Consider the following 144,179-nt stretch of genomic DNA (forward strand, 5'->3'; position numbering starts at 1 on the left):
CTCCTCCTTCTACTCCTCCTCCTTCTACTGCTCCTCCTCCTTCTACTCCTCCTCCTTCTACTCCTCCTCCTTCTACTGCTCCTCCTCCTACTACTCCTCCTCCTTCTACTGCTTCTCCTCCTCCACCTCCTCCTCCACCACCGTCGGCTACTCATCCTCCACCACCTTCGTCTACTCCTCCTCCTGGCATGAGTACTACCCCTGTGGCACCACCTCCAGCCAGGCAGAAGAGGAAGGCTGCTGAGAAGGCTGCAGAGAAGGTGAAAGAGCAGGCTGCAGGGAAGCCACCAAGGAAGGCCTTGAAGAAATCAAGAAAGTGACTCCCTTACTTCCATGTGGTGTACCAGAGTTCAGGCTGCTATAGTACCACAACCTGGTGACATCTGCCTGCCCTGCTCCAGTTTGTGACCTCGGGGAGTCCAAGACCTTGATGCGTGACTTCCTGAATGAACCTCTCAAGTCCCCATTTTGGCCTCCAACTGCTCACCAGTCACATCAGGCCACACCTGGCTGTGCACAAATGGCAGCAAGCTCTCCAGTGCTGAGTTTTGCATAGTTAATTTATTTTTATTACCAAAATAAATGGTAAATTTTTATTTTACAGTTCATACTTGTCCTTGTATTTTTTTACATTTCAATTTTGCAAGTGAGAAGGCAGGTTATTTTTTTTTAAAAATAGGATATAAGGTGTAATTTGAAAGGGACAGATGAGATAAGACAAAGCAATAAGGTTTCTATGGGGGGAACTTGACATTACAAAAAAAAAAAAGGATTTGCATTTTTTTGAACTTTAAAATTAAGGTGAATATTAAAAGCAGGATTTAAAACACAGGACCAAAATAAGGTGACAATAATAAAAATAACAAATATTGAGATCAGTAAGAAAAAGGTTCCACCTAATTTTAAGGAACTCTGTGTGAATATCATAAAAAAAAAAAATTATATTGCTGTTTTGTGCCCTTACAAAAAATTGTGTAAAGCGCTGCAAATAAACGATTAAATAATGTTGGAAGCGACACGAATGTGCTATCTCCATTCCAAACGCTAGTTTTACCTATGTTGTTCTCCAGTGTCTAAGTTTTTGACAGGTTTCTTAGCATACACACGACCGAGTTTCTCGTTTAAAAAACAGCCCGATGAATAACTCGTCGAGCCAAAATCCACTGCCATCGAGAAAATAGAGAACCTGCTCTCTATTTGCTCGACGAGTTCCTCGGCGGCTCCATCGGGCCGAAAATGTACACACGACAGAGTTTCTCGACAGAATCCGGCTCTTCACCGAGATTCTCGACGAATTCTGCCGAGAAACTCTGTCGTGTGTACGAGGCCTGACTCATGTGTGGCTTATTGGGCGATTCCAGGAATATTCCTCCTCGTGGAATATTGGGTGACTTTCTTTATGGGAAGAAGGGAATGTTTGACGGGGATATCATTCTAATACCGTCACATACCGTATCTGCCGGCATATAAGGCGACTGAGCGTATAAGATGACCTGCTAGTTTTCCAGATAAAACATTGGTTTTGGGATATACTTGCCGTATAAGATGACCCCCTTCTGACTAGTCTGTCTAGTAGCTTTGGTAACATACTGAAACAGCAATAATAAATCTGTGCAACTTGGTCACCAGCCTTGTGAAGCAATGCTGCGGTGGTTAATACACTGTAGGTGAAGAACTAATTTGTGCAGAGCCAGATGGAGGGTCAGGTGCTTCAAACCAAAGCTCTGGTGGTGTATGGCGAGATGGCCATGGAAGGAAGAGGAGCCGAGGGGTAGCCGGAACAGGCATGATTTTGTCCAAACGAGATGGTTCCGATCAGCGCATTCGGTAACATAATGTATACAGTATACTACGCTGAGCCAATCACAGCGAGCAATGTATTCTATTAATGAATACAAAGCCTGCTCAGATTGGCTTTGAGAGTCAGAGAGGCGTGGGCTGAGGATGTTACAACCTCTGCAAATCCGAGCAGGCTTTGTGTTCATTAATAGAATACATTGCTCGCCGTGATTGGCAGAGGTTGTAATATCATCAGCCTGTGCCTCTCTGACTCTCAAAACCAATCCGAACAGGCTTTGTATCAATTAATATAATACATCGCTCGCCGTGATTGGCACATCGCAGTATACTGTATGAAGCCATAGCTCCATACAGTTTACCGCACATCCAGAGGGCTGACATCCAGCAAGTGGCATTTTATACTGGCGTATAAAACAACCTATGATTTTTGGGGGATTTTTTTAAGTATAAAAGGTCGCCTTATACCCATGAAAATAAGGTACCCCAAATCTTTCATAAGAAATATTTTAAAAGCCTCTACATGTCATCAGTTCGGAGTTAACCATTATTAATGGACCTAGAATTACTGTTCTCACAGCATGCAAGGCAATATGTAAACTGTAGAGTAATAACCTTTAGTTGGCACCTCTGATGCATATTTTTATGTTAGTATGTGCAAGTATATCGGGGTGGGGGGGCTCCAAAATGTGTGGGGGGGGGTATAAGTGCTTGGATGTAACCTAATTTTTTGGTTTACACTTTTTTTTAGGAAACCCTGATTTTTTTGTAAACAAACCGGCGTCATGTGATGACCCTCTCTGTACCTAACGGTAATAATTTTTCAAATGCCATTTTTTGGGAAAAAAATGGTTTCATGAATTAAAAAATAACAAAACAGTAAAGTTTGCCCAATTTTTGGTATAATGTGAAAGATTATGTTACGCCGAGTAAATAGATACCTAACATGTCACGCTTTAAAATTGCGCACACTCATGGAATGGCGCCAAACGTAAGTACTTAAAAATCTCCATAGGCGACGCTTAGCATCTGTAGAAAAAAAATGTGGATACTGAGGAAAGACATAACATACAATATGGGTATGCACCACAGATAGAAAGATTGTTTAAACAGGCCACACTTTTTGAATAATTCAGCAGGAATTTAGCATCCTAATAAAAAATGGGTGTCTTTTTTGGACACTGACAATGCAAATAGCATACAGGCTTGCACCACAGCTAGAGGAGCCACAATGTCTAAGAAATTGAGCATGCATATAGCATCCTTATAAAAAACTGTGTCTATTTTGGATACTGATTATGGAAATGGCATACAAGTTTGCACCACAGCTAGAAAGCCTCTTAGGACAAGCTGCAATCTCTAAGCAATGCCACATGCCATTTCCAGTATTTTCTCTTTCTCTTGCTCATGCTCACTCCATGTAGCACCAAGTTCCCCTTTCCATTTTTCCACAGGCTCAGCCATTGTGGTAAGGATCTATTAGACATGGGAAAACAGTGTTTTGGTACCACCTGTAAACTGAGCACGTTTTCAAATGGTAATACATTTTCCCCTGATCTTATTTGCTGTGGTAATGTCCTTATGAAATGTCTCAACTGATAATATCCCCATTCATCAAACAGTAAATCCCTTTTGTGCCTTAATTCCTGAATTGTGCATATTTCTCCTCCTTTCATAACATCCTTTATTTGTGCTTTTTTATTTTTTATCCATTCTCCAAATAGTGTTTCTTTCCCTGGTAAAAAATAATTTGTTCCTGTGAGAGGTGTTAATGGTGAATTATATTCCCATTTTACTTGTCTATGAATCGAAACCCATATTTTACAGTAATTACATTCAACGTTAATAAACTTGTGTCCTTAAAAAAATGATGATATTGCTGTGGTACCCAAATAACCTTATCTAAAAGTGACCTATTTAATGTGATTTGAATTTTTTTTCCATGACTTGAATGTAGAATCTACTTTTCGTGTTACAAAAACCGCATAATACGATCTTTTAAAATCTGGTGCTGTCGATCCCCCATGTGTTTTCATCTTTACTTAATACTGCATACTGTATTCAAGGTTTTTTATTCTGCCATATATACCTAAGTATAACCATCTTTAGTGTCCTAAAGCACTCTTGTGGTACATATATCGAGAGCATTTGGAACTTATAAAGAACTTTTGGCAAGATTCCCATCTTGACAATATTTATACGCCCGACCCAGGAGAGTGGTCTTATTAAAATTTTATTAATTCCCTCTTTAATTTCATTTAATAATGGGATATAGTTTGTTTTATACATATCTTTCAAACACACTGTTAATTTTATCCCTAAATATTTTAATTCTATCTGCCATGTAAACGAGAACTCCTGAAGATGCTTCAACCTCTGCTTCATCTGCATGGGCAGAATGATTTCTGTGACTTTACCCTTGTAACATGAATCAAGGATTGTTGCCAATTGGTAATGGTACCTCTACCTGATGCCACATATATTAGGGTCCTTTTAGAGGCTCTGGAGCATGAAGAAGCTCATGCACAGCAATTTACTGGAGTCGGTGGAACTCGAAACCTTGAGGTCATTCAGGATTTGTGAGGCATGAAACGCACTCCTGAATGACTGCTCCATGTCATCTTCATTCTCAATGCCCCCGGCACAACCATAGATCTCAGGCTCTCCGATACAAGGAAGCACCCTCTTCCTCTTACTGCTCTGCCTCAAGTCCTCTGTCCATGATGCTTGCAGTGTTTCAGCAGGAACATACATGGTACAGTGTTGCTGTTGGATGAATCAGCGCAGCTCTCCATTTTTGTCCTAAATTAAAATGGTTCATTCTAGAAGGGGTGTCTTTTTTGTTACATCACAACTGCATTGTTTTTGACAATAAATGGTACATTCGAAAACAGGGGGCATCTATGGGTGCTAATTTCTCTCCCACCTACGCTAACTTTGTATATGGGATAGTGAGAGGAACTACTATGGGCCAGATTCATGTAGATTTGCGGCGGCGTATCGTATCCCGTTTACGTTACGCCGCCACAAGTTTCCAGCGTAAGTGCTTGATTCACAAAGCACTTGGGTGTAAACTTTCGGCGGCGTAGCGTAAAGCCATCCGGCGCAAGCCCGCCTAATTCAAATGGGGCGTGTACCATTTAAATTAGGCGCGTTCCCGCGCCGAACGTTCTGCGCATGCTCCGTTTGGAAATTTCCCGCCGTGATTTGCGCGAAATTACGGCGCCCCGACGTGTTTTTTGAACGGCGACGTGCGTAAGGTACTTTCGTATTCCCGGACGTCTTACGCAAAAAAAAATTGAAATTCGATGCGGGAACGACGGCCATACTTTAACATGGCTGGTCTAAATCTAAGCCATGAAATAGCAGGCTTAAGTATGCGACAGGAAAAACCAACTAGCGACGTAAGAGAATGCGACGAACGCGCATACCTTCGTGGATCGCCGTAAACAGCTAATTTGCATACCCGACGCTGGAAAACGACGAAAACTACGCAAACTCCACCCAGCGGCTGCCGGAGAATAACACCTACGATCCGAAGGCGTACGCCTGTCGGATCTATGCCAAAAGCCGTTGTATCTTGGTTTGAGGATTCCAAATCAAGATACGACGCGGCAAATTTGAAAATATTTATATTATTTCTGCTGTGAATCTGGCCCTATATGTTTATTTAGGGATTCCATCAGCACCTATTTTCACTACATAGATGACATGATTTTCATTGGCAAACGTGACCGCCCCACAACTGAATTTTTGAGTTACCTTAGCAACAATCCCCTAAATCTGAGTTTCACATTGGAAGAACATCTTTTCACAATCAATTATCTTGCTCTCACATCATGAGGCTCCACCCATACTGGGACAGTCACAATGCGAGCATACAGAAAACCCACTTCCATGAACGCACTCTTACATGCATCTAGTTGTCACCCCACACACACCATTAAAGCTATTTTACGTGGTCAGCTTATCAGGATCAGACACAATTGCTCCAGGCTTACTGATTTTGGAAACAAGGCTTTGCAAACGTGGCTAAAACAAGTCAAATATCTGTATGTAACATTTAGTCTGAACTTTACGAATGCTGAGCTAATCCCCAATAGTTATGGAGAAGATCAATCTTTCAGTGCATAGCTGAGCCACCAGGACCTGTCACTGTCACTGAATTCTCTTTTTGGATGCTTGCTAGATACCATGCACAAGCAATCAAATAGTCACCTCATTTTCATCAAAGAAAAAATAAATGCAGAGATATGCACAGGTGGTGTGTGTGTGATAACTAGCAGTACTGATAGTTGGAGCCATTTCATATCATCCCTTGTAAAACTGTACACTGTCTCGTCTTTATCTGATTTTTGTAATATAACTGCATACACAGACATGGGGAGACTGTTTATTCTAAGGCAGATCGTGCCTTTGGCATGTATTACAGAGAAGAACCCATTGCTGCAAGGCAACAGAACAAACTCCTAGGCTACCATCCAGGGAGGCCCGGAGTGGAAAGCAACAAAGGCAGAATAACTTAGGGCCGGGCATGACTGGGTGGAGGTAGGGCAACAAGGAGTTAAAATGAAGCTGGTTGGTTGGAAGGAAATTCTAGTGGAGAGCAAGGAGGGGAGGAGTATTATATATGGAGGGGGAGTGGACAAAGGAGGCAGAGTGCGGGAAGGAAATGACAAGGAGACTGTTTTTTTACCTCCCACCCTCCCTATGTGTTGTGCGTTTGGTGTCGTTCATTTGTTTTCTTTTATTACAGGTCGGTGGTAAAGGTCGTCATGACAGCTGTGGTAGTAGGGTTGGCGGTGTTTGTTGGTCTTTGATGGTGGCAGTTACAGATGTGATGGAAATGGTGGTGGGCTCATTGGTGGGATGGGACCCTTATGGGGGATTATTCCAGTGGAACAGTGTCCGCTGGAATACGGTTATGGTTGCACTGCGGGGTGAAAAAGGTTTGTCTCCGAGCTGGGTCGGCTGGGGGCCGGTTATGGTTAATGGTTCCGCAGTGTAGTGTTAAAAAGGAAGGTTAAGCCGGGTTGCCGTCAAAGACCAAGAAGCTGGGTTATTAAAGTTGTTTATAAAAATTGTTAAGGAATAAAGTTTGGTGTGATTTAATTATTCAATTAAAAAATATTTATGTGGTTAAAAAATAAAAATTGACTGTCGTGGCCATTTTTACTCCAACAGTTTGTGTCTCTCGTTAATCTTAGAAAGGGGATAAGGTAATGCTAACTAAAGGGGGGTTTGATGGTTTTGGGGGGAAGTTGGGTTATCCGAATTACACTGGTCATGCTCTATCCAATTAGTTGCATTGCTGTACACCAGTATTTCTCAACCACCGTGCTGCAGTGGCCTGTCTGGATTCCCCAATCAAGCAAGTACGGTAACCAGTTTGCCCTGGATCAGCATGGTGATGGGGGAACTTTGGTGTGATAGGGTGGCTCTCATGTGTTAGGGAAGTTCTGATGTGATAAGGGGGTGTCTGTGGTGATGGGATACTCTGATGTGATGAGGGACTCTTATGTGATGGGCGGACTTGTGTATAGGGGCCTCCTATGTATAGGGGTGATTCTGATGTCATGGAGGGGGTTATAATGTATAGGTGGGACTGTAATGTCATGAGGGAACCTCGGATGTAAATGGGGGGCTTCTGATGTGAATTTAATTTAATTAAGGATTAAATTAACATTTTTCTAGGCTCTGGTCTCTTAACATTTTTTATCTTTCAGAATGGGGTGCCTCAAGATTTTGCATACTTTAAAAGGGTGTTGTTCTACACCAGCGCATAGCTATGCTATTTAACAGACATAGTGCTCTTAGCTTAGCATCTCTTTTCTTCAGTAGCTTGTACTCCCAGGGAATTTATTTTCTGGATTTCCAGTAAGTGCATTTTTGTCTCATAAACATTAAGCTGACACTCTAAGGTGTGTGTTAATCTCTAATGAATGGAATTATCCTCAACTTAGTTATACTGATCTCTAATGCACTAAAATGTTTCTCCTGTCACCTATACACATCAGTATAAAGATAATGTTTTAGATGTAATAGAGAAATGGATATAGACAGACTGTAGTTCTCAAATATCACTTATTGCAAAAGACATACTGCACCTCTTGAAATCCAGTCTCTATGGACAGCATTGGGACTTGCTGACTCAACACAACCTGCAGACAATGTCAATTCACCAAGAAGATTTAGATTGGCACATTACAAAGAATGTTTTTTTTTTTTTTTTTTTAAGTAGGTGAAAAGACATTGGTATCTAAAAGCCTCCTTACTCTATGACAATGTTTCTCAAACTTTTTTCATTCAAGGCACCCTTTAAAATTAGGGGAAATCTCAAGGCACCCCCCAAAATTATGGACAGTCTCGAGCCATCCTTTAAAACTATGGACAGTTGTGAGGCACCTTATTCTAATATGTAAAAACGATTCTAATAGTTGTGCATAATGCAGCAACATCCACACAAGTAGGACACCCAATGTTAAAGGCACAAACTAGTACTGACTAGTATTCCAATGTTTCTCTTCTTTCCCAGTTTTTCTCCATCACTCAGACAAAGCTGATGGAGAGAGGCAGGAGAGGGTCAAACAAGGATGCTATACAGGGGAATGATATCCTCCTTATCAACTGATGATGCCATTGGTCGTTAGGAGGTTTGCAGCTAGAAGGTCGTAATGACGCCCAATAAAAACACGTGGTTTTGTGTAACTAAAAGGCATGCTTCATCCACCTTCCACCTGTATACAATTTTGGGGCAATTTTTTAGCATTTTGCCAAAGCACCCGTGAAAAAAACCTTAAGGCACCCTGGTTGAAAAAGGCTGCTTTATGAGGTTGAAACAAAAGGTGACACTGACCATGGAGAGGCTGATAGTGCCTAAATAAGGGTACAAAACAGGAGGGGGTACAGTGGCAGTACCCTTATATTGGGGGGGGGATTTTCATACCACAACTTTTTTTTTATATTCCCCTCCCATTTGCTTACGTGCTCGGGTATTCCTGGTAAGTGGATGGGGCTGATGCAGAATAGCAGAAGTTATACTGCTATTATATACAATCTTTTACTCCCACCAAACAGGTAAGTGTTCAGGCATTTGTATGAATGCTGAAAAGGCAAAACTTGTTCCAAACTTGTGTTTAAAGCGGAGTTGCACCCAAAAGTGTAACTTACGCTTATTTGCTTTCTCCCTCCCCCTCGGTTGCCACATTTGGCACCTTTCAGGGGGGAATGGGTACCTGTTTTTGACAGGTACCCTTCCCCACTTCTGGAAGACTGCACAACGATACCATTCCTTTAAAAGCCTGGCCCCCCTCCTTCTTCCTCCACCACCGTGCCAATTATAAATCGCATTGCGCTTCGCGCATACACAGTAGGGACCTGGCTGTGAAGCCGAAAGGCTTTACTACCGGTTTTCTTTACGACGAATGGTGGTGGTAGCACCCGATAGCCGATCCAAAAATCGTCTGGGGTGCCGACATTATGGGCTCCCTGGACAGGTAAGTGTCCATATATTAAAAGTCAGCAGCTACAGTATTTTTTCACCCAGGCAGAACACTGCTTTAAACTTGAGCTCATCTACAGATCCACAATGACCTAGCATCCTTGTGCTACCATCACCCTTTAAAACCCAACTCCAGGCAATACATTCTAAAAATAAAATAGTCCCTACAGTAGATCCCTAATCAGATGTGTTGCATTCAAATATTCTGGCAAAGAATGTGCTGATAGGAGGAGGGAGAAGACAGTTGAGCTTATCGGTCAAATGCTGTACTTCACTGTCCAATAGCTGGCTGAGGGAAGGTAAGTGACCTAGCTATACTTCTTAACTGCGGTAGAGAACTGTCAAGTCACCAGGCTGGCAGTAACATTTTCCAGGGCTGTGCAAATCCCAAGAATAGATGTACACAAATTGAAAACCATTTTTTAGGTACAACAGCTCCCATGTATGTATTTCATCTGTGCATTTAGCTGTGTGCCTGGAGTGGGCTTTAAGAATAGAACCATGTTGTTCTAAAGCATTAGGTTTATCTTTTCCTTCTCTACCAACATAAAGCATTATGATTACAAGGGCAAACATTATGCATTACATGCCAGTCATGCTATCATATGTCTTTACTGAAACCGTTCAAAATTAAATATTTGTCAGTGCAATATTTAAGGATTAAATGGCTTCTTTTTAATGCCATCATACAGTTAGAAGTTATTTTATTTTTTAATAAGGCATAGGCTTCAAAAAATGCTTTTATCCTCGCCTTGGTTTTCGTTTTTCTCGCCGTCAAGCCATCCTTACACTGCCATCTGCTGAACAAAGGCGGTAATTCCGGTAATTTTGTTGCGTCTTCTGCCAGCAATACCTGCCAAGCCCCTTCGTACAAGATGTTCTAGCAATTAAAAGGTTAACTCATTTGCATCCAGAATACAGTCATTGGAAAGACTTGGACCTAGATGATAAGGGATGGGAAAATTTGTTTTTGAATGCTTTCAGTTTTGTAATCGGGCCCGGGGTAGGTTCCCATAGAGACTGCGGAGTCTTAGTTTGGCAAACAGCATCAAATTTAATTGCTTAAAATAATTAGAGTGGAGTGGTGCCCAATAAAGCAGTTGTGTAACCTATGGGTTAATTATGCCATTCTTTAGTGGCCTGACTTGTGGAAGGATAATGATGTATATAGTGTTTTGCTACATCCTTTGCTAGGGAGAAAACGACTGCATGCCCAATAAACTGGCCGCTACAAATTAAGGCTGGAGATGGTGGCCTAAATAATCAGTGCATCTGTGAAAAGAACTGTTTGTATTTCTTGGAAAAATGAAACAGGCCTATTTTTGCCATTGGTCTCCTAGAACAAATTGTGCAGAGATGGTGCTACAAATTCAGGTCAAATTGCATTTAGAATCAATCAGAAAAGAAAAAAAAGCATGTGATATCAAGTGAAATACTATTCCAGGGGCAGAACCCGCAGCAGGTAAAGCAAAGAAGACATTGGAAATTTGGGGAGACATATGCCGCTGGCGCAGGATGGTAAAGAGCCACACATTTTTCACTGAGCTAAGAAAAAAAAGGGGGGGGGGGGAGAGTGTAAGAGAGAAAGAAGGAATGGTCATAATGTACCTTTTTGCAAAGTAGTACTTCCAGTGATGGTCAGTGATTCTTAGGCTCTTTCACACGTTAGTTCAGTTTTTTAGATCAGTTTTTTTTTCATCAGTTGATCCGTTTTTCCATGTTTTTTCGTCCGTTTTTTGGCAGTTTTTCATCAGTTTTTCCATCCGTCTTTTCATCCGTTTATTTTTTTTTTTTTGGGCCGGCTTTTTACATACAGTGCCTGCCGCTGAGAATGTGTTTTTAGCACGACGGCATCGTGCTGATTCTCGGCGACAGGGTGCCGACATCTCGCACTCGCTGGAATAGTAAAAGCACATTCCAGCAAGCACGTCATAGAAGCGACGGGAGATCCGACTTGGATTCCCGCCAATTCTACACGTGTGCAGCGTTTGGTATGAATCCTGAGGGGGAAGTCCCCACCGGATTTTAAATAAAAATCCGGCATGGGTTCCCCCCTCGGGAGCATACCGGGCCCTTAGGTCTGGTATGGGTTGTAAGGAGACCCCCCTACGCCGAAAAAACGGCTTAGGGGGTCCCCCTACAATCCATACCAGACCCGTATCCAAAGCACGCTACCCGGCCGGCCAGGAAAGGAGTGGGGACGAGCGGGCGGCCCCCCCCCCTCCTGAGCCGTACCGGGCTGCATGCCCTCAACATGGGGGGGTTGGGTGCTCTGGGGCAGGGGGCGCACTGCGGCTCCCCCACCCCACAGCACCCTGTCCCCATGTTGATGAGGACAGGGCCCCTTCCCGACAACCCTGGCCGTTGGTTGTCGGGGTATGCGGGCGGGAGGCTTATCGGAATCTGGGAGCCCCCTTTAATAAGGGGGCCCCCAGATACCGGCCCCCCACCCTAAGTGCATGGATATGGGGTACATCATAGCCCTACCCATTCACCTGGAGGCAAAAAGTTAAAGTTAATAAACACGACACAAGGGTTTTTAAAATAATTTATTAGTCTGCTCCGGAGGCCTCCCCTGTCTTCTTTATTAGCTCTTTCACCAGGGGGGGCTTCTTCTTTGACGTCTTCGGGTGGGGGCCGCTCTTCTTCGCCGCCGTCTGGTTCTCTTCCACCGCCGGGGGGTCGCTTTTATAAAAGCGCCCCCCCGGCGGGTTTCCTCCGACGTCTTCGGCGGGGGGTGGTGTGCTTCTTCTTCCGCTATCCGGGGGGTCTTCTCCGCTCTCCGGGGGGTCTTCTCCACTCTCCGGGGGCCTTCTTCTATGTTCGCCGCTCTCCGCTGTTGACTCGGCGCACCCCGGTTCTTCCTCCCGCTGTCCGGTGCCTTCTCCTTCAGCGCTGAACGTCTTCTTCTGTGCTGTGACGTCGTCTTCTTCTTCTTCTCTTCTCCCGATGTTGACACGTCGCCTCTTCTCGCTGCAATGACGGGTGCGCGGCTTGCATCTTACTTATATAGACCTCACAGTCCCATCATGCTCCGTACCTACCCATGTGATACCTACCCATGTGGGTAGGTACCGGAGCATGATGGGACTGTGAGGCCTATATAAGTCAGATGCAAGCCGCGCACCCGTCATTGCAGCGAGAAGAGGCGACGTGTCAACATCGGGAGAAGAGAAGAAGAAGAAGAAGAAGACGACGTCACAGCACAGAAGAAGACGTTCAGCGCTGAAGGAGAAGGCACCGGACAGCGGGAGGAAGAACCGGGGTGCGCCGAGTCAACAGCGGAGAGCGGCGAACATAGAAGAAGGCCCCTGGAGAGTGGAGAAGACCCCCCGGATAGCGGAGAAGACCCCCCCGGATAGCGGAAGAAGAAGCACACCACCCCCCGCCGAAGACGTCGGAGGAAACCCGCCGGGGGGTGCTTTTATAAAAGCGACCCCCCCCGGCGGAGGAAGAGAACCAGACGGCGGCGAAGAAGAGCGGCCCCCACCCGAAGACGTCAAAGAAGAAGCCCCCCCTGGTGAAAGAGCTAATAAAGAAGACAGGGGAGGCCTCCGGAGCAGACTAATACATTTTTTTAAAAACCCTTGTGTCGTGTTTATTAACTTTAACTTTTTGCCTCCAGGTGAATGGGTAGGGGTAAGATGTACCCCATATCCATTCACTTAGGGTGGGGGGCCGGTATCTGGGGGCCCCCTTATTAAAGGGGGCTCCCAGATTCCGATAAGCCTCCCACCCGCATACCCCGACAACCAACGGCCAGGGTTGTCGGGAAGGGGCCCTGTCCTCATCAACATGGGGACAGGGTGCTCTGGGGTGGGGGGGGGCCGCAGTGCGCCCCCCCCCCGCCCCAGAGCACCCAACCCCCCCATGTTAAGGGCATGCAGCCCGGTACGGCTCAGGAGGGGGGGGCGCTCGCTCGTCCCCACTCCTTTCCTGGCCGGCCGGGTAGCGTGCTTTGGATACGGGTCTGGTATGGATTGTAGGGGGACCCCATACGCTGTTTTTTCGGCGTAGGGGGGGTCTCCTTACAACCCATACCAGACCTAGGGGCCCGGTATGCTCCTGAGGGGGGAACCCATGCCGGATTTTTATTTAAAATCCGGCGGGCACTTCCCCCGCAGGATTCATACCAAACGCCGCACACGTGTAGAATTGGCAGGAATCCAAGTCGGATCTCCCGTCGCTTCTATGACGTGCTTGCTGGAATGTGCTTTTACTATTCCAGCGAGTGCAAGATGTCGGCACCCTGTCGCCGAGAATCAGCGTGATGCCGTCGTGCTAAAAGCACATTCTCGGCGGCAGGCACTGTATGTAAAAAGCCCCCCTAAAAAAAAAACGGATGAAAAAACGGATGGAAAAACTGATGGAAAAACTGATGGAAAAACTGTCAAAAAACGGACGAAAAACTGACAAAAAACGGACGAAAAACTGATGGAAAAACGGATCAACTGATGAAAAAAAAACTGATCTAAAAAACTGAACTGACGTGTGAAAGAGCCCTTAGAGAGGAGCTGTGATCTGTATGGAGCATGTTCTAACTACTGTGCACGAGCAGGTTGGCTAGCAGGGCTCATCTTCGCCAACTATCACAATTAGCTAGATTCAGGTAGGGGCACGCATCTTTAAGGCGGCGTAGCGTACCGTATTTACGCTACGTCGCCTTAAGTCAGAGAGGCAAGTACTGTATTCACAAAATACTTGCCTCCTAACTTACGGCGGCGTAGCATAAATGGGGCCAGCGTAAGCGTGCCTAATTCAAATGAGGATGAGGGGGCGTGTTTTATGTTAATTACTCGTGACCCGACGTGATTGACATTTTTTACAAACGGCGCATGCGCCGTCCGTGTACATATCCCAGTGTGCATTGCGCCAAAGTATGCCGCAAGGACGTATTGGTTTCGACGTGAACATAAATTACGTCCAGCCCTATTCACGGACGACTTACGCAAACAATGTAAAATTTTCAAATTTCGACGCGGGAACGACGGCCATACTTAACATTACTAGTCCAGCTATTTGATGGAATAACTTTATGCCTGAAAACGCCTTACGTAAACGGCGTATCTTTACTGCGATGGGCAAGCGTACATTTGTGAATAGGCGTATCTAGTCATTTACATATTCTACGCCGAACTCAACAGAAGCGCCACCCAGCGGCCAGCCTAAATATTGCACCCTAAAATACGACGGCGCCGGCTGTTCTTATCTTAGCTAGGTTTAAGTGTATCTCAGTTTGAGAATACACTTAAACTTAGGACGGTGCAGATTCCGAGTTAGGTCGGCGTAGCTACTGATACGCTGGCCTAACTCTCTCTGAATCTAGCTAAAGGTATGTTTTATGTAATCACAGCATATGTGAACCAAAAGGACACGGCACACATCATTATGGAGTGACAGCACAGAGAGCGTGCCGTTAATCGCGTTAAAGATACGCATTCGCCGGTGACGTCAGCAGAAACAACAATACAGATTACAAGCAAACAGAGCCAGTACAGTGAAATTTACATATCGTGACTTTAACAGTTTGTAGTGAGGATTGCTATGGGCTAAACTTATGGGGGAGGGTTTACAACCACTTTAAGTTTCCTTTAAGGGCAGGGCATGCATTGGCTGGTGCCAATTGCCAGCTAGGCAAAGAGTGTGTTGGGGCCTGCTTTGAAGTTAAAGTGTCTGTACAGGTATGTAATAAATCTTCTGTGTGGTGCTCCCGCCCACAACCCCCCTAATACTCACCTGAGCCCCCTTACGATCCAGCGATGTGCACAAGAGCTTCAACTGTCCCAGGACTCCCTATCCTCATTGGCTGAGCCTATGGCTCCCACTTCTGTCAATCAGAGCCAGTGAGCCAATGAGGAGAGAGCAGGAGGCAGGGACAAGCCACGACTCAGGAGTAAGCACAGACCAATGGGGGAACTGGTGAAGGGTGAGGAGCCAGGAGAGCCAGCAGGTGACCTGAGAAGAGGAGGATCAGGTCTTGACTGTGTGTTGCATACAGCAGGTAAGCATAACATGCTTACCACTTTAAAGGTATGCGTGCAGAAAATGGCCCAGAACTTTACAACTTTGATGGCCAGCTCCTTAGTGGAAGTGCCAGCCTGGTCACCAACCCATGATTAGACAGAGAGGAAAGGCTAGATTTAGGCCTAGTATCAACAGGTCTCTGTGTGCTTCAGAACTACTTTTCTTCCAATGCAAGTCAAAGGAATTCCAAAAATGTCAGGCAGATTCCGCTAAAAAGGAGTTTAACTGCAGACCAAAAACATCTTATTTAAGATGCAATTAGAAGAAAAAATACACTTTTTGACACACGCACAATGTGACTTTTATTCAAATTAAGAAGTCATTTAAAAGAATACTAAATTCCAACATATATCATGCATACAATACATCAAAAAGCAAGGAAGCCTCAAAGTTAGCTAAAGGAATACAAAATCAGGAAAGGGGAGGTACCATCAGGCTAATTAAATCAAGAGTTGGGGGAGGAGACAGTTCCCCAAGCTGGTCTCCAATAAAGAAATGGCCTATCTCGGTACCAATGGGACATATTTGAATAAAAATTTAAATTATATTTATACACACAGATAAAAAACAGGGTATCAAAACATAAACAAGACAATGTTCAAGCCAAAACAGTATGAAATATAGCAGAATAAGGAAAGGGATGGTCGGCACTCAGGGTGACATCCAAAATAGTATTCCTTTATTAAATACATGTACAGAGCTGTAAAACATCCTACGTGTCTCGGACATTAGTCCTTAGTCATGGCTAAGGACTAAGTCCGAAACTCGTAGGTTGTTTTTCAGTTCTGTACATGTATTTAATAAAGTAATACTATTTTTGATGTCACCCTGAGTGCCAACCATCCCTTTCCTTAGGGCTTTTTTTCAGATGGAACTTGGTGGAATTCAGTTCCACCAACTTTGGCTCAGGTCTTCTGCTCACCACCATCACTTGTAAACACGTTTGGTTTCTGTGTTTACAAGTGACAGCGCATCTCCCAATGATCTGTTCCCCCCGAGCGGCTCCCACTGAGTGCAGGATGGGAACAAGGGACATGCAGGTGCCCGGGGTGCAGTGCAGATGCCTACACCCCTACTGGATGATATCCCTGCAAGTGAGAGAGTGAGAGCTACACCTACAGTGTGCGAGAGGTACTAAAGCCGGCTGGGTGCTTCAGCTTAATACAGCAACAAAGGTACGACACGTGGAAGTTGGTGGCCCTTTAATGAGTGGAAAAGATGGGGCATTGGAGGGGGGTTGCATGTTGAGGTCAGAGCTGAGGGAGGAAAGTGATATGTGGAAGAAGGCTGAACTCCGTAATCTGCATGCAGAGAACCCCTGAACTCTACACTATGTACATAGCGCACCACCAAACTCTGCACTCTGTGTGTAAACCCCCCCCCCCAACTGTGCACTTGGTACCTAAAGGGACAGTAAATACCAGGAGGTATTAGAAAAATTTGACCACACCCACTATTTGGTGCGGTTTGGAGGGTGTGTGGGGGTTTGGGAAGTTGTGGTCGAGTTCTTGCACATATTTTCTGAGAAAAAAAGCCCTGCCTTTCCTTATTCTGGTACGTTGGAGGTGTCGGCAACCTCAAGGTCTGAGAACCGGGCGGATCTTTTATGTGGGAAGGTTGCAGCACCTATATACTATTGTTTTCCTAGTATGAAATATACGGGTTTCTATACAGGTATGCTAATACTTAGTATGCTTCAAAGTGGAGACAAAAAGGTATAGTAGGTCCTCACGGGACATATGGTCCTCTACATGTTTCGCAGCAGGTTAATGCTTCACTAGGACGATGATGTCTAAAATGAGAATAACAAATTATACAGAAAAATCAAGGATACAGAAAAAAACACACAAAAGTAATACACGGTACAAATAAATAATATAAAGGGGAAAAAACACGCTAATGTATCAGTTAGAAAAGTTATAATAATAATAATCCAGTGAGCAACAGCTTAATGTGAGATATACACAAAATACAAATAGGAGAAGCCGCTGTAACACGGTAAATTTGTTAACGGGAGAGATGGGTGCAATGCCATGAGCTTATGGGTAACATAAGCTCATATACAGAGACACAGCCAAGACACCACCAACGTTCCCCTATGGCGGACAATGGTCCCAAAAATGTGTCAAAAGTGTCCGCCATTTGGTTTTACACTAGTCATTCATTCATTCATTTTTTCACTGTTGGCTAGCGCTGTAGTTTATCCATTTTATTTTATAACTGCGTGATGCTATCATGTCAATATGGACCAAATTCTCTGAGGAATGTTTCCAACACCTTGTTGAATCTATGCCACATAAAATGTAGGCATTTCTGAAGGCAAAAGGGGGCCTAATAAAGTGGTCAGTGAGTATATAAGCAAAACGGTTGACCAAATCATTGTCTAGAGCAGTCTTTTTCAACTCCACTCCTCAAGGCACCCCAAACAGGTCCTGTTTTCAGAATTTCTCTCAGATGAAACAGCTGTGGTAATTACTAAGGCAGTGAAACTGATCAAATTACCTGTGCAAAATAATGGGAAATTGGCAAAAATGGGTATCCCGTGACCACGTCCCCTTCGAGACGAAACATAGGGAGGCGACGTTCTGACGTCACCGCGCTTTGTGGTCTGACCCCGAAGATACGGGCTGTTTGTTTTGAGAGCCGGTCGGCTTATTTTACTGGATGCTTTATATCTGCTGAGTTGATGTAAGTGCAATTCCTTTTACTACGTATTAAACTTGAGGATTTTACACTATGTGAGCCCCTCTTCCTTTCCATATACATCTCGTGTTGGCATACCGATTGAGACCATCCACCACCTTTATCATCCTGAGCTGGATAAAACTTTCAAGGATATTATCGTGTATGCTGTACTTGATCTCCTATAATTTAGAGATCATTTAAATTCGGTAAGAGGCAGTGTGTGATCTTGGTGGAAGTGCCTTTCTCATCACCTTTTCCCTGGGATGTTTTAATGACCTTTTCACTTGGGAGACCTATATTATGAACTTTCTTTCCTTTATGGTGGACTTGATATTGGATCACGGTTCATTTCGCGGTTCACAGATTATTTATTTATATTTACACTTATGCATTTAATGTATCACATTTGACCCGAAATATTGATTCACCTATAGTCACTACTATTTGTTCAATTACATTTTTTGAAAGCTGGTTTCAGCACACAGCGCCAGATAGGCCATATTAGCGCAACCTTTTTTCTGTTTACAAATTGTTTGATGTAGTATAACATCTTTTGGTTGCAGCTTTTTTCACTTTAGAATTTCAAATGAGCGTAGTATACTTTTCTTATCAAAATAATGAGAAGCCTGAAAACAGGACCTGTTGGGGCACTTTGAGGACTGTAGTTGAGAAACACTGGGCTAGAGTAGCATGCAAGTTATCCAAAGGCGATAATCCAGCACTTATACAATGGTGCCCGTACGTGCTGACCCATCCACCGGCCACTAATTTTTTATTTAATTTTGACACCTTAAAGGTCCCATTCTACAATCCCCTACAGTTTTCCAAAATTTAGGGATGTGGTGACTAGGGTATCTTCCATCAATTGCTGGGGCACTTTTCGAAATTCCGACCATGAGTAGGCTCCATCGGACGTTTTCTGTCAGAATTTCCGACAGCAAAAATTTGAGAGCTGGTTCTCAAATTTTCCGACGAAAAAGGGTCTTGTCGGAATTTCTGATCGCTTGTATGCAAATCCGACGCACAAAAATCCTATGCATGCTCGGAATCATTGAACTTAATTTTTCTCAACTCGTCGTAGTGTTGTTCGTCACCGCGTTCTTGACGTTCGGAATTTCCGACAACACAAGTTTGAGCCAACACTCCCTCAAATGCCGTGTGTGTACGCGGCATTATTAGGCCAATTATGTCATAAAGAGTGGGGATTCTTGACATGTAGGTAGATTCAGGTAGAGTTAGGCCGACTTATCAGTAGATAAGTCGACCTAACTCAGAATCTACGCCGACTTATGTTTAAGCGTATGCTCAAACAGAGATACGCTTAAACATATCTAAGATAGGACTGCTTGCGCCGTCCTATCTTAGATTGCAATATTTTGGATGGCCGCTAGGTGGCGCTTCCATTGCGGTCGGCATAGAATATGTAAAGAGTTGATACGCCGATTCACGAACGTACGCCCGGCCGCCGCAGTCGATTTACGCCGTTTCCGTAAGGCATTAGCAGGCCTAAAGTTATTCCATCTATTAGGTGGAATAACAATGTTAAAGTATGGCCGCCGTTCCCGCCGCGAGATTCAAATGTTTTACGTCGTTTGCGTAAGTCGTCCGCGAATCGGGATTTACGTAGTTTACGTCCACGTTGAAATCAATAGGCCCGTGCGGCGTACTTAGCCGCAATGCACACTGTGAAATGTAGTCGCCCGGCGCATGCGCAGTAAAAAAAAACTTCAAAAACGTGAGGTCAAACCTCATTACCATAAAACACGCCCCCTCCAAGACATTTGAATTCAGCGCCCTTACACCCGCCCGCTTTAGGCTATGCCGCCGTATATTAGCAGGCAAGTACATTGAGAATCATGTACTTGCCTAGCTAACTTACGGCGGCGTAGCCTAAACAGGCTAAGCTACGCCGCCGCAAGTTTGCACCCAGGTACCTGAATCTACCTAATGGTGTCCTACTGTACACTCTCCACCTAGTGAAAAGGCAAGAGGTCCACCTTTTACTAGTTCCCTAAGGGCGCTCCACACTGGGGCCACACCGCGTTAGCGGTAAAGTGCCGGTAAAGTGCCGGTAAAGTGCCACTAGTTTTAGAACTCAGGCTTTCACACTAGGATGGCATGGGAGGCCTTTTACAGGCGACTTACAGTCGTTACTTTTAGCGCTAAAACACCTGAAAAATGTCTTCAGTGTGAAAGGGGTCTAAAACACCAGGTAAATGAATATCACAATTGGGCTTCACTGCAAAGTGGATTTTTCCATTAGTTGTTCCTCTCTTTTTACCAGGAGCTTCATTTCCACATTTATCCTGCAATGCCACCTGCTGATGAAATTTTATACTGCACCCCAACCCCCCCTCCCACACAGGTATCAATTTTTCATAAATGTTAATGATTGGGGGAAGGGCATTAGCCTGAGAATTGTAAAAACAACAACAGCAGTGTGAGAATCTTCCCCACCCTCTCCAAGCACTACCAAGCAGAGAAGGTCAAAAACAAATTGAACGTTTTTATTTCAGCGTGGAAACCTCATGAAAGATCTGCATCCCTGCATTTCATTCTTCACGTGCAGAGCACGGGACGGCGTCTAATGATTTTCTCCTGGACGCAGCATAAATGTGGATTAATTAGCCCCTGATGGCTGGACTAGGGTTTTATTAGCTTTTTTCACATAAGTATTTCCAGCTGCTGTACATCTTGCTCTAATTAACTATTGATCTGATTACAATAAATGTTTCAACCAATGAGGATCTATGTGGGCCCTGTAAAAGCTCTCATATCTGCCTGAGATGTCAGTCAAGAAAAACGACATTTAGCTTAAGGACAATGAGCAATGATGATTTGCAAAGTGCAGTAACCAATCACATTTCACCTGTCATCAAAGGTCAGAACAAAAAATGGCTTCTGATTGGTTGCTAGGATTAACTGCAATTTTCCCAGTTCTATTCATCTTATCAAATAAATCTTACAATGGACAAATTGAGATTAAAGTGTTACTAAACCCGCAACAGTAAAATCATTCTTTATATGCAGTAAAACATGCTTGTTATACTCACTGTGGAACCTAAGTGGTTAGTCCTCTGCATTGTATATAAAGAGATCATGTCTCTCTGATCCTCCTCCTTCCACTGACTCCTATGCATTTCCTAATAGAACAGAGCATTAGGGGACAGGCTGCACATGCTCAGTTTAGTGTGTATTGCTAGAGAGTTGTTATTTTCGTGGGACAGTGCACAGGGCCAATCAGCACTGTCCAAACAGAGGGTCAGGAGTCCTGCACCCTAAGGCCTTGTACACACGGTCGGATCAAACCGATGTGACTGGTCCGTCGGACCGTTTTTATCGGTTCACCTCTGAAGTGGCCGTATGGCCTGATATGCGTACACACCATCAGTCCAAAATCTGATCAGGTCAGAACGCGGTGACGTCAAACACACAACGTGCTGAATCAAATGAATTTTAATGCTTCCAAGCATGCGTCGACTTGATTCTGAGCATGCGCGGGTTTTGAACCGATGCTTTTCTGTACTAACCATCGGTTTGGTCCGATGGGGCAGCGGCCCATCGGTTCGGTTTTGAAGCATGTTTTAAAATTTTGGACCGAAGGAAAACAGACCGATGGCCTATTCACACGGTCGGTTTGGTCCGATGAAACTGAACTTCGGTTCATTCTCATCGGTTCAGTCCGACCGTGTGTACGGGCCTAATAGGCCAATCAGTGGAGAATGAAAACTCCTCCTACAAGCTTTAACTAGACACAGATAGAAGTCACAAGACTGCTATATACTGCTGATGAAAATAGGTATTTAGCTGTTTATATTTACCAAAACCAGGGCTTTTTTTCAGCCAGAACGCACCGGAACTGCGTTCTGGAACCTTTGGCAGCTCTCTCCTCTCCAGCCTGTCATTTAATACTGAAGACAGTAGAGGAAGTTTTCTGCACAGCGCACTTCCTCTACTGGCTTCTCTGTGCTAGCGCTGCACAATCGGGGCTGCTGCCCTCGATCACTGGTGAGGTCCCAACCTGCTGCTGCTGCTGCAGTGATTCGGGAGGAAGCTTCCATCTCTGCCTGCCACCACTACTCAGCCTTTGTAGCACAGAGCCCGAGGAGCCCTGAAACATATCCTCAGCTCTGTGCTACAGTAGGGGGAGTTCTCCAGTCTACTGCACTGTGCAGGAAAAAAAGCCTGCACATTCCATGGAGAATGGTGATGGCAGCAGAGGTAAGGGACCTGTGACTGAAAATGAGGGAGAACTTTGCAGAGACCAGAGAGCTCCTTCAGAGAGGAGTGAACTGTGAAAGTGTGTGGGGGAGGGGGAATATGTGCAGAGAGATAACGTTTGTGTGTTTTTAGCAGAGAGGAGAACCTTGTACACAGAGGAGAGCTTGGAGGCATTTGTGAATTTGTGATGAGAGGGGAGCTGGGGGGATTTGTACAGAGAGGGGAGCTGGGGGGATTTGTACAGAGAGGGGAGCTGGGGGGATTTGTACAGAGAGGGGAGCTGGGGGGGATTTGTACAGAGAGGGGAGCTGGGGGGGATTTGTACAGAGAGGAGAGCTGGGGGGATTTGTACAGAGAGGGGTGCTGGGGGGATTTGTGATGAGAGGGAAAATTGTGATGATAGGAGAGCTGGGGGGATTTGTGATGAGAGGAGAGCCGGGGGGATTTGTAATGCGAGGAGAGCCGGAGGGATTTGTGATGAGAGGAGAGCTTGGGGGGATTTGTCACGAGAGGAGTGCCGGGGGGAATTTGTGATGAGAGGAGAGCTGGGGGAATTTGTACAAGCTGGGGAGCTGGGGGGATTTACACAGAGAGGGGAGCTGGGGGGATTTGTACAGAGAGGGGTGCTGGGGGGATTTGTACAGGGAGGGGTGCTGGGGGGATTTGTGATGCGAGGAAAGCCGGGGGATTTGTGATGCGAGGAGAGCCGGGGGGATTTGTGATGCGAGGAGAGCCTGAGGGATTTGTGATAAGAGGAGAGCTTGGGGGGGATTTGTGATGAGAGGAGAGCTTGGGGGGGATTTGTGATGAGAGAAGAGCTGGGGGGATTTGTGATGCTGGGAGAGCTGGGGGGATTTGTGATGCGAGGAGAGCAGGGGGGATTTTTGATGAGAGGAGAGCTGGGGGGGTGGGTTTGTGATGAGAGGAGAGCTGGGGGATTTGTGATGAGAGGAGAGCTGGGGGGATTTGTACAAGCTGGGGGGATTTGTACAAAGAGGGGAGCTGAGGGGATTTGTACAAAGAGGGGAGCTGAGGGGATTTGTACAAAGAGGGGAGCAGGGGGGTTTGTACAGAGAGGGGAGCTGGGGGGATCTGTACAGAAAGGGGAGCTGTGGGGGGGATTTGTGATAAGAGGAGAGCTGGGGGGGATTTTGGTGAATTTTCCTTATGTAATACACAGTTCTAAGACATAACTCATTAAAAAATAAAAAATAAATTGGCGTTGCTGTGGCTGGGGGCAGGGCTTGTGTGTGGTTGGGTCGGAGAGTTTGACAGAGAGGGTGAGTTCCTGCACCTTTTCTCTGAGAAAAAAATCCCTGACTAAAACTATTGCATTTCCATGTTCTGTATACTATGGGAGACCAGATATAGTGAGTGCAGGGTCCGGGGTTTAGTAGCACTTTAATATTATATTAAAAAGTCACTGTAAATGCATAGTTTATTAACTATACAAAAAGCGCAACCAAGGACAATGAAGGAAAAAGTATAAAACTTGTTTGGGGTCTTAAACATATAAAAAAATTATATAAATGAGTAATAATATTCGCTCTATAAGAAAATATACATATTAATTTCATGCAAAAAATGTATGAAAATTATGATGATTAAACTTTGCTCAAGTCCATTTGTGATGACTGAAATAGCATAAATGAAGTGATAAGCCAAACGGGTGAAAGTTGATCTTCAGTTAACACAAACAGGATGATAGAAGAAAAGCCGCCACCACTGATAGTAATGAGGCTTACCGGATTGAATGGACTCATCAATGCAAACGCCAAATAAGTCTAAAAGAGCTGTATGGCGACACTACACCAAAAACACAAAGACCTCAACACTAGAACTGGCGAACATCAGAGTAAGATAGTCACATTTTCATCTCGGCAATAAGTAGCATAACCACAATATTAATAATGGGTTCCGTGGCAGAGATATTCAGGTTCACCAAAAATAAGGAAAAGGTACAGGGGGTCCCCGACTTACGAACAACGGTTATTGACCTTTTTTACACACACACACACGAATTACAAGCAAACAGATCACAGATGAGGATGGTTACCTTTAATAGCCATTCAAACCCCTTTGTGTCAACTTGTGTGCATGTTACCAGGGTGTGTAAACTTTTGATCAGGGTCATTTTTGGTAGTTTCTGTTGTAATTATGATTTAAAAGAGTAAACACAGTCGATTGATAATAAATGGCTTCAGCCAAACACTAACCATGAGAGCCGGTTCACACTTCCGCGGCACGACTTCGGGGGCGACTCTGCAAGTTGTTCTGAAGACGACTTCAGAGGCGACCTGCAAAACGACTTCTGTATAGAAGTCAATGCAGGTCGCCCCAAGCCGCCCCCAAAGTGGTGCAAGAACTTTTTTCTAAGCCGGAGCGACTTGCGTCGCTCCTATTAGAACGGTTCAATTGCATTGAATGGGACGCGACTCGTCAGGCGGCTGAGCCACCAGTGTGAACCGGGTCTTAGTAAAATAAACGTTTTGTGTTATCATTCATATTCTCTGTAACATGGCCAAGAAATCATAAATTCTGCCAGGGTATGTAAACTTATGAGCACAATATATATATATATATATATATATATATATATATATATATATATATATATATATATATATATATATATATTTTTTTTTTTATATTTATATTTAGAAAAAATAATAATTTTAGTATATATGTAATAAAAAATTATTTTAGGTTGGATGAATGGTTTACCACCTCTGGGAGTTACTTAGTACTTTGCTTTAATAGACGTCTTTACATCAGAACCAAGGAAGGAACAAAGGAGGAGGAATAAGGAACAAAGACTGTTGCCTTTTCTTCATAAATATCACCTGAGTTACTCTGAAATGCCACGGTTGGTTTGGCACGGAGACAGCTAAATTAAGGACAGGCAGATCTGTCATGATATTCTCAAAGAAATATCTAGAGGCAGCTTTTGAAGGAATGCTCCAATCAGGATACAAATCACCATTAAATGTCCATAATCTCAAATTGTGTGCACTTGCTCTTAAATTTTCAAAATAAATACATTTAAATAAATGTACCAATTTAAACCATTCTTAAATTCACGCTCGCGGATCCCGTGAGGATCCGCACATTTCTCATCCGCTTGCTCAGCGGGGATCGATTCGTTGATCCCCGCTGAGCCGGCAGATGACAAGGCAGTCCTTGCACACTGTGTAGGGACCGCCCTTTCAGATCTCCGCTCTCCTCTATGGGGGGGATCGGATAAACACGGACCGTCTGTCCATGTTCACCCAATCTGATCCGCAAACAGGTGGAAAAATAGGATTTTCCTCCGTTTGCAGAAACGGACCATAGCGGGGTCCGATGAGATCGAGTGTCAGCGGATGTGCTGACACCTGCTATCCCATAGGGATACATGTATGTCCTTATTTCATCTGAAAACGGATGGATGAAATACGAACATACGGTCTGAACGTGTGAAAGGGCCCTAAGTCTCTACAATTCTGAAATTAAGGAACCAGGTGCTTAGTCCATTCAGGGCAATGTTGGAAAGTTAATCTAAAGCTCTCCACCCCTGCTGATGACCCTTGCTTTTCTGTTTGTGTGGTGGACTATGGCTTTATGTGCAGGTTGGTCCAAACTGAAGCTTTCACAGGGCTCAGGAAATACCGGTAAACTTTTCTTCTGTTAGCACTTGGTTTACCAATTCACTAGTCAAGTAACCAGCATTTAATCATAGGAGAAAGCAGAGAATCACATGTACTAAGTGCGGGCTGCTAACCCAAAAGTATTTCCGGGGGCTCCAGAGGGGGAATTGGACCACCATGTAGCACAGGGAAGGTAAGTATCAGAAATGGAGGTTGGGGTGGGGGTAAGGGGTAAGCTGTCAAGCAAGGTAAATTCTTACTGAGAGACACATGGGATATGCTGTTGCCACTCCCTTTCTGAAGGCCCTAGTTTCCTGTCTACTACATGACCATCTGGGTTTAACAAGGTTTGAGTCACTGGCCTGGGGCAAGTTTCCATATCTGTGAAGTCGGAGTAAAGTCAGATATCCTTTTTTGAATGATTGTTTCAGTTAGGGTTCAAACTATTGAAGAAATAGGATAAAAATGACAGTCGGGAAACTAGCATTTGCAGAATGAGGAGTAGAAATGTCAGTCTCCATGTCTATTTTAGAAAATATTTACTTTATAGTAATAAAAGGTGTGAGGCCCCAGACATTCATCATACTGTAGATAAGGGTCTGGTGTGGCTTTTAAGAGGGACTACATATTTAAAAATAAAAAAATAAAATGTGGTGTCCTCCTCAGAATTTAGACTTTTATCCAGCCATGCAGCTTGGCTGACCAAAAAAAAAAGAAAAGAAATGTCATATGACACCCAGTCAGGATAACTAAACCACTTCCCGGCTGTCATTCTGCTATAGGCTGGGGCGGGAAGTGGTTAAAGGCTAAGTTCACCTTTTCTAACAGAATTTCACTTTCCATAATAAATAAAATCCTTTTGTAATATCAAGTCTGACCCAGAAATCCCAATGTTATGTAGCGCCCCTTTACTTTCAGTAAGGGCACTATGCTAAAGTTAGTGGGAGAATGAGAGAAGTAAGTTGCTCTCATTATTGATTGTGTTATTTGGCTGTCGCCAAATCTGGATTGTTCTGTGGGTCAGTCTGTGTGTCCAGAGATACGGTCTCATCTCTGGACGGCAGGTGGCGCCAGAGGGGATCCAGGCAGAGCCGCCTCTTCCCAGCAGCCAATGAGAGGAGTTGAGCCTCGCTGTGCATGCTGGGAGGGGGTATTTTTGTGGCGTAGGCCGTTGTTCTTAGTTCTTCGCGGGTTCCTGGTTCCAGGTGCGGCACGCACATCCCGGGCCCCACCACCATGGCCTACCTGGCCTGGGGTCGCGCGCAACGCGGAGTTCCAGACTCTGGGCCCTCCTGGCCTGGAGCCACTGATGCCACAAAGGGGCCCCAGTGACTGACTGGGTCCCCCGTCTACTCAGGAGATCCCAGGCTGTATGTCGTTCGGTGGGGGATCGGCTTGAGGAGAACCCGGAGGCAGGTTATCCAAAAGGGCTTGAACGAACCATCAGGGATCTGGTGACCGGACATTGACAGGTACACTTGCACTGTCAACCGGTGACCCTGACGTGATCTATTGGGAGGATTCGCTCTGCTGTTCACATTGTCAGCATTGGGCCTGTGGCAGAGGTTTCACCTGGCATCCTAATCTAATCAGAGCCAAGTCTGTGGCAGAGACTTGTTCCTCCCAGCAACTTAAAGTGAAACTTCGGCTGCCAGGCCTGTGGCAGAGGCCTGTCCGGGGGCACTTCACCCATTTGGCGAGAGTGGTGACAAATTGTACTACTACAGAAAGCAGGATTGCTTTCCTTCTATCCAAGCCTGATACCGCATATCTCTTACTTCATCAAACTTTTCTGTCTACCTCAAGTTGATGTCGGTCGTGTTGGGCCAGGAAATAAAGTGTTCAGAAAATCGTATATCTACGAATTGGACATTCGCTTTATTGCTCTATTCACTACCTTCACCCCTAGACAACACATAGAGGTACAGAAAAAATGTTGCGCTATTAATAAAAACTAAGCTAAACAAACAGTTGATAACAAAAAATAATGAAAATAATATAAATATGCAAAAACCCCTAATTTAAAGAGGAATAAAACAAATAACTGGCAAAAGAGTCTTTGTGTCAATCAAAAATCATTGCAAGCAAGTTCTTCAGTATTGAATAAATTGTTGAAAACATATGCGATGACCGACACCACTAGATAGAAAGGTGGAGGCTTACCGGATGGCAAGCAATGACAAGCTTGCGGCTGCAAACCCCAGCCAGGGCCTTTTGATGATCCTCGCAGGGGGATGACAAGGGGGTGGATGTTGAAGCTTCCCGCACCAAGAGCCACAAGATCACGGCGTGTCACACACAAAAAGAAGGAACTCAATGGTGAAGTACAGCAGGACCAGCATATACAAGGTATTCGTGACTCAAGGATTAGGAGATACAAAGTCCCCTTCATCTGGAAATGCCTGTTGCTATGCAGTCCCACAAAATCTGCCTTACATAGAGGTAACTTAATACGCCGATCCCAAAACAATCAGCGGCTCCTGAGGGGGTAGCGCTACAGTTATATCTCACTTATCTTATCCAAAAAAGTTTTCACATTTCATGTTTCTGTCTTCTGTTTTAAAACTTTTTTTTCTGGTTGCATCACTTCCTGTAGGTCAGCTCCCATGATTCTGTGTTTTTAAATCTGGCTTTTTAAAATAAAAATTTGGGTGGACCTCCACTTTAATGGTATATTGGTACATAGGGGTGCTGGAACTTAGGGGGGAAAAAAAGCAAACTTATCCTTTAAATCGTGAGGACTTTACAGTCCTTTGTCAAAGTCAAGATAAAAAAAAAAACTTGGCACGTCTGGAACTTCCGCAGTCACGCCAGAGGCAAGCAAATCTTCTGTCAATGGGTAGTTTTCAACTTTGAAACGAGAGGATGACATAAGAGGACTCTCTCCCATCTACCACTCTCCTTCCTTCAGGACTAAATAAATGTAACTGCAATTTCCTACTCAATTGCCAGAAATGCACTTTAGATCTACTGGCTTCACAATCGCAGTGTGCTATGCAGTAATCCCTTCTTCAATTGTCCTTCAGCTTTCATTAATGTGAGCCGGATAACAAAGGCGCAGTGGCTGTATTAATGCTGCCCTAGTACAAATATTGTTCATTTCAGCACAAAGGCGAGAAAACGTCTTGTCAATTGTACTTTTACAAAGCCATGAGCTGTGTTGTAGAAGGACTTTTTTATCTTAAAGTAGGCCAACATAGCTATAAACTTAACCGATGTCAACAGACAGCAAACAAATTAACATTAGGCCTCAATTACCAACGTATTTTAAATGGACATTGTCATGAAATAAGAAAGTACATGTGAAGGTTCTCAATAATCTTGGTATTGCTAGTAGTACTTAACCACTTCATTACTGGGCACTTAAACCCCCTTCCTGCCCAGACCAATTTTCAGCTTTCAGCGCTGACGCATTTTGAATGACAATTGCTCGGTCATACAACACTGTACCCAATTATATTTTTATCATTTTTTTCCCCACAAATAGAGCTTTCTTTTGGTGGTATTTGATCATCTCTGCGATTTTTATTTTTTGCGCTATAAACAAAAAAAGACAAAAAAAAATAGAAAAAAAACACTATTTTTTACTTTTTGTTATAATAATATCCCAATTTTTTTTTTAATGTTTTTTTCCTCAGTTTAGGCCGATACGTATTCTTTTACATATTTTTGTTAAAAAAAATCGCAATAAGCGTCTATTGATTGGTTTGTGCAAAAGTTATAGCGCCTACAAAATAGGGGATAGATTTATTTTTTATTTTTTACTAGTAATGGCGGCGATCTGCGATTTTTTTTTTTTGTCAGGCCTGCGATATTGCGGCAGACATATCGGACACTTTTGACACTATTTTGGGACCATTCACATTTACACAGTGATCAGTGCTATAAAAATGCATTGATTACTGTATAAATGTGACAGGGAAGGGGTTAAAACTAGGGGGTGAGGAAGGGGTTAAATGTATTCCCTGGGTGTGATTCCTACTGTATGTGGAGGGGACTGACTGGGGGAGGTGAACGATGCTGTGTCCCTGTGTACAAGGGACACAGCATCGGTCTCCTCTCTCCCGAAGACTCGGTTCACACAGGGTCAACACGACTTCTAGCACGACTTTGGGAGGCAACTTGGACACGACTTGAGTATGAAATGTATGTTATCTTCCTGTATTGTTGCTTAAGTTGAGAGCCGGTTCACACTGGGGCGACTCGTCAGGCGACTCAGCCGCCTGACAAGTCGCGTCACATTCTATTCAATAGAACCGTTCTAATAGGAGCGACGCAAGTCGCTCCGACTCACAAAAAGGTTCTTGTACGACTTTGGGGGCGACTCGGGGCGACTTGCATTGACTTCTTTACAGAAGTCATTTTGCAAGTCGCCTGTGAAGTCATCTTCAGGACGCCTTGCCGAGTCGCCCCGAAGTCGTGCCGCCCCAGTGTGAACCGACAGTGATGAGACATCTGAGGCAACTTCCATTGAAATCAATGGGTACAAGTTGCCTAGAAGTCGGATTGAAGTAGTACAGGAACCTTTTCTGAAGTTGGAGCGACTTCAGTAGTGTGTATTAAGACGGCTAAATTCACTTCCATTGATTTTCTCAACCGCACGACTTGTGACGACTTGGGGCAACTTCAAGTCGGATCCCAGGTCTCCCCAGTGTGAACGGGCTCTGACAGGAAGTGGAGCTCTGTGTTTACCAATAGACCCCAACCAGTATTAAAGTTTTAAAAATTTTAATAAACTAAGCTACAAAAAATGTTCAAACCATTTTGGGGAAAAATCCTCTGTAAAAAACTGTACGAATGGTTGGATATTGAAACAAAACGCTGAAAACAGGCATGCATTGATACCCAGGCATATAGAGGAATAAAAGAGTCCATATATGACGCCAAAAATGGAACAAAAAGTAAATAGGACAAAAATGTAATTATGAAAATGTGTAATGCCCCATTCATAATTCATTCCAAAGGGTATTCGTGTTTTAAAATGGAAAATATCCAAAAAAACTCTCTCTTGCAGAGGAGTTTGAACACGTCCCCTCTTCTTTTTGGTATCTGAACCCGCTCCAAAACCTGCATTTCTGCCACTGTGGTACTGATTGAAATGTCGAGCGACATTGATTGACCGATTATTCTCAGTACTATATAAGTGTTCTTGGAACCTGTCTCTGAGTTTCCTATTGGTACATTCAATATATTGTACATTGCAAGATTTGCCTGTAACAATATATATGACGTACCGTGTTTTTACAATTAAAAAAAGATTTAATCTGATGTGTCTTTTCATTTGAAAAAGAGCGTACCATATCACCATTAATAATATGTTTGCAACACGAACATCCTGTAACCCCACATCCATAGTTGCCTTTGAAATGCAACCAGGTAGTGGACCTGATAGTGACAGGATCAAAAAGGCCAGGAGACAAGGGCCCGATTCACAAACAGCGGCGCATATTTATGCCGCCGTATCGTATCTTCTTTACGCTACGCTGACGCAGCGCAGAGAGGCAAGCACTGGATTCACAAAGCCAGTGCTGCCAAATCTGCTCTGGGTTTCCTAGGCGTAAGCCGGCGTATGTGGAAGTAGGCGTGAGCCATGCAAATGAGGCGTGACCCCATGCAAATGATGGGCTGAGTCTTAGACAGATATGTATAATGAACGGCGCATGCGCCGTCCCGTGGACGCATCCCAGTGCGCATGCTCAGAATCACGTCGGACCTACTCCCTAAGATACGACGGATCACTGCCTACGGCGTGAACGTAACTTATGCCCAGCCATATTCACGTCCAACGTAAACGACGTAAAATACGACGGCTTGAGTTCCCTGGTGCAGACCTTTGCATGGATGCTGCTGAGTTACACCTCCTTTATGGGGCATAACTTTACGCCGGACTTATGACTTTACGAGCACTGCGTCGGACGGACGGACGGACGTTTGTGAATCGGCGTATCTCCCTCATTTGTATATGTGAATAGAAAATCAATGGGTGCGCCAAATACGTCCAGCGTAAATATGCGCCCACTCTACCCCGGCGTAGGCAAGTTACGTCGGTCAGATGAAGTCGGTGCAAGTGCTTTGTGAATCCGGGCCAACGAATTTCCAAAAGTAGGTGCACGTCTGGAGATGAAATGTATTCCATCCTTGAGAAGATCTGCACAGATCCTATCCTCAAAGAGAATAGGTAGATACCGGTGTAGAATATTTTTAATGTCATGGAATTTCTTGATGAACTATGTACTGAAAGTGGGTCTCAGCTTATTAAATGATTGTTTCTTTTTACCGCCCTCTCTACATTCTGACTTTTTTAAAGTTGTGTTCTATTCTTGGAATTAACATTAGCACAGGCTCTGTCTAGCATGTATTTGGGGTATCCCCTTTGCAGAAAGCGAGAGTATATAACTCTTATGCCGCATACACACGAAAAATTCAATTTTTTTAATTGGTCATTAAAAACGATCGTGTGTAGGCTTCAGAGCATTTTTCTTGACGTGAAAAATGGGCATTACAAATTTAGAACATGCTCTATTTTTTCTCATGCTCAGAATCAATTTGAAACATGCTCAGAATCATTGAACTTTACTTTCCTCGGCTCGTCGTGATGTTGTACGTGTCCGCGTTCTTGACGTTCGTAAATTCCGCCAACATTTGTGTGACCGTGTGTATGCAACACAAGTTTGAGCGAACGGCATTAGGCAACTTGTCATGCAACTTTGGACATGTTTTCCAATGAAAACCATTCATATGTGTGCGACTTAAAGTAGCAGCGAGTAGTTTAATGCACTATTTTGGTCATGTAACTTGAGGTCCACAGACATGCGTAGGATTTTTGTGCGTCGGAATTGCACACAGACGATCGGAATTTCCGTCAAGAACTTTTGTTGTCGGAAATTCGACAGAAAAAGTCAGATGGAGCCTACACACGGTTGGAATATCCGACCAAACGCGTATCGTCAATAGCCACTTGACTTATTCATGGGTAAGTCAAGTGGCTATTGACGATACGCGTGGGGGAGAAGCCGAGTGACGCGATCGACGGTCGAATCCGTCCTTCTGAGGAGATCGTAGCACTGAGCGGCGTTCAATGACTGATTGCAGTTGAGCCTTTTTACCATCGAGGTTCCGTGAGTGCAATCATTGTATTGCAGGGTTCATTTCCCATTTTATTACGTTATTTGCACCATATATCTTTCTTTTCTCCTTATGAGCGGCTGATATCCTGTGTTAATCGGGGAGTCCAGAAGGAAAAGGTTTTATATTTTTTTTATTTTATTTTTTGCTATAATGACAGCTGCACACCAAAGGACTGTGGATCTCACACCTGTCTCCTATTAGCCTATGTACTGAACTGTGTTTTTTCCATGAACTATTTTTGCTGGTTCTATTTGAATTTTTTCACATTATAGTTTTTGAGTGGTTTTTGTTTATCTTTTGCACATATACCTCCCTGATTTGAGGTGTAGGGGGTTCTTATTTATGTATATGGTGTGTATATATATATGTATGCAATTTTTTACTTGATTATCAGCGCAACACAATATTTTCTTATTTATTCACTTTGGTTTTGTGCACCTCACGTGTCTGCAGCTTATCTTTAGTATTTTATATGGTTTTAGTAATAGCGCTGTAGTACCTTTTTACATATAACAAAGAGCACTAATGCCGCGTACACACGATTGGAAATTCCGTCGGATTTTTCTGTCGGAATTCTGTTCAAGCTGTCTTGCATACACACTGTCACACCAAATTCCAACCGTCAAGAACGCGGCGATGTACAACACTACAACGAGCCGAGAAAAATTAAGTTCAATGGTTCCGAGCATGTGTCGACTTGATTCTGAGCATACATGTTTTTTCAGATTTTCTGATACGACGGCGTATCTCCTGATACGCCGTCGTATCTCTGTGTTGCGGCCGTCCTAACTATGCGACTGATTCATAGAATCAGTTACGCATAGATAGCCAGAAGATCCGACAGGTGTAATTGAATTACACTGTCGGATCTTAAGGATGCAATTCTAGGCCGGTCGCTAGGTGGCGAGGCCATTGCGGTCGGCGTAGAATATGCAAATGACTAGTTGCGGTGATTCCCGAACGTCCGCGCTGCCCGTCGATCTAACTTTCCGTCGTTTCCGTCGAGTTACGTCGCGTAAAATTAGGGCTGAGCCCTAGTTGTTCTAAGCCATGTTAAGTATGGCCTTCGTTCCCGTGTCCAAATTTAAAAAACAACGTCGTTTGCGTAAGTCGCCTGTGAATGGCGCTGGACGCCATTTACGGTAACGTCTCAACAAATGACATACGTGCGACGTCATTTAGCGCAATGCACGTCGGGTAATTTACCCGACGGAGCATGCGCAGTACGTTTGGCGCGAGAACGCGCCTAATTTAAATGGTGCCCGCCCCATTTGAATTAGGAAGACTTGCGCCGATCGGATTTACGTTACACCGCCGCAAGTTTACAGGTAAGATTTTTGAGAATCAGGCACTTACGCTGTAAACCTGCGGCGGTGTAACGTAAATGTGATACGTTACGCTGCCGTGGAGCAACGTAAATGTATCAGAATCTGGCCCTAAGTCTGTCGGAATTTCCGAAGGAAAAACTCAGATGGGGCACACATCTGTCTTTATGGCTCACATGTAAGTAGTTTTAGGCTTTGGTTTCATTCCGTCTGACTTTTTTCATCGGAAATTCTGATCGTATGTACAAGGCATTAGTCTAATGTTTCCTTGCTCAAAGTTCTAGATCAGAGTACCTGAAAAAGGTAAGCTAATTTTATTCTTTTTAAGTTTTGCTACATGAATAGAGGCATGTAACAAATATATAGTACATATTATCCCAATTTGACAGCAAAAGCGAAAATATTGTTTAAACCACCTATAAGGTTTTCATTGTATTTCAGTGTGTTACTGAATATGCAGTCATTTATTTTACCTATTATTATGCATTGCATTAGGGCAGCCCATTCAATATGCACTACAATGGATGAAAATCATACCTGGCCCTTTTTTATGCCTTGTGCGTCATGGTGCTCTACAGGTAATGTACAGTGCCAGCTGCTGTACTTGTGTGTTGGGGTGTTGTTCTAAATGCCATTCTATATGAATAGCACCACAATGTACTGTACAAATTGCCATGAATTAACCTGCCATGTAGTAATGAGCAGTAAACAGCATGTTTTACAGTATGTTATTATGGTGCATAGCTGTGATGCCAACATTGACATGTAAATGTTATTAATTGTAATGTAATGTAATTCATGCTGGGGTATGTTCCTGACACTCAAAAATGAGGATGCCACTTGGACAGGTGGTGAAATGCGTTCAATATTTCAGAACTAGTCCAGTTGAAGATGACTAACTGTTACTAGCTTGTATACTATATACTGTATGTGTTTTATTTTTCTAACTGTGTGTTTAGTACCCGCCTGTAATTTTCAATGCTATTGTTGCCGTAAAGAACAATCTGCAGGATTGCAGGTTTGCTGCCAAATTGAGGTCAGCATTCTTTTACTGAAAAACAAAATGGACACTGGACACGGTATCTTAAATTAGCAGGGGCTAATCCATGTGTGCAAATAAATCTGCATAAACATAGCATGACAATAAGGTGTGTTGTTAGGCATGAAAAAGACCAGGGGTTTCAGCGCAAAGGTGAAGCGCTAGGACCAGAGGAATTTTTGATTCCTGGCTGGAGTGCCAGCTATCGTACTTCACTGTCCTCATCTCTCTTTCTCCCCCACCTTGCTTTTTTATTTTCCCCCGTGTTTTGTCACGTTTTTGTCTTTTTTTTGTTGTTTGTGCACGTTATTTGTTCACTGTGTGATTAGTAGGGTGCCGGTCCTCGGGCCACCCCTGAACGTCTTGGGAGGGGGTGTGTGACGGTATTGGTATGATATCCCCGTCAAATATTCCCTTCTTCCATAAAGAACATCACCCAATATTCCACGAGGACGGAACATTCCTGGAATCGCCCCAATAAGCCACACATGAGTCAGCGCTTACTGCTGGAACAAGACAGCCTTTAATGGTATAACACACAGCTTATATGTAATTTCCAAAACTGTTACAATGACAAATCTCCGCCCCCTCACACTGGGTTTTCCATACAGATCATCGGCAGACATTTCGGAGCCGACCCTGAAAACACATTTTCTTTAGATAATGACATCAGTGACGTTAATTACTAGTTGTACAGAATACATTATCTAGACAGCTTGGCCCCGCATATAGAAGAGATAATTACCACAATGAAGCAATCAGAATAATTAACACGAGCTCCTTCTAATCACAGTAAACAGTAACCACAGGGCTCCTTCACACACACAATTATCCTTTGACATAGGGCTGGCTGAGGAAGGGTCATTAACATTTCAAAAGCCTGTTAGCAGAGGGGTGAGTCACACCTGAAATCACCTGTTACACTTAACACACACACACAATATTACTTAGCAGGGAGAATTTAAACTGAAGCATCCTTCACAGGGTGGACATGGCCTTCTGGCTTAGTTCGCCTGCTCTCATGGGGTCTCCCTTCGGGGGAGCCCCACCTAGTACTGGGAGGTTTCTGTTTTGGCAGACCCTCCAAGGAAGTTGGGTCCGTGTTGGCTTCGGCTGCTCGGACCACAGTACCTTAGTCCCCGTCTGGAGCCTAACTCCCCGGGGGATCAGGGTTTGTGTCCTTTCTCACAGGAGGACCAATTGACGTTTGCACCCGTCTGCACTTTTTTGTGAGCACTCTTTATGTGTGTGCACATTTTTTATGCACCGGGTGGAGTTTTTTGGGTGTGTTTTGCACGCCATAGGCTTTTCAATAAAAGAATGGCACGGCTGCGCAAATGGGCATATATATATGTCCACTTTAATTTGCCGCTGTGTGGTCATGTGCACGCCGCCACCGGCGCGCTAGCAACCCTGTCGCAAGCTCCATGACCGTGCCCGCGGGACCCATGGACTCGGTGTCCGCCGGTGTCCTGTGAACGGGTCACAGAGCTGAAGAACGGGGAGATGTCTGTGTAAACACAACATCTCCCCGTTCTTCCTAGTGACATGTCACTGATCGTCTGTTCCTTGTCATCGGGAACAGCGATCAGTGACGTGTCACGGCAAGCCACGCCCCACGCCCGATTTCCCCACAGACGATCGTTTTTTTCCAACCTTTTTTTATAACATCCAGTTTATTGGAAAAGTAGACAGGAAAATCAGAGTTGGGAGTCGCAGCTCCCATAATTGCATATAACAAAATATAGGTAAGCAATCAAAAGGTGTAACAACACATGTCGCGATTATGCAAAGTTCAGTAAGTCATCTGCGGTACTGACATGACATGGACGTGTGAAAAAAAAAGGTGGCAAAGGAAAACATCTACATGTTAAACGTCGCTTTGTAGTGCAAAAGGAGTGGTTTACATTCTATATATACCTGTATCAAGGCATTTTCTCAGCATCCGTGAGAGAGGAAAGTGGATAGAGGAACTAGAAGAGAAAGAGAAGTAGGGAGGTGTGAGAGGGGTAGGGGGGAAAGGACTTGGGTACATAGGGGAAGGGATGGGTGGGGGGTCCAGCAGAGTGTCCAATGGACACTATGTACAAGGCAAAGCCACATCGGTACATTCTGGGTGGTCTAGGCCAGAGACAACGCCTGTTCGTAGGCAGGTGAGAGTTTAAATTGTACCCAGGGAGACCAGGTTTGAAAGAATTTCTCAGCATTGTCCGAGGCCTGGGCCACAGTCTCCTCCATGTTGTATGTTTCCGTTATTCTGGATAGCCAGTCGCGGATCGATGGGACCCGAGTGGATCTCCAAAACAAGGGCACCAAGGCCTTGGCTGCATTTAGGAGGTGCCTAGTCAGAGAGTTTTTATAAGAACGATAGGATACATTTGAGATGTGTAGAAGGCAACAAGCGGCATCAAGCTTCATCTTAGTCTCCGTGATCGTTCGGGTTACCTTACATATTGCCTGCCAGAAGGAGGCAATCAGAGGGCACTGCCACCATATATGGAGGAGAGTGCCCCTGTCCTCGTTGCACCTCCAGCATACATCAGACGTCTGCGGAAACCAAGAGTGTAGTTTTACCGGTGTAGCGTACCAGTGAGTGAGCAGCTTGTATGCAGTTTCCTGCGCTCTGGTGCTTAGCGAGCATTTATGAGCGAAAATACAGGATCTCTTCCATTGGGATTCAGAGATCGGGACATCTAAAGCTTGTGACCATCTCTCTCTGAACCTGTCATCTCCATTGACCGGTTGATCTCGCAGCCATGTATAGGAAAGTGAGGTTGCCCCCTTCACGGGTTCGCCTGCCAGGCACACTGACTCCAGCTCCGTGGGCTCCCTGTTGAAATTATGTCTTCTAACGTCACGGTTTAAGTAGCTCCGCAATTGAAAGTAAGTCCAAAGGGGCATGTCCGGTGTGTCAAGATCGGTCTTCAGGACACAAAAGTCCTTGAACGTGGCCTCGTGGAAGCAGTCTGTGGCTAGTAAAGGTCTGGGGGCATTAGGGGGGCGAAGAGAACGGTTCTCTTGTCCGGGGGGAAAGTCAGGATTATTGAAGAGGGGCGATAATGGGCTCAAGGTTGTGGATAGGACAGATGTTTTAAGCAGCGAGTGGAACACTCCTAGTGAGGCACCTAGAAGTGGGTGTATTTTTAAGGAGGTGGGGTATTTGGTCCAAGGGATCCACGGGGCAAATCGTAGAGGGATGGGGCATAAGGCCTCCTCCACCTGTATCCAGTCTTTGAGTTTGTAGTGGCAATGCCAGTCGATGATTCGGGTGACATGTGCCGCATAGTAGTAATTCTTAAAATCTGGAACGCCCATACCACCTTTGTGTTTGGCCAGTGCCAGTAGTTTAGCTTTAATTCTTGGGGGTTTGTGGGCCCAGATAAATCTCTGTTGGAGTGAGGTAATGGTTTTAAAAAAAGATTGGGGGATTCTGATCGGTAAATTACGGAGTAAATATAAAAGCTTTGGCAGTATGGTCATTTTGCAAATGGCCGCCCTGCCAAACCAGGAGAAATTGCGTGTGTGCCAATTCTCCAGGTCCCTAGCTATAGTTTTAAGAATGGGTGGAAAGTTACGGTCATATATATGTGCTATGTCTGGAGTTAACCACACTCCCAGATACTTAAGGGCATTTGGTTCCCATCTGAAGGGGCAAATGGATTTAAGTGTAATTAATGCGTGAGTTGGTATAGTAATGTTCATTGCCTCTGATTTCGTGAGGTTTATCTTCAGATTCGATATATAACCAAACATGGAGAATTCATTCATGAGGGATGGCAGGGAGACCTGGGGTTGTGAAAGAAAAAAAAGTAGGTCATCCGCATACGCTGCGATTTTATACTCCCTGTCTGCCAGGGAAAATCCCTGTATCAGTCTATTGGCTATGATCCTCCTGATGAATGGCTCAAGGGACAAGATGAAAAGGAGGGGGGAGAGGGGACAGCCTTGTCTGGTGCCATTATTTATTTGGAACGCCTCGGAGAGGGAGCCATTAACCTTAATTCGGGCTGATGGATTATTGTAAAGGGCTGATACCCAGGACATCATGTGTGACCCCAGTCCTATATGTCGGCACGTGCTCATCATGTAATCCCACGACACTCGATCGAAGGCCTTCTCCGCGTCCGTCGACAGGAGAAGGCCCTCGATCTTCCGGGTGCGTGCTGCGTATATCAAGTTGAGTGTTTTAATGACATTGTCCCTCGACTCCCGGCCAGGCTCCAACCTTTTTTTTAACCATCAGAACATTTTAAAACAGGTTCTATTTTTTTTCACTGATGGAAAAAAAACGATGGGGCCCACACACGTTCGGTTCGTCCAATGAAAACGGTCCATCAGACGAACCGATCGTGTGTACAGGGCATTAGAATCACTCCCTAGGTCACACTTAACCCCTTCAGCGCCCCCTTCAGGTTAACCCCTTCACTGCCAGTGTAATTTTTACAGTAATCCGTGCATTTTTATAGCACTGATCGCTGTAAAAATGACAATGGTCCCAAAATGGTGTCAAAAGTGTTCGATGTGTCCGCCATAATGTTGCAGTCATGATAAAAATCGCTGATCGCCGCCATTACTAGTAAAAAAAAAAATATTTTAATAAAAATGCCATAAAACTATCCCCTATTTTGAAGACACTATAGCTTTTGCAAAAACCATTTAATAAACGCTTACTGCGATTTTTTTTTTTTAACCAAAAAAAATATAGAAGAATACATATCGGCCTAAACTGAGGAATTTTTATATATATTTTTTTTTGGGGGGGGGGGATATTTATAATTTTTTTCAAAATTGTTGCTCTATTTTTGTTTATAGCGCAAAAATAAAAACCGCAGAGGTGATCAAATACCACCAAGCGAAAGCTCTATTTGTGGAAAAAAAAGGACGTCAATTTTGTTTGGGAGCCATGTCGCACGACCGCGCTATTGTCAGTTAAAGCGACGCAGTGCAGAATTGCAAAAAGTGGCCTGGTCTTTGGCCAGCCAAATGGTCCGGGCTTAGGTGGTTAATATCAACCTTAAATCACATTGTTAATTGCATATTGTACTTGTTTATAGCCTAAATACTGAAATTTGCACTTAATACTATAATTTTGTAACTTTTGTTTTCAATTTATTTTTATTGCTTCTTTTCTCTTTTTTTTTTTTATTACAAAAAATTTACACTTACTGTAAACAAGATTCGATCACATTATATATCTATTCCTATTCATTATTCAATGTACAGAATCTGATTAATATCTAAAAATCACATTATCAACATTTCTCACGTTATGTACCTCCATGTATTCTACTATCTTCCATTCTCATTCATCCTTTCATGAATTCATCCAACATCAACCATTTTGTAACTTTTGGAAATGCAAGTAAAAACTTGGCTGTGCCAGTAAATTTTGGGTGTTGTGTCAGTAAATTTCAATTAGTAGGTTGGCAACCAACTCTGTATCCTGGCCTGGGCCAACAAGGGCAGCACTTTGCAGGGGGGCAGCACGGAACGTGTCCCCGCTGGCTTGTGCTACACTGTTGGTGTAACGCAAGCTGTTTCTAATTTTGACTGTCCTATCATCCTGGACCACAAACCTTCCTCATTGTGCTATATGCTTTCTGCTGTACCATTGGCATGGTTATATCTTCTTAGTCCTCTCAATAAAATTATCAGAAGTGTGTGCTTGAAGTAGAACTATAGGCAACATTTTTTTTTTTTTTGGATAGAGTAAGGGAGGGTTATAGCCCCTGTCAGTTTATTTTTTTTACCATCCCTGTCCCATTGCAGAGATTTCCCTTCACTTTCTGCCCCATAACTAAACAGTAAGTGAGAGGAAATCTATGCAAATTAAGGGCATTCATTCCCTCCACCCAGACATTGAGAACTAGTGTCCCCACTCGAAAAATGTCAGGGTGGGTCTTAAACAGAAAGGGGTGTGGCCTTGACAGGAAGGGGGTGGGTCATATTTAACCACTTGTCTACTGTGCACATACACCCCCTTCCTGCCCAGACAAAATTTTAGCTTCCGGCACTGCGTCGCTTTAACTGACAATTGCGCGGTCGTGCGACGTGGCTCCCAAACAAAATTGACGTCCTTTTTTTCCCACAAATAGAGCTTTCTTTTGGTGGTATTTGATTGCCTGTGCGGTTTTTATTTTTTGGGCTATAAACAAAAAAATAGCGTAAATTTTGAAAAAAAACACAATATTTTTTTCTTTTTGCTATAATAAATATCCAATTTTTAAAAAAATTAAATAAAATTTATCTCAGTTTAGGCCGATACATATTCTTCTACATATTTTTGGTAAATAATATAAAAAAAAAAAAAAATCGCAATAACCGTATAGTGACTGGTTTGCGCAAAAGTTATAGGGCCAAATCCTCAAAAGAGACACGACGGAGTAACTGCTGTTACTCCGTCGTATCCCTGGTCCTAACTATGGAACTGATCCACAGAATCAGTTTTCCATAGTTAGGACGAAGATCCGACATGTGTAATTGAATTACACTGTCGGATCTTAGGATGCAGTACCGCATCCGCCGCTGGGGGCATTTTGCGTCGAAATGCCGCCTCGGGTATGCAAATTAGGACTTACGGAGATCCACGAAGCTTTTCAGCTTTTTTCTCCGTAAGTTTTATTTTGCAAACGCAAAATTAGGGCTGCTTTTACAAGGTGTAAACTGTTTACACCTTGTAAAAACAGACCTTTCTTGCTAGCGACGCGATTTTTTTTTTATTTTAAATTTTTTTTTTGGCGCCGTAACGTAATTTCGCGCTATGCACGTCGGGAAAATTACGTCACGAGAATGCGCAGTACGGCCGGCGCGGGAGCGCGCCTCATTTAAATGGGAATCGCTCCCTGGAGAAGGGGGAACGCCTTGCGCTGGCCGGATTTAAGTTAGTTACACTGCTCAAAATTTCTAGGTAAGTGCTTTGTGGATCGGGCACTTAGGTAGAAATTTTGCGGCGGTGTAACTTAAATAGGAAAAATTACGTTGCGCCGCTTCTTTGTGGATCACCCCCATATTGCCTACAAAATAGGGGACATAATTTATGATTTATTTTTTATTTATTGTTTACTAGGAATGGCGGCGATCTGACATTTTTTTTCGGGACTGCGACATTATAGCGGACACATCGGACACATTTTTGGGACCATTCACATTTATACAGTGAACAGTGCTATAAATATGCATTGATTACTGTATAAATGTGACTGGCAGGGAAGGGGTTAACCACTAGGGGGCGGGGAAGGGGTTAAATGTGTAGCCTAGTGATTGTTCTAACTGTGGGGGAAGGGGGGTGACTGGGGGAGGTGACCGATCTGTGTCCCTATGTACAAGGGACACAGCATCGGTCTCCTCTCCCTGACACAACGTGGATCTCTGTGTTTACACACAGAGATCCACTGTCCTGCTCAGTTACTGGGCAATCGCGGGTGCCCGGCGGCCATCGCGGCCGCCGGGCATGTGCATTGTGTTCCCAGTAACGCGACGGGTGCGCGCGCCACCCCCTATCGGCTTTAAATGACAGGACGTCGTATGACGTCCTGTCAGAACAACAGGGTATTCCGCCCGCCGTCATTTGACGGCGTGCAGTTGCCAAGTGGTTAAATTAGGGGGTGCACGAGTTTAGTCAGGCTTAGGGCAGCACAAAACCTAAATACACCACTGTTGGCAACACTGTTGTTGTCCATCATTACAGAACGATCTGCTCTCTCCATGGGCCATAATCAGTGGGTAGGCGGCTTGCCCCTAGCCTCCTCCAAAAGCCACCTGTCCCGGTTGGGTCTGTCACAGGGCCCCTCATAAATATAAAAAAACAAGCTACCATGAGTGTGGAATCTTCGCTTTTTCAGAGCTGTTCACACAAATAAAAATAAAAAAGTCAGTTAGTAGTTTCCACCACAAGATGGCAGCATTTGTCATGCTGCTAGGAAGGGCTCTGCAATAAACCAGCATAGTATTACCTTGCTCAAACCTATATAGATTATTAAAACCTCTGTATTGAGCCTGCACCTATTTTTAGACAGTCTAGGCAACAAAGAACTAGGAGTTCAGCAGGATCACTAGAATAAATAGTCATATACCAACCTGACTTGGCTGGAAGCTGTATTTGGCAGATGGAACTGTTTGCAGTTTAACAGACCTGAGTAAAATTAGCTGAATTTTTCAAGAAAAAAAAACAGACCCCCCCCCCTCTTTTTTTTCCTCCAGCTCCACTGGAAGCTCTTATCATATCACTAATGACATATGCAGGAAAGGAATGGATGCTGTCTATACCTTCATTTATTGCTGCACAACTGTGCCTGTGCCAGCCCAACACCCGGGCTCGTATAAATGGAATTAATTGCAATACATTCTATCACCACCCATTACAGCGAAGCGGAGATGAAACGACGATCCTGTTAGGCAGGATCAGTAATTAAAAACTCTGTACCGATTCTGCTCTAAGGCCAACTTACTTGCTGTGGAATTTCAAAGACGGGCGGACGTAAAGGTTAAAAGCATGCCTGGCCCATCTGGGGTTACTGGTTGTGTAGATTCTGCAGGGGGCTGTCATAGGCAGGCTAAAAATAGATGATAGATCCCCAAACACGGAGCCAGTGGCTTTAATATGACGCAGGAGAGGAACATCTGTCTCCCCCCCCCACCCCCCTTCCCCAACAGTCTACACACGGTGGTGTACCCCTGTGTGAGCTTCATACAGATGGTCTAGAGAAGAAATTGTATCCTAATGTAAACCGTGATAGAGGAGGAGGAGAGAAGCGGAGTAAGCGAGGAGAGGGGAGCAAAACACGCCAGAGGGGGAGACATAGCAGAACACAGTAATACTCATATAGGTGGAGGAAGAAGGACCGGAATTGTCTGCAAACATTCATTTGATTTGATTTTCATACAATGCGTTGGCGTGTTTTGTGGCGATTTACCCAAAACACAGCACTGCTCAAAACCCTCCTAAATGAGCTCGCAATTAGAAATGAACAAATTGTCTGCAGTCTGCAGGTGCTCTGCCAAAACCGTCCACATTCTGGGCCGTTGGACATTTGCATTCCAATTTTTCGTTTAAAGTGACCTTTTGCCATCTCCGAGCGTTCAAACACAGTAATCTGCGCCAATGACCATTGAATTCACATTTATTCTACCGCAATGAGCAGTCCAAGCTAACCTGTACTGTTATACGGATTGCAATTTAAAAAAGTCAGTGGCCTTCATTTCCATGTCCTTGCTAGGGTGACAACGTGTCCTGGATTGTCCGGGACAGTCCCGCATTTTGCAGGTCTGTCCCAGGCACCTTCATTCCAGGACAATACCATACCTCACAACTGTCCCGGATTTCGCGGGACTGTCCCGCGATTCGTGGCAGGTCCAGCGATCAGTGCTAGAGTCCTGCGTCTCGCAGTGAATCCCGCGGTCCCACGATACCCCCCCCCCCCCGCTCAACAACTTTGATCCGCGGAACCCCCCCCCCCCGCTCATCAACTCTGATCCGTGGCCCCCCCCCACTCAACAACTCGGATCATCCACGGAATTCCCCCCCCCCCGCTCAACAACTTCGTTGGGAGGTATGCTCATTTGTCCCTCATTCTGAAGTTGAAAAGTTGGGAGGTATGCAATACAGTGTCCCGGAATGAAACTGGCACAGCCACCCCCCCGGGCCAATCTGATGCCCCTAAAAAAGGCCACCCCATCACCGCTTTACTCACTGACAGTACTTGTCCTGGTTGGGATTGCCTGGCGCACAATCCCCACCCCCTGCTTGTGATTGGAGAAATCATAAATCCGGCCTCTTGTGTCAAATCGCTGTGCTGTGATTCGTTACAGCACAACCTGATTTTTGGGAAGGGAGGGTGTCCCTGAATGGTAGTTTGAAAATGTGGTCTCCCTAGTCCTTGCCCCGACATCAGTGAGGCAACACTGTCACAGGAAGGACTGAGGTGGCTTTGATGTTGGGGACTGCTCCTCATACTATCAAACCATGTGGAAACTCTGGGGTCTTTCTGTATAAAGAGCTCTATCCTGGGATGATCTTTCCCCCATGGGTCGGCGAGACTGTACCTCACTGCATATTCCACCAGTACATCTCTGTATACTGTGTGGTCTAGTTACAAGATGCATAAAAAGTATATAAATGTAGATTTCCAAAAAATAACCCACTTGTGTGATCATGAACATTCAAGAGGTCCTGAAGAAGCGGTCATTTCTGCAAAACGCGTTGACCCTAGTTTCTCATCTTAACAAGCTACTGTATACATGTTTGTAGTGGATAATGTTTTGCTGGTATCTCTGTATTCACGGAGGACACAAAGCTAAGCAGGGCAATAACTTCTCCGCAGGATGTGGAAACCTTGCAAGAAGATCTGAACTAATTAATGTGGTGGGCAACTACAAAGAAAATGAGGTTAAATTAGGATGGAGAAGGCCCTGGGGGTCCTAGTAGATGATAGGATTAGCAATGGCATGCAATGCCAAGCTGCTGCTAACAAAGCAAACAGACTATTGGCATGCATTAAAAAGGGGATCAACTCCAGAGATAAAACGATAATTCTTCCGCTCTACAAGACTCTGGTGCGACCGCAACCTGGAGTATGATGTCCAGTTCTGGGCACCAGTCCTCAGGAAAAATGCACTGGAAATGGAGAGAGTACAGAGAAGGGTAGCAAAGCTAATAAAGGGTCTGGAGGATATTAGTTATGAGGAAAGGTTGCGAGCACTGAACTTATTCCCTCTGGAGAGGAGATTCTTGAGAGGGGATATGATTTTAATTTACAAATACCGTTTACGCAAACAATGTAAACAACGGAAAATTCTACGCTGGCCCGACGTCCATACTTAACATTGCGTACGCCTCATAAAGCAGGGGTAACTATATGCCGAAAAAAGCCTTACATATCTAGCTCATTTGCATATTCTACGCGGAAATCAAACGGAAGCGCCACCTAGCGGCCAGCGTAAATATACACCTAAGATACGAATGTAAGAGACTTACGCCGGTCGGATCTTAGGGAAATCTATGCGTAACTGATTCTACGAATCAGGCGCATAGATACGACCCCGCCACTCAGAGTTACGACGGCGTATCCGGAGATACGCCGTCGTAACTCGTCTTTGAATCCGGGCCCATGTGCATGTAAAGACAGGTGTATCAATACTTTTGACACTATAGTGTAGGTATACCGCTAAAGGCAAGTGGCTCATCACAGCTCCCGGATACTGGTCGACCTTGTTGTACTCCGGTAAATCGAGCCCACGTTCAGTCGTATCTTGTTTTGTGGATACAAAACAAAGATACGACGGGGGATCGTAGAAATTACGCGGCGTATCAATAGATACGCCGGCGTAATTTCTTTGTGGATCTAGCCCTATCAGTTTTCCTGCAGGTTTTTGTCTTTGGGTTTACCAAAACCATGTAGTGCAAGGGCCTGTTTGATTGCATACGAATTGAAACTCTTAAGCTTTGACCCCATATTATATGGTTTTGGTAAATCCGAAGACAAAAACCTGCAGGAAAACTGATAGTGTGTATGGGGGCTTTAGTCTGTAGGGTTCAATATTGAGTTGGCCCACCCCCTGCAGCTATAACAGCTTAAACTCTATTGGGAAGGCTGTCCACAAGGTTTAGGAGTGTGTCTGTGGGAATGTTTGACCATTCTTCCAGAAGCGCATTTGGGAGGTCAGGCACTGATGTGGATGAGAAGGTCTGGCTCGCAGGCTCCGCTCTACTTCATCCAAAAGGTGTTCTATTGGGTTGAGGTTAGGATAGTCAAGTTCCACCACTTCAAACTTGCTCATCCATGTCTTTATGGACCTTGCTTTGTGCACTGGTCCAAATCATTTGGTGGAGAGGGGATTATGGCGTGGGGTTGTTTTTCAGGGGTTGGCAATGGTGGCTGGTGCTCAAAATGTTTGCAGGGGGGCACAAACAAACTGAAACATTCTGAAAAAAAACCCAGCAATTGCAGTCTCACTGTGCCTATAAAACGCAACCACTGTGCCATTAAAAGCAGCCACTGTGCCCATCAAATGTCACCACTGTGCCCATCAAATGTCACCACTGTGTCATCAAATGCAGCCACTGTGCCCATCAAACGCAGTCTATGGCCCCATACACACGATAGAATCCATCCGCTGAAAAATCCCAGCGAATGGGTTTCAGCGGATAGATCCTATGGTGTGTACAATCCAGCGGATCTGTTTCCGCAGATTTTTATCCCCTGGGATGGATTTCCAGTGGATAAATATTTGAAGACATGTCTTCAAATCTATCCGCTGGAATCCATCCCAACGGATTGATCCGCTGGTCTGTACAGACTCACCGGATCAATCCGTCCAAAGGGATCCCCCGCATGCGTTGTAATGTTTTGACGCATGCGTGGAATTCCTTATATGACTGCGTCACGCACGTCGCCGCGTCATCATCGCGGCGATGGCGCGACACGTCATCGCCAGAGGATTTCGGCGCGGATTTCGATTCGATGGTGAGTACACTCCATCGCATCAAAATCCGCGCAAATCCTCAAGAGGATTTTTCCGTGGATACGGTCCGCTGGACCGTATCCGCGGATAAATCCTCTCGTGTGTATGGGGCCATTGTGTCCATAAAATGCTGACAGTGCACCAATCGAATGCCACCACTGTGACCCCCCCTGCGCGCACTCGCAGGTCACCTTTTTTTTGCCTTTTAGAGCCTATGGCTCTAATCAGGTGTTTAAAAAAAAACACCCCCGCTGTAATTCAGACAAGCGGAAAGGGGCCAAGTACCTGAATAGGGGGTGGCAGCAGCGGGCGGCCATGGATAGATTCGTGCAATGCATGAATCTATCCATTGGTCATAGAGGTGGTGGCTGGAGAAAGGGGGCGGCGCCAGGACGCACTGGCACTGGGGGTTGGGCTTGGCCCCTTAGTTCCAGTGATGGGAACTCTTAAAGCATCAGCATACCAAGACATTTTGGACAATTTCATGCTCCCAACTTTGTGGGAATAGTTTAGGGATGGCCCCCTCCTGTTCCTACATGACTGAAAAAGCAAGGTCCATAAAGACATGGATGAACGAGTTTGGGGTGGAGGAACTTGACTGGCTTGCACAGAGTCCTGACCTAAACCCGATAGAACACATTTGGGATGAATTACAGTGGAGACTGTGAGCCAGGACTGGGATGTCATTAAAATTCTTCATGTGCATGTAAGGCAGATATCCCGATACTTTTGGTAATATTGTGTATTTCATGTCGTTTACAACCACTTTAACCACTTCCGGACCGCCGCATGTACATATACGTCGGCAGAATGGCACGGACAGACACATTGGCGTACGTGGGTTGGGGGTCCGATCGGGACCCCCCCCGGTACATGCGGCGGTTCCGTGGCTTTAGGAGCGATCCGGGACGACGGCTCGGCTATACGTTTATAGCCGCCCCGTCGCGATCGCTCCCCTGAGCTGAAGAACGGGGAGAGCCGTATGTAAACACGGCTTCCCCGTGCTTCACTGTGGCGGCGCATCGATCGAGTGATCCCTTTTATAGGGAGACTCGATCGATGACGTCAAACCTACAGCCACACCCCCCTACAGTTGTAAACACACACTAGGTGAACCCTAACTCCTACAGCGCCCCCTGTGGTTAACTCCCAAACTGCAACTGTCATTTTCACAATAAACAATGCATTTTAAATGCATTTTTTGCTGTGAAAATGACAATGGTCCCAAAAATGTGTCAAAATTGTCCGAAGTGTCCGCCATAATGTCGCAGTCATGAAAAAAATCGCTGATCGCCGCCAATAGTAGTAAAAAAAAAAAAAATAATAAAACTATCCCCTATTTTGTAAACGCTATAAATTTTGCGCAAACCAATCGATAAACGCTTTTTGCAATTTTTTTTTACCAAAAATACGTAGAAGAATACGTATCGGGCTAAACTGAGGAAAAAAAAAATGTTTATATATGTTTTTGGGGGATATTTATTATAGCAAAATGTAAAAAATATTGCATTTTTTTCAAAATTGTTGCTCTATTTATGTTTATAGCGCAAAAAATAAAAACCGCAGAGGTGATCAAATACAACCAAAAGAAAGCTCTATTTGTGGGGAAAAAAGGACGCCAATTTTGTTTGGGAGCCACGTCGCACGATCGCGCAAGTGTCTGTTAAAGCGACGCAGTGCCGAATTGTAAAAACCCCTTGGGTCATTTAGCAGCATATTGGTCCGGTCCTTAAGTGGTTTAGCTGGCTAAACGTGAATCGATTTTTTTCTGTCTAGTCTCAAAAATAAAATCGAATGGATTCCCCCATCCAAGTTGCAGGTAAGTACAGTGTACTTGTATATAGAGTCTGCATTAAAATGATCCTGTTATTTTTCTGACTTGGACAATTTGCACATTCATTTTGAGTCTATTTGTAATAAATATCACACACAAAAATCTAAAATAAACATCTTTCCTCCCCTACTAGTTCCCCCTTGCTGTAGGAGGCCACATGCGGCTTCCCTGCCTCCTCAATCGTTAACTTCATGTCGGAGAACAATGGAATCTATGGAGATTCTTTAATTGTTTGTCTACCATATTATATTTCCTACTGGGGTGAAATACAAAGCATAGTCGTTATAGTCTTTTCTGGCTTTTTCAAAAAATATATATATTTATTTAAGAGATCAGTGTGATGTAAATATTTCTTATAACTATGTGTTAATGTTTTGAAATCCTTGTGTCATTGTATACGTTGTATTGATATTTGCACACGATGGAGGCAGACGTATTTGTACATTACAGACTCGGGATCGGTTTCCTGCTTTGGAAAGCTACACAATGGTTGTGTAAAAAGTCATACACAAATTACTTTAAATTCAACGCAACAATAGTCAGAAAGGAAAACGAATTAGCGCGCTCGGGGCTGCGGCAACTTTCTACATTTATTGAATAATAGCAGAGTTCACCTTTGCCATGTTTTACATTCATATGTTTTTTAAAAATTCAACTCATAGCATGTCAGAGGTGACCCTTGCTACCATTCAATTAGCATGCAGCCTGGATTGCCTTGATTCATTGTCTTTTATGACTATTGCTGTTTAGTTGAAAGAACATTTTATGTGACTTTCTAGTTTTTACTTATTTCCTTTTCTGATCAATTTACCGGAGTACAACAAGGTCGACCAGCATCCGGGAGCTGTGATGAGCTACTCGCCTTTAGCGGTATACCTACACTATCAAAAGTATTGATACACCTGTCTTTACACGCACATGAACTTTAACCACTTAAGACCCAGACCATTAGGCAGGTAAAGGACCCAGACAGTTTTTGCGATTCGGCACTGCATCGTTTTACTTGACAATTGCGCAGTCGTGCGACGTGGCTTCCAAACAAAATTGGCGTCCTTTTTTTCTCACAAATAGAGCTTTCTTTTGGCGGTATTTGATCACCTCTGCGGTTTTTATTTGTTGCGCTATAAACAAAAATAGAGCGACAATTTTGAAAAAAAAAATCAATATTTTTTACTTTTTGCTATAATAAATATCCCCCAAAAATATATAAAAAAAACATTGGGCCAGATTCACAAAAGAGATATGACGGCGTATCTCCTGATACGCCGCCGTATCTCTGTGATCCGCCCTTCGTAACTATGCGGCTGATTCATAGAATCAGTTACTCATAGATAGCCCTAAGATCCGACAGGTGTAATTGACTTACACCGTCGGATCTTAGGATGCAATTCTAGGCCGGCCGCTAGGTGGCGATTCCATTGCAGTCGGCGTAGAATATGCAAATGACTAGTTACGGCGATTCACGAACGTACGCTTTACCCGTCGCTCTAAATTTACGTTGTTTCCGTCGAGATACGCCGCATAAAACTAAGGCTGCCCTCTAGGTGGCCTAGCCAATGTTAAGTATGGCCGTCGTTCCCGCGTCGAAATGTTAAAATTCACGTCGTTTGCGTAAGTCGTCCGTGAATGGCGCTGGACGCCATTTACGTTAACGTCGAAGCCAATGACGTCCTTGCAACGTCATTTAGCGCAATGCACGTCGGGTAATTTGACGGACGGAGCATGCGCAGTACGTTCGGCGTGGGAACGCGCCTAATTTAAATGGTGCCCGCCCCATTTGAATTAGGCGGGCTTGCGCCAAGCTGATTTACGTTACACCGCCGCAAGTTTACAGGTAAGAGCTTTGTGAATCAGGCACTTACGCTGTAAACCTGCGGCAGTGTAACGTAAATGGGATACGTTACGCCGCCACAGCGTAACGTATTTGTACCTGAATCTGGCCCATTATTTTTTCTCAGTTTAGGCCGGTACGTATTTTTCTACATATTTTTGGTAAAAAAATTGCAATAAGCATTTTATCGATTGGTTTGTGCAAAATTTATAGCGTTTACAAAATAGGGGATAGTTTTTTTTTGGGCATTTTTATTAATAATAATTTTTTTACTACTAATGGCAGCGATCAGCGATTTTTTTTGCGACTGCGACATTATGGCCACATCGGACAATTTTGACACATTTTTGGGACCATTATAATTTTCACAGCGAAAAGTGCTATAAAAATGCACTGTTTACTGTGAAAATTACAATTGCAGTTTATGAGTTAACCACTAGGGGGCGCTGTAGGGGTTAAGTGTGACCTCATGTGTGTTTCTAACTGTAGGGGGGCGGGGCTGGACGTGTGATGTCAGTGATCGCCATTCCCTATATCAGGAAACAGACGATCACTGACATTGCCACAGTGAAGAACGGGGAAGGTGCAGGGCCGCCTTAATAGCATTATGGGCCCCCTGGGCAAAGTAATGCTCTGGGGGCCCTACAATGATGACAGTGCAGGTAAACAGACATCAAGTAGGTAGGAGGCAGACTGCCTTCCCTGTGTATTTATCACTCTCAGTGCCATCATGAGGCCCCCAATTTTGGGGCAGCATGGGCTCAAGGACCAGCTGCTTTGGGGAAAATACAGCCCCCCCCCCCACCCCCGTGCAGCTGGGGCCCCTGGGCAGTGCCCAGGTGTGCCCTCTCATTAAGACAGCCCTGGGAAGGTGTGTTTACACACACCTCTGCCCGTTCTTCAGCTCCTGTGACCGATCGCGGGACACAGGCAGGATCGGATCCGCCGGTCCCGCGGTCACGGAGCTTCGGACCGTGTCGCGTTTGCGTGCCACCCACGGCTGGGCTCTTACCTGTACGTGCCTGTGCCCAGCCGTGCCATTCTGCCGACGTATATGTGCAGGAGGTGGTCCTTAAGTGGTTAATGGCATCCCAGGCTAATGCCGTGTACACACGATTGGAAATTCCGACAAGAAAAGTCAGATTTCAGCTTTTGGTTATAAATTCCAACTGTGTGTAGGCTCCACTGGAATATACATACAGTTTCAATTCTAGACTTGAATGCTGAACAGAAATCTTCTGCTGCAACTATTGGGCCAGATTCAGATAGAGATACGACGGCGTATCTCCTGATACGCCGTCGTATCTCTAAATTCCGTCGGCCGGATCTATGCGCCTGATTCATAGAATCAGGTTCCGCATAGATCTCCCTAATATCCGACAGATGTAAGTGACTTACACCGTCGGATCTTAGGCTGCAATCTCACGCTGGCCGCTAGGTGGCGCTTCCGTTTGTATACGCGAGGAATATGCAAATGAGGAGTTACGCCGATTCAGAAACGAACGACCGCCCGACGCTTTTTTTTTACGTCGTTTGCGTTCGGCTTTTTCCGGCGTATAGTTACCCCTGCTATATGCGTCGTATCCTATGTTAAGTATGGCCGTCGTCCCCGGGTTTCATTTTGAATTTTTTACGTCGTTTGCGTAAGTCGTTCGCGAATACGGATGGACGTAATTTACGTTCACATCGAAACCAATGACGTCCTAACGACGTAATTTAGAGCAATGCTAACTGGGAAATTTAGCGGACGGCGCATGCGCAGTTCGTTCGGCGCGGGGACGCGCCTGATTTAAATGTTACACATTCCCTAGCCGCGGAATTTAAATTCCGCCGGGGGATTTACGATACGCCGCCGCAACTTTTGAGGCAAGTGCTTTCTGAATAAAGCACTTGCCTCAAAAACTTGCGCCGGCATAACGTAAATCAGATAGGTTACGCGGATCTAAAGATCTGAATCTGGCCCACAGTGTTTTGACAGTCAGCCCTGACAGCTGTCAAAGTACCTGGAACGAGGCTACATCTGACTGCAGGCAGGCGCCGCTTAGCCAAAAAATTTTCGCCTGGCTCCTTCTATTTTTCAATCAAGGGAAGTCATCGGGAGTCAGCCAGCAGGGCCACCCACTGCGCAGAACCATGTACAGCCAGCTTTAGGGTAGCCATAGACATGATTAGACAATGCTCATCAAACCTGGAAATATTCCCATATTTCAGTAACAATCCTCTCTACCAAAAATACTGGTCACAAAACACACGCTGATGCAGGAAATTGTGGTGGGCGTTGTGTTCGTATCCCAAAAGATGCAAAAAATAGTCATGGACAAAGATCAATGGAAAACGCACATTCCAGCTCTGCAGATTCATTTTTCTGGTGACGATCATCTACGACTCGCAATCCCCGTTTCTTCAGAACGCTGACCGATGTCTGTCAGTAGCCTGAGGCTAGGTGTGAAATTATTATCACTTGCAAGCAAGAGATTTAACTCCTTGCTGACATTTGCTTTATTTGCAATTCATTGATGTAAACTGTTGTCAACACGGGTTACATCGCTTACTAACAAGCAATTAGGATTGCCAGCGTGGCCCCAGGCTTAGGCTATGTGCATAAGGCAATATTTGCTGCCATCCCTCACCTGTCGCGTTTTACGTGATGGCGGATTTAAGGGCCCATTTCGATTTAAGCGTGTGCGCAGAGTTTTTTTTTTTTTTTTAGCTTTAGACAGGGGCATTATCATGCATCAAAATGCATTTCCATTGGGATTTTCTATGCATTTTCATATTTTAAATTAGGAATGGTAAGGGTTAACAGCCATTGACCAATACAAATATTAAAAAAGAGGGTGAAGTATGTTGTGCTGTCATTTAACCGCTTAAGGACCGCCGCACGATCATTTACGTCGACAGAATGACACGGATGGGCAAATGGGCGTACAGGTACGCCCCCCTTAATTTGCCGTTGTGTGGCGCTTGCGACCCGATTGCGAGCTCCGTGACCGTGCCAGCGGGACCCGTGGACTCGATGTCCGCAGGTTTCCCGCGATCGTGTCACAGAGCTGAAGAACGGGGAGATGTCAGTGTAAACACTACTATATATAGAAAAAATAGTGCAGCGCAAAACCATGAAATATAATTAAGTGAAAAAAGCAGTGAAAATCAGTAAAGTCCAAAGGATTGGAGGTCCAATCAAATGCTTCCAAAGAATTCTTCACCACGTGGAATTAAGCACACCAAAATATATAAGTGATCCCTCCACCAGTGAAAGATGGTACTCTCACCTCAGCACTAGACCACTGTATTACCAGATGGTCAGTAAAGCAGGTATGCCAACAAGGCAGGCCGGACAGCAAGGTGGTAATTCAGTTTCTCAGATATCAGCCAAAATTATGGATCCAAGCATGAAAAAAGAAATCACAAATCTAAGAGCTTCCGCTAGACATAGAATAATTTAATGGTGTATAAAAAACTCAGGCTACTCACATTTAGCCAAATAACATTAGGCAAGGAAATAAAACCAGGGCATCAGATCAAACGATTGACACGATCGAATCGTTAGGCTCTTCAGGACGGCAGCGAGCGACAGTAAACACTACTCCCTGTTCTTCCTAGTAACATCCTCTTCCTTAACTTCCTCTCATCGGGAGCAGCGATTAGTGATGTGTCACTCATAGCCACGCCCCCTAACAGTTAGAATCACTCCCTAGGACACACTTAACCCCTTGAGTGCCCCCTACAGATTAACCCCTTTACTGCCAGTGTCATTTTTACAGAAATAAGTGCATTTTTATAGCACTGATCGCTGTAAAAATGACAATTGTGTCCGCCATAATGTCGCAGTCACGATAAAAATCGCTGATCGCCGCCATTACTAGTAAAAAAATAAATGATTAATAAAAATGCCATAAAACTATCACCTATTTTGTAGACGCTATAACTTGTGCGCAAACCAATCAATAAAGGCTTATTGCGTTTTTTTTTTTTTACCAAAAATATGCAGAAATTAAGTTTCGCCTAAACTGAGGAAAACTTAGTTTTTTTATATATGATTTTGGGGGATATTTATTATAGCAAAAAGTAAAAAATATTGTATTTTTTTCAAAATTGACGTTCTATTTTTGTTTATAGCGCAAAAAATAAAAACCGCAGAGGTGATCAAATACCACCAAAAGAAAGCTCTATTTGTGGGGAAAAAAGGACGCCAATTTTGTTTGGGAGCCACGTCGCACGACCGCGCAATTGTCAGTTAAATCGTTGCAGTGCCGAATCGCAAAAAGTGGCCTGGTCTTTGGCCAGCCAAATGGTCCAGGCTTAAGTGGATAAAGTGCATATAAGTGCCTTGTATTCAAGGCACTATACAGCGCCTGCGCAGTCAGCTCTACACGGCTCCTAGTCGGTGCGCAGGCGCCATATAGAGCCGACTCGCAGCTCTGCATGTTCGTGTTCTTTCGGAAACGCCGTGACTCGTGACGCGCCTAAGCAATACGGGGGGCGGGGCCTTATCCGCCTGGGGGGGAACTTTTTCTGAAAGGATGTCAATCATCTGGGTGACCTCCCAGATGAGATTCCTCCTCAGCATAGAAACGTCTACTCCCGCGGGGAGAAGTACCCGGACGCCGGTGACTTGTCGGTATGGTTCCTCTATTGAGATGGTTCCTGTAAGGACTGCACAGGCGCAATCCTTGCCGACGGAAATCTCCGAACCTCGGCCGGCATCCAGGCTCATTCCTTAACATCCCCGTGGATTGGAGGATGTTAAAAAAAGAGCCAGGAGGCCGAGCGAGCGTAGCGAGCCGTCCGAGCGAAGCGAGGATGTGAAGCCGACTGGCCACTTACCACAAATTCCACGTCGCCCTGGAGGTTCGGTGATTTCCGTTGGCAAGGATTGCGCCTGCGCAGTCCTTACAGGAACCATCTCGATAGCCGGAACCATATCGTCAGATCACCGGAGTGCAAATATAGATTATAAGGTATGTACAGCCTAAAAAAAAAAAAAAAATGCGGACTGTACATGTTAGAAGTATAAAGAAGTTGGTCTGATATAGATGTTATTAGGGTGAACCTTTGCTTTCGGGCCACCCATTGTGCTGCTGCAGTAACAGTCTATTATTTATATGTTAGGCTTCCTTATAGGTGGTCACACAGCCACTTTGCAAGTTCCAGAAACTCAGAGCAAGAAGGGATTTTCCTGTCATTTGCACCTATTGCGATTAGCAGCTTTCCATTAGCAAAAATCACTGTTTTGTTCGCTGCCTCGTGCAATTATGTATGCGAGTATGCAGTGCCTAGGGAATAACCAGATCACAGTTAACAAATTTGCAAAGTTAGATATTTCAGAATTCTGTAACAATTTAGTTACAGTTCACTTAACTCAGATTTTTGTAAACAAGCCTTTTGATAGAATTTGTGTTTTTTTTTGTGTCTTGTTATTACGTCCCTTTGGTGCGATGTCACCATCATAATCAATGCCAACGTCAGTACTTTTCAGTAGCAGCTGCCTTGCAGTTAGAATTGAAAAATCAATGATAACTACCTGATGATAACAACAGGCAGCAGACATATTGGCTGCCATCAGGGTAGTCATCAGTGTTTCCTGATAATGATTGGCACTGGCCTGTGGTGAGTTTTAAAGCAGAATGAAACCTCTCCATAAAAAAAAAAAAGGACCCAAGGAGCTTTATAACATAATGTAATAGTATGCAATGCATGTACTAAATGACCAGCATATGAGCACATTATGATAAACTTACCTGCCTAGTGATCCCCTCCAGCACTGTAATGTCAGCATCAGCTCTCTCAGCTGTCATAGGTGCTGTCATAGGCTGTCATAGGCACTTCCATCTTCCCATGGTCTTCCTTCTGGGTTCCAGCTCTTCTGTCTTAAAAATTCTACCTGTCAGCATTTTTTTCAGTTTAATTCTACTTTAATAAGTGCCAAACTAAATTGTAGTCTATCTATGGCAATTTTTTTTTTATTAATAGAGAAGATAAGGGCTAAAACAATTGTCAGATTATTTTTGTTGTCTGTATCGCATGGACAGCTTTCCCTTTACTTCCTGCAAGAAACGATAGGAACGTGAGGATATTCTGCTGCTTAGACCGCGGTCACCAGACCAGGTGGATGATTTCCCCCTTTCACCTCTTCTGGTGACAACTGTAAAATATTGAATTTTTCATCACTTTCTATCTCAATGGCATTTGTCACCAGGAGGACAAATAGAGAGGGTTAATCTACTTAGCAGGACTTGCCTGTAAAGTTGCGGCGGTGTAGCGTAAATCACCCGGCGGAAGCCCGCCTGATTCAAATTAGCCGGGTAGGGGGCGTGGAGCATTTAAATTAAGCGCGTTCCCGCGCCGAACGTACTCCGCATGCGCCGTCCGAAAAATATCCCAGGGTGCATTGCTCCAAATGACGTCGCAAGGACGTCATTGGTTTCGACGTAAACGTAAATGGCGTCCAGCCCCATTCACGGACGACTTACGCAAACGACATAAATTTACAAATTTCGACGCGGGAACGACGGCCATACTTAACATTGGTTTCCCCTCATATAGCAGGGGTAACTTTACGCCGCGCAAACCTAACGTAAACGTCGTAACTTCACTGCGTCGACCGTGCGTACGTTCGGGAATTCGCGTATCTAGCTAATTTGCATACTCGACTGGGAAAACGACGGAGGCGACACCTAGCGGCCAAAAAAAATATTACATTTAAGATCCGACAGCATAAGAGCCTTACGCCTGTCGGATCTAATGGATATCTATGCAGAACTGATTCTAAGAATCAGTCGCATAGATACGACGGCCCAGATTAGACTTACGACGGCGTACATTGCGTTGCGTCGTTGTAAGCCCTTTGAGAATATGGGCCTTAGAAGGGAAATCGAAGGAGAAGGTAAGTGAACCAACAATGCACTAGCTTAAAGGAACCTATTTAGAAAATAAAAGACAAGCCTTTACAACCCCTTTAAGCTCCCTTAGGAACTCTCTACCTCAATCTGTCTGGCTGTCTCCTACTCTGGCTGACTTTAGGCGATCCCTGAAACTCATCTCTTCAGGAAAGCCTATCAAGTCTCAACTAATGTGCTAATGGGATCACTTACCCCATCCTATTAGATTGTAAGCTCTTAACCCTCTTGTTTTTTATAATATTGTAACTGTACTCATAGCTCCCAACTGTCCCTGATTTCGAGGGACTGTCCCTGATTTGGAAGGACTGTCCCTGATTTAGAGCAATGTCCCTCTGTCCCTCATTCCTGCTTATTTGTCCCTCATTCTGGTCTGATCTAAATAGATGTACATAAAATTCACTTTTTATCTATCAAAAAGTGTTTTGCAGCACAAACCTTTAATCTAATTTTTTTTTTCTAAATTGCTGCATTTGTAAATTCCAAGCGACAATATAAAGGAATAGTAGAGGTAGAGGTAAAAAAAAAGCACTTGTGGGTTTACTCAATCTTGTTTTTTTTGTACAATTCTTCTTTAAGGGGGCGTGGTCAGGGGTGTGTCCTATACCTGCATACTTTTTCTGATAGGTGTCCCTCATTCCCATCTCAAAAAATTGGGAGGTATGTGTACAGTCTCCCTTTTGTATATAAATCCCATATAATAATATAATATTTTAAGCCCTGATAAAGTTCCTAACCCGGATGAATTGGGAAGGTGGTGATTTGGGCACCGAAACGTGTTGAATGTTTTATATGATCACACTATGAACCATTAAAGTGATTTAGAATCTCTCACTATTTGGTTTATGCTTTTCATAATTTTAGCATTAGCCCCGCAGGGGCCACTGTAGACTTACTGGTTCTTTCCCACAAAAGTGCAGAGGCAGCCAGGCACACAGCAACTGTTTATTTAATCCGGCTTATTAAACAGTCTAGGGGTTTGTCTATTAATTTTTTTATTGCTGGTAGGAACATGGGAGGGGATTAGGGGTGAGTTGAGATACTCCAAAACGCTTGAGCACAATTCTGCAGAGGACACGTCTTTCTCTCTAAACAGCAGCAGCACAGTCTTTCCCTCACACCTAGGAACCATTTTGTAAAACAGGTGTAGCTAAACTGGAACAGTTTATAGGTTCATGGCTGGGGACCATGAAGTTACTTTAGCACAGGTACAGCTAGGTAGGTTCATGGCTGGGGACCATGACGTGACTTTAGCACAGGTTCAGCTAAGTAGGTTTAAGGCTGGGAACCATGAAGTGACTTTAGCATAGGTACAGCTAGGTAGGTTCAAGGCTGGGGACCATGAAGGGACTTTTGCACAGGTTCAGTTAGGAAGGTTCAAGGCTGGCGACCATGAAGTGACTTTAGCACAGGTACAGCTAGGTAGGTTCAAGGCTGGGGACCATGAAGTGACTTTAGCACAGGTTCAGCTAGGTAGGTTCAAGGCTGGGGACCATGAAGTAACTTTAGCACAGGTACAGCTAGGTAGGTTCAAAGCTGGGGACCATGAAGTGACTTTAGCACAGGTTCAGCTAGGTAGGTTCAAGGCTGGGGACCATGAAGAAGACTTTAGCACAGGTTCAGCTAGGTAGGTTCAAGGCTGGGACCATGAAGTGACTTTAGCACAGGTTCAGCTAGGTAGGTTCAAGTCTGGGGACCATGAAGTGACTTTAGCACAGGTTCAGCTAGGTAGGTTCACACCTGAGTACCATAAAAGTAGCTCTAACAAAGGAGTCTCTACTCACAGAATCCTGGGACAAGATCAATCCATAGGTGCAGCCTCTTGTAAATAAACACAGCATCTAGTCCCAGGGCCACAAGCAGCCCTCCTTCCTTTCAGCTCACTGATACATTCTCTCAGGAGGGAAAAGGACATTCTCCTCTGGGCTCCAAACCTATTTAACAGCACCCCAACCACCAACTGAGCACACTCCCAGGGATTGGCTCGGCCCTGCTCAATATTCAGGGTAGTCATTTGAATATCTCCCTTCCTAAACCCCAGAAACTTCTTCTAGAACAGTGGTTCTCAACCTGGGGGTCGGGACCCCCTCGGGGGTCAAATGATGATTTGCCAGGGGTCACCAAATCCTTGGCTGTTCCTGAAGCCCGCACCTCTTGTGCAGCCACCCAGCAGGGCTGTCCCTGGAGCCCATAGCCGCCCACTCAGCCTCTTTGCAGCCACCCATTAAGTTCACAACATGGCTGGGGGGGGGGGGGCAGAGACTCTAGGTCAGCTGACTGGTGAGGAATGTGAAGTGTGAGACATAGTGAGTAACACTACCTGTGATTAGAGTTCCCATTAAAAGTCCCCACTACAGTTCTCAGATCAGCAGATGACCTTGATCAAGAGCACCTATGTTGGCTGATCAGAACTCTCCCACCAGCACTGCCACTCATCCCAACTCTCCCACCAGCACTGCCACTCATCCCAACTCTTCCACCCCCACTGCCACTCATCCCAACTCTCCCACCAGCACTGCCACTCATCCCAACTCTCCCACCCCCACTGCCATTCATCCCAACTCCCCACCCCCACTGCCACTCATCCCAACTCTCCCACCAGCACTGCCACTCATCCCAACTTCCCACCCCCACTGCCACTCATCCCAACTCTCCCACCAGCACTGCCACTCATCCCAACTCTCCCACCAGCACTGCCACTCATCCAAACTCCCCACCCCTACTGCCACTCATCCCAACTCCCCACCCCCAAGGAGTAGGGGAAGGAATAAAAATAGAGAATACGTGGAAAGCAAATGAAAGGAAAAGAGGGGGAACAACAAATAAAAAGGGAGAGAAAGATTAAGAGAAAGAGCAAGAAAGACATCTAGATTGAGGGATGGGGGAAAAAAAGAAAGAAGAAATTAGGATAGAGAGATAAAAGGGAAAGAAAGGAGAACAAAGAGTGGTACATACTAAAATGTACCATAAGGGGTTTTAATACTTCACAGATATAAGGGTTAGGGGCACAAATTACTGAAGGAAATGTTGTTTGTTAAAGAACTGAGTATCATAAAATCGCCCTTTTTTAGGTAAAATACTTGTATTCACTTAAATATCAGTGCTGCTGATCTCCTACAGAGTCTTTGCAGTCCCTTACTATCTACATGCACTCCAGTGATGGCCACATAGCACCTTTCGTGGTAGGTTTTCTGATGGTGACAACAGTGGACCATGCCTGTGTAATGTGTGTACAGTGTAGAAACAGTGGGCTAGATTCACGTAGCTGCGCCCATTCGTACGGCGGCGCAGCGTATCGTATTTACGATGTGCCGCCGTAAGTTTGAGAGGCAAGTGCTGTATTCACAAAGCACTTGCCTCCTAACTTACGGCGGCGTAGCGTAAATGGGGCCGGCGTAAGCCCGCGTAATTTAAATGTGGAAGAGGGGGTATGTTTTATGCTAATGTGTGATGACCTGACGTGATTGACGTGTTTTCCGAACGGCGCATGCGCCCTCCGTGTACATATCCCAGTTTGCATTGCTCCCAAGTACGCCGCAACAACGTATTGGTTTTGACGTGAACGTAAATTACGTCCAGCCCTATTGGCGAACGACTTACGCAAACAACGTAAAAAATTCAAATTTTGAAGCGGGAACGACGTCCATACTTAACATTGGCTGCGCCTCCTAATAGCAGGAACAACCTTACGCCGAAAAAGCCTATCGTAAACGTAGTAAATAAATTGCGCCGGACGTACGTACGTTTGTGAATTGGCGTATCTAGGTAATTTGCATATTCTCCGCCGAAAACAACGGAAGCGCCCCTAGTGGCCAACGTAATATTGTACACAATTCTACGCCGCCGCATTCAAGTTACATCGGCGGAGGAAGCCTATTTTTTGAGCGTATCTGCCTTTGAGAATCGGCGTAACAATACGCCGACGCAGATTTGAAATTACGGAGGCGTATCTGGAGATACGCCGCCGTAATAGCTACCTGAATCTACCCCAGTCACTTCTAGCTCCAAGGTGACAACTCTGGAGCACAATAGGGATATAGAGACAGGCCACTGTTACCCTTTCCTAAACAAAGACCTCCATGGCAGGATCACCAGCTAATATTTTTATAAAGCTGCACAATTAAACAAATTGAAAATGACTTTGAAATGAATAGTTTAAATCGTATTTGAGGTTTTAGTGTTTGGGTTTCCGTATACTTTAATTGCAATTGATTGTTCTAATGATCTCTCATATAGATGATGATAATTAGGAATAATAGTGATGTTAATCCTATAAAAGCAGTAAGAATAATGAGTTATAGCACAAAGAAAGGCATTCGCAGACAAGCCTTGATACACAGTGCTTTTTTGTCATCCAACAGTGTTCTCTCCCTGGAAGCAACGTAGAAACGCTCATCAGCTCAGTTACTAGCGTATCCATCCAATCACAACTAGCTCTGTTCCTGCTAGGTTTTTTTTTTTTTTTTATGTCTCTTGTTCTGTTTCCTTATCTGCCATTTTTTTGTTTCTCAAGCATAGGTTCACATTTTCTAGCAATTTTGTACACTTATCTAATAAGAGGTTAATGTCAGCTCATTAATGCACTTGTGTATTTATTCAATTATAACATTTTTTAATACAATTTGCTTTAATACTAGAAATTGTCATTAAATCAGCTTCTTGTGAAGCTCTGTGTAGGGACAATAAAATGTGAAGCAGAGAGGGCCACGCTAGGGGTTTGCTGCAGTACACTCCACATGTGCTGAAGGTGAACATTAACAGGAGAGAAACAAATGTGCAGAGAGTTGACCTTATCACTGTGTCGATCATAGTTGTGCGCAGCCCATTGCATTAGGGTGCAAAGCTCAAACACACACGCCTTTCTTTGCTGCCTCGGCTGCACTAGACAGTGAGAGAATGGGAAGTGCTCTGTGCTGAGAGGCTTCATGTTCATTCACAGACTGAAGCATAGTAAACACAGTTTACTATGCTACATTTACGATTGAACACAGTGAATGAGCGTGTTCATTTAGAAAAGGAAGGGGCCAGTAAATTACATATTCTCTCCTCTCCGCTCCCCTTTTTAAAACATCACCTGCAGCAGCAGGGAGGAGAGGAGAAGAGAGGAGGGAAGCCAGCAGCACTGCGGTGGGCAGAGCACAACACGGGCGGAAGCCCAGGCAGTGGGGGGAACTGGCACCACCCCATTGTCGGATCTTAGGCATATCTATGCGTAACTGATTCTGTGAATCAGTCGCATAGATACGACCGGCCTAAGTCAGAGATACGACGGCGTATCAGGAAATACGCCGTCGTATCTCTTTCTGAATCTGGCCCTTTGTTTTTATGTGTAATCACATGCCGTAAAAACAGTAGGGCCAGGTATGCATGGGCAAAAAAAAAAAGGTAATCGTGTACACATTTTAAGGTGCCAAAAAGCCAAGTGCTAGAAAACAGCTTACCACGACTAGAGCCAGTATCAGTGATTTGTTGTATTTTCAACTGAAAAGTGGGGGTTTTACTTTAATATTACCCTGGTGATAGCTTCCATGCTTCCCATGTACCTCCGGTGTTACCTTCCATCCTCCATCCCCAATGCTTTTGTTGTGCCTTTAATGCAGATCAGTTGTTATTGGCAGATGCTGCCAGACTGTATCTGCAGCAGAACAGAATATATTCCTGGTTCACCAGTCTGCAGGGAGCTTTATGGAACATGACTGTCCCTTAGTAACAGGATCTCTTACCTCAGACACACACAGATGCCTCCCGCTCACATGCTTAAATATCTGCATTTGGCACGTACTTTTTTAAACCCAAAGTGAATGCTGTAAAGCACTGTGAATCATAAACATTTGTCCTTTACTTTTAAAGAGGAAGTAAACTGGCAGGGTTAAAAAAAAAAATTTGGACCTGCAAATTAAAGCCATAGGGCCAGATTCTCAAAAGAATTACGCCGGTGTATCTACAGATACACCGGCGTAATTCGAAAATCCCGCCGGCGTATCATTGTTTTCTATTCTCAAAACAAGATACACCAGAATTAGGCTAGGATCCGACTGTTGTAAGTCACTTACACCGTCGTATCCTAAATGCAATACTACGCTGGCCGCTAGGTGGCTTTTACGTAGATTTCAGCGTTGCATATGCAAATGAGCCGAATACGCCGATTCCCGAACGTTTTTGCGCCGCTTCGCCGTAGTTTCCGTAAGCGTAAGGTTACCCCTGCTATATGAGGGGTAACCTTACGTCGGTCCGCCGTATGCCATGTTAAGTATGGCCGTCAGGACAGTGTGGGTTTTTCTGTCTTTTACGTTGTTTACGTAACTCGTCGCGAATAGGGCTGTGCGTTCATTAAGTTCACGTCGCAACCAATGTATTTGCGGTGTACTACGGAGCATGCGCAGTGGCCTACGTTTAAGGCCGGCGCATGCGCAGTTCGTTCGGCACGGGGGCGCGCTTAATTTAAATACAAGCCGCCCCCTTTGATTTACGCGGGGATACGCCGGGCAATTTAGACTACGCCGCCGCAAATTACGTAGCAAGTGCTTGGAGAATACGGCACTTGCTCCAGTAAGTTGCGGCGGCGTAGTGTTAATGGCATACGCTACGCCCCGCTCGTAGATACGCTGATCTACGAGAATCTGGCCCGCAATGTGCTAGAATGTATCGCATGCTAGCACATTATGTGAAACTTACCTGCAAACGAAGCCCTTCATCGATACGTTGTCACTGCTGGGGACTGCATTCATCTTCACCCATCTTCCTTCCGGGTCCTAGGAGCCGCCATTCACAGCACAAGATTCTGAAGGAATGTGTGGCTGTTGCTTCAGAGTGCATGCCCCGATGATGCCATTGGCTGCATATACAATAAATATCTCCTAAACGGTGCCAGTTTAGGAGATATTTACAGTACCTTTTAGGTAAGCCTTATTATAGGCTTACCTATAGGTGCAATTAATGGATGGGAGTTTACAACCACTTTATTACTATACCAGTTATTGCCTGTTTTTCACTATATTTTGCATCTCCGTGCTGCTGATCTCCTAGAGCCCTTTTGCAGTCTACTTGCCCTCCAGTGATTGAAAGTCTATGTGACAGGGTGACATCACAGGAGTACCACTGGGAGACAAGGGCAGAGTGGGGTCACCCTATAAGAGGAAGTGCCTTCATGAGAACCTTTAGGCTGGGTTCACAGTCACTTATGCAAATTGGATGCACAGGATGACAGGAGATTGTGACCAGGTCTCCATGGAGCCGGTTCACACACCTCCGGGCAAATTGCACAGGGGTTCTGTGCATCTATAGCTCTGTTTCAGGGACGAATTCAGGCACAAATTCGGGCCTGAATCATCCCTGAAATGTCTTTGCACAAAGTAAGGTCCATAAAGACATGAATGAGTGACATTGGGGTGGAGGAACTTGACTGCCCTTCACAAAATCCTGACCTCAACCCGATAGAACCCCTTTGGGATGAATTAGAGCGGAGAGTGTGAGCCAGGCCTTCTCTCCAACATCAGTGCCTGACCTCACAAATGCGCTTCTTGAAGAATGGTCAAACATTTCCATAGACACACTCCTTAACCTTGTGGACAGCCTTCCCAGAAGAGTTAAAGCTGTTATAGCGGCAAAGGGTGGGCCAACTCAATATTGAACCCTACGGACTGAGACTGGGATGCCATTAAAGGTAATATGTGTGTAAAGGCAGGTGTCCCAATACTTTTGGCAATATAGTTTATACAGTGTATATATATATATATATATATATATATATATATATATATATATATTGTCAGGGATTCACTCCAAGTGTAAAGCTTTAAGGACACCATCACTCACTTTTCTCTATTTCAGAGCTGGTTTTGCCCACTTTTATTTAAAAGAAAGTTCAAAACAAACACAATAGATTCCCTCGTAGGGCTATTCAGCATTCCAGTTCTGCTACAGAAATAAACATTCAGCCCGCTTCCCTAATGATGGCAGCTCTCCTGCTCAGGCCTTATGCTTCAGGCCTTGGTCTGTCTTCCACAGACCGGACACTCAGCAACTTTGTGCTTATCGCTAGCAGCTTCGTGCTGCACTGCCTCCCACCTCTAGGTGGAGACCTCCTGACTGCTGCAGGGTGGAGCTGTCTCCAACTGAGAGCCTAGAGCGGGGATCCTCAAACTACGGCCCTCCAGCTGTTGCGGAACTACACGTCCCATGAGCCATTGTAAAACTCTGACATTCACAGACATGACTAGGCATGATGGGAATTGTAGTTCCTGAACAACTGGAGGGCCGTAGTTTGAAGACCCCTGGCCTAGAGCCTTGGTCTGGTCATTACTTAAAGCCCAGAACGCAGCTGACCATAGTGTACTGGCTGTTCAGTAGACCTGGACCCTGGCAGGGTACTGCCCTGCTACAATATATATATATATATATATATATATATATATATATATATATATATATATATATATATATATATACTAAATGGGAGAAAGTTAGGAAACTTCAGTGTTAGGATTTCCATGCTCTTTAAATGAATAGAGAGGGGTTGGGGGAGGAACTGCGTGTTGTGGGCAGACGCAGCCAAAGTCATTTATCACAAGAAGGTGCAGAAAAAGTCAGAAAATCTTTATAATCACCAGTCTGGGTAATTGTCCCTCCGTGTCCATCACTGACCATCACAATGCAGTGGCGGTGTGTCCATAGTGGGAGCAGGAGCGCCGCCCCCTCTCTCTCCTGCACCAGCGCTGAAGTCAACAATACATAGATTCATGCATTGCATGAATCTATGTATTGTCGCCGGCGCCGCTTCCGCCCACTATTCAGATGGCCGGCCCCCTGGTGAGCGACGGCCATCTGAATAACAGCAGTTGGTTGGCTTTGGAAGTGTCTATCAGAGCCAGTGGCCTGTGGGCTGTAATTGGCTTCCAAATAGTTAACCAGGGGACGCACAGGGGGTGCGTTCCCTGGTTAACACTGACACGTGTCTCAGCCAATCAGGTTCACCTGGTCTGGTTACCGGTAACCTGATTGGCTGAAGCGACATCAAGGGCGGGAGAAGACATCGAGGAACAGTGGAGGGAGGATGGCTGACCCGAGAAAGGTAAGTGCCAGGCGGGGGGCAATCTGGTGGTATTTGAGGGGGACAATCTGGCAGCATTTTACAGGGCAAACTGGCGGTTTTTGAGGGGGCAAACTGGCGGCAATTGATGGGCACAGTGGCGACAATTGATGACATGGCACAGTGGCGACAATTGATGGGCACAGTGGCTGCGTTTGATGGCATGGCACAGTGGCAACAATTGATGGGCATAGTGGCGACAATTGATGGCACAGTGGCGACAATTGATGGCACAGTGGCGACAATTGATGGCACAGTGGCTGTGTTTGATGGCATGGCACAGTGGCAACAATTGATGGCACAGTGGCGACAATTGATGGCACAGTGGTGACAATTGATGGCATGGCACAGTGGTGACAATTGATGGCACAGTGGTGACAATTGATGGCATGGCACAGTGGCGACAATTGATGACACAGTGGCGACAATTGATTGGCACAGTGGCGACAATTGATGGGCACAGTGGCTGCATTTGATGGCACAGTGGCGACAATTGAAGGGCACATTGGCTGTATTTGATGGACACAGTGGCTGCAATTGGTGGGCACAATGAGGGTGCAATTGTTTTTGGTTTTTTTTCGTTCGCTTGCGCCCCCCAAAAATTTTGAGCACCAGTCCCCACTGTCACAATGGTAGCATTGTAAAGGACCCACAGGCAAGATTTGTTCTGATCCGGTCTCATGTATATGGATATCTTTAGACTACTTTTGGACCCGCAATCAGCTATGTCTTATTTACTAACAAACACACTGAGCACTCATACAAAGACAGACACATACACGTGTTGATTTAATGAGTTTGTCTTATATGCCGGTTGTGTTAATTAGAACTGCAATTACCTTATTCCAGCTAATACATGCTTTCCATAACTCACCCTGCGAGCATCCGGCTCCCCTGGGATTCAACTAATAAGCTGTCAAAACTTTGAGCTAAAACAAAGTTTCTCTCTTGATAAACAGAGCAACAAAGCCCATCTGCCAAGCTAAATATTACACTGTCCGTCATTGTGCAGAGCATTGCAAAAAAAGGACAATGGCCGTCTCTGCCGAGGCTTCTCTGCTGAAGCTGGTCATACACCAGTAGAATTTCATTAGAAAACCTTTGTTTTTACAACGTTGGTTTGATTTTCTAATGGACAATGAGGTCAAATCGTTTTCTGTTTTTGACCATAGTGATAAAAAATTTCAAAGGAGCAGGATGGGAAACTTTCCTCAAATTAAGAAAATTCCAACTGTGAAGATGGTTTTGGAAAAGACTGCACATAATTAGCCAGATTCACAAATAGTTACGCCGGCGTATCAGTAGATACGCCGACGTAACTCGGAATCTAAGCCGTCGTAAGTTTAAGTGTATGCTCAAACTGAGATACACTTAAACCTAGCTAAGATACGACGGCCTGCGCCGTCGTAACTTAGGGTGCAATTTTTCCCCTGGCCGCTAAGTGGCGCTTCCGTTGAGTTTGGCGTAGAATATGTAAATGACTAGATACACCGATTCACGAACGTACGCGTTTCCGTAAGAGATACGCAGCGTAAAGATAAAGCTGCCCCCTAGGTGGCGTAGCCAATGTTAAGTATGGCCGTTGTTCCCGCGTCGAAATTTGAAAATGTTACGTTTATTTGTGTAAGTCGTTCGTGAATGGGGCTGGACGTAATTTACGTTCATGTCGAAACCAATACGTCCTTGCGGCGTACTTTGGAGCAATGCACACTGGGATATGTACACGGACGGCGCATGCGCCGTTCATAAAAAACATCAATCACGTCGGCTCACGAGTAATTTACATAAAACACGCCCCCCATCCTCATTTGAATTATGCGCGTTTACGCCGGCCCCATTTACGCTACGCCGCCGTAGGTTAGGAGGCAAGTGCTTTGTGAATACAGTACTTGCCTCTCTGACTTAAGGCGACGTAGCGTAAATACGATACGCTACGCCACCTTAAAGATGCGGCGACCTACCTGTAGGGAACCTGATTAACACCTTCACACCTAGGGATAAAAAAAATAATAATGCCTAAGCAATAATGACTAAGCAACTTTGACATGTGTTAGTAAAATTGTACATCATCACAACTACTTTGTGTATCCAGGTGGATTATACTTTTTTTTTTTAAGTACCAATTGGGCTTTCATTTGGTGGTAACTGGTAATGGATATCTCCTTTTTTTTATTATTATGAAAGGAAACCTGGCCCAATATAGTATTTAATTTTTTTTTTATGTAGCTGTATATTTCTTGTTACTACCATGATCTACCACCAAAGAACAACCCAAAATTAATTATCCTGCTCTGGACGATCACAGCAATATCGCACATGTGTATATTATTTGTTGTTTGTACCGTAGCACAGCCTAAAATCAATAGTGCTCGTTTTGCTTTTTTTGCCCTACCTAAAACACTCTGGGCTAGATTCACGTACCTGGGCGCATCTTTTGGCCGGCGTAGCGCATCTCATATGCGCTACGCCGACGTAAAACAGGGAGCCCAGAACAGTATTCTCAAAGAAGTCGCGCCATACGTTGCGCCGGCGTAGTGTAAATAGGCCGGTGTAAGCCCGCCTAATTAAAAGTAGGCAGGTAGTGGGCGTGCTTCATTTAAATTAACCGTGACCCCATGTAAATGAGCGGCCGATCGAATGGCGCATGCTCAGAATCACGTCGAATATACGCCCAAACATATGACGCCTCAATGCCTATGACGTGAACGTAACCTACGCACAGCCCCATTCCTGTACGACTTACATAAACGACGTAAAATTCGACGGCTGTTCCGACGTCCATACCTTTGCATGGGTAGCGCCACCTATAGCAGGGATAACTTTACAACGGACGTACGCCTTACGTAAACGGCGTAGATTACAGCGACGGGTGCAAGTACGTTCGTGAATAGGCGTATCTAGGTCATTTACATATTCTGCGCGTAAATCAACGGAAGCGCCCCCAGCGGCCAGCGGCAATATGCACCCAAGATCCGATGGCGTAGGAGACTTACGTCGGTCGGATGGAGGCCAAATTCAGGGTGTAACTATTAAAGAGAATAGGGCGCATAGATACAACGGCGCATTTGTTCACTTACGCTGCTTATCTGTAGATACGCAAGCGTAAGTGCTATGTGAATCTAGCCCTCTGACACCAGACCGTTGCTGGAGATGTATGGAGGAGGGAGGTACGATGTTACACATTTTTTGGTCATGTCCAAAAATAACATCTTACTGGAAGGCAGTACGAAATCTTATTCAAAGATCCATGGACTACAGGATACCGGAAGATCCAGCTTTTTTTTTTGCTACATGTCATAGATATCCCGGTCAAAAAATATAAAAAATCTATTTTACAACACCTAGTTAACGCGGCCAAAGCTTGTATCCCTTGTTACCCTCTACGGTTAGAAGCTGGCTTCATAAAGTGGAAGAGATAAAAAGGATGGAAGACCTCACATGTTCAACACAAAACCAACAAGAAAAGTATTCTGAGGTATGGAGACTGTGGAATATGTTTATTTCTTCTGAAGAAGGTCTGATCTTGCTTAACTCAGGATGATCTGATACAAGTATCATAACTAGTTATCCATTACTTACTCAGGGTAGTCCCTTTCCTTCCCTTTTTTTTTTCTTTCCCTTAATCCCCCCCCCCCCTCCTTAAAAAAAATGTTTTATTTATTCTCCCCCCCCCCCTGTTTTTGCGCATTGCTTAGAAAATGGAAAAGGTATAGGGTGAATCCAGATACAGCGTATAGGGGTGGTCCCCCCGCTTGCTGTAATATTAGCATGGTGGCCTCCTCAGGGGTGTATGGAGGCTGCTATGAAGAATGTGATTATCATCTTGTGTTTAAGGATTAGTGATCACATCTGTTATGTTATGTTTATATATGGTTGTTATGAAAACCTGGATTCTCCCTTGGCGGTAGAAAAGTATTTGAAAAAAACAAAAAAAAACAATGACCCTTGGCCTTTTATCCTTACTTGACCCAAACACTAACCCTGGCACTGACCTAGATCAAACCTTGATCTAAGTATTTTCACCTTAACGCATCCTATGCAATATTACATCTACATTGCCAACAGCTGAGATTGGTTATAGCAGAACTCTCACAGCCAGGGGAGGGCTGGCAGGGGGGGCAGGGTGAAAATCTCGCCCTGGGCTGGTGACACTATGCACAGCCACCGACCGCCACTAGCAAATGCTGTTTTTGCAGAGCAGGAATATGCCTGCTGGAGCTCTGTTAACACAGGTCACGGCCGCTGCTTACCTCCCACTGTGCAACCGTGCCTGTGTCAGCTCCAAGGTAGAGGGCCTCTGTGCGGACTCTGATGTAAGGGGGGCCTCTGTGCAGACTCTGATGTAAGGGGGGTCTCTGTGCAGACTCTGATGTAAGGGGAGGCCTCTGTGCAGACTCTGATGTAAGCGGGGCCTCTGTGCGGACTCTGATGTAAGGGGAGGCTCTGTGCGGACTCTGATGTAAGGGGAGGCTCTGTGCGGACTCTGATGTAAGGGGAGGCTCTGTGCAGACTCTGATGTAAGGGGGGCCTCTGTGCAGACTCTGATGTAAGGGGAGGCCTCTGTGCAGACTCTGTTGTAAGCGGAGCCTCTGTACGGACTCTGATGTAAAGGGGGCTCTGTGCGGACTCTGATGTAAGGGGAGGCTCTGTGCGGACTCTGATGTAAGGGGAGGCTCTGTGCGGACTCTGATGTAAGAGGGGCCTCTGTGCGGACTCTTGTGATCATGAAAAATCTTAGACTGTTTTCCTCGATCCATCACTTTTCCACGCTCTATGGGCCACTTGACTGGACTTGCCCCCCAGGCCTAAGGCTGCCAGCCCTCCCCTGCTCACAGCACCATCGAATAACCCGTTGAAATCTGGCTCACAGACACAGACATCTCAATCTACAGACAACAAGGAGATATCGTTAATCAGGATGTTTAGAAAATTGGAGCATCTCATGGCCAGAGTAATCCGGTCATATTGGGACACACACTTTCTTACTGAGTATTTAACGCTCAACCAGATCCCCAGACGTTTGAGGATTAAAAAATTCCCCACCTTCGACCTTTTCGATGAGGACATGAACAGAGAATGGACTGACACTTTGATTGGATGCTCTTTTAAACTCATGGACATTCTCATAAAATCCAACAAAAAAACAGCTGACAAATTGCAAGCTGAAATGTCGCTCATACAAACAGATCTGATGGCACTACAGGCACATGTGGATTTTACTGATCTAGATGGTCGTCAAAAAACTGGACAAACTAGAGAAATCAGTGATCGATACCAAAAAGGGCAAAATGAACCGTGACCGGGTCGACTACGAAAGTAACAATGTCTACACATGGAAAAATGTAATCTTATGTAAATTACAAACCTTTAATGTTATTTCAACACAGATACAGGTAATCAGAATTTTAAGTCTGGTGGACAGAACAATTTCTATAACAAGTACGGTAGATAAAAACTGTAAAATTGAGAGCTTCTATAAAATAAATACATGCTTCCAGCTAGGTCAGAACTGTCTTCTGCCTCGCACAGTGTTCAGAGGTATCACAAGGTAGCTGTAATCAGTGATCGGAAATTGTCCTCCTGCTTAAAGACCTTTATACAAAGTAGCAAATGCTTCCGACTGAAAAGACTGTTAATTATCTTGTGCAATGTGAATCTTCTATTCCTCGTCTCAGGAATGCTTCAGGCTGATTCTTCCTGACAGTTCATGCTGTGTGTAATGGCACATGCCTGTTCTAGTTTAGTATCTCAGATTATTCTAGGGCCTCCTTCAGCCGGGTGATTAGGGCCAGTCTACGAATCTCGTCAAGAAGAATCAGTGGATTCTTCCAGCCGGAATCGCGGGGGTTTTAGGTTTACCTGTGGTCGCTCTTTCTCTGTGAATGAATGACAAGCTGACAGTGACCAAGCTGTCCGCAGGTAAATGCATGTGGTGCGCTTACCTCTGGTTAGGAATGGAGGATCACAACTGGATGCAGAAAGATGTGTCTAGGTTCTAGGGTTGCCACGTGTCCGGCAACTGGACAGTTCAGGTTTTGAATCACGTGTCCGGGTTTCAGTCTACTTGAACACATTATTCAGACTGGGCTGTAGCTCCCCAAGTAAAGAAGATCGTCATACACAAATCCATACCTCCCAACCGTCCCGGATTCTGCAGGAATTTCCCGTGATTTGAAGTAAGTCCCGCAATCATAGCTAAATTCCCGCAGCCCAGTGCCAGAACAAGTGAGTTCTGACACTGGGCTCCACTCAGTGGGAGTTTCCTCACTGTAGCCAGTAAGGATTTCTGCCAGAAGCATATGTCAGCTTCTCTCTCCCCCACTCCAACTTCTCCTTCCCCTCAAACTTCTGTACAGACACTGGTTGGCAGGACCGCCGGCATCAGGTGCAAGGTCAAGAGGCGGGGCTGTGTGTAATCACGAGCGGAGTGGAGGCATTTATAATGTAAACTCTTCTGTAACAGCCGACTATCCGCTCTGTAATCCCACGGCTTTTCTCTTCCTTCATGCTCTATGCTCTATGCACGGCTCCCGATCAACCCCCACGGCTTTTCTCTTCCTCGTGATGATCCTCTGCACAGGTGAGCAGAGGCTGCAATGGTGGCACAGGTGAGCAGAGGCTGCAATGGTGGCAGAGGTGAGCAGAGGCTGCAATGGTGGCAGAGGTGAGCAGAGGTTGCAAACGCTGGCAAATACGGAATGTCAGAATTTCCAAATAATGAAAATTTGTCCGAATTTTAATTTGGAAGAATGTATCATAGATTCAACAAGGTGTTGGAAACATTCCTCAAAGTATTTGGTCCATAGTGATATGATAGCATCACACAGTTGCTGCAGATTTGTCGGCTGCACATCCATGATGTGAATCTCTCGTTCTACCTCATCCCAAAGGTGCTCTATTAGATTTGAGCTTTGTGAAATGGTGCATTATCCTGCTGGAAGGAGTCATCAGAAGATGGGGACACTGTAGTCATAAAGGATGGACATTGTCAGCAACAATGTGCAGTTAAATGATGCTCAATTGGTACTAAGGGGCCCAAAGTGTGCCAAGAAAATATCCCCCACACCATTACACCACCACCAGCAGCCTGAACTGTTGATACAAGACAGGATGGATCCATGCTTTCATGTTGTTGATGCCAAATTCTGACCCCAACAGGTATCCACAGGTATGATCACCAGCAAGGTACTTCAGAAGCTGTTACGAACCAGCAACCTGAAGGGAGGAAGGGGCTGGTTTAAATAGGCCGCTCAGGCCTCTGATTGGCCAAAGGCGGAACGAGCCTGTGCGTGCACACGCGCACGCCCGCGCACACGACGCCCAGTCACACCACGCATGCACGCGCGCACCGCCCGCACGCGCAACAGCGCTGGCCTGCTGTGAAGCTGAGGAGTTCGGGTCTGCATAGGAGTGGTGCCCTGACACTGTTCTTGGCTGACAGGAGTGGCACCCGGTGTGGTCTTCGGCTGCTGTAGTCCATCTGTTTCAAGGTTCGATGTGTTGTGCGTTCAGAGATAGTATTCAGCATACCTTGGTTGTAATGACTGGTTATTTGTGTTACTGTTGCCCTTCTATCTCCTATGACCTCTGACATCAACAAGGCATTTTCATCCACACAACTGCCACTCACTGGATATTTTCTCTTGTTTGGCCATGCTCTATAAACCCTAGAGATGGTTGTGTGTGAAAATCTCAGTAGATCAGCAGTTTTTGAAATACTCAGACCAGCTTGCCTAGTACAAACAACCATGCCCTGTTCAAAGTCACTTAAATCCCCTTTTTTCCCCATTCTGATGCTCGTTTTGAATGTCAGAAAGTCGTTTTCACCACGTCTATATGCCTAAATGCATTGAGTTGCTGTCATATAATTGGCTGATTAGCAATTTGTGTAATCCAATCAATCGAACAGGTGTATCCGATAAAGTGGCCAGTGAGTGTATAACGAAAGAGACAATCCTTATTTTATACATCCCATGACTCTCAGATTAAAAAGCATGCATTCTAATATGAAAGCCCAGCCGTGCATGCATGCTTTAAAGCAACATGTGCACAGCTAAGCTAAGCTAAGCAAGAGCGTAGAAGAGCGGAAGCAGCCTGGAAAAGGAGCTCTACAGAGGAAAACCACATTATTTACAAGGTAATAACTAGGAAATACCATAAAAAGATCTTTAAAGCCAAAAAACATAATTTCTCCAATATCATCGCAAATGCCCTTAACCGCCCCCGCAAACTCTTTAATCTGGTCACCCAGACCATGAACCCAGTCTGCCTAGAGGCCCCGAATTTTGAATCACAAGAATTTTGCAACGAATTATCGGATTATTTCATTAACAAAATTGACAAAATCCGTGAAAGTATTCAGCAAAATAGAACCTTCATCGACCCCCCTTTAAATCACAAAGCCAATACCCACAGAAATCCGCCGCAATCAACTAATTTCACTCTAAAACCCATCTCCATCGATACCACTAAAAATATCATCGGTACTCTGCGTAACAGCACAGCGCCCAATGATATCATCCCCACCAAACTGCTGAAAGAATGTGCCGATATTTTGGCACCAGCTATCACGCAGCTCATAAACCAGTCATTCAAGGATGGCATGGTGCCAATCTTGCTGAAACAAGGCATAATAGAACCAATCCTAAAAAAAAACACCCTTGACCCCAAAGACCCAAACCATCGCCGACCCATAACAGGCGTAAATGTCTTCTCCAAGGTAATGGAGAAAGAAGTTTACAACAGCTACAACATCATTTAGACACCCATAAATTACTCGATCCGTTTCAATCGGGTTTCCGTCCTGGTCACGGGACAGAAACAGCACTGCTCAAAATATGGGATGACGCTCTCGAAGCAGCAGACAAAGGAGAATCTTGTCTTCTGGTACTGCTGGACCTAAGCGCAGCATTTGATACTGTAGACCACAAATTATTACTGACTCGCCAAGCTGAAGTAGCTAGAGTCGCGGAATGTGATTTACCCTGGTTCTGCTCCTTCTTGGAAAACCGATCACAAACAGTGAAACTGGGGCCTTTCACTTCTGAAAAACGCACGGTGTCATGCGGAGTCCCTCACGGATTCCCTTTGTTGCCAGTATTGTTCAATATCTATCTTTGCCCCCTCTTTGAAATCATCAGTAACCAGAAGTTACTTTACCACTCTTATGCAGATGACACACAACTGTACTTTCGCATCAGCAACAAAAAGGATCATTATCTCAGACTAGAGAAATGCCTTACTCTGATAGAAAATTGGATGACGGAGAGTTACCTTAAACTCAACGGCTCAAAAACAGAACTTCTCCTGTTTCACGCCAACCGAAAGAGACGTCCTGCAACAAGCTGGACACCCCCGCCCATTCTGGGTAAAACCATCACCCCTAGCACCAAAGTCAAAAGTCTCGGAGTCATTTTCGACACCTACATGACAATGGACGCACAAATAGGGTCAGTAGTCAGCGGATCCCACCATCTGCTGCGCCTTCTACGTAGACTCATTCCCTTTATCCCGAAAGAAGACATAGCAGTAGTGGTGGGAACAATTATCAACTCCAGACTTGACTATGCAAATGCCCTTTATCTCGGACTCCCAAAATACCAAATCACTTGTCTGCAAGTCGTTCAAAATACGGCCACTCTACTCGTGACTGTGAAAAAACCATGGGAATCAATCTCACCTTCTCTGAGATCCCTTCATTGGTTGCCAGTAAAAGACAGAATCACTTTCAAGGCACGCTGTCTGACGCATAAGTGTGTTCAAGGAAATGCCCCCCAATATCTATGAGAAAAAATAAAAGCTCACAACCCCAATCGCGTTCTGTGATCCACCAACCAAAATCTACTCCAGATACCCAAAGCCAGATAGGAGTCCAAAGGAGAACGAAGATTTGCAGTCCAAGGACCTAGACTTGGAACGCTCTTTCAACCAGCATCCGATCGGAGGTGAACTACCTGGCTTTCAGAAAAAAAATCAAAACCCATCTTTTCTGAGGGCAAAAGTTCAGTTAGGGAAAGGATACTAAGCACCCAGAGGCGATTCAGGTCGCATATGTTGCGCTATATAAAAGTTTCTCACTCACTCACTCACTCAGATTGTCCATCTGACCTAGGTCAGCCAGCAGAAAAGAGGAGAGGTGTGCGCTTCCTGTCAAAGTAATTCTGCTGGGTGTATAATCTAATCTCCCTGCTCTAAAGAGATTTTCTATCCTCACTGGGGCTACCTACCTGTGGACTGATGGGTATATATGGTTAATATTAAAATATTTTAAACCTGTTTATACTTATCCACTTGCTGACCAGGCTTTTTTTTTTTACATTTGTTGTTTACAAGTCAAAATCTGTATTTTCTGCTAAAAAAATTACTTGGAACCCTCAAACATTATATATGTCAGTCGTTGAACTTTTTTATGTCACACGGTATTGCGCTTTCTCAAACGCTATTTCTTGGAAAAAATACACTTTCATGAATTATAAAAAAAAAAAAAACACAATATATTCACCAATTTTTTTGTAATATATGAGAGCCGATGTTATGCCGAGTAAATAGATACCTAACATTTCATGCTTTACAATTGCGTGCGCTCGTGAAATGGCACCAAACTACAGTGCTTCAAAATCCCCATAAACGACGCTTTAAAAAATTCAGAGGGGGTTTAGTACTGGTATTTGGCAGGATTAATAAATGAATCCCGCCATAGCCGCAGGGCTTATTCCTCCAGATGAAGCCACGTGGAAGGTGGTGAAACTAGTAGGGATGGAGCCTGGCGGTGGACTACTACTACTACTCAGTGAGACTGTCATGTTATTTTAATGCTTTCAAATTTTAATAAATGTGAGTTCAATGCTAGGTGGGGTGGAGTGGCTTCATTTTTAACCCCTCGGATACTGCACTATAGGAGGCACTTTCTCTTATTTTTTTTCATGTGTTGCTGAACTTATCAGTAGTCATTGTGGATTTAAAGTTTGAATCAGCACAGTGGAAGGAGTACCTACCTGCTTTTGATTACTTTCATCCTTTGAGCCACCAAGATTCTCAGACGATCCCTGGTAGGGAATGTTTGCACAAGGTGCAAGGCGTGTTTAACCCCTTGCACGGTCGTTTAAAGGAGGTGAGCGCTAGCATTGCATGAGGTGGTGGGAGCACTCTGTTCAAGGAGGTTGTCTAAGACATCACACAAGCTTGTTTTTGTTTTCTGTTTTTTTGCACAACGTGGATTCATTCATTTTATGTTTTTGGACTTTTTTCATATTATTGCAATATCAGTGTTTATCACCATAATTGTTTATTTCACTTTTACAGTGCTGTCACATCTATATTGTTTTTTAGTACTACTATTATTGCTCTCACTCTGACGTTCGTGGCATTACCTCACATGTGTGGTGCGAACACCGTTTGCACATGTGGGTGTGACCTACACATGAGCAAATTTTATTTATTTTTTTACCATTTTTATTTTTTTACACTGTACCTTCAAAAAATTATTTTGTGATCACTTTTTTTGATATTGCAAGAAATGTAAACATCCCTTGCTATAACAATACAGCATGACCGTTCCTCTTCATGGAGATCTGGGGTATAAAAAAGACCCAAAATCTCTCCTCTACCCTTTAAAGCAAAAGATCAACAAAAAAATATATAATTTTTTTGCCAAAAAATTATAAAATGCGCTGCTTGGACCACTTTTATCAGAAAGACCAGCGCCTGAGGGAAAAAATTATACTGGATATATGGCATCTGGCTGCAGACATAACCTCTGTATTAAATGTCAAAGTAATGATATACAGTAGCTCACAAATGTGTCCCTTCAAAATAACTCAACACACAGCCATTAATGTCTAAACCACTGGCAATAATAATGAGTACACCCCAAAGTAAAAATGTCCAAATTGGGCTCAAAGTGTCACCATTTTGTGTGGCCACCATTATTTTTCAGCCCTGCCTTAATTCTCCTGGGAATGGAGTTCACCAGAGCTTTACAGGTTGCCACTGGTGTCCTCTTCCACTCCTCCATGACGACATCGCGGAGCTGGTGGATGTTCAAGACCTTGCGCTCCTCCACCTTCCATTTGAGGATGCCCCACAAATGCTCACTAGGGTTTAGGTCTGGAGACATGCTTGGCCAGTCCATCACCTCTATCTTCAGCTTCTTTAGCAAGACAGTGGTCATCTTGTAGGTGTGTTTGGGGTCGTTATCATGTTGGAATACTGCCCTGTGGCCCAGTCTCCAAAGTTGGGGGCTCGTGCTCCGCTTCAGTATGTCACAGTACATGCTGGAATTCATGGTTCCCACAATGAACTGTAGCTCCCCAGTGCCGGCAGCACTCATGCAGCCCCAGACCATGACACTCCCACCACCATGTTTGACTGTAGGCAAGACATACTTGTCTTTGTACTCCTCACCTGGTTGCCGCCACACACGTTTGACCATCTAAACCAAATAAGTTTATCTTGGTCTCATCAGACCACAGGACATGGTTCCAGTAATCCATGTCCTCAGTCTGCTTGTCTTCAGCAAACTGCTTGCTTTCTTGTGCATCATCTTTAGAAGAGGCTCCCTTCTGGGACGACAGCCATGCAGACCAATTTGATGCATTGTGTGGTGTATGGTCTGAGCACTGATAGACTGACCCCCCACCCCTTCAACCGCACGTGCACTCAACTTCTTTGGTTGACCATGGCAGGCAAGGCCTGTTCTGAGTGGAACCTGTCCAGGTAAACCGCTGTATGGTCTTGGCCACCGTGCTGCAGCTCAGTTTTAGGGTCTGGGCAATCTTCTTATAGCCTAATCCATCTTTATGTAGAGCAACAATTCTTTTTTCAGATCCTCTGAGAGTTCTTTGTCATGAGGTGCCATGTTGAACTTCCAGTGACCAGTATGAGAGAGTGAGAGCGATAACACCAAATTTAACACACCTGCTCCCCATTCACACGCAGCATAGAGCATGGGGGGAGGTGGAGAGCACTGGGGTGGCTGGAAAGCACGGGGGGGGGGGGGGGGTTGGAGAGAATTAGAGGGAATTGAAAAGAGCACAGGGGGAGGTGGAGAGCACAGGGGGAGAGGCAGAGGGCACAGGGGGCAGTGTAGAGCATGGGGGAGGTGGAGAGCACAGGGGGCAGTGAAAAGCACAGGGGGAGAGGCGGAGGGCACAGGGGGGGCAGCGTAGAGCATGTGGGAGGTGGAAAGCACTGGGCTGGGGTGTTAAAGAGCACTGGGGGGCTGGAGAGCACATGGGAGGCAGAGAGCACAGGGGAGGCTAGAGAGCACAGGGGAGGCTAGAGGGCACTGGGGGGCTAGAAAGCACTGGGGGAGAGGCAGAGGGCACAGGGGGGGCAGCGTAGAGCATTGGGAAGGTGGAGAGCACAGGGGGAGAGACGGAGGGCACAGGGGGGCAGCGTAGAGCATGTGGGAGGTGGAAAGCACTGGGCTGGGGTGTTAAAGAGCACTGGGGGGCTGGAGAGCACATGGGAGGCAGAGAGCACAGGGGAGGCTAGAGAGCACAGGGGAGGCTAGAGGGCACTGGGGGGCTAGAAAGCACTGGGGGAGAGGCAGAGGGCACAGGGGGGGGCAGCGTAGAGCATTGGGAAGGTGGAGAGCACAGGGGGAAAGATGGAGGTCATAGGGGGGCAGCCTAGAGCATGGGGGGAGGTGGAGAGCACAGGAGGGAGGTGGAGAGAAGAGTGGGGCTGGAGAGCACTGGGGGGGATAGAGAGCACTGGGGGAATTGAAAAGAGCACAGGGGGAGGTGGAGAGCACAGGGGGAGAGGCGGAGGGCACAGGGGGCAGCGCAGAGCATGGGGGGAGGTGGAGAACACAGGAGGGAGGTGGAGAGAAGAGGGGGGCTGGAGAGCACTGAGGGGGATAGAGAGCACTGGGGGGGCTGGAGAGCACTGGGGGGGGGCTGGAGAGAATTAGGGGGAATTAAAAAGAGCACAGGGGGAGGTGGAGAGCACAGGGGGAGAGGCAGAGGGCACAGAGGGCACAGGGGGCAGCGTAGAGCATGGGGGGGGGTGGAGAGCACAGGAGGGAGGTGGAGAGAAGAGGGGGGCTGGAGAGCACTGGGGGGGGATAGAGAGCACTGGGGGGGCTGGAGAGAATTAGGGGGAATTGAAAAGAGCACAGGGGGAGGTGGAGAGCACAGGGGGAGAGGCAGAGGGTACAGGGGGCAGTGTAGAGCATGGGGGAGGTAGAGAGCACAGGGGGCAGTGAAAAGCACAGGGCGAGAGGCGGAGGGCACAGGGGGGGCAGCGTAGAGCATTGGGAAGGTGGAGAGCACAGGGAGAGAGATGGAGGAGGGGGGATTCTGTAGAGAATTAGGGGGAATTGAAAAGAGCACAGGGGGAGGTGGAGAGCACAGGGGGAGAGGTGGAGGGCACAGGGGGCAGCGTAGAGCATGGGGGGGTGGAGAGCACAGGGGGAGAGGCGGAGGGCACAGGGGGCAGCGTAGAGCATGGGGGGAGGTGGAGAGCACAGGGGGAGAGACGGAGGGCACAGGGGGCAGCGTAGAGCATGGGGGGAGGTGGAGAGCACAGGGGAAGAGGCGGAGGGCACAGGGGGAACGTAGAGCATGGGGGAGGTGGAGAGCACAGGGGGAGAGATAAAGGGCACAGGGAGAGAGATGGGGGGCACAGGGGGGCAGCATAGAGCATGGGGGGAGGTGGAGAGCACAGGGGGAGAGGCGGAGGGCACAGGGGGCAGCGTAGAGCATGGGGGGAGGTGGAGAGCACAGGGGGAGAGACGGAGGGCACAGGGGGCAGCGTAGAGCATGGGGGGAGGTGGAGAGCACAGGGGGAGAGATGGAGGGCACAGGGGAAGAGATGGAGGGCACAGGGGGAGAGACGGAGGGCACAGGGGGAGGTGGAGAGCACAGGGGGAGAGATAAAGTGCACAGGGAGAGAGATGGAGGGCACAGGGGGGCAGCATAGAGCATGGGGGGAGGTGGAGAACACAGGACGGAGGTGGAGAGAAGGTGAGGCTGGAGAGCACTGGGGGGGGGCTAGAGAGCACTGGGGGTGTTGGAGAGCATTGGGGGGAGGTGAAGAGCACAGGGGGAAGTGTAGAGCATAGGGAGAGGCAGAGGGCACAGGGGGGAGGTGAAGAACACAGGAGGGAGGTGGAGAGCATGGGGGGAGGTGGAGAGCACTGTGGGGGGTAGAGACTAGAGAGCACTGTGGGGGGTAGAGACTAGAGAGCACTGTGGGGGGTAGAGACTAGAGAGCACTGGGGGGGGGGTAGAGACTAGAGAGCACTGGGGGGGCAGCAGAGATAAGCAGGATAGGAGGAGCGGTGGCTGCATATAGAAGAATCATTCTCTCCATCTTCTTCCCGCAGTACCTGAATGCCTGCGAGAGGGAGAGGAGCAGAAGCAGGCATTCAGAGACCGCGGGGGGACGATGGAGAGAATTATTCTTCTATATGCAGCCACCGCTCCTCCTATTCAGGTTACAGGCAGGGGCTGCACTTACGTTTTTGCTGAGAGATCCCATCGGCAGAACACAGGCTGTAGCAGGCTCCTCTCCCTTCCTGGTCACGCCCCCCGGCACCAACGGCAGAACTTCATTGGCGGCCGTGGAGCGGTGTCTCCTCTAGTCCCTCCCCTTCAGGAGCTGCTGATGCCGACGCCGAAGGCTGAGCCTGAGGCTGAACTGGCAGCCGGGCGGCCGCGGAAAGGTCGGAGGACCGGCGCGGGCTTAAAGAGCAGCCTGCCTTGGCCCCGCAAGTCAGAACAGTGGCCCGGCGGCCGCGGCCCACCGGGCAAATGCCCGGTTTGCCCTATGGCCAATCCGGGCCTGACTTCACATATCAAAGACATTTTTATGAAAGATTATTTTTCTATTATTGGGACTATATTTCTTTATATATTTGTTTCACTGTGTATTTCACAAGTTATTTGCGCTTGCTTATTTTATAATTTGCCCACATGTCTTGTCACTAGACATATTTTTTATTCTTGTAGAGCGACTCCATTTTCTGTCTTGTATTAATTTATGTTGTATAACATTTTTGAGTTGCTGCTGTATTCTCCTCTTTTTTTAAGGTATGCGCAATTTTTTCCTTCTTACAAAAAAAAATAATATCAAACATACAAATATTCATAACAGAAACATACACAAAGCCCCCCCCTTTTGCATCAGAGACAATCAGAGTTCTCCTACCACAGTTATCGAAAATTCGCAATCATTTTCGCATTCGCATTAGCGAAAATTCGCAATTTTTTTTTTTTATATTCGGCAACATAAAAGGATCGCCTCAGCTTAGCTACTCGGCCCAGGGTCTCTAATCATACCAGCAATGCTTTTAGACGTCGATAGGATGTGATCTGTTTTAAAAATAAAATTGAAAAAATGCGAATATTCGGAATTGCGAATATTCACCGCGAAATTCGAAATATATCGCGAATACTCGAATATGCCATATTCGAGCCGAATATTCGCAATACGAATATTCGTGAGCAACACTAACTGTGAGGGCTGCCTACTCTTCTGGGTTCAGCAGATGGTACCCCCTCCCTCTTCCTTTGTAAATGAAGCAGTAAGGCAAAATGGGCACAGTACACGTCCTTTACCTAGGTCAGGCGTCTCCAAACTTTTCAAACAAAGGGACACTTTATTTCCTTTAGACTTTACGAGGGCCGGATTGTGGCCAGCAGGGGAGAAAATGTCACGGGCCCGGCACCAGTGAGAACAACAATGGCCTCAGGGTTGGTGATCAATAGGAGGAGGAGTATTCCCCCTATTAGTAGGAGGAATAGTATCCCATCATTGGTATCGATGATATAGTGCCCCGTTGTTGGTGTCAGTGGGAGGAATAGAGCCTTATATCAGTGGGGGGAATTTTGCCCCAAGGGCCTGATAAAGGCTAGCAAAGGGCCACATCTGGCCCTCGGGCCGCAGTTTGGAGACCCCTGACCTAGGTGAATGACATGTATTGGAGGTGGACCAAACCCTTTTTATAAAATAAAAAAGTGTAAACACACACACACAAAAAAAAAATGCTGATATACAAGTAGCGGAGGGGTGGACACTTTTGATTTATGGCTGAAGATCCGCTTTACACAACCCTACTCTGAGCCCTTGCTTAAAAAACCAGCAGACTGCATTTATCTTTACTAAGGCATACATGCTCACGCTCTCGGAGTTTATTACTTAGTAACAAGATGGAGTTCCAACATTCCAGCTTCAGACTCAGAACCACTTTATCTTATCTTGCTTTGTGATGCAGTCGCCAGATGGCAAATGCAGTTTGAGCATGACCTAAAAATAGTCTTCAGAAATCCCTACGGGGGAGTGCATTGTGTTTATTACACCTTTTTTTTTTAACAACTGTTGGACCAAAAATAAGACATTTGCTTGATAAAAATACAGAGATTATTGACAATGCGTTTCACCATAAGGATGCTTGTTGAAATCTATAAGCTGCTTTTGCCCTCCACAGAATGCAAGCTAGTAAGCTGTAACAGATATAAAACCTAAAAGCCTGGGAGCCGTGAACAAGACTTGGCACATACTGCTGAACTTCAGCTAACAAATACACAGTTGAAATACATATATATAAGGACTGGTTTATCAATGTCATGGATTTCAGCCAGTTTTTTGTTTCGGGCACTACTTCCAGATGCTAAAGAGAGATCAGTGACCTATACTATATTACCAAAAGTATTGGGACACCTGCCTTTACACACACATGAACTTTAATAGCATCTCGGTCTTATTCCGTAGGGTTCAATATTGAGTTGGCCCACCCTTTGTAGCTATAACAGCTTCAACTCTTCACAAGGTTTAGGAGTGTCAATGGGGATGTTTGACCATTCTTCCAGAAGCACATTTGTGAGGTCAGTCACTTATGTGGACAAGAAGGTCTGGCTCGCAGTCTCCAATCTAATTCATTCCAAAGGTTTTCTTTTGGGTTGAGGTCAGGACTGTGCAGGTCAGGCAAGTGTAGTGATGTAGATGTGTGCATCCGAGTCACGGCACCATGTAGTGATATAAATGTCCAATAGTGGAGACTGGTTAGATAATTGATATTTAGATGTTAGTATGATGATTATAGATTTGTTGTTTCGCAGCAACACACAGGCTCTCCAGAGAACGCATTTTATTTAACTTCCAATAACGAACAAAGTCCAAAGTCCACAGACGATACAAAATCCAACAGAGCATATAATTCAAATCTCTTCCTAGACCTGTGCCATATTTCTTAGAGAATACATAGGGAATATATTCTGATCACTTCCAGACCAACATAAATTCATACAGAGAATACATAGGGAATATTATTCTCTGAGTGACAAGGCTCACCTCCAAGATTATATTCTCTATCCACTGAATAGCTGAGCAATTTGATTGGCCGTCTTTGATCTACATCCTGTCTTTCAGAATGACAGGTTATGACCCCAGCCGGAGTCACTAATTAGTATGCATCCTTGCATACTAATAAGCTCCCTCTAATAAGTAATTAGATTACATGTGGCCTAAGTAATAGTTTGATTGGTTTGATGTGTAAAAGAGACCCATCCTGTCTCTTTGCCTATTGACAATCGACAAGCGTCTTTTGATGTGTAACATGTAATTACAGGTTTGATGTGTAAAATAGATCCATCCTGGACCCCTGCACACTGACAGTCGACAAGCCTCTTTTGATGTGTAAAATTCTGGACTGAAATCTGATCTGGCCTGGTCAATTTTGGACTTATAACACAATAATACAACATTATATATATATATATATATATATATATATATATATATATATATATATATATATATATATATATATATATAAATAAAACATTTCACATAAATCGGCCAACATATTACAACATATATTACAACATCAAGTTCCTCCACCCCAAACTTGCTCATCCATGTCTTTATGGACCTTGCTTTGTGAACTGGTCAAAACCATTTGGTGGAGGGGGGGTTATGGTGTGGGGTTGTATTTCAGGGGTTGGGCTTGGCCCCTTAGTTCCAGTGAAGGGAATGCTTAAGGCGTCAGCATACCAAGACATTTTGGACAATGTCATGCTCCCAACTTTGCGTGAACAGTTTTGGGATGGCCCCTTCCTGTTCTAACATGACTGCGCACCAGTGCACAAAGCAAGGTCCATAAAGACATGGATGAGCGCTTTTGGGGTGGAGGAACTTGACCGGCCTGCACAGAGACCTGACCTCAACCCAATAGAACACCTTTAGGATGAATTAGAGTGGAGACTGCGAGCCAGGCCTTTCTCATCCACATCAGTGCCTGACCTCACAAATGTATTTCTAGATAAATGATCCAACATTCCCATAGATACATTCCTAAACATTGTGGCAGCCTTCCCAGAAGAGTTGACGTGGTTATAGCTGCAAAGGTAGGGCCAACTCATTATTAAACCCTATGGACTAAGACTGGAATCTTCATGTGCGTGTAATGCCGCATACACACGATCGGAAATTCCAACAAGAATAGTCCGATGTGAGCTTTTGGTCTGAAATTCCGACTGTGTGTAAGCTCCATCAGACTTTTTGTGTCGGAATTTCCGCCAACAAAAAACTGAGAGCTGGTTCTCAAATTTTCAGAAAAAAAACATCGTCTGTAGCAATTTCCAAAGCGCAAAACTCCGAAACAAGCTCGGAATTATTTTGACGCATGCCCAGAAGCATTGAACTTAATTTTCTTGGCTCGCTGTAGTGTTGTACGTCACCGCGTTCTTGACAGTTAAAAGTTCAGAGAACCTTGGTGTGACCGTGTGTGTGCAAGCCAAGCTTGAGCGGAATTCCGTTGGAAAATCCATCCAAGGTTTTTCCGATGGAAAATCCGATCGTGTGTACACGGCATAAAAGCAGGCTACCCAGTTCCCAATACTTTTGGTAATGTAGTGTACCTCGATTTTCTCTACTGCAATTAAACAATCTGTCTTGGTCACCGACCATTCTGCGACCTTTGATTGGGTAATGATGGAGAAGCAGCATATGTATAAGTTCATCACTATGAGGTGTTTCCTAAGAAACTTTGCATAGCTATTGATCCAGCAAAGCTGCAGGTACATTAGTTTTGTGCTAATAGAGCAAAATTGAATGTTCTCCTTCTATTTACTCTACAGATTGTATGTTATTCATAAAAACGATCGATTTGGAAAAAATACTGCACTGTGGCTACTAGATGGCGATGAAAACCACAACGCCATCAAGTGGTCAAAATGTGGTATTTTTCTGGACCTTTTTTTTTTCTATGAATAAATAACATTCAGTTTGTTGAGTAAAAAGAGGGGGGAAGTTGGATTTTTCCTCATTTACACAGAATAAATATATCAGCTGTTTCACTGGACGAAAAACAATTTAATTTTGTTCTATAAATACACCCCACAAATTTCCTCTTTCTGACAGTATGTTTAAACTGTTGATAGTGCTGTATAAACGTGTAGAGGCCTTATTGTGCCCTCCTTTCAGTGTGAATGCTGCATGCAGACAGTTACAGCAGGCAAAGCATCGATCCAGATATTTATGTAAGTTATATGTTGAAAAGATAGATAGATAGATAGCAGTGTTGCCAACCTACCAGATTGAAATTTACTGGCACGACACCCAAAATTTACTGGCGCAGCCACGTTTTTACTGGAATTTCACAAAAGTTACTGAATTAAATTTTTAGGTGCAAATTTCAGTATTTAGGCTACAAACAAGTATGATAGACAAATAGCAATGTGATTTAAGGTAGATATTAAGGTAAAAAAACATATTTTTGTTATTTTCGATATAATAAGGGCAAATTATTTTGTCGCATCACCCCCTGCCTCCATCCCCCTCTGCGGTGCCACAATCTTCCCCTGTCTCCAATCTCCCCCTGCCTTCAATCACCCCCTGCCTCCAATCACCCCCAGGCCCCCTACCTCCAATCACCCTCTGCGGTGCCACCAACAACCCCTGTCTCCATCCCCACCCTCTGCGATGCCACCATCCCCCTCTGTGGTGCCACCATCACCCCCTGCCTCCAATCACCCCCTGCCTCCAATCTCCCCCAGGCCCCCTGCCTCCAATCACCCCCTCCCTCCATCGTCCCTTGCCTCCATCCCCCTCTGCGGTGCCACCAACAACCCCTGTCTCCACCCCCCACACTCTGCGGTGCCACAATCCCCCTCTGCAGTGCCACCAACACCCCCTGCCTCCACTCACCCCCTGCCTCCATCGTCCCCTGCCTCCATCCCCCTCTGCGGTGCCACCAACAACCCCTGTCTCCATCACCCACCCTCGGCGGTGCCACCATCCCCCTCTGCGGTGCCTCCAATCACCCCCTGCCTCCAATCATGCGCAGTTCCAAGCCGAACCGATCTCGGCTATTTTTACTGGCACATTTCCACAACCACGGACATTTACGAACAGGGGGAAAAAGTGCCAGTTTTTACGAACTGTCCATAAAAATACGGACGGTTGGCAACACAGATAGATCTTTATCTTTCTATCTATCTGAATAGCTATTAAGTTCCTTTTTTGGACGTCTTGATAGAAAAATAAAGCTGTCAGGCTAGAAAACAGATTGTTCCATTGTTTATCTTTATCCTTCATGAGTCTCCTCTGTCTTCATTCCAGAGAATTTAGTAGCAAAAAATGATCCTGATATTTCTTACACGCCTTCAATAAATCAGTGTTGCCAGAACATGAGTGGAGTGGAGACTGATTCCATCAGTAGATACGCCGGCGTACTCTCTCTCTGGATCTGGCCCATTGTCTTTATTTGTTCTGGTGACCATTGTCATCAAGTCAGGAATGCAGAAATCTCCCAATGAGGGCACTTGTTTCACTTGAATTGTTTAAAGATTGATTTAAATAGTTACATATAGTTACATAGTTAGTCAGGTTGAAAAAAGACACAAGTCCATCTAGTTCAACCATAAAAATAAATAAAAAATAATATCGTACAATCCCATATACCCAATTCTATACCCACAGGTGATCTAGAGGAAGGCAAAAAAAAAAAAAAAACAGCAAAGCATGATCCAATTTGCTGCAGCAGGGGAAAAAATTCCTTCCTGACCCCCAAGAGGCAATCGGATTTTCCCTGGATCAACATTTTACCTATAAATGTTAGTGCTCAGTTATATTATGTACATTTAGGAAAGAACCCGGGCCTTTCTTAAAGCAATCTACTGATCTGGCCATAACCACCTCTGGAGGAAGTCTATTCCACATTTTCACAACTCTCACTGTGAAGAAACCTTTCCGTATTTGGAGATGAAATCTTTTTTCCTCTAGGTGTAAAGAATGCCCCCGTGTCCTCTGTGTTGACCGTAAAGTGAATAACTCGACACCAAGTTCACTATATGGACCCCTTACAGTATATATTTGTGCATGTTATTATTGAGCTTATGATTAGGGATGAGCCAAACACCCCCCAAGTACTTTAACAGGGTGTTCAGCGGCTTTTCGAATTTGCCGCGAACACCTCAAATTGTTTGTTGTTCGCCGAACAGGCGAACAGGCAATGTTCGAGTCGAACACGAGTTTGACTCAAACTCGAAGCTCATCCCTACTTATGATCTACCAAAACCCCCAGATCCTTCTCCACTATGATTCCCCCAAGTTGTACTCCCCCTAGTATGTATGATGCATGCATATTCTTAGCCCCCAAGTGCATAACTTTACATTTATCAACATTAAACCTCATCTGGCACATAGTCGCCCAATTAGACAATTCCCCCATTTTGGAAAGAAAATTATATATAAATTATTGTGTTGCATATTTTCATACATCCATTCAAAGGAAAAGCATTGAAATTGTCCATAGCAACTGCTCAAATGGAATTTTAATTTCCAAATAAAAGGTGACAAACTGAAGGGCAGTGTGGCATGGGCATGACTTTTCAGCCCCTTTCTCACTGACCAAACGATTAGGTCTGCCTATCAGTTTTTCAGGCAGACCCGATGGTATCATCCATAGCTATCTATGGAGCAGCGGGTGTCAGTGTCCGCTGAGAACCTCCGGTATCGGATCTGATCCTGTGGATCAGATGACAATTGGATGGAAACAGACAAGTGGTCCATTTCCATCTGACTACCTCATTGAGAACAGCGGCTGTGTCCATGTCCACTTTGCATAGCGGAGCAGAGACAGACCTGTCATCCACCTACTCAGTGGAGAAATCCCCCACTGAGCAAGCAGATCCGCTTGACGGAGTCCATCCTGTTTGAAAGGGGCCGGGTATTTCAGTCCTAGAAAGTGTCCCCTTTATCATCTCTGGTTATTAAAAAAAAAAATGTTTTAAATTATACAAAACACAGATGTATTTTTTGCAATTTTGTATTTGAAAACCTCATGGTCAAAGTCAGATTGCTCCATCAACACATATTTAAAATATCTATAAAAGACATAAAGAACATGAGCAGACAAGCTATATTGTGTATCATACTGAGACAAGTGAAAATTGTGTAACATACTTTTGTGACACTTCAGTTCCTTCAGAAAGCATGCTTTTTTTCAAAAGTTTGTTTTTATTATTTTTTATTAAAATAAAACTCCAAGCAAAACACAGAATTCAGCAATATGTACTAAAAATATGTTTTCTTTTATACGCTCCTTGGTTTTTGTTTGTACCTTGTTTTTGCGCGCAAGTCTGTCAACTGTGAATTTTTCATTAAACTGGAACTATGGGGAAAAAAAAGGAATGCCATCTACGATGGTGTCTGTCAATATTATTACCACAAAAGTTTTAGTTTTTCTTTGTCTCTTTTTTATTACAGTTTTATTAACTGAAAAAAAAATATATATATATAGAAAATACCTATAAGCCGCGCACTCTAAATTAAAATAAATAAATTACAATTGTGCTAAAAAACCCTCTGTAGAGTAGCTGGTAGTGAGGCCAAAGGTCTAATAATGTGTTTGTAAGAAATCGAATAAATTTAATACCGCGCTCTGAAAACCATATACTGTATGCATACATAAACAATAATATTACAAAAAATCATAAGTGAATAACGTGCTAAAACAATAACAATGAATAATGAATGTCCAATATCAACGATTTCCAATATAGACGATTCCCAAAGGAAATTAACTTGAAATTAAATGTCCATAGACCACCACCAAAATCTTCTATCAATGTGTGTGATGAGAATCTTTGTAGACTGGGTGAGATAGATAACGTCTTCCACCACCACCAGGCAAACAATCTACTCACCAGAAGAATTTGACACCCGTTACAGGTAGTCAAACCAAACGCTGATACCAATGGCAGTGTGTCTTCTGAAGAGAGACTGGGTGAGATAGATAGCGTCTTTCACCACCTCCACCACCAGGCAAACAATCTACTCACCAGAAGAATTTGATACCCGTTACAGGTAGTGAAACCAAGCTCTAAGGCCTCGTACAGACGACCCAACATGTCCGATGAAAACGGTCCGCGGACCATTTTCATCGGACATGTCCGCTGGGATCATTTGGTCTGATGGCTGTACACACCATCAGACCAAATTCCGTGCGGACAAAATACGTGGTGACGACGCGGCGGCGCGACGGCGACGATGACGCGGCGACGTGCGCGAACCCTGGAAGTTCAATGCTTCCACGCATGCGTCGAATCACTTTGACGCGATGCGCGGGTTCTCGGGCCAGCCGACATGTCCCATGAGTCGTACTGACCAACGGACATGTCCGGCGGACAGGCTTCCAGCGGACATGTTTCTTAGCATGCTAAGAAACAGTTGTCCGCTGGAAACCTGTCCGGTCGGCCTGAAAATTGTCCGGTCGGCCCTACACACGACCGAACATGTCTGCTGAAACTGGTCCGACCAGTTTCAGCGGACATGTTCGGTCGTGTGTACGAGACCTCATACCAATAGTAGTATGTCTTCTGAAGAGAGACTGATCCTCGACACGAACTCCAACAAATTAATTATATATTAAAACTAAAGAAGAAGGGGCTCCTCATTGCGTAGTATGTAAGCAGCAACGAAGCAGCAACATAAAACACGATAAAAGCAATTTGCCCAATTCAAAACATGCCGACACGTTGGTTGCGTTCCACCTGCGCTCCAACTAGCAGAAGTGACGTATCACGTGCCCTATGACCCAACACTTTCGTCAGTAACTTCTGATGTCATCAGGAGTCATGAGTCTATTAACTGTTGATCCTGCCATCCGTCATTGTCAAACTTTCTTTAACAAGCCAAGCTGTTCAACAAAAATGGCAGTTACAGGACTGGGGCAAATAATGGTACGCTGCCTAGGATGCCGGCAAAGATCATCTGTTGTATGGTTTAAACTTTTTCCAAAAGAAAAAAAAACTGTTGCTGCTTAAAAGAGTTGTTTGGAATTAGGTTGTATATAGGAATTCCTGGTATGGCAATTTTTACATAATTTGGTTGGCCCAGCTTGAAACAATGTAACTATGTACAGTGATGAAAATAAGTATTTGAACACCCTGCTATTTTGCAAGTTCTCCCACTTGGAAATCATGGAGGGGTCTGAAATTGTTATCGTAGGTGCATGTCCACTGTGAGAGACATAATCAAAAAAAAAATCCAGAAATCACAATGTATGATTTTTTTAACTATTTATTTGTATGATACAGCTGCAAATAAGTATTTGAACACCTGAGAAAATCAATGTTAATATTTGGTACAGTAGCCTTTGTTTGCAATTACAGAGGTCAAACGTTTCTTGTAGTTTTTCACCAGGTTTGCACACACTGGAGGAGGGATTTTGGCCCACTCCTCCACACAGATCTTCTCTAGATCAGTCAGGTTTCTGGGCTGTCGCTGAGAAACACGGAGTTTGAGCTCCCCCCAAAGATTCTCTATTGGATTTAGGTCTGGAGACTGGCTAGGCCACGCCAGAACCTTGATATGCTTCTTACAGAGCCACTCCTTGGTTATCCTGGCTGTGTGCTTCGGGTCATTGTCATGTTGGAAGACCCAGCCTCGACCCATCTTCAAAGCTCTAACTGAGGGAAGGAGGTTGTTGCCCAAAATCTCGCAATACATGGCCCCGGTCATCCTCTCCTTAATACAGTGCAGTCGGCCTGTCCCATGTGCAGAAAAACACCCCCAAAGCATGATGCTACCACCCCCATGCTTCACAGTAGGGATGGTGTTCTTGGGATGGTACTCATCATTCTTCTTCCTCCAAACACGGTTAGTGGAATTATGACCAAAAAGTTCTATTTTGGTCTCATCTGACCACATGACTTTCTCCCATGACTCCTCTGGATCATCCAAATGGTCATTGGCAAACTTAAGACGGGCCTTGACATGTGCTGGTTTAAGCAGGGGAACCTTCCGTGCCATGCATGATTTCAAACCATGATGTCTTAGTGTATTACCAACAGTAACCTTGGAAACGGTGGTCCCAGCTCTTTTCAGGTCATTGACCAGCTCCTCCCGTGTAGTCCTGGGCTGATTTCTCACCTTTTTTAGGATCATTGAGACCCCACGAGGTGAGATTTTGCATGGAGCCCCAGTCCGAGGGAGATTGACAGTCATGTTTAGCTTCTTCCATTTTCTAACGATTGCTCCAACAGTGGACCTTTTTTCACCAAGCTGCTTGGCAATTTTCCCGTAGCCCTTTCCAGCCTTGTGGAGGTGTACAATTTTGTCTCTAGTGTCTTTGGACAGCTCTTTGGTCTTGGCCATGTTAGTAGTTGGATTCTTACTGATTGTATGGGGTGGACAGGTGTCTTTATGCAGCTAATGACCTCAAACAGGTGCATCTAATTTAGGATAATAAATGGAGTGGAGGTGGACATTTTAAAGGCAGACTAACAGGTCTTTGAGGGTCAGAATTCTAGCTGATAGACAGGTGTTCAAATACTTATTTGCAGCTGTATCATACAAATAAATAGTTAAAAAATCATAAATTGTGATTTCTGGATTTTTTTTTTGATTATGTCTCTCACAGTGGACATGCACCTACGATGACAATTTCAGACCCCTCCATGATTTCCAAGTGGGAGAACTTGCAAAATAGCAGGGTGTTCAAATACTTATTTTCCTCACTGTATATACCATCTATGCCGGAGGCCTGTGCAAGATGAAGATCTCTGCACAGTCGTTTCCGGATATCATGTTGAGCATCTGCCCCGCTGCATTCTAAACACAAGAGACCACCCGTTTCACAAGCTGGACCAATGTAACTATAGAAGAATATCTATGTCTTGAATTTATCTTTAAAGCGATATTAAAGTCTTATTTTTTTTGTTGTTTAAAAATAACAAACACGGTATACCTGAGAAAAAAACACTGCAGAGCAGCCCAGATCCTCCTATTCTCAGGTCCCTTGCTGGCGCACCTGGCCCCTCCCTCCTGCCGAGTGACCCCACAACAAGCAGCTTTCTATGGGGCACCTGAGCCGAGCCGCTGCTCTGTGTGTCCATTCAGACATGGAGCCACAGCTCGGCCCTGCCTCTCTCTCTCCTCGTGATTGGCAGGAGCGGGGGCCCATTGGTGCCTGCTGCCGTGTTTCAGCCAAGCAGAAGGGGGAGTCCCTGGACAGCTGAGTCTCTCATGCAACATCACTGGATCGAGATGTGGCTCAGGTAAGTATTAGGGGGGCTGAAGGGGGCTGCTACACACAAAAGGTTTTTTATCTTAATGCATAATACTTTTTTATCTTAATGCATACAATTTAATTTGTATGTGTCTTGCTTCAAGTTGATTCAAAGCAACATTCCAGGCAGAAAAAAAAAACCTTACAATGCAGGAGGGCCCTGCACTGCAGAGGTTAAAAGCTTGTTAACTCTAGTGATGGAGGAATCAGGTATAATAGTTATCTTATATCTTGTTCGGGCGGGCTCCTTTCATCTGTGTGAACTGTCCCATTCATCCTCTTCTCTAAGGGCAACAAATGCAAAACAAATCCAAAGAAATTCACAGCTCAACTTTCCAACCAGACTGCAACCAACCAAATTATTTTGGGTTAGGGTTAGGGTTAGGGTTAGGGTTAGGGTTTACCATTGAAGAATATGGCTAGGACTCAGGAATTGGAACAGGTTAGGGTTAGGGTTTCCCATTGAAGAATATGGCTAGGACTCAGGAATTGGAACAGGGACCTCCATCAAAGGTCAGAAGGCGGGTTCCCAGAGGTCAAAGGTCACAGGGCGTGGCTGAACCACCCCCACCAACGTGTACCGCCTACCCCAACTAAGTCGGAGAATGAACAAGTCGGGGAATGAACAAGTCGGTGTTTAGTTTGAACACATTTGTAAATAGGTTGTACTTTTGAAATAATAGTGAGGGGATGCACTGGGTGTGCCCCTGTGTCTTTAAGAAGGGGTGGGCTCCCTCCAGGCTGAGCTTCCCTCTGCCTATTCATTAAATTTATAATGCATGTGCTTCCACTGTGCAGGCTTTCAAAATATAGAGTTAGAACTGCAGATAATACTGGGGTGCCTTTTAACGCATACTTTTAGACAGAATAATTCCGTTGGTTGCAGGCTGGTTGAGCTGGGATGGAATTACTTTGGTTTTGTTTTGCATGCATTACCCTTCCATGTGCTCCTTGCTGCAAAGGCCAGTTATAGGTGGGGGCAATGACCATTTGTTTGGAATGCAGGGCCGCCCTCAGCATTCAGGAGAAGACAGAAGTCCACCTTCTACACCTCCCATAGGAGGGCTCAGATGTGAAGGGCCAAAAGGTAGTGCTCAGATGTGAAGGGCCAAAAGGTAGTGCTCAGATGTGAAGGGCCAAAAGGTAGTGCTCAGATGTGAAGGGCCAAAAGGTAGGGCTCAGATGTGAAGAGGGGCTCTGTGGTGATGGAAGGACCCTGATGTGATAGGTGAACTCATGCATAGGGGTCCTTTGATGTATAAGTAAGACTGTGAGGAGGGGCTCTCATGCATAGCAGGCCTCTGATGTATGGATGAGGCCCTGATGTAAAGGGGGGACTTTGATGTGATAGGGAGCCTCTGACATTAATTACATAAAGGCATGTGTGTGCATTGTCCCAGGCTCAGGTTTCCCATTGATAAGTAACATTTATATTTTAAACTAAAGATGTTGCATACATTTGAGGGGGGCCCTTCACCTATGATGACATCTTTTGTCCCAGGGCCAAAAGTAGTTTTTGTATCATATTGTTCTGTTTTTATACTGTGTGTGACACTAAAAATATTAGAATGGCTATGCCACGCATTCCTGAATATTAGCACTTGCATATACGTCATGACCTCATTGGTATTTCATGTGTGTCTAACTTTAAATGACCAGGCTGACAGCCTGAGACATCAGACATATGAAAGATTATTAAAGTGTAAAATATAATTATGTATTTGTTGGTATTACTGATGTGGCAGCTCTGTCAGCTGAGGCTGTGTGCAAGAGACATGCTTCTTAAACGTATTAAACATTTATATAAGGGTCTCTCCAGGGACCTCTTTCATAAGATTACAAATACAGAGCTTGCATCAGAAAAACAGGGAAAGCTTTGCAGAGGAAAGGATATAACAACGAGGAAAGTGCTGCCAAGGGAGGTGGTATTTGCGGGCATGGTACATGTACGGTACGTGTACAATATTGGCCTAAAATGTCTGTTTATAAAACAACATCATCTCAAGATTTTAGTAACAGATCATGCATCCCAAGGCAAGTAAATGCATAGTTGGAAATATTTTACTTGGCAAGGAATACTCTATACCAGGGGTCTCCAAACTTTCTAAACAATTGGCAGAGGGGTTTGACTGGGGTCAGTAGACAATGCCTTAGTGTCAGTGGGCCAGATTCAGCTAGATCCGCGCAATATTTGCATGGGCAAAGGGCAACGATTTTTGCTCTGCGCCCACGCAAATATTTTGATATGCCCGCGATTCACGGAGCAGTAGCTCCGTAAATTGCGCGGGCGATATGCTAAATAGCCCGGCGTAAGGGCGCCTAATGTAAATGATCCCGCCGGGGGCGGGAATCATTTAAATTAGGCGCGCTCCCGCGCCGAGCGAACAGCGCATGCTCCGTCGGGAAACTTTCCCGACGTGCATTGCGGCAAATGACGTCGCAAGGACGTCATTTGCTTCTAAGTGAACGTGAATGGCGTCCAGCGCCATTCACGAATCACTTACGTAAACGACGTGAAATTTAAATTTCACGAGCGGGAAGGGAGGCTATACTTTAGCATTGGCTGCCCCTGCTATAGCAGGAGCAACCTTGCGCTAAAGTCGCCGTACGGAAACTCCGTACCTTGCGTGCGCAGGGCCCGCGCAACTTTTGTGAATCGGTGGTAGTATGCAATTTGCATACTATACGCCGATCACAATGGCCGCGTCCCCTAGCGGCCAACGCAAGAATGCAGCCTGAGATATGAAGGCATAAGGAGGCTTATGTCTGTCATATCCTAGGCTGCAGTCCGCGTAGCGATGTTCCTGAATCAGGGGCATTCGCTACGCGGGAGCAAAACAGCTATTGCGCCGCGCAACCTATGGTTGCGCGGGCGCAATAGCTTCCTGAATCTGGACCAGTGTGATTAAACAATACCTCTTGCTTACCCGTGGGTGTCAGAAAATTGTAAAATGCCTTTGGTCGGTAGGAAAAGGAATAGTACCCAGATAAGTTGAGAGGACTTTCATTTTAAATTTAAAGCAGAGTTCCAGTCTCCTAGCCAACATTTTTCTAACAAAATCATCAAGATCGTTGTAATTCACCAGAAACACAATGGAAAGTTATGCCTATGTGCACGTTCTAATTACTTACAATCTGATTAGTTATCTTTTCTCTCCCTCCTTCGATTCAGTTGCGAGCATTGAGGATGTGGGCAGCTGAAGCCACCCTGACATCAGGTTTTCATGCAGCTGCCGTCTTCCGTTCTGACGCCTGCGCAGTCCCAAGGAACATGCCCGCACAGTAGTCCCGTAGATGCAGTTCTGCTCAGGAAATCTTTCAATGATACGAGACGCACAAAGACTTCTGGGATCGATGACATAGCTATCCCAGGAGTCAAAGGGCCGGGCTGCTGATGCAGTCATTTAGGCGGCCACGACCAGAGGTCAAGGTGGAAAGATATAAAAAAAAGGTACTCGCTTTAGAAACTTCAAGATATAACTATCCAAACATATAGCACTATGGGTGGACATAACAATGCGGCTCATTATAAATGAGGGGAACTCCACTTTAAGCATAGTTGCAGTGTCTGCTGGCTAGCTTTAGCAGCATACTCACTGGTTTCACTTGCCTGAAACTACCCATAGACGTTTGCATAGGTGTGCGCACAGGGTGTGCTGGGTGTGCCTGGGCACTCCCTAATCACCCCATGTGCATTAGCATTAGGTAGAGCCTCTTACCAGCTCTACCATAAGAGAAGTGTTTACCCACTTGACTTTCACTGTGCCGGGCAGGGAAATTAACCACTTCAGCCCCGGACCATTTTGCTTGTCAATGACCAGGCCACTTTTTCTGAATTCTTGTACTAAGATACGCCTGAATTTCGCTTCCTACGACCGACGTAAGTCTCCTACGCCGTCGTATCTTGGGTGCATATTTACACTGGCCGCTAGGGGCACTTCCATTGATTTACGCGTCGAATATGTAAATGAGCTAGATACGCTGATTCACAAACGTAGTTGCGCCCGGCGCATGAGTATTCGCCGTTTACGTAAGGCGTACGTCCGGCGTAAAGATAAACCACCAAATAGGAGGTGCAGCCAATGCAAAGGTATGGACGGCGGAACGGCTGTCGGATTTTACGTAGTTTACGTAAGTTGTACGTGAATGGGGCTGGGCGTAGGTTACGTTCAAGTCGTTGCCATTGAGCCGTCGTATCTTACGGCGTAAATTCGATGTGATTCTGAGCATGCGCGCGCAATCGCCGTTCGATCGGCGCTTCATTTACATGGAGTCACGATTCATTTAAATACAACACGCCCACTACCTGCCTACTTTGAATTAGGTGGGCTTTCAGTTGGCCCATTTACGCTACGCCGACGTAACTTAGGGAGCAAGTGCTTTGTGAATACTGTACTTGTCTCTCTATTTTACGTCGGCGTAGCGCATATGGCGGACACTTTTGACACATTTTTGGGACCATTGGCATTTTTATAGCGATCAGTGCTATAAAAATGCATTGATTACTGTAAAAATGTCACTGGCAGGGAAGGGGTTAACACTAGGGGGCGAGGAAGGGGTTAATTATGTTCCCTCATTGTGTTCTAACTGAAGGGGGGGAGGTGGTGGGACTGACTAGGAGAAATGACAGATCGCTGTTCATACATTGTATGAACATACGATCAGTCATTTCTCCCCCTGAAAGGACCGGGAGCTGTGTGTTTACACTCTGTAATGGGCGATCGCGGGTGCCCGGCGAAGATCGCGCCTGCATGCGCATCGGCACCAGGGGCGAGCAGGGTGGCTGACATGCAAAATCACGTTATATTATGTGATTTTGCGCAGCAGAGCCAACCTGCCGCCGTAAAATTATGGGGCCGGTCAGCAAGAGGTTATTTGTGCCAGGGTCATATATATGTAGACACACACACACGTGTTAGTGAGGCCCGGAGTGACAGGGACAAAAAGGAAAGTAACGGAGGGCTGGCCATGACTGGGTGGAATCAGGGCAACAAAGGGTTAAGGAAAGGAGGTGCTCTCAGGGGAGTGGCCGTAGGCTTAATTCATTGGAGGGGGGAGGAGTTGTATATATAGGGGGCGGGGTGGCACCACGTGCACAGGCAGAAGGAGTGAGACACAGGGAGGTAGGTTTTCCACCCACCCTCCCTTGTTTTGTTTGATGTTGTGCGTTGTGCGTCTGTTTTCTTCTCTTTCAGGTCGGTGGAAGGTTTGTCACGACAGCGGAGGCGGTGTCCTTGGTCTTTGATGGTGACAGTTAACTGATGGAATGGAAATGGTTGGGGGGCTCATCGGTGGGATGGGCCCCTTATGGGGTTATTGCAGTGGAACGGTGTCCGCTGTAATACGGTTACGGTGCACTGCGGGTTAAAAAGGGGTGTCTCCGAGCTGGAGTCGGCTGGAGGCCTTGGTATAGTAATGGTACCGCAGTGTGGTGGTGAAGGAAAAGGTTAATGGGGGTTACAGTCAAAGACCAATTGGGACTGGTGTTAATAGTAATAAAGTGAATAATGAGTGAAAAATTCAATGCGCTACTGTGAGTATACAGTTATGATAATATAGCGGTGATGATAAACAAAATATATCTGAGGCAGCTATATCTAAGAGTGTTCACATAACACAAAAATCAAATATAAATAAACAAGTGATAAGCGCTTCAAATATGTGATCGTGATCACAACAAAGGATAATACCAATAATAAGTGCACAAACACAATAAGTGACTACACTGTGATTGGTGAAATGAATACCAACTGGGAAAAAATCCCAAAAAATAGCACAAGGAATGTGAACCTGGGATGGTAAAAATAAATCTCTGTGCAATTGGAAGTGTCCAAAAGTAATAAAGTGCAGATGGTGAAAATTCAAAAAATGAATAAATAAATGATTGAAAGTTCAAATGTGACAGACAGTCTTTAAACAAGGTGAATCAGAAGGAGTAAACTTCTAAATCTCTGCTTTCTTCCCTCAAACGATTGGTGGACTATCCTCATAGGTAATATAGTGCCCTTACCTGCAGGGTGCTATATATGGGCATATAGTGTTGTCTCCACAACGTGATGATCTTGCCTCTCCAACTGTGGGTCACTCCTGCTGCTCCAGCTGCTGGGTATCTCCAGGCTCCGTGGTCCAGAGTGAGAAGTGGAGTGAGGGAGAGAGAGAAGAAAGAGTGCCTCCGATGGTGTAGTGGGTTTAAGCTCAAACGTATTTATTGTGGCAAAAAATAAATAAATAAATAAACAAAACAGGGATGGGCGCATGCAGTAACACGTTTAAATTTCCCGGGGACGCGCCGTAGGGAGATATACACACCCGCACAAGCCGGAGGCCATCGGACGTCAGGCGGTACTTAGATCGCCGCGTCCCCGGGAAATTTAAACGTGTTACTGCATGCGCCCATCCCTGTTTTGTTTATTTATTTTTTGCCACAATAAATACGTTTGAGCTTAAACCCACTACACCATCGGAGGCACTCTTTCTTCTCTCTCTCCCTCACTCCACTTCTCACTCTGGACCACGGAGCCTGGAGATACCCAGCAGCTGGAGCAGCAGGAGTGACCCACAGTTGGAGAGGCAAGATCATCACGTTGTGGAGACAACACTATATGCCCATATATAGCACCCTGCAGGTAAGGGCACTATATTACCTATGAGGATAGTCCACCAATCGTTTGAGGGAAGAAAGCAGAGATTTAGAAGTTTACTCCTTCTGATTCACCTTGTTTAAAGACTGTCTGTCACATTTGAACTTTCAATCATTTATTTATTCATTTTTTGAATTTTCACCATCTGCACTTTATTACTTTTGGACACTTCCAATTGCACAGAGATTTATTTTTACCATCCCAGGTTCACATTCCTTGTGCTATTTTTTGGGATTTTTTCCCAGTTGGTATTCATTTCACCAATCACAGTGTAGTCACTTATTGTGTTTGTGCACTTATTATTGGTATTATCCTTTGTTGTGATCACGATCACATATTTGAAGCGCTTATCACTTGTTTATTTATAATAGTAATAAAGTGTTTGGTAAATATTGTTAATAATAAAGTTGGAATTGTTGGAAATTCCTATTATCTAAAATTTGGTTAAATATTTAATTTTGGTTATAAAATAAAAATGGCTGTTGTGGCCAATTTTACTCCAATTTACTGTGTCGGTCTCGTTACTGGGTCAAGAAGGTCATGGGGTGGTAAAATGGGAAGGGTATAATGGGGGAGGTATAGGGTAAGGTTGCACATTGAAACTACACTAATCATGAGCTATAGGGCTTTAGGGTGCAATAGGCTGCACACACAATGGACATTTGGATTGGCTTTCATAAAAATTTCATTCACATAACTGGTTACATTGGTACTTGTATAGACTCGTACTGTGCATTTGATTCAAATTTGACCTTCAGAACAGCTTTACATTTTTCTAAATTATCATACAAATGACAAAACTCTTGCACAGTGACAACTTATGAAACAACAAATCTCAGCTTTATGTTTTATTCAAAAAGATCTTTTGATAAGGATTGCTTTAATACATGTTCCCTTCCATATACACTTAACTATCGCTGGTGACATTGGTACAGCAAGGCAGACAGTTTTGGCATTTTATAAATAAATTACATTTATTGACTTGGAGCGGAAAGAACTGTGTTAAGTCTGAATTCCCATTGTCGTAATACAGTAATATTACAGATACTTTCTAATCCCATCATCCCCTCTACTGACTGGCACGGCTTAGTCACTGTGGGCCATGATCAAAGCCAAAGCGTCCCCACGAGAAGAAAAAAAATCTAAATAAGCCGCTTGATTCTCACTGAAATAATTTAACAGGGAAAAGAGAGAAAAAAACAAAACAAACAAAGACTCAAGTCTATTCATTTTTAAAGTAAAAGGGCCCAGAGCCATGAATAATTGAGAGGCACAAAAACTGTGTTTTACAGGTCACAGAGCCGAGACTGCTGGCAAAACGTACACATCAAACACTCAACACTCTCTGGTGATCAGCGCTACTCATGAAACAAAATGACTTATTACGTGTTACTGTATGATTATCATATGAATAAGATTCTCATTGGGGATCGGTGCTTACCACTGCACAGAAAACGTACTAAAACTGAAACAGTGAATAGATATCAAGAAAGCAAATACTACCCGCTGGCTGTGTTGCTGAATGCTCTTCATGCAGAGAAACTGTCACTCGAAGTCTCTTCAGAAACTGTCACTTCTGGGAATGTCGATTCTCCTGGTCCCCTGCTACCCTCACTGGTTCTTCCGGCTAACCCCACATTGCTATTGCGTCTTGTGGTAAAGATAGGCCCACTTTCGTCAAATTGCCAAAATAGGCAAAAGGCATACATGACCTGGTGGAAGGTGGGGCAGCTAAGAAAGCATTTAATATGCCAGGTGAGGGTTATCTGTAATCTGTATCGAATGGTTGGAGATTGCAGGGAGGTGCCCATGAGGTTGTGCACAGGAAGGGGTCTAGCATATGAGTCGCTGCAGTGTGGTGCAGTCCCAATAAGGCCCCTTTCACATTGAGGCATTTTTCATGCGGTACAGCGCTAAAAATAGCGCTGCTATACCGCATGAAAAAAACCTGCCCTGTAGTGTTCAATGTGAAAGCCCGAAGGCTTTCACACTGAAGCGGTACGCTAGCAGGAACGCTCCAAAAGTCCTGCTAGCCGCATCTTTACTGCGGTATAGGAGTGGTGTGTTCACCGCTCCTATACTGCGCCTTCCCATTGAAATAAATGGGAAAGCGCGGTAATACCGCCCGCAACCCTTTTTCGCCCGCTAGCGGGGGTTAAAACCTCACCGCTAGCGCCCGAATATCGCAGTAAATACGACGGTATAGCCGCGCTACAAATAGCGCAACTATACCGTCACCGCGGCTCTAGCAGCCTAATAGAGGCAAGACAACTCAAAACAGGCCTAGTGGTAGGAAACCCAACTGGGAGCACTCATGGCTAGGGCTACTGTTAGAAACCATGGGGCCCCATACAGCCTTTCTGATGGGGCCCCCAACCCTGCCTCTACTCCCCTTCAGGTGCAGTGCAACAGGGGCACTGACTTTCTCCACCTATGCTCCAAAAATTAAAAAAAAGAGTCCCTCCTCTGCTCCCACCTCCTGGGCCCCTCTGTTGATCTGATGAGGCCCAGGGAAATTTAATTTAATCCCCGGTAAGCAAGTAGTGATTTATTCATTTAGGCAGACATTAACAATAAAGCTGCCCCGGCCCCCAGATGAGACCAGGGACCAGTACAACAGAACCAGTTGTACTGCTTTATCAGCAGCCCTGCTCCCAGATAACAAAAGTTGAATAGCGGAGCAAGTCTCAGCCAAGCTCATAGCTGGAGGGGCGGAATGTGGCCTGGCCAGTCTGAGCCCAAGGATGAAACCATTCTCAGGGACTTAACCGCTTCCGGACGAGCCACCGCAGTTATACTGCAGCAGCTGTAAGTCGGCTCTTTAAGATGCCTCCGGCGGTGCGGGCGTGCCCAAAGCGTGTCCCTCGAGCCGATGTGAGTGCCCGGCGGTCATGATCGCAGCCACGTTACAGAACACAAGCATGCTTTAAAACTTGTCGGCTGGAAACCCGTCTGTCCGACATGTCCGCTGGTTAGTACACCTAACCAGCGGACAGATATCTCCCGCATGTGTCGAATGGATTCGACGCATGCGTGGAAGTATTTTACTTCCTGGTTTGGTGACGTGGCGGCGTCAACGTCACCGTCACATCACCGCGATGTCTGTCCGCGGGGATTTCGGTTTGATGGTGTGTACAGCCATAGACCGAAATCTCAGAGCGGACATGTCCGATGAAAACGGTCCGCCGGACCGTTTTCATCGGACATGTTCGATTGTGTGTACTGGGCCTGACAGGGAAGGGGTTAACAGCAGAGGGCAATCAAGGTGTTAACTTTGTGTCTTAGGGAGTGATTCTAACTGTGGGGGGGTGGGACAGCCTGGAAGAGGAGACCAATCGTTGTTCATACTTAGTATTAACAACAGATCAGTCTCCTCTCCCCTGACAGCCCAGAGATGTGTCTGTTTACATTAACAGATCTCCGTTCTGTCTCTGTGGGAAGTGATCGCGGTCTGAAAGCGAGTCGACGTATAGCTATGACGGCTCGCCCACGGGAAGGGGTTAAATATGCAAAAGGCATTTAAATAATATGTCTGGGGGATGCCCTTAACCCGCTTGTTAAATGTGTGGAGATAAAAAACTTGAGTGTGCATCTCCCCCCACAGTCTCCCAAATATTTAACTAAGCCCAATCCAGCAAGGTGCACGAGAGCCGAGGCTCTCCCAGGTCTCTAGCTCCTCATTGCCTGAGATGCAGCAGCAGGAGCCATTGGCTTCTGCTGCTATCAAACACAGCTAGTGAGGCGGGAGTGGGGGCTGGGCTGAGCCATACTTTCTATGTCTTATGGACACAGAGAGAGGGACTTGGGAGTGAGCATGCATAAGTGCCCCTATAGCAAACGGCTTGTTTTGTGGACACTCGGCAGGAGGGAGAATCCCAGATCGCCAGCGGGGACCTAAGAACAAGAGGATTGGGACTTCTATGTGCAAAGCCATTAGTAGATAAGTATACAAAGTTTGTTTTAAAAAAAATATTTGCCTTTACAAATCTTTTAACATCCAAAACTGGGAGGTCATGCCTTATCTAGCGTACAGTTTCCTTTCTTGTGCACAATCTGCTTCTAGTAACTCAGTACTTGATGGATCAGAAAATGTTTGGGAATTCATTCTTGTTATTTAGTTGGAAAGGTTTGTCTTTGAGGCTGGTGGACTTTAATGGTACCATAACAATAAAGATACACATATAAAACAAATGATACCATTAAAGTCCACCAGCCTCAAAGCCAAACCTTTCCAGTTGGATAGGACGTAGGTATCCCCCCTCCTTTTTTTTGTACTGTTCATATTTTGGCACTGTATTTAAATATTTGTTATTTAGTTGTCATTTAACTCTAAAGCCCTGTACACACGATCGGTTTGTCTGATGAAAACAGAGCGATGGACTGTTTTCATCGGACAAACCGATCGTGTGTGGGCCCCATCGGTTTGTTTTCCATCGCTGAAAAAAAAACACGTTTTAAATTTTTCCTATGGATAAAAAAAATGCTAGAAAAAAAACATTGTCTGTGTGGAAGTCCATCGGTCAAAAATCCCATGCATGCTCAGAATCAAGTCGACGCATCCTCGGAAGCATGGAACTTCATTTTTCTCAGCACGTCGTAGTGTTTTATGTAACCGCGTTTTGACTTTTTTTGACTGATGGTGTGTAGGCAAGACTGATGAAAGTCAGCTTCATCGGATATCCGACGAAAAAATCCATCGGATTAGATTCCATCAGATATCCGATCGTGTGTACGGGGCTTAAGAGCCATTTTTTCCTGTACTTCCTTGTGATAAAAGGCTGCTGTGTCCTGTCTTTTGCCTGTCTTTTGTTGTGTTTAAATATAGTTAAAGTCGGGTGGCCAAAGCAGTGGTTGAGAAAACTGGTCCCATCTGAATTTTCCTACTCATTTAGGGATTAGCAGAAGAAACCACTGAGCACAGTGTAGGATCAGGAGATCAATATTTCCAGAAATGTGGGCTTCTGAAGAGACTTCAGGTGAAGGATTCTTTGCAAAAGAATGCCGTTTAGTAGCACAGGCAGCAGGAGTGCCAAGTATTTACTTTCTTCTCTTCAGGGATCTCCTTTTCAGGGATATCTTTTATTCACTGTTTCAGTGATTTTCATGGAGATTAGTATTGATCCCTGTACAATTCTGTATCTTATGGGCTCAAATGATCCTACAGCCATTGAAGCCAGATGGATGACGAGATAAGCAGCAGACTGGCAAGGGGCAGAGTTAAGCAGAGCGAGGTGGTGATGGACAGTGAACAAAGCAGAAAATCAAGATACACACTACTTTCTTGATAGGGGGGGCTTCAAGTGCAGCCCCCAACATCACCAAAGGGCCACACATAACATTTTGTGAATATTTTTTAGACATATGCACACTGAAATATTTTGTTTCGGGAATTTCGTTTTCGTCCGAAAAATTTATTTAGTTACTCACTCATTCATTTTTATTTATTTTGTTTAATTAAAAAAATGCATTAGTCCGAAAATCCGAAATTAATTAAGGTCGAATCTGTCATAGAAGGCTTATGGTGTCTGTCAAATATTCTAAGAAGTTTTGACGGAGCAGCTAAACTGTACGACACCGCAATTGTACATTTACGGTCGAATGTTTCGCCTACAAGCTATAGAAGAATTCTAATGTTGTGTGACTAGTAATAATTATATTTATAAATTATTATTACTAGTCAACCAACATTCAAATTCTTCTATAGCCTATGGGCCGGGCATTTAACCGGAAATGTATTATAGCGGCGTCGTACAGTTTAGCTGCTCCGTCAAATCTTCTTAGAACTTTCGACAGGCACCACAAGCCTTCAATGACAGATTCAACATTTGTATGTTTTTCGCTGCTTTGTCGAATATTCATCATTCATGTTGAATGTTTAAATATGAGGTACGGCGCTAAAAAATAATATTGATAATAGCCAAAATGCAATGTGACAGATTCAGTAAAATAGACAACATACATGTGCAAAACAATTGTGAATAAAAAACAATATTCAAAAAGTGAGCATATAAGATTATATAAATATGCACAATCTAAAATAAAAAAACTAAGAATAAAGTCCCAATAATCCACAACTGAATGTGTATAAATCAGAGGAATTGTTCCTGTGTAAATATTTTGCAGTGAGACCAAACCAATTGATACTCCTTCCACCAAAATGATCACCAAAGTGCTGTTGATGCAGTCTCCTTACCGGAAGCTGTGACCACGGTCAGTGGTCAGTATGTGCATGGGGTGTTTAACGTTTCCCTGAAGACTCAAGGTTGGAACTGGACGTATACAGACGATCGAATGAATAATATCTCAAAGAAATTAGAAAAAAGAAAGATCCATAGTGTATACTGCGATAAAATAGGTTTAATGGAGAAAGATCGTATTGCACTTACAGAGGCAGGCAGGGAATGCGTGGTGTATGCAGATACTAATACAACGTTTCGCTGCATCTCCTCCAAGTCTCCCCCGCTAAGTTCGTCGGCCACTTCACAGAATCTCCGTATGGAGAGGCGTAATGTCGTCGGAACGCAAACCAGCCTACGCGTTTCGTCACAATCCCAGACGACGTGATGAAACGCGTAGGGTGGTTTGCGTTCCGACGATATTACGCCTCTCCATATGGAGATTCTGTGAAGTGGTGTAGTTTTTGGAGACTGGGGACATGCTTGAAGAGACAGTCATAGATTGGAGACATATTATATGATATATATGCTAGAAATCACTACTATAACAAGGAAATAGGGAAACACAGATTAGTGTTTACAGGGGCCCTGAGAACTTCACAGAATGAGCCAAAGGGCTGCAGGTTGGGCACCATGGCCTTACATGCTGCCTGGGGTACAGGTAATTGGGAAGGTTAGGGAAGGTTAGAAGTTAGAAGTTAGAGAACATGTGTTGATCTCTATTGCCATACCTCCCGACTTTCAGAAATGATAAAGAAGGACACCTTTTGGCACACAGCATGTAGGCAAAGGACACATCCTTGTCATAGCCCTTGTTACATGGACCACAAAGATATAAAATAATTGGCTAAACCACACAAGTCTTTTCGTTATTTCTAGTTTTCTTTTATTTTGACCAGTTTAGTTGGTCACAGGCTGGCTGGTAAGTTGAGCTTGGAAATTTCATTGGTTTTGTTTTACATGCGTTGCCCTTCCAATGCTCCTTGCTGCAGTGACCAGTGATATGTGGGGCCAGTGAACACTTGGGACCAATAAAGTCCCATGAATGAGACAGTTTTTTCATTTAACCAGCGGGTTGAACAAAAAAAGCTAATTCAATTCCCCCATCCACAGACTTGATGCACATGGAGTCTTCCTCACCATCAGAGTACACTGATCAATGTTGCAGGTACTGATTGAGTGGGAAAAATTCAACAGGGCAGATGTACAGAATTCAATCTGTAGATCAACTTCTGTACAACCGCCCTGCCCATACGTAAATAAAAATTTACGTATGCTGCTGAACTTACGAATTTTGATCCATGTATAGCCGGCTTTAGAGAGGAGTTCGGCAAACCTCTAAGATTATAGCAACTGAGGCAGACTACTGAATCATTGTTGCTTCATACTGGAGGAACAGTCTCATGAATTACATACTGTCTTATAAATTGCAGCGACAGCCGCTTGAATGATAAGTGGTTTTAGATATTGTAGAAACAGGCTTTTAAATAAAATGCAGACACTTAGCCTGCAAGGCCAGTTTCAAAGATTCGTGGGGCAATCTTTGCAATATAAGCAGTCTCTTATGCCGCGTACACACGATCATTTTTCGGCATTAAAAAAATATATGTTTTTCGGCATGTAGAAAAAAAACAAATTTTTTCCAACTTCATCATTAAAACGATGTTGCCCACACACCATCGTTTTTAAAAAATGCTCTAAAGAAGCGTAGTGACGTACAACACGTACGACGGCACTATAAAGGGGAAGTTCCATGCGGATGACGCTACCCTTGGGGCTGCTTTAGCTGATTCCGTGTTAGTAAAAGACGATTTGCGTTTTTCTGTTACAGCGTGATGAACGTGCTTACTCCATTATGAATGGTAGTTTTACCAGAACGAGCGCTCCCGTCTCATAACTTGCTTCTGAGCATGCGTGGGTTTTTAACGTCGTTTTAGCCCACACACGATCATTTTTTACAACCCGAAAAACGGCATTGTTTAAATCGTCGTTAAAAAATGCAGCATGTTCGAAAAAAATTGTTGTCGTTTTTCAGAACCCGAAAAATTATGTGAAGCCCACACACGATCATTTTAAATACATTTTTTAAAAACAACGTTTTTTTCATGCCGAAAAATGATCGTGTGTACGTGGCATTAGACTCGAGAGATAGTCATTTGAAATATACGGTGTCTCGCAGAATAAAGAGACAGTCTCTTGAAATGAGATTAGGAGGACAGTTTCCTGCATTATTTATTTGCCTTGTTTATGTAGTGATGATACTTTTAATGCAGCTCTTCACAGAGAACACTAAACCAATCACCTTAGCCCCTTCCCATGATGGCGCCTACAATCTAAGGCCGCGTACACACGATCGGTCAAAACCGATGAAAACGGACTGAAGGACCTTTTCATCGGTCCAAACCGATCGTGTGTGGGCCCCATCGGTCAGTTAACCTTCGGTCAAAAAATGTAGAACTTGCTTTAAAATTGAACTGATGGACGCCTAAACGATAGGTCAAAACCGATGGTTAGTATGCAAAAGCATTGGTTAAAAATCCATGCATGCTCAGAATCAAGTCGACGCATGCTTGGAAGCATTGAACTTTGTTTTTTTCAGCACGTCGTTGTGTTTTACGTCACCGCATTCTGACACGATCGTTTTTTAACCTATGGTGTGTAGGCACATCAAACCATCAGTCAGCTTCATCGGATAGACTGATTGTGTGTACACGGCCTAAGGTGTCTCCCATGGTCATTCTCACACACAGTAACACTGGTTTAGGTTGAAGCCCTACCTACCTACCAATATAAAGCTGGAGCACCAAATTGAATCACATCCAGACATGGGCAGAACATTACATTTAATGTAGATTGTACATATTTTAAAGATTTCGTAGCACTCCCATAAACCAAGATAATAAATATAAATAGTTAATTTGCTACTCTTTGGGCTCGTTTAGACCAGCAGTTATGGACATTAAAGTTGAATTCACATGCAGCGTACAGCTGCCAGAGAAGTTAACTGCTGCCGGCAGCTGTCCATTGTAGCTGCAGTAGGGGGCAGTGTGGCGCGTGATTCAAAGCATCACAAACAGCTGTTTTTTTTTTAATTCATACAAACTTTATTTAAAGTGTAAAAGAACGTGGAGCTGCGGTGGCTCAACGCGATTGGCACTGCGCTGACAAGCCATTCACCTCTGCAGCTAGGGGTTCGGATCACGCTCTCAGCTACATGTGAATTGAGTTTGGTGGTCTCAGCCCGGCTCCCGGTGGGTGTGCTATGCGAGGTAAGCCTGCGCTTAGTACGCCCACCCCCTTCCCACAAAAACCACCACACTTACACGCACTTTGAAATTGGGTTAACATCACGCACTTTGACCACGGGGTCTCTAAAAAGAGAGGCGAAGGACTAACGGGGCTGGTTGAGCAGGCTAATCCTCTCACTCCCTTATAGGGAGTCCCTCTGCCCCGTTGGGCTTCAAAGCGGAGCAGGTAGGGCGGGCTGTGTGGGAGGACCCCCTCACACACCTGCCATTGCCACCCGGGGCATGGAGAAAGGTGGCAGATTGCCTCTGGGGGAGGCCTGCCTACTCCCAACTCCTGCAGTCCGGCTCCTCTCTCGAGTACACGCACAAAATACACTTTAAAAAAAAAAAAAAAAAAAAGTGTAAAAGAACTACAATTCATTCTTGGCACTGTATGCATTAGATTCTGTACAGTGCACTGTGATCAGATGCAGCATGTCTGGAAACAACTGTTTTCTGTGTGTCCTTTGCGGTAACAGACATTTTACAATGCAGTAAAAAGCCTGTCACTGCGATATGTGTGAATACAGCCCAAAAATGCACAGTTGAGCCATGTTTGTAGCCTTGTAGGAGTGTTTAAATGCTTTTGTCATAATGCCTTGCTTTGTGTATGTGCCAAAAATTATCGCTTACATCATAAGCTCCCTGTGAGCAGTGACTGGTGATATTTTTTTTGTGCAATGATGGTACCTTTGCTAGAAATGAACAGCAAGCAAATCCTACTCCACAAATAGACAGATAAGATTTTGCATCCCTCGGTCAAGCAGAGCAAAGTACTGTATATTGCATCCATGATTTTATTTACATTACAAATATATGTATTTGTTTGTAGTTTCACAGGACTTGAATATTATTAAGAAAAAAAAAAACCTACCGGCTGTGTCATTCATTCACAGAGTTCTGTGAATAGGAGGACTACAAGTACCCAGAGCCTTTGCGGGTTTCAGCTTGTAGTTCTCAGTGAACTACCAGGGCGCCGTTAGGAGCTCTAGGTAGTTCATGGAGTCTTCCTGTGTGTAATTGCCTGCCCATATGGGATACAACCAGATAGCTTGCATTGTCTTCGAGCAGCAGAACCTTGCATTGCACCCGTGATCTGCTGACTGCGGGTGTAATGCTTTGCAGGCTCATAGTAAAAAAAATAATGAATAATGAATAGTTTGCATGCAGGGATACATGCGGGGTGCTGGACTCATAGGTTTTTATGCGTTTTTTTTCTTTATCAAGAGTCGGAGGCTCTAATTGGCTTGAAAAAGGTTGGGCATGGGGCGCAGAGCACATTGTAATCGGAAAACCTTGAAATATCATAAGAAGTCATTCAAAGCAGACATGTCAGAGTCTGCCAATATTATGAGTCTATTCAACATAACCATATTAATGCTCCAGACATTGTTAAGAAAATAAATGCTTGTGTCATCTTGACATCAGATGTCTGTTAGCTTGTTAGTACATGACTAAAGTCTATTTATGAGACCTAAAATTATACAAATTTTAAAGTGGAAGTCCATGCAAAATCTACTGTAAAACCCCTGCACCTATAGACACCAGGGATCTAACACTAACCTCTCTATAACTTTAAAGAAAAAACGAGTATACATACCTTTTTGGAAGCCGATCTGACCCGATCCCATTCTGAGCTATCAGCCGTGGCTTTACTGTGTCGTGCAGAGGAGATGGAGGCCGATTCAGAATAGAACAACCGCCCGGTGCTTTTTTTTTACGATGTTTGCGTTCGGCTTTTTCCGGCGTATATATACCCTTCTAAATGAGGGGTATGTGCGGCGTATCCTATGTTAAGTATGGCCGTCGTTCCCGCGCCGAGTTTTGAATTTTTTACGTCGTTTGTGTAAGTCGTTCGCGAATACGGCTGGACGTAATTTACGTTCACAACGAAAGCATGACGAGTTGCCGACGTCATTTGGAGCATGCGCACTGGGATTCAGTCGCAGACGGCGCGTGCGCAGTTAGTTCGGCACGGGGACGCGCATCATTTAAATGATACACGCCCCCTACCCGCCAAATTTGAATTCCGCCGGGTGGATTTACGATACGCCGCCGCAACTTTACAGGCAAGTGCTTTGTGAATAAAGCACTTGCCTGAAAAAGCGCAGCGGCGGCGTAACGTAAATGAGATAGGTTACGCGGATCTAAAGATCCGCTCACCTATCTGAATCTAGCCCCTGGTGTCTATAGATGCCGGAATTTTACATTTTGCATGGGCTCACTTGACCTCCGGAAAGGTTTTACCCCCTTTATGGTCAGGCCATTTTTTGCGATATGACACCACATTACAATTGCGTGGTCATGCGACAATGTACCCAAATAAAATGTATGTGCTTTTTTTCCCAAGTATAAAGCTTTCTTTTGGTGGTATTTGATTACCTCTGCGGTTTTAATTTTTCCTATAAACAAAAAAAGACTGAAAATTTTGAGGATTGACACACACGCACCCGTGCCATTTTGTTGTCATCCAGGACGTTCATTTTGAATTTGCACGCATGCAGTGTCACAGTTTGGTTGTCTAATTTGGGGTCACATTTTTTATTTAAACGCAATGGCCTTGACAGCCTGACACCCCAGATGATGTCTGTTTAGATGAAACGTGTCGGATTGAGTCCTGTTTATGCCATTGTGTCCTATATGCTGTTTACAAGTAGGACTCCTTGATATGCGCTTTTATATCTGGATAGGATAGAATAGGAAAAATTTAAAACAGGTTCTAGTTTTTTCCACCAATGGAAAACAAACCGATGGGGCCCACACACGATCGGTTTTACCGATGAAAACAGTCCATCGGTCTGTTTTCATCGGACAAACCGATCGTGTGTACAGGGCTTTACAGTTGTGACTAAGGATGAGCTCCGGCGTGTTCGCATTGAACACGTGTGGAGCCCGCCAGAAAGTCCGCACCCGCGCTGCGCTAATCACAGCCAGGCAGACATTTCCCGATCTCTGCAGCCGAGCATCGGAAAATGTCTGCCTGGCTGTGATTAGCGCAGCGCAGGTGCCGACTTCCTGGCGGGCTCCACACGTGTTCAATGCGAACACGCCGGAGCTCATCCTTAGTTGTGACCCTTTGCAGTATCTTTGGGATTTATCCACCACTTTCAGATCATCTTGACCATCGGTTTTATTACACTTATCTGGACTCTTTTACAAAGTTTACAGTTTATATGAATGTTGGTATTATCAATGAATCTATATGAGTCTTCAACACTGGCACACAGATTGTTTCTATAAAAAAATGTTGCACTTTGTAAATTCACTTTTGCTATTAATATTGTGTTTTAGTTTAATACATTCATATTTTGGGATAATCATATTCATATAAGATCCCTCTATATTTATTTGATTAGCGCTGCACTTTATTTTCCATTTGTCACTATACACATATTTATAAAGATTGATGGGCTAAGTGGGTACCTCATCCCTAGATTATAGAAGATTTTGATAGAACAGTTTGATCAAACTTTACCAGTGAAGGACATTTACAACATACCGTATATACTTGAGTATAAGCCGACCCGAGTATAAGCCAAGGCACCTAATTTTACCACACAAAAACTGGGAAAACTTATTGACTCGAGTATAAGCCTAGGGTGGGAAATGCAGCAGCTACTGGTATGGTAAATTTCACGGGGACACTCTGATAAAACACTGACGGGGACACTCTGATAAAAGACTGATGGGGACACTCTGACAAGAGTGTCCCCATCAGTCTTTTATCATTGTGTCCCCATGAGTCTTTTATCATTGTGTCCCCATCAGTCTTTTATCAGTGTGTCCCCATCAGTGTCCAATCACAGTATCCCCAGTGTCCAATCACAGTGTCCCTAGTGTCCAATCAAAGTGTCCCCATCAGTCTTTTATCATTGTGTCCCCATCAGTCTTTTATCAGTGTGTCCCCATCAGTCTTTTATCAGTCTGTCCCCATCAGTCTTTTATCAGTATGTCCCCATCAGTGTCCAATCACAGTATCCCCAGTGTCCAATCACAGTATCCCTAGGGTCCAATCAGAGTGTCCCCAGTGTCCACATTAATAATCGTGTACAGTACAGTACATTATTCCATGCTTCACTCACTTGCTCTGTTTTATCTCCCGACTCCCACCCGCTGCATGGCAGTCCCAGCAGCCAATCCTAGTGCAGGGCGTCACGGTATGGACGGGGGTTACGGCGGCAGCTTTGTCAGCTGGAGAAAGACACAGCGAGCTGGAGAAAATCACAGTGGGACACAGTGGGACACAGCTGGAGTGATGCTAGCTGTGCGCCGCAATATGGAGACCCCTGCTCAAGTGACTGCCGGAACACACTGGAGACAGGTAAGTTAAAACATGACTCGAGTATAAGCCAAGGGGGTAATTTTCACCCTAAAAAAAGGGCTAAAAAACTTGGCTTATACTCGAGAATATACGGCAATTCTAAATATTATATTTATTACAAAAATGTGTTTAAAAATGTTTATACATTTACAAATAAAAGCAAAAAGATTGTCTCAGATCAATATGATCAAGTTGGTATGAAACAATATATCTCTATAACTACGAAGTCAAGAGGTTAACGTGTTTCACATCGTGGCTTCCTCAGGACCTCAATTCCTTTGACTGTAAATAGAGATCCTATTCAAAAAAGAACATAGCTATTAATCATATTCTCATCAGGTAGAAGTGCAACATAAACATTTCCATATACCAGCTCATGTGTACAGAGGTAAATATGCATCGAAGGCAATTACAATAAAGAAGAGCCTCCTGAAAAATGGTGTGCCAGGTGTCATCAAGGAGCAAACCCATACTTGATGTTGTGTAATTAAAAAAAAATAAAACAATATAGAAAAGATAGTCCTATGTATAGAAAATGAACAAAGAGTTGGCAAACTGCAAAGTTAGGGGGGGGGGGCAGGGCGGGCTCTTCATGTATTCAGACAGTACATCAGCTTAAAACAAAAAATACTCACTGATCCCAGAGGAAAAAGGAAAAATTCACCCTTAGCTGTAGAAAGCTAAATAGCCAGTGTATCAAACCTAACACCTATGGTGTCACAAAAGAGACAAACAATCAGGCTATTAGATACTCACTAAAAACCACTGAGACTCTCAGGATCACACATTTACCTCACTGGTATTCAAGATGTTAATCAGTGATAGTAATTGATCCCGTAATACTGGAGTCTTTCACATTGGGGAATAAATGTCTAGGAATAAAAATTACAATATAAGCCACCAATGTCGTATACTCGATGTACTTTGACACTACAAAACCTATTCAATAAAGCCTGCAATTATATTTGACAGCTCACTTGCATAAAAATATGTGTGTCAAAATCGCTTTTACTATGCCACAAAAGCTGCCTTCTGGTTATTTTTTTTCCTTTTTAATGCACCAAAGTTCTATAGGGAATACAGTGAGTATGTCATCATCCAATCATAAGGAACACATTTCCAACCGTTTACTGTCATAACCCAATGCCTGCAACACTTACCTCTGTATGCTTCCACAAAAACAACACAGCACCGTCCACCGTCCACCACTACTCTTCTGAGCAGACTAACACAATTTCAACTATTTTTGGCACCAAATCGTCTTCCTAATTGGAACAGATATCAGGTGTAATTGAGGGAGTGCCTTTATCAGCTTCCGTATGTCCTAAAACAGGCCATGTGATGTCTCTCGTTCACCGCAACTCCACTCGCACGCGTGTAAACAACAGTCCTGACATAGAACACTAAAGCAAAATTACACGTGTGCGCAGTAGAGTGAGCACGAGCCTCCTAATCTCAGCCAGCATCGCCAAAGCTCCTATACAGAGAACAGCAAAGAGGCACTTAATATAGCAGGAGCGCTACTCCCCATCAACCAACCAACATATCTGTCTTCCAATCAACATATATAGCTAGATTCAGAGAGAGTTACGGCGGCGTAACTCTGAATCTACACCGTCGTAAATTTAAGCGTATTCTGGAAGCCAGATATGCTTAAATTAGGCTAAGATACGAGCGGCGTAAGTCTCCTACGCCGTCGTATCTTAGGGTGCATATTTACACTGGCCGCTAGGTGGCGCTTCTGTTGTTTTCCGCGTTGAATATGCAAATGAGCAAGATACGCCGATTCACGAACGTACGTGCGCCTGTCGCAATTAGTTACGCCGTTTACGTAAGAGATACGCCGGCGTAAAGATAAAGCTGCTCCCTAGGTGGCGCAGCCCATGCAAGGTATGGACGTCGGAACAAACCTATCTTTTTACATCGTTTGCGCAAGTCATATGCGAATAGGGCTGTGCGTAAGTTACGTTCACGTCGTAGGCAGTGTTCGACGTATCTTAGGCATTCTATCCGATGCATGCGCACTGGGATATGTCCACGGATGGCGCATGCGCCGTTCGTTGATAACGTCATTTACGTGGGGTAATGCTTAATTTCCCTAAAACACGCCCACCTCTTCCTCATTTGAATTAGGCGCGCTTACGCCGGCAAATTTACACTACGCCGCTGTAACTTAGGACGCAAGTGCTTTGTGAATACAGCACTTGCCTCTCTAACTTGCGGCGGCGTAGCGTAAATACCATACACTACGCCCGCACAAAGTTACGCTGCCCTACCTGAATCTGGCCATTAGTCAGTAATCAGCAATACCTATATGTAGCCGAAACTCTGACCACAATACACCAAATTTAGACCATAAATATAAATAAATTAGGATAATAATTTTCATTACAAGATTCAATAATAAAATAAAATAAATTAAATAAGATGGTATTCCCCATACTCCTACCACCTCAGCACTACCAGCTTTGTCAAGCAGGAGGCTATAACTAAAGCCAAACTGCTCTCCAGATTTTAACCATATATGGGGTCCCAAAAAAAACATCAATTAGGATCGCATAGCACACCACATACCTCATATGTCACAATTTGGAACAGGAAATTACCATTTTCACGGGTACATATTTATAGAAATATAATATGCTGCACCAACCTCTGATATCCATTTAAATTCAATTGCTCTTTTGTAATTCATTTGAGTTCACATATATGAGATATTATTGTTCATGATTCATTATATCGGCTAAAAACAGAACACAATAGGACATATAGGCCCAGATTCTCAAAGGACTTACGACGGCGTAGCACCATGTACGCCGTCGTAAGTCCGAATGAGAGCCGTTGTATCTATGCGGCTGATTCTTAGAATCAGTTACGCATAAATTCGGCTAAGATATGAGCGGCGTAAGTCTCTTACACTGTTGTATCTTAGGGTGCATATTTACACTGGCCGCTAGGTGGCGCTTCCGTATATTTCCGCGTCAAATATGCTAATTAGCTAGATATGCCGATTCACGAACGTACGTGCCCCCGGCGTATCAAGATACGTCGTTTACGTAAGACATACGCCGGCGTAAAGTTACCCCTCATAAAGCAGGGGTAAGTCATGTTAGGTATGGACGTCGGAAACGTACGAACAGTGTCGGATTTTACGCTGTTTGCGTAAGTCGTCCGTGAATTGGGCTGGACGTAAGTTACGTTCACATCGTCTAGGCATTGAGCGGGCGTAATTTTATTTGAAAATTCGACGTGATACTGAGCATGCGCGCGCATGCGCCATTCGAAAAAAGCGTCATTTACGTGGGGTCATGCTTAGTTTACATAAAACACGCCCCCCTGTTCCTCATTTGATTTAGGCGCGCTTACGCCGGCACATTTACGCTACGCCCCCGTAACTTTAGACGCAAGTGCTTTGTGAATACAGCACTTTCCTCTCTAAGTTGCGGCGGCGTAGCGTAACTACGATACGCTACGCCCGCTTATATTTACGCCTATCTACGTGAATCTGGGCCATAGACTACACAGGAATTTAATCCTACTCCAACACATATGTTAAGTTAACCACTTCAGCCCCGAAAAGGACTTTCCCCCTCAATGCCCAGAGCATTTTTTGTGATACAGTACTGTGTCGCTTGAACTGAAAATAGCATGGTCTTGCCTCACTGTACCCAAACAAATATCGTCAATTTTGAAAAAATATATAAAAAAATTTACTTTCTGCTATAATATATATAAAACAAATGTATTCATCAGTTTAGGCCGATATATATTCTTCTACATATTTTTGGTAATTTTTTTTTGCAAAAGGCGTATATTGATTGGTTTGCGCAAAAGTAATTGCATCTCCAACTACGGGATAGATTTAGGGACTTTTATTGTTTTTTTACTGGTAATGGCTGCAATATGCAATTTTTTGGGGGGATTGCGACATTGCAGCAGACAAATCTGACCCCATATTACACTTTTTAGGGGCCAGTGACATTATTACATTGATCAGTGCTATAAAATGCAATGTAATAATGACACTGGTAGGGAAGGGATTAACACTCGCGGGGGGGGGGGGGGGAGGGTTATGTGTGTTCCCTCAGAGTGTTCTAACTGTAGGGGGATTAACTTACTGAAACATGACAGAGATCACTGTTCCCGATCTCAGAGACCAGTAGATCCCTGTCATGTCACTAGGCAGACCGGGGAAATGCCTTGTTTACATAGGCAGTTCCCTGTTCTGCCTCTCCTCGCTGCAATCGCAGGCCGACCTGCCGCAGTATATCTGTGTGAGCAGGTTGACAAGTGGTCAAATTGGAACAAAATATTGAAGGGAACAGAAATTTCCACATTATTGGGTCTATAGCCCAACTAGCCCAGAAATGGTTTATAACTTAAGGCATCGTTCAGGCCTGGTGGGCAGGTGGCATTCAAATTGAAGATCCATCTTGCCTCTTGCCATGTTGAAGTAACTTTTTGTCCAGATTACCTCTTCTTGGGTCTTCAAGGACTCTTTCCAGGGCAGTAAACTGCACCATCGATGTGTCATGCTTATGCAGCACTACCCCCGGAGGAGCTACTGGTTGTTTTGGGTGGCACATTTACCTCGTGGCTCTTCCGAATTCCTAGGGGTGAATGGTGCATATAGCAATAGTAAAAGAATGTCCGCAACAAGTGTCTTTTCTGTGCTCTTTATTACCCAGCCGGGTAAAAACAATGAACTGGTGATGAAAGGATAGAGTTTGCAAGAAGAAGAACAGCAGTTTCAGGCGTAGTATTTGGAACAGTCCTGCTCCCATATGTAACACTTTCCACGCCACTTCTGCCTGAGTGGGCTTAGCGTACCCGGACAGGCCTCTCTCACTGACCTGGCAGCCGGAGTATCACTCGAACCTTTGTAGGATAAAGTCTCTGCCACACACCCTCCTGAATGAACGTCAGGGAGACACCTCTGCCACAGGCCCTCTCTGATTGTAGTTACGGAGGCATTCCTCCTTAGGTAAATTACGCCTGGATCTCCTTCTTAATGTCGCTCAGGTACCGACTGACAGGTGATCAATCCTTCAGTGTCTGGCTACCTTGATCCTCGGTGGTTTGTCGAAATCCTTTTGGACCACCAGCCTCTCATTAGCACTCCTCAGATGGACTCCCCACCGAACAGCTATACCGCTTGGGATCCTCAAAGGTGGGAACCCAGTCGATCACTGGGTCCCAGTCGCTGCTCAAATGTTCCGGACCAACATGGTCCCGGAACCAGGAACACCGTGTGGCACGCATGCCCTGGCCAGGTAGGCCATAACGCCGGGGCGCCGTGATGTGTGTGGTTGTACAGAACTTGATCAGCTTTAGTCTAACATTGGATCCACAAATACAGAAACAGTAATCCTAGAGTTTTCGCAAAGATCAGACAACCAGTTTAAAGCTAGCCCCAAGATCTCTAGAAAACTAGCAGATGCCGAAGCAGAGCTTTCAGCCAAAGTAGTACAGACCAAGGCTACGGAGAAAATACAGGCTCAGCAAGCAATACTTCACAAACTAGAGAGTGAATGGACACCCAGTGAAGCAAAAATGCTGGCAGAGATAAAACAGAAAGATGCAGAGATGCATCTAAAGCTGCGGGAGGAAAAAACAAAGCTCTAGCAGCTACACAGTCAGCGTAGTAGCAGCCCTAGGTTAACGCTTACAGCAATCTCAAAGCTAGCCCTGAGTGTTATGAGGAAGATGGTGAGGCTTTCTGCCTAAATACTGCATCCAGATCTCAACTAAATCCACAATGTGTGCCCTTCCACCCTCAGCATATATGTATCAACTAAACTGTTAATATCTACAAGCACAGTTAGTCCTGCACAGTCAACCATAAACTGTCTGTCTTCCACTGAACTAAACAACATTTATGGGTGATCCTTTAAATTTCAATGATTGGAAGACATACTTCATACCTCTTATTGATTGCAAGCCCACCCCATCTTGGAAAAAGATGTAGTATCTAAAATTGACCTTGACAGAGACGCACACAAGGCTGTGGAGGGACTTTTCTATAGCAACTAAAGCTTGACCTACTGTACACTAGTAGAATTTCATTTTAAATAGAGTTTCTAATAATTAGTCAAACTGATGTTCGTTTTTGACTGCAGTGACAAGGAAATTCAAGGAGCAGGATGGAAATTTTTTCTTAAGCAAATTACTTTCAAGGAGCATATGTGGTTTTCATTTGGGAACATCCATTCATTTCAAGATTGAATGTTAAAAGCACATGACATTTTGAAGTACTTTCAAGTGACATTTCTCAAGTCATCAAATGTACTGTGAATGTTTGTATGAATGTTCCTATACAATCCATTGATTGTATAAAAAAAACTTTTATGACAATTTATGAAATGGCCTAAGATTGGTGCAAATAATCCTCTGGCACTTTGAGAATTCACATACTTCTTTTGAGGCTGTGATGAGGCTATTCTCTGTGTTAGGGGACTAGCCATCCTAAATGAAAAAATGACCTGAGTGAATTGTGCGCAGATGGAAAAGAGTTGATTTAGAGTGTATGAATTTCTCAGGAGATTATCCAAGCCTTGCACACTTCATAGAAAGGGAAGCTCAGATAGCCTGTAATTTCTTTGTTTTCCCTCTAAACGTGAACCTCGAGACCACAGATGAGAGGTCACCCAAGAGAGCCAAGTGTCTTGAACACATACAGTATGCTGAATTTGAGAATCACAAGAAGCAAGAGACATTTAACTCAAAATCCAACCGCCTTGCTCTGCTTAAAAGGATGTTACACATGGAAGTGCCATATCCTGAATCTTTGCTGCAATACCCGCTGAAGACAATAAAACCTGCAGTACCATGTAAAAATTTTAGACAGGTGTGAAGAAATATAAAAATAATACTGAGCTCAGGTTAAAAAAAAAGGGGGGGGGGACAGCAGCAAGCATAAATTGTGGGCAACAATGTACAAGTATGAAATAGAGAAATGCAGCGCTTAAATGTCCAACTTCCACCAACATTATAATCTAGTGGACCAGTTGTGAGGGTAAGGCCTCGTACACGCGACCGAGGAACTCGTCGTTAATTAAACATTGTTTTCCTCGATGAGTTCCTTGTCAGGCTTGTCGAGAAACTTGACAAGCTTTCTTTGCGTACACACTGTCAAGACAAAATCTCATTGTTCTCAAACGCGGTGACGTTCAACACGTACGACGGCACTATAAAGGGGAAGTTCGATTCCATTGGCGCCACCCTTGGGGCTGCTTTTGCTAATCTCGTGTTGCCGCGTGTTAAGTAAAAGTTTGGTGAGAGACAATTTGCGCTTTTCAGTCTGTTACAGCGTGACGAATGTGCTATCTCCATTACGAACGCTACTTTTACCGAAGGTGCGCTCCCGTCTCATACTTTATTCTGAGCATGCGCGAGTTTCTAAGCATACACACGAACGTGTTTCTCGTCGAAAACCAGCCCGACGAGGAACACGACGAGGAAATTGAGACTCCCGTCGAGGAAAAAGAGAACTTGTTCTCTTTTTTTCTCGTCGAGTTCCTCGACAGTTTACTTGATGAAAAACATACACGACCGTTTTCCTCTGCAAAAAAGCTCTGCCACCAAGTTTCTTGATGGATTCTGTCAAGGAAAATGGCCGTGTGTACGAGGACATGACAAGACTGAGCACACAAGGTAGTTATATTACATCAGCAAGGTCTCTCTGGGTCTTCAGCATGTACTAGTTTCTGCACAAAGAGACGGGCAACGTTGAGGTCCGTAGAGGCAGTCAGCCAAGGAAACTTAATGCAGCAGATTAAACAGGCCATGTCTACTTCCGTTCGACATTGGAAGATGTCCATCTGTGCCATTAGCTCACAACTAGCAGAAACCAGTGGGAGCCAGGTGCCCCCATCAGCTGTCTGGAGAAGTCTGTCCAGAAGTCGTCTTCATAGAAGAATTGGGGCCAAAAAGTCATACCCCCGACACAGAAATAAGAGATAGTCACCTGAACAACCACAACATACAGGGATTTACAATGTAATACTGACATCACACACATAGGTTGGACTTGATGGACTTGTGTCTTTTTTCAACCTCACCTACTTTGTAACTAAGTATTAGGGGCCAGATCCACAAAGAGCCGGCGTAACGTAAAAATTCCCATTTAAGTTACACTGCCTTAAAATTTCTACCTAAGTGCCCGATCCACAAAGCACTTACCTAGAAATTTTCGGCTGTGTAACTTAAATTCCGCCGGCGCAAGGCGTTCCTCTTCAAATGGGGGCGATTCCCATTTAAATTAGGCGCGCTCTCCTGCACATGCTCGTTACATTACGCCAAGCTTTGTGGATCGCGCCGGGTCAATAAAGTTGCGTCGGGAAAAAAAAAGATACGGGTTATCAGTCAGAAAGAATCCCGTTGGATACATACCCTCAACACACTTACCCCGGGGGGTATGAATGTGGATTTCGATCTCAATTGTTTTTTAAATAACTTTTAACTTTTATTTTATCCTATTTTAACTAGTATAACATGAATGCTATTATATAGAGGATTTATGTTTTATATATGTTTTTTATGTATAGTGTTCATTGATAGAGTATGTTATATTTGGTGTGGTGGCCTCGGGTTTGTGAGGGTGTCGGTGAATCCACCCATGGATTCACTATTGTACTTCACCCCCGAGACAATGTGGGTTATATACTAACCTTATGGACCTCTAATGGTGTGAGATGCCCCTTTATGAGTATCCCCATTGTCCATTATACCAGGCCCCACTATATTCCAATAATAGATTGACATATACATACCTCTATGGACACATAACTATATACATACCTGCAACAAAACAGATTTCACTGCTACCCTCACGTACATATACATATTTTAACTCTATTTTTATATATACATTTTAATTTAATTATTATCACCTCTTAAGTTGGCTCGATCGCTATATACAGTTCAGTCAACCCGAATGGTTTCAATACTACATTGGTATTATGATTAAATATGTGGTCTAATCATTATCTATCAATTAGATGACATTCACACCGATATGTACATTTACATAAATATTGGACATTTTATATTGCCAACACATGCCCTGTATCTAACTATCAGTGAATGCCTCCACTTCTTGTCTTTTATCCTTATTTTAACTTTTTATTAACTTATTTTAACATTATAAATAATGTGCACACCAGAGCTTTACCTTTTAAATACATACATGGCCAGTATACTTTACTGCAATTTTATATATAATGAGGAGCATTCTCATAATAATATTTGCATCTTGTCGTGTTGCCTATTAACAACAGTTCTGTCACTTTATAATTTGGATTATTATATATACACAACTCAGCAACGTTCAGCGATGTCCTACTATACTCGCTTTATCCATTAATATGTCCATTGACATGGACTACAAGAAAATGGAAGCTTGTTTACTTCCGGTTTGTCACTATTTAATTGACGGCCTGACAGCCAATAGGGTTCCCCTGATGAAGTCACGAGGTGCGTGACGTAACGCCGTAGGGAGTCAGACCGAGATTTACATCCACACAAGCCGGAGGCCACTGGACGTCAGGCGGTATATAGAACGCCGCGTCCCCGGGAGTTTTAAAAATACAACACTGCATGCGCGCATCCCTGCTTTGCTTGCTTTGCTCTATTTATCAATTTTTTTTTTTTGCTACAATAAACACGCGCAAGCTTAAACTTATTACACTATCGGAGGCATTTTTTCCTCTCCCTCTGTCCCCATTCCACCCGCACTGAGGACCATGGAGCCTGGAGAGATCCAACAGCCGGAGCAGTAGGAGTGATCCACAGTCGGGGACGCAAGAATATCCATTGTGGAGTCCTAACTATATGCTTATATATAGCACCCTGCAGGTAAGGGTACTACATTACCTATGAGGATAGTCCACTAACTGTTAGAGGGAAGAAAATAGAGTTGCAGAAGTTCACCTGTCCAGACTCACCTGGCTTAGAGACTGTCTGTCATCTTGGACCTTCTTTATTTATTCACTTATTTATTTATTTATTTATTTTTTGAAGCTTCAGCATTTGCACTTTAATACTTCTGGACACTTTTGAATGCACAGAGATTTATTTATTTATTTATTTATACCATTCCATGTTCACATCCTTGTGTTTAATTTTGGGTTCACCCTTTCCCAGTTGATAATTTTTCACATACCACAGTGCAGTCATTTATTATATTTGTGCACGTATTATTGGAATCATCCTCTGTTATGGTCACGATCACCCATTTGAAGCGCTTATCACTTGTTTATAGATAAAAAAAAAGATACGTCGGGAAAAAAAAAATTTAAAACAAAAAAAAAACGCGTCGCTGGACAGAAGGGTCTGCTTTTACAAGGTGTAAACAGTTTACACTTTGTAAAAGCAGCCCTAATTTTACGATTGCAAACTAAAACTTACGGAGAAAAAACGAAGCTGAAAAGATCCGGCAGTGTAAGTCCCTTACACATGTCGGATCTTCTGTCTATCTCTTGGAAACTGATTCTGTGGATCAGTTCCAAAGATAGAAACAGGGATACAACAGGGTATCAGTAGATACGCCGGCGTATCCCTTTTGAGGATCTGGCCCTATGTAACTATGTAACTATGTTACTAAGCCCACAAAAATAAAATCTGTCTGTATAGGCAGTAAAGCATGCTTGTTATACTCACTGTGGAACCTAAGAACCTAAGGGGTTAATCCTTCCCTTCTTTAGTACAGAACCTTGGGGGGCACTCTGCACATGCTCTGTTTGGTGTGTATTGATAGAGAGTTTTTTTTCTTGGAAGAATGCATTTGATCGGCACAGGGCCATTAGCAGTCCAGAGGGTTAAGGGTCCTGCAGCCTCATAGGACAGTCAGAGTAGAATGAAAACTTCTCCTACAAACATTACCAAACACTCACAGAAGTCATAAGACTGCTATATAATGCTGATGAGAAAGGGTATTTAGCAATTCGTATTTACTAATATAATTGCAATTCTGTGTACTGTGGGAGACCAGATCTAGTGAATGCATGGTCCTGGGTTTAGTAACACTTTAAGGCAGAGGTTCCCCCAAACGTTGATAAAATCTGGGGAAAGTGAATCAATTGTTTTGACTTGTGTGTAAAAATGCTGGCCCTTGACACTATTTTGACAATAGTATTCTACTTGCGGGTACCTGAAACTCTATTTTACATTTATATTATAGGAAGAAACACAAGACTCAAATAACAGGTTTCCATTTTATTGAGGTACTTTATAAAACAGGACCGTGGCCATTGTTCTGTTTGTACTTTGTTTGCTTTCCTGTGTTGTTTTATACATATTGTAGCACAATAAAATTTATTCTTTCATCTTCTTTGACATCAATGCACACATGCCTCTGTTACAATTCAATATCTTTTTTTATCCCTGTATTGTATGTATCTCTCATATCTGTATCTCTGAAAAAATTAAGAGTGACAGAGAAGGATTTTGACTCATGCATTACTTGAAACACAGAGCGATTTAACTTTCATTTTAGAAGATCTGATTGAAAAAAAAGGGTGGATGATCAACCAGTTCAACCAAAGCTTAGTACTTTGATGGCTGTTGACACTTAAAGCAAGTAAAGCTGTCCATGACCTTTAAGTTTAAGGACTTCACTCTAAAAACCACATACAGCTAAAGGTAGGCCACACTTGTGACTATATTACTGTTGACATTTCTTACATTCAACATGGCAAGATAGCACTGCAGTAACCTCAGCTCTGACACATAGCAAAAAAAGCTACTACGTTGTCAAAGCTGGAATGTTAATTGAATATACTGTACCAAACCATTTCGAGAGATACTATTTCTATCTAACTTTGACATTCAAAAAAATCCTAGAGTCAGACTTCAACGAGAAAAAGCTATGAGGACAATTATGTGTCCCAAGACAATTGGTTAACTAGCACCCCACTAATCAAAAGAAACAGGAAAATGAATGTTGAAGCTAAATAATTGCGTAAACAAGGAGTTCTACAGCTTATTGGTTCATCTCAAATGAGAGAGAAGTCATGGCCTATGTATTTTACTCAGATTGGTCTTGGTTGCAGCAAGGTTTCTGATATTCAGAACTGATATTATTAAATTCTATGTCAAATTGCAAGACTGGCCTTCAACACGACATGGTGTCCTGTCTGTTATTGCCCCTCTATACATTCTACTTTTGCTTGTTGCTCTGGCCCTTTCAACAGGCCAGAAGTATCACGTGCCGCCGGTTAACCTTAGTGAACCAAACTAAGTGAAGCTATAGCCATCATCTATGGGACCCTGCAAAGATATCTAGAATTAGAAGGTTAGAATGTGTGGTTAAACCATAGAAGAGAAAAAAGAGCGATGGGTTAGTTCATTGAGTCAAAGTGCAAGTAGGTGAATGGAAACGAACAATGACAAAGATCGTCCATCAAAACCTTAAGTCATTGAATGACCCATAAAGAAGTTAATACCTGAAGAACCTTTTTTTAGCTTAGAGGGGACCCATGCAGAAGGAGGGGGGCTTTTTCCTGCAAGCCATATAGTCAATGCCTTTGCACAAAGGAAGGAGAAAATATTCAGCTACCAGCTTGTAGTCAGGTGCAGTTTTGGCTCTGCAGCTGTAGAGGAAGTCAATAGGAACCCGGCTCCTCTATGAATTATGATTGCTTAGCTGTCTTAGGGGATGTGCAGATCTAGCCATCCATGGTTGTTGGCTATGCCCACATATGGTTGGCATGTCCACATTGCGAGTGATATGTGTGTTGTTTGGTGCCATCATGTTGAGGGAGGTAAAGAGGAGGCATGCCACATCGGTATGTGTGGCTGATGTTATCAGTGTGCTCTGTTTGTGGCTACACATGGCTAAGGGATCCTCAGTTGTTTAATCCTCTTTAATAATAAAGGGGTAACTGTCATGCTCTCCACCTTGTCCAATCAGAGTGGCCAACCTCCTATGAACAGTATGTAGCAGGTCAACCACTTGGCATTGAACCTAGAAGCCAGTGGAGATCACTGGGGTAGGGGTGACTATTTCAATGATTTACAGCTTCCAGGGGGCATCACCTAGGTATAGTATATACAGTATCTGACAAAAGTGAGTACACCCCTCACATTTATGTAAATATTTTTTTATATATTTTCATGTGACAACACTGAAGAAATTACTCTTTGCTACAATGTAAAGTAGTGAGTGTATAACTTGTATAACAGTGTACATTTGATGTCCCCCTCAAAATAACTCAACACACAGCCATTAATGTCTAAACCGCTGGCTACAAAAGTGAGTACACCGCTTTTTGTGAGATACTGCACATAGATACATTACAAACTGGACCAACATAACTATTGTGACAGTGCAAGGCCCTGCCACTATGGAAATGGCTATAGAAATGACATAGGGTTCACACTAAGACAGAATGTGGAGTGTTTATTGTGAGTGGAGAAGACCGGTTTTACAGCTCTCTTTAGGTTTGTAATCCCAGATCAGGGCCTGGCACTTGGAGACTTCAAAGAAGTGGCGGCCCATGCATTGAGGGCGCAGGGGTGCCCCCATCCCTACTGTTTTTGCTGTGGGCCCCGGGATGGAGGGGATGCTGTCAGTGCCGCGAGTCCCACGGCGGGGGGTGCTCTATATACCCTATCTGTAATGCTGACCTATATACCCTATCTGTTATGCTGGGCTATTTAACCTATCTGTAACGGTGGGCTATATACCCTATCTGTAATGCTGACCTATATACTCTGATCTGTGAGTAGGCCCATGCAGTGCAATGCTTAAACTAAGACTAAGTGAGCCTGATGAGCCTGTGGTCTGGGATTAGCAGAGCTCCCAGGTTGTTATTGTTGACTATTCATACAAATGTTTGTTCAAAAATCATCTAGTTGTAAGGCCATCTTAAGTCTTGATATAAATTCAGGGGTCACTTTTAGCTGCTGTCTCTACCCATCCCCAGTACAGTTACATCCTAGCCTCATTAGCTGTTATTGGTTATGATAGTGGGAAAAGGAAAATTTAGGACAACAACCTTCTCCATGCCCACTGACTGTAACAGCTATATCCCCTCAGACAGTACCCACCATGCCTATTGGCTAACTAAAATACCAAAGGGATAAGGCTACATCCCAAGTGTACTGGGGAGAAAGACTTTATTCAACAACCACGTATAATTAGGGAGAAATGTACTATTGAAAAAAGGAAGTATTCAGCGCTGGAAAAATAAAATGAAAATAAACATATATTGCTAGCCAGCATTCAGGATAAATTCAAATAAACTTCCCAAAGGCAACATATACAGTGAAACAGTGCAGCGCAAAAAAAATAATAAAAAGATAAATAAATAATAAATTCAATAGAAAAAGTCCATATGTGAAGGTGTAGAGGAGAAATCCATATAAATTTCATTAAGTAGTGCAGGTTCAGGACAAGTGACCAAATAGAGATCCTCCACCAAGAAGTAAAGATGGCTTCTCACCTCATAGATTCGCCCTTCAAAAGGTCACAAAGCATGATAATCAATCTCAAGTCTTAGTATTATCAGTCAGAAGGTCGCTTGACAACTCCAGATAACAATGAAGGCCCATAGATGGCAGCAATGGTGGTCATATGGAATAAGAAGAGAGAAAGATCTAATGCTCTCAGTAGAAATGTGCTTTAACAGGATATTCTGAAGATTTCATCAGAAATTAGATAAGGAAGGTAGGGCAAATTTTAAATAACACTCGTATTGCAGGTAGATCTAAAGGAAACACTTGCACTAATAATAGGGCGTTTACCAGTTCCCTAATTCTAGACTATAATATGCAATGTAAGAAAATTGAAAGTATAGTTAGTGTAGCGCTCACCCCCGAAGGAGCCGCTGGTAATAGATGGGATGGCAGATTTACCTCATAGCTCGTTCCGTACGTCTAGGGGTGAATGAAGTATACAGCAGCAGTAAAGGAATGTCCACGAATAAATGTCTTTTTATGTGCTCTTTATTACCCAGCCGGGTAAAAACAGTTAACAGGTGATGAAAGTGATAGAGATGAGGAGGAGAACAGCAGATTCAGGCGTAGTATCTGGAACAGTCCTGTTCCCAATGTGTAACACTTTCCTTACCACTCCTAATTGAGTGGGCTTAGCGCGCCCTGATAGGCCTCTCTCACTGACCTAGCAGCCGGGACACCCTCGAATCTCCTTAGGACAAAGTCTCTGCCATAGACTTGATGAAACGAAATTCTTGCAATGGTCTCTGCCACAGACCCTCTAGAATTGCAGATACGGAGGTAACCCCCTTTAATAAAGTTGCGCCTGAATCCTCTTTGTAACGTCGCCACAGGTACCGACTGAAATCCTTCAGTGTCCGGTCACCTTGATCCCCGGTGGTTTGTCAGAATCCTATTGGACCGCCAGCCTCTCATTGGCGCTCCTCAGATGGACTCCCCACCGAACAGCTACACTTGTTTGGGATCTTCAAAAGTGGGAACCCAGTCGACCACTGAGTCCCCGTCCTGCTTGAATGCTCTGGACCAACTTAGGCCCAAAGCCAGGAACACCACATAGTATGCCCACTCCGGACAGGTAGGCCATAACACCGAGCCACACAAAGGTGGGTGCCACACAAGAAGAAGACCCGCTAAAATGGCGTCTGTCCCATAAGTACCCTCTCCCAGCATGCCCAGCGAGAGAAACTCTCCCCTGATTGGCTGCTGGCAAGAGGCACCCAAACCTGGACTCCACTGGCTCCACCTGTTGTCCCAGGGTGGTACAACACCCCAGCAACAACAGAATGGACCCACAGCACAGCCCAGCTGAAACAGAGACCCAAATTTGTACCAGTTAACAATGGTCAGAGTCACTTAACTCTCTGACCCCCTCTAAATTTTAATAGCACTGGTTATGAAAAGTAACCAGGCGCTACATACTCCCCCCACTTAAATAGACACTGTCCTCAGTGTCCAAATAGAATGGTGTTAAATACTGAACACTGTACCTGAATCTGCATACAATAAAAGAAAAAGATAGAAAGATATAAAAAATTTTAAATATAAAAACATTACTTTGTACAGATATTGACAATGGTACATTATGACATTAAACATTCCTGATTATCTATCCTGCCCCATACTCAGACAGTTTTGATAGATGATCAACAACCTGTAAAACAAAATGGAAAGACACACACAATATATACACATACAGTCACTGAGGGTGAAATTAAACTGCACCTTCTTAAATGAAGGCGAAATCTCCTTTCCTCCCAAAGAGACACATCCTATAAACAAATTAAGTGCTGAGAATTATTTATTTTTTCAAGTTGCAAGGCTTTAAAAAAAACCTATGGCCCGGATTCACATACATTGGCGCATATTTATGCCGGCGTAGCGTATCCAATATACGCTACGCCGACGTCGCGCAGAGAGGCAAGCACCGAATTCTCAAAGCACTTGCCTCCCAAACTGCGCTGGGTTCCCTCGGCGTAAGCCGTCGTAGGTGGAAGTGGGCGTGAGCCATGCTAATGAGGCGTGACCCCATGCAAATGATGGGCCGAGTGCCATACAAGTACTTAAAACGAACGATGCATGCGCCGTCCCGTGGACGTATCCCAGTGCGCATGCTCAGAATCACGTCGGAACTACTCCCTAAGATACGACGGATCACTGCCTACGACGTGAACGTAACCTACGCCAAAGCCCTATTAACGTACTACGTAAACGACGTGAAATATGACGGCTGTGTTCCCTGGTCCATACCTTTGCATGGCTTGAGCCTCATATATGGGGAATAACTTTACGCCAGACGTACGACTTACGCAAACCGCGTATATTATGCGCCGGGCGCAAGTACATTCGTGAATCGGCGTATCTCCCTCATATGTGCATAGCAAATCAATAGGAGCGGCAAATGCGCCCAGCGTAAATATGCGCCCACGATACGACGGCGTAGGCAAGTTACGTCGGTCGTAGGAAGCATATTTTTAGGCGTATCTCAGATTGTGGGCACGGCGCACAGATACGACGGTGCATAGTTACACTTACGCGGCGTATCTCAAGATACGTCGGCATAAGTGCTTTGTGAATCCGGGCCTATATGTACAAGCCAGTCTCTTAAGTGGTAGAAGTTACAGAACACTGCCCCTAGTGGTCAGTGCACTGGTACAACCAGCATAAGGCAGTCCACGCTCAAATGAAGCAATCGGTAGAAAAAAAGTAATAAAACTTTTCTTCCTTTTCTTTTCCTCTTCTTTCTTTTTCCTGGTGCTGTGACGAAGCCGGAAAGATCCTATTCTCACTTACTTATCATCCTCCCAAAGTCCTGCACAAACAGCAAAGTGTGGATCCGGTAGGATGAAAACAAAAAAACTGGAACAGGTAACAGTTCTTGTCCGTAACTTCTTTAAAGCAGTCAGTGAGAGTGGAAAACGCAGGCATGAGGCCTACTTGTAGAACCATGGATCTGGCACAATGACAATGTCCCCTTGGGAATTGGTAGTGGTGACGGAGAAGACTTGATCCGCCTTCTCGGGACATTTAAAGCGGGAGTTCACCCTAAAAAAAAAATTTAACCTTAGATTCATGCTCATTTTGTCTAGGGGAATCTGCTAGTTTTTTTAAGCTGTACTTACCGTTTTAGAGAGCGATCTTCTCCGCCGCTTCCGGGTATGGGTCTTTGGGACTGGGCGTTCCTATTTGATTGACAGTCTTCCAAAAGTCTTCTGACGGTCGCATCCATTGCGTCACGAGTAGCCGAAAGAAGCCGAACGTCAGTGCGGCTCTATACAGCGCCTGCGCACCGACGTTCGACTACTTTCGGAAAATCGTGACGCGATGGATGCGACCGTCGGAAGCCTGTCGGAAGACTGTCAATCAAATAGGAACGCCCTGTCCCGCAGCCCATACCCGGAAGCTGCAGAGAAGATCGCTCTCTAAAACGGTAAGTACAGCTTCGATTTAAGAAAAAACTAGCCGATTCCCCTAGACAAAATGAGCATCAATCTAAGGTTAATAATTGTCATTTCCGGGTGAACCTGCACTTTAAGGACCACTCTATCATCAAAGATGTACCGGCCAGGACTCCAATTTTTCAGGCAATCCTCAAACCCAGAAAAATTCATTCTAGTTATTATGGACTTATAAATATATGACTTTAAATTGTAACACAGGTATATATTGTGATCAGATACAAAAATATGTTATCATTACAATACAATGGTGATGGCAGCTGGCTTACCTGCACCATGGCAAAGCATGACTCTGATTCAGGGCAGGTGGCAAGCTGGGCCACTCCCAGCACAATTATGTATGAAATTACACCTTTTTAAAGTAAAAAGTTCCCATTTAATTGCTGCTACCATTAAATAGAAAATCACCTGTCTCTCCAAGGTGTTCTATATATTTTTAGATACAAATTACATAATTGTATCTGTGTAGAAAAAGATGAATTATATGTAGCGGCCTGCTACTTTCTAGCCGGCTCTGCTTTAAATTTAGAGGGTAGTCTGAGAGTCAGTTGACTCAGACTGTATGATTTTTCACTAAATTTGGGCCTCTGTTCCAGTCATGGCTGTACTGTGAGTGACCACTATTGTTGTCTGGGGTGCTGTTATCATCCCAGGCCAAGGGTGGCAGCAGTCAGGTCAAGGTGTTTTGGGTGTTCCCCTTGTGCAGCCAATCAGAGGGAGTTGATCGTCCTACTGTGCATGCTGTGGAGGAGTACTTAAGGCACAGATGTCATTAGTCCGGGGTCGTCTCCGATCCAGGGTCTGTCGTCCCACCACCCCCCATGTGTGGCCCTCCTGGCCGGGGGTGCGTGTTCAAGTGTTCCTGGCTCCGGGACCACGTTGGTCCGGGGTTTTGATCTACCAAGTAGGCCGGTAGTCAGACTGGGTCTACATTTGCAAAGTGGTCCTGTGCTGTCTGTCCTGAGGGAGGAAGCCACTCGATGAAGAACCTGTCTTGGAGAGCACAGAGCAAAGGGCTGGTATCTCAGGAGAGGCCTTGAACTTCATTGAAGGACGCACTATTACTGAAAGGCTGAATGATGGTCACCTGTCAGTTCTAAGTTCATAAGAAGTTAATTACTAAGAGATGCTTAATCCTGTGCGGAGAGGATTTTGGACCGAATATACCTCTATCTTTTGGAAGGTCTGTGGCAGAGACTTTACCAAGTTCCATGTGATATCCTGGCTGCTAGGCTAGTGAGAGAGGCCTATCCGGGTGCACAATACCTACTCTGGCTAGAGTGGCGACGGGAGATGCATTGCTGGAAGCAGGAGTGTTTCTGAACAGAAGTTATACACCTGAACCTATTACCCTTCCACCTCTTCATTTACTTATTTTTTTCTTTTACCAAGTTCGGCAAATAAAGAAAAGAAAAAGAAGTCTAAAGAGTGGACATTGATCTTTTTCTCGACTCTCATCTGATACCCTAGACGGCGAGGAAATAGAGGTAACATGCCGCCCAAAACAAACCAGCAGCTCCTTCGGGGGTAGTGTGCTACATGTATAAAGATTAATCACCAGGAAATTTCCAGATGAACTCGGGATAGACATTTCTTGTCCTAGGGTGCTGTCTGGTGGCCAGGTGACCTAGTACATTAGTAAACACATGGTTGATAATTAGACTGCCCACAAATCATAGAGAATGTTATACCTTCTGGGCCAGGTTTAGGAAAGTTTTATGAATGTATTGTCTGGCCACTCTATAACATAGTAATTTGGGTGACACATGATCAGACCTCATCTGAACAGACACCCATCATCTAGAGATCACATGTTCACATCATCTGAGGAACACATCATTGGACACTCAGCTCCAGCATAGCTAGATGCCCATTTTGGGGAAGACAATCTCCACACATTAATCAGCAGCCATCTTTGGGTCTAGTCATTAGCCACCTAAAATCCTACCTGGTACTTGGAGGGTAATTATAATATATTATCATTGGTGATTTTGCTTACTTAAAGGTCACCTTTGGGAACACCTATTTTTAGTTTGGACCATGTAACATGTTTCACATGCTTTAGCTTCTGCCCAATACCCCCCCCCCCCTGTGGCAGCAGTAAGAGGAAAAGTTCCCTGCACTAGTTGTGACTCAGCGTGGCCGTGTAGGGCTCCACCCGCACGGCTGTGTCATTCATTCACATAGCTCTGTGTGTGAATGAACTACAAGCCCGACATTGTTTGCATTTGTTGTCTTGTAGTTACATAGTTACATATTAGGTGAGGTTGAAAAAAGACACAAGTTCATCAAGTCCAATCTATTATAAACTACTATGGCACTGTGGAGTGTCATGGTAGTTCATTGATTCTTCCTGTCAGATTGTAGCTGCCTGCCCATACGGGCACACAGATACGGGCACACTGATACACTAACAGATCTGCATGGCACCAGCAATTTCAGTGACTGGTGGAAGTGGTGGCCTCGTACATATAAGGGTATCATGAACACAGCCCTGGCAGAGGGAGGTTATAAGGTGCTTTCTAGATGGTACCTGGTGCCAGATCACCTCTTAAAATGTACCAGGGGGTTTCCTCTCTGTGTTTTCGGGGATGTGGTCAACCTGATACGATGTTCCACATATGGTGGACCTGTGCCATGGTTCGACGGTTTTGGATTAGAATACGCTCCCTGATCAATTCTGTGACAATGGTGAATATAGTTAAAAACCCTAAGGTGGCTTTTCTCAACGAGCCTTTCGTTGATGCTTCCAAATATGTTCAAACTTTAATCCACGTCATGTTTTTTGCGGCAAAAATCGCTAGAGCTACCGCTTGTAAGAAACCAGTAGTAGATTTAGCTATTATGGAAAATCAACTAACATGGATCATGCTCAACGAAAAGCTGGTCAGTATCTTGCAGAATAAAGCCTCGTACACACGATCGGTTTTCCCAGCAGGAAAACTACCAGGAGAGCTTTTGGCCGGGAAAGCCAGGTGTGTGTATGCTTCCTCGCAGTTTTCCCATCAGGAAAACAGCCGTGAATCCCGGCGGGAAAATAGAGAACCTGCTGGGATTCCCGGTGTTTTTTTTCCGCCAGATCTACTACTTTCCTATGGGAAACACTGCGAGGCAGTGCCGATGGATCATACACACGGACGGATTCCTGGCCAAAGCTCCATGGCAATTTCCTGCAGGGTTCTCACCTGACCTTTTACTGTCGAGAAAACCGAGTGTGTGCACAGGGCTTAAGACTGCTAAGTTTGACCTTGTTTGGGATCCTTGGATTAAGTATCTCCAACTCCCAGCTGACTGAGAAGTGGAGTTGGGCATTTGGACAGTCCTTCTTTTTTCTTTTGCTTTGTCTCTTTCTTCTACCCCTCTTTCTCTTCTTTTGTTCCTTTCCTTTGTCTTCTCTACCTTCTAATTCCCCCTTCTCCCCCCTCTTCCACCTTTTGTTTCTTGGGTTTGAACTTCCCTTTTCATTTAGTTGTGTTGCCTCCACATGGGGTTGCACATTATGAATACTCACGGCCCATGCCGTTGAGCCAGTGGATGGAGGCGAAGCATGGGTTTGTGTCAGAAATAGCTGATAGTATGATATTTGATTTCTCTTTTATACCTGTTATTGATGTTTTGATATGCTCCACCTGCTTTGTGGACCCTATTGTAAAATTTTCAATAAAAATATTGAAACAGAAATAATGAATGTAAAAGAAAATCCCAAATTTAGGTTGCCACCAGAACAGTAAGGAAATCTTCCAATAGGGATTCTAGTTTCTGGTGACACTTGTGACACCCTGGGATCCCCTCACTTTGGAGTAATTACCTCTCATGTGGCTATGGGGCAGGAAGTGAAGGAAAATGGGATGCAGATGGCAAAAAAAACCTGACAGGTGTTATAACCCTCCCTTACTTTATCCCCAAAAAAGTTTTGCCTTTAGTCTCACTTTAAAGCATACCTTTACACTTTTTTGGAAGTTTAAATAAATTAAAAACAATCAGATATTGACCCCCCCCCCCCCCCCATAAAAAACCTGTTCTGCGGCTTCCGGACCCTCACTTTTGCAGCTTTTCTTGACTAGGTGAGAATAATGCCCCCTCTTCCCAAAATTTCTGGGATACTTTCAGCATGTTTCCCAGGAGGCTTCAGGGTAATCTTGGCCACACTAAACATGTGCTAGGCAATCTTGGCCACACTGCACATGTGCAGTTTATAGAAGTTAATAGGGCAAGACATTGCATGCAGTGGCAGAGCGTCAGGCTACACCAGAAAATTCTGAATTTGCTAGGCATGTGAGTAGGATTTTTGAGGACAACCAATGGTGAAAGTAAGTGGAGCAAAAAAAAAAAACTAAACTGGGGGTAGTGAAGTTCCCTTTTAATGTATGCACTACATGAGGTACTTGAAATAAATATACCCACACAAAGGGGTACTTAGAGTCAGCAGTCTAAAACAGTATGTCAGCCTCATGGATAAAAAGAACAGTCTCCTGCATTATTCACAGTCTTGCAGATTTCAACATCTGTCTCTTGAATTATATTCACCCATGCAGTCTGCAAGGCCAGCCTAATAGACTTCCTCTAATGCCGAGTTACTTTCTTAGGTATTTGAGAGGTAAATCCAGGCAGAGCTGTAATTAGTTTTCCCATAACCCAGCCTATACCTCACATTTCATTGCCTGCTCCATGGCAGCTGTGTGAGAGATTACAATGGATTTAACCCCCTCAGGGACACAGCAGTTTTCATGTAACAGGACAGCTGGAGGCGTTCGGTGAGTGTGGGATGACAACTGGCCATTTTTTAATGAGGCACAAGGGATCACAGCAATATTTTCGTGGTAATCCTATGCACTTCTTCCCCAGCCTATGACTAATTCAGGCTTCTATGAGACCAGCACAGATCAGGACTCTGCTCCTGTACATGGCTTATGATTATGGGGAAAAAACAGCATTCCAATGCTTTTACAGAAAAGATGGCAAATAGCACTCCATCCAAAGCTGATAGTTTAGTTGTGGGTACATGTAGACAGACTGAATCATCTACTGAGTACTCTGGTAGTCAAATATGTCAAATGGTCAAATATGAGGGGGTTATGGTTCATGGCAGTGTTTCTAAACCAGTTTCTAAACCAGGGTGCCATGGTACCCTTAAGGGCAAGTATGGGAGCGAGTTTGCCCTGGATCAGTGTCACAAGTCGCTATGGTGCGATTGGGGCAGCCGCCAGCACCATAAGAACCAATGATACACTAAGGTCAGGATGCACACCATCATTCATTACTGTGGTGATGACAGCAGGCTTACCTGCACAATAGTGTTGAGCAGAATACGCCATATTCGATTTCGCGATATATCTCGAATATATAGTCGAATATTGGAGATATATTCGCTAAATTCGAATATTCGTGATATTTTATCGAAATGAAATGATTGCGAATTTTCGCTATTGCGAATGCGAAAATAATTGTGAATTTTCGACAACTGCGGTAGGAGCACTATGATTGGCTCAGAATATTCGTGATATTTTACAATACAAAATAATTGCGAATATTCGGCAAATGCGGAAGGAGCACTATGATTGGCTCAGAATATTCGTGATATTTTACAATACAAAATAATTGCGAATATTCGGCAAATGCGGAAGGAGCACTCTGATTGGCTCAGAATATTCTTGATATTTTACAATGCAAAATAATTGCGAATATTCGGCAAATGCGGAAGGAGCACTCTGATTGGCTCAGAATATTCTTGATATTTTACAATACAAAATAATTGCGAATATTCGGCAAATGCGGAAGGAGCACTCTGATTGGCTCAGAATATTCTTGATATTTTACAATAGAAAATAAAAAGTGTTTTGCATTGGTGGTGATTCTTTACTCTATCCATCTGTCACAGCCGTTTGTCAATCAAACACCTTGAAGATTGAACACGTTCATGCTGCATGCTTTGGACTTTTTTTCACTTCACATATCAAAGACATTTTTATGAAAGATTATTTTTCTATTATTGGGACTATATTTCTTTATATATTTGTTTCACTGTGTATTTCACAAGTTATTTGCGCTTGCTTATTTTATAATTTGCCCACATGTCTTGTCACTAGACATATTTTTTATTCTTGTAGAGCGACTCCATTTTCTGTCTTGTATTAATTTATGTTGTATAACATTTTTGAGTTGCTGCTGTATTCTCCCCTTTTTTTTAAGGTATGCGCAATTTTTTCCTTCTTACAAAAAAAAATAATATCAAACATACAAATATTCATAACAGAAACATACACAAAGCCCCCCCCCCTTTTGCATCAGAGACAATCAGAGTTCTCCTACCACAGTTATCGAAAATTCGCAATCATTTTCGCATTCGCATTAGCGAAAATTCGCAATTTTTTTTTTTTATATTCGGCAACATAAAAGGATCGCCTCAGCTTAGCTACTCGGCCCAGGGTCTCTAATCATACCAGCAATGCTTTTAGACGTCGATAGGATGTGATCTGTTTTAAAAATAAAATTGAAAAAATGCGAATATTCGGAATTGCGAATATTCATTGCGAAATTCGAAATATATTGCGAATACTCGAATATGCCATATTCGAGCCGAATATTCGCAATACGAATATTCGTGAGCAACACTACTGCACAATAGCAAAGCATGACTCTTATTCAGGGCAGATAGCAAGCAGGACCACCCTGAGCATTCAGTAGAAGAAGGAAGTCCACCTCCTCCACCTCTCATGCGCTGTTAGAGCTAATATGTAGGACTCTGATTCGAAGAGTAGACTTTGTGATTGAAGAGCTCTTTGATGGGCGGTAAAGGGGAAGCTCTGATGAGATGGGGAACTCATGTATAGGGGTCTTTGAAGTATTGGGGAGACATTGATGTGATTAGGGGCTCTCTTGAATAGGGGGCTTGTGACATATAGAAGGGGCTCTGATGTGATGGGGGCCTCACTGTATGGAGAGGCCTCTGATGTGATTGGGGGGGGGGGTTGTTATGACCTTAATTTCAGGTCACATGCATTGCCCCAGGCTTAGGTTTTCCAGTGTTTTTTACATTTTAGATTGGGGTGGCTCAGGATTTTGCATACATTTAAAGTGTCCCACAACTTAAAAAAAGGTTGAGAAACACTGGTTTATGGGATACAAAAGGGAAGTTGTTGTAAAGAGATTTCTCTAGCACAAGAGCAAGCAGTGCTCTCTGATTGGCTAAAGCCTACAAGCAAGCATGACACCAATAATTGTTGGGGTCCTGAAGGCATGCCGCGCACGGCTAGGGGCACAGTGGAATAACGCAAAGCATCAGACAGAAGTCATTTTCAAGCCCAGAGCAAAAGCAAGTACTCCACGATAGCAGTATGCAACTGTCAAAGCTGCATTTTCCCGCTACTCTCAAGCTGTTGGAGGCCGCTTTCCTCCTGCTTATGCCAGACTTTCCCACTGAGAGGAGCAGTATTAGATTGTCATAGATAAGTCCCCTGAGCAGTGGGCTAAACTGTCACTCCAAGCATTATGCAGAGCTGCAAGAGTCTACAACCCTTTATCAAAGCAGTTTAAGTATATATCGCCAGCACACCATGGATCTTCAAAATAGCATCCAAAAATGTTTTAAAGTGTCACAGCAAAGAATTGCGACAGTTCATGACTACCCTTTCATGAGGCATTTTTATCAGAGCAGAGAGCAAATTTGTCTTACCTATGTATGCCCCACAAAAAAAATCACTAGAGCTGCACTGCATACACAAAAACATACAGTAGTCTGGATTAAAATAAAATAAAACACATGTCCATTGAGTTCAGCCAAAAAACAAAAATTGAAAACAAATAGGTGGATTCAGAAAGACTAAGGCCCCGTACACACCATAGAATCTATCCGCAGATAAATCCCATCGAATGGGTTTCAGCGGATAGATTCTATGGTGTGTACACTCCGGCGGATATTTATCCGCGGATATTTCCGAATTCCAGCAGATAAATATTTGTCGACATGCACAGAATATCTATCCGCTGGAATCGGATCCCACGGATGGATCCGCTCGTCTGTACAGACTCACCGGATCCATCCGTCCAAAGGGATTCCCCGCACGCGTCGTAATGAGTTGACGCATGCGTGGAATTCCTTATATGACAGCGTCGCGCCCGTCGCCGTGTCATAATCGCGGAGACGGCGCGACACGTCATCGCCAGAGGATTTCGGCGCGGATTTCAATGCGATGGTGTGTACACGCCATCGCATAGAAATCTGCTGAAATCCTCGAGAGGATTTATCCGCGGATACGGTCCGCTGGACCGTATCCGCGGATAAATCCTCTCGTGTGTATGTGGCCTTAGGCTGGCGTATCAGTAGATACGCCGGCCTAAGTCTGAATGTGCGCCGACGCAAATTTAAGCGTATTCTGGTAACCAGATACGCTTAAATTAGGCTAAGATACGAGCGGCGTAAGTGTCTTACACTGTCGTATCTTAAAGTGTAATTTTTAGGCTGGCCGCTAGGTGGCGCTTCCATTGCGGTCGGCGTAGAATATGTAAATCACTAGATACGCCGATTCACGAACGTACGTCCGGCCGACGCAGTACAGATACGCCGTTTACGTAAGGCATTTTCAGGCGTATAGTTATTCCATCAAATAGCTGGACTAGTAATGTTAAGTATGGCCGTCGTTCCCGCGTCGAAATTTGAAAATGTTACGTCGTTTGCGTAAGTCTTCCTTGAATAGGGCTGGACGTAATTTACGTCCACGTCGAAACCAATACGTCCGTGCGGCGTACTTTGCCGCAATGCACACTGGGATATATACATGGACGGCGCATGCACCGTTCGTAAAAAACGTCAATCACGTCAGGTCACAGTTAATTTACATACAACACGCCCCCCACACCCTCATTTGAATTAGGCGCGCTTACGCCGGCCCCATTTACGCTACGCCGCCGTAACTTAGCAGGCAAGTACTTTGTGAATACAGTACTTGCCTTGCTAACTTACGGCGGCGTAGTGTAAATACGATATGCTACGCCGCCGCAAGGATGCGCCCGCCTACCTGAATCCAGCTAAAACTCTTTTTTGTTTAATTGAGACTTATAAAGTGCCATATGAAAACACAAATGTTAAAATTCCTCATATGTTTTTTATTTGATATAAATAATTTAAAAGCCAATATACTGTATATATAAATAAATGAAGGTAGTGAAGAATTTCCTAATCCTTGACACCATCCGCCACCTAGAATCCGTGACCTTGAGAAGCACAACCACCAACATAGATAAAAGTGCTGGCTTACCAGCTCGCACAGACCTCCTATTATGGAAGGTCAGTGATACTTGTGGCTGTACACCCAGCTTGGGCCTTTGGCATTATCAGAGGGTCCTCTCATAGTTGACCAGCCGTCCAAAGAGTAAACCTAAAATACAGAAGGCTTCACATAGTGTAAAATTCTTAAAACATTTATTGCCTAAGCTTAAAATTGCATTTAGATTCAACAGAAGTAAAAATATGAATTTAAAATCAGTTTGCCGACCGGCAGATCAGCAAACAGCCCGTCCTTCTGGGACTCGTGGACAGTTCATACAGGTGTATGTTCATGGGAAATGCTTGTGGAGTTGCTAGGTGAATCCCACATTTAGAACGTGTAAAAAGAAAGAAATACCCTCTCCAGTGCCCACTGCTGTCCTGGCCACATGCTGTATTCTGAGGCAAACCATGTAGGACTGGTTATGGTTGTCATTTTTGGTTTGTGCCTTATCCCTGATCCTCGCTGTCCACGAGTCCTGGATGATGGGTGTGTAGCGCCGGGTTACTTCCAAGGTAACCGGTGCTGTTGAAATTTAGAGTATAATCAGAGTGTAAGTGACTCTGATTCTAATTGCAATCATTTAATTAGGGTCTCTGTTTCGGCTTGGCTGTGCTGTGGGCTCATTCTGTCGTGCTGGGGTGTTTTCCCACCCCGGTGCGGTGGGTGGCAGCAGTAGAGTTGAGGTTTGGGTGTTCTCTCCCAGTGGCCAATCAGGAGGCTTGGGCCTCTCTGGGCATGCTGGGAGAGGGTACTTATGGAACAGATGCCATTTTGGCCGGGTCTTATTCCGGTGTGGCACCCACCTTCAGGGTGGCCACATCACGGCGCTCCGGCATTATGGCCTAACTGTCCGGAGTGTGCGTGCTATGCAGTGTTCCTGGTTTCAGGCCCAAGTTGGTCCGGAGCATTTGAGCAGGACGGGGACCCAGTAGTCGACTGAGTTCCCACTTTTGAAGATCCCAAGCGAGTGTAGCTGCTTGGTGGGGAGTCCATCTGAGGAGCGCCAATGAGAGGCTGGCGGTCCAATAGGATTCCGACGAACCACCGGGGATCGAGGTGACCGGACACTGAAGGATTGACTCCAGTCGGTACCTGGGCGACGTTAATTAGAAGATTCAGGCATAACTTTACTTAGGAGGGTTACCTCCGTATCTGCAATCAGAGAGGGCCCGTGGCAGAGGCGTCTCCCTGACATTCATCCGAGAGGGTCTGTGGCAAAGACTTCATCCTGAAGAGGTCCGAGTGATACTTCGGCTGCTAGGTCAGTGAGAGGGGCCTATCCGGGTATGCTAAGCCCACTCAAATAGGAGTGGTAAGGAAAGTGTTACGCATAGGAGCAGGACTGTTCCAAATATTACGCCTGAATCTGCTGTTCTCTACTCCATCTCTACCCCTTTCATCACCTGTTCACTGTTTTTATCCAGCTGGGTAATAAAGAGCACATAAAAAGAAATTTCTTTGTGGACATTCCTTTGTTGCTGCTGTATGCATCCCTAGACATTCGGAGGGGGCCATGAGGTAAATTTGCCATCCCATCAATTACCAGTGGCTCCTTCGGGGGTGAGCGCTACAGGTGTATAGCCACAAGTGTCACTGACC

Source organism: Rana temporaria, chromosome 9, assembly GCF_905171775.1.
Source record: "Rana temporaria chromosome 9, aRanTem1.1, whole genome shotgun sequence".
Classification (NCBI taxonomy): Eukaryota; Metazoa; Chordata; class Amphibia; order Anura; family Ranidae; genus Rana; species Rana temporaria.